The sequence below is a fragment of the Syngnathoides biaculeatus genome, chromosome 2 (assembly GCF_019802595.1).
Source record: "Syngnathoides biaculeatus isolate LvHL_M chromosome 2, ASM1980259v1, whole genome shotgun sequence".
In the NCBI taxonomy this organism is placed as follows: domain Eukaryota; kingdom Metazoa; phylum Chordata; class Actinopteri; order Syngnathiformes; family Syngnathidae; genus Syngnathoides; species Syngnathoides biaculeatus.
This window is the reverse complement of record NC_084641.1, coordinates 18,917,827-19,024,629: the sequence shown is the minus strand read 5'-3', so window position 1 is coordinate 19,024,629 and position 106,803 is coordinate 18,917,827. Positions and strand designations below refer to the sequence as shown.

The window sequence follows — 106,803 nt, the reverse complement described above, 5'->3', positions numbered from 1 at the left end:
TGTCTCTATGTGCCCTGCGATTGGCTGGCAACCAGTTCGGGGTTTGCCCCGCCTCCTGCCCTTTGACAGCTGGGATAGGCTCCAGCACTCCCTGTGACCCTCATGAGAATAAGCAGCAAAGAAAATAGATGGATGGATGGATGGAAATGCAAACATTTTTTGGGCAAGAATGTTATATGTGTACCCCCACATATCAAAACATGGTATTTTCTAATTAAATGGGTTAATTCATCACCTATACACGGATCAGTGGATTGATGGTTTGAACCGATACTAGGATATTGTAAACCATAATGTACCTGTAATCTGTGTAAAGTTATCGCAGCGCGTGTGGGGGCCAGGGGGTGCTATCCTGAGAGAGTTGAGGCTACCAGCTAGTGGTCTTGTGTTCAAATGGGGGGGGGGACCTGCAACGTGATATTTCTTTCATCATTGTCAGTTTGTGCACTGGAATTTGATAAGGAAATTAATGGCAAAGATGCTTTTTTTCCCTGTTATTACAATGTGATTTTAAAATTGAGCAATTAACTTCTCTTCAAAGGCCAAATATTCATTGAAGGCACTGCAATCGTTATGAGGCCACATCATGCTGGCTTGGCAGAGGGAACCAAGTTTTTAAAAGTAAATGACTTGTTATTCCGCAAACGTTGTTGTCATGCTGCTTTTTTTGTGTGTAAAACAAGTATTGACAGAAACCCAGACATTAAACTACAATACAAACCCCACTTCTGATACATTTATTTATCAAATTATGATGGCAAATATGTATTTGGTCACATACAAACAAGCACGATTTCCAACTCTCACAGTCATTACCTGTCCAGAGCTCCCCTCCGAACTCCAAACGAAAGCAAGACCAAAGAGCTGTCAAAGGACATCAGAAAAGAATTGTAGACCTGCAGCAGCAACTTTCTCGGGGCTGTCATTCCACCCGGCAGCCCCTGCAGTTTTTGTGACACATTCCTTCAGTTGGACGTTTTGTGAAACAACAACAAGATCCGTGCAGAAGTTGGAGAGTCAAGTCATGAAGTGGAAAGCACTGGGTCAGCAGACTTTTTACTTTTATGGCCATGGATGGAAACTCCAAGAAGGAAGGGAGCCCCATCTTGGAAATCGACACCCTCAAGCGCGCTCAAGGACAAGCCAGATGCTGTCTGGACAAAAGGCCGACAATCCGACGAGCTGTTGGGCCGTGAAGAAGTATGACCGGAGCGTCTGCCGACACATTTTAAAAGGTTGAAGGGTGGATGTGCTGCGTTCATCGCCAACTTCGTGGCTGTGAGAAAACATTCCACAGGTAAGTTAGAAAGATTTACTTTGACACTGTTAAAGTTTGTTCGTAAAGGTTCTTTTTATTATTGTTAGCTTAATTCACTTGAACAAAGTTTTTGTTTACGGTAGTTGTTGTTCACTGTTCACTCTGCTTCACCTTTATAGGCTGACGGTTTTTCGCAAAAAAGCGATGTAAATATTTTTCTAAACTTCATCAGAAAACACTTTCTGTGAATTTTTTTTAAATATTTCATAATACAGAACTCTGCAAATTGAATTAGATTTTCTGACTGAAATAAGACTTCGCACAGACAACAAATGAACAAAGCGTTTAGCATGTATTTTCCCATCGCGAGTCCTTGTTTCTAAAAATATATCTTTACTGATTGACTTAAAATTTAATATTTTATGACAAAAATTTTCATTTTTTATTTTTATTTTTTTTGCTGTGTTATGATAGCGATTCACAGCGTATTTTGGGAAAAGTTAACGTCATGGAAATCGGGCCCGAGGTAATATGCAAGGTTTCTTGGTAGTCACGGTGTTCTATGTCTTTCCTTTGCATTTAGCCTTTTTTGGCTTACCAAAAATCCTCCATGTTAGCAGAACTGGAAAAAAATGTCAAGCTCAACCCTACCAGTTTTAATTCTAAATGCCAAACTTTGAGGGGAAAAACCCCACCATAATCCAACCTATAAACCGTGTCCTCCACACGGTTTGGGGGTACCAAGATGGCGGCCAGTGGCTTCACCCAATCGACATACTACTCGATGTGTATGCGCTATCGAGTCTTTTTTTTTTTTAGATCAGCGGTTACTTCAGATCAGTGCCACCCAGCCAATCCAGTTACGCTTTCTTAGTATGTGACTAAAAGCGTAACCGCAACTGGCTGGGTGTTCGGTTCTGATGTGACCTGAAGTAACCCTGGCTGGTTGCACAGACAGTGAATTTCAGACAGCGAATTGTAGCAACTACTGAATATGCAATCACTTATACATATCTAATCCTGTTTTCTATGGCATTTCAAATTCAAATCCTGGTGCCACTAATTTACTTCCAGACTCATCTCTACAACCTGGTCATGAGTTGAATTTGTAACTGAGTTGTGCGTCATGACACTAAAATCCACTTTTGCTGTTCCTCAGCCACGCAAGGCCTCCCAATGTGCTGTGCTTTGCATGACCAGCCGCCAACCTCAGCTTGAGAAAAGAGGCCAACGGGCTTGAATAATTTCAATAAATAAAAATGAATGCCTTCTCTACAGCTGTCATTTGAAAGCGAAGTCAATTGTTTACATCAGTGATTCCCAAACAGTGTGCCGCGAGCACTCCAGGTGTGCCGTGGGAAGTTATCCAATTTTATGTCATTGCTAAAAAAAAACCATATTTATTTACAAGAAATAATATATCTTTATTCATCCATTTATGCCAGTGAGGCACAATGACAGAATGGGGGGAAAAAAAATCCTCGTCTATTGGATGGGAGGAACTACATACAGTAATTAATCAATCCATTTTTGGTGGTGTTTACTTTTGTTGGTGTGCTGTGGGATTTTTCAATTGTAAAATATGTCCCTTGGCGCTACAAAGATTTGAAATCACTGGTTTACATCACGGGTGTCAAACTCAAGGCCCGGGGGCCAGATTCGGCCCGCCACATGATTTTATGTGGCCCACGAAGGCAAATCATGTCAACGTCCACAATCAAATCTGTACCAAAATTTCAAATTTTTTTTCATTTCTGATTCCAAAACTAGTCTAGAAATTTCATGATGAGGCAGTTAGATTTTTATGGTTTCACAGTCCTGATCGCCCCCTCAGGGGAAACCGTGACAAAAATGAGTTTGACACCCTTGGTTTACATATAAGAAAGATCTACAGTTGCGCCACCATGATTCCTATTTCACTTTAACTGTATCTTATATTTGTAATGTTACATTACGGTGGAGCATTGGCCTCACAGTTCAGAGGATCGGGGTTCAAAACCTTGTGGCGTTTTTGTCGTCATCTGTTCAGTTTACATCAGCAGTAGTCAATTGCGTTTCCACCACGGCGAAGGATCCTGGTCTATATTGTTTACAAAAATTTGTTGAAAGGTCTTGGGGGGGGGGGAAGAGAATGGCTGGATGACTCCAAAAGCTGCACACATTGAAAATAAGGATTTTTATTTATGTACAATATCAGCTCCAAAGTTACAGTTGAGCTCATGTACAACAAAGGGGCATCGCGATAACCTAAATGCTCAAAATGTTCCTGCCTTGTGTTTTTCCTGCAGATTTAACACACAAAAAAATGGACTCTTAAATATAGAAGTAAATTTTCTTCTGCTCCAACACTGCAACATTAGTTCATCAATTTCACAATTTTTCTCACATGGGTAAAGAAGTGAGGTCTTCTAAAAAAAAAAAAAAAAATGTATAGACCTTTGGTAACAAAGTAAAGATCTTAATGTTGTCTATATTTTACAGTGTGTGAAGAACACACATGAGTCACATCTATGCAGAAATTAAAAAAAAAAAAAAAAAAAAAAAAAAACAGCTTAACAGATTTTGTCGCCCAACAGCGTCAACACTGCGGTCTTGTTTTCATGCGTACATTTGCTGGGTAAGGTGGGAAAACGTTCATTTGGGCTTGTAGCCTACAAAATTGGGATTTTTGCACATTGTCGCTGTCAAACCGAGAGAAAGTGATTTTCAAATAAAAATAAAACTTTTGTTTTCCTGCCTCAGGGAATACTGAAAAATTGCCTTTTTTTGCTGAAAATCGTTTACCAAATTGAGAAAAAAAATATCCTGTGTTGACTATATTTTTGTATGCGGGGGGGGGGGGGGTGATGCAACCATTTAATTGATTCTTTAGTGAATAAAATTAGCTTTAAAGTTTTTTTTTTTTTTTTTTAAATCTCATTTTCAGTATCTGGAAAAACAATCTTAATTTTGTTTTCAGGGGTAAAAAAAGCAATAACTCCCAGAATTGAGAAGCCTGCGTTTCAACATTTACTCTCGTCAATAACAAATGCAGGTATGCATAAATCCCTTCCACCTTCATTTGCACGCAAATGAAAGTATTTAGTTGTAACTGAACACTTTTTTTTTAACATATCCAGATAAAAACAATGGAACTAAATTCATAGATTAGAGCGTGACTTGCTGAGATCAACCAAAGTTGAAGGTCCTCGATTTCAAGTTGGACACTGCTGGGCTACAAAATGAGTGCACATGCATGCAAAAGTCACAGCACCACAACAGGCAAGTTAAAGTGCAGACAAAAAAACAAACCTGTGAACACTCTTCTTGTCCCAAACATGGCACATTATAATATCTCCTATCCCCCACCCATGGCCCCAAGGGGGGGGAAAAAAAAAATACACTAACCATAAATAAAGTGCTTGGCACCAAGCTCACTATCATCCTGCAAAGCAAATACACTACTCACAAAAAGTTTGGGGTGACATAAAGGGTTTGATTTCAGGATGAATGCGCTTTAAACTTTGTAGAATCCAAACTGATCTTACAGCATCGTCAGCAGGTTGAGACGCTGGAAAAGTCTCAGAAAGGCAAAGAAGTGCACGTCCCGGGAAATAATCATTCAAATACTAGGGATACATTAACTATCGACTGCGCCAATATCCGGCACGTTTACACATCAGAATTTTTTTTTATATTTTAAAATTCAATACCCAATAACAGCAATTTAAAACTGCATAAACTTCAGGGAAGTATGCAATTTGCTGTAGATAAGATCTAAGATGTGTTTTAATTCAACCGCTGGGCCTGGGACTTCCCTCCACTTTTTCAATTTTAAGAACAAAGCTGCGTATTGTTGAGAAAAGGAAAAAAAAAAAAAAAAGTAAAATGACATTTTTGGCCCCTGAAAAAAAGTCTACCTGTGTGTTTAAAAAAATAAATACATTTTGCTGCTCTTATTGGAGTACAATTGTGCAAAAACTGAATTGGACCTGTAGTCAGGTTTTGAGAAGGTCAAATTAAGTTCAGAGGGAGCACATCTGCCTCACATTTCTGAGGACCTGGGTTGGAACCCAGCCTCACCTGAGTGGTGTTTGCTGGTGTGGATTTTCCACCACTTTTTCCTCCCACATCCCAAAAATATGCATGGTCGGTGAATTGAAGACTAAACTGAGCGTCAGCTCAGCGATTGGCAGGGGACCAGCTCAGGGTGGACCCGGTCTGTCGCCCAAAGGCAGCCGGGATTGGCACCAAGAAAACTACGGCCCGAGTGAGGATAAGCAGTTCATACGTTCACCTTTAAAAATTTATAGTGCATACTAGAATCATCCTAATGTCCTTAACTTTTTGTGAGTACTGTACTGGTATAAAAGGAAATCAAAGTGAATGGTGTGCAGGACTGTCATGATACTTTTTTTTTTTTTTTTTTAAAGGCAATATATTTTCCAAAAAATAATCATGATATATGATTTAAGTATATTTATTTTGTTTCAGAAATCAGGAAAAATAATGCCCGCCTTAACCTTTGCATCTGTTAATTGGGGACTTACAACTCAAAGCAAAGCCCTGAACATCGCTTAACTGTTAGCTCACGGGCTAGTTAATTAGCTCTAAGGAAAGCTCATGTACTTGCTCGTTGGCTCACAAGCGAGCAAACGATTTACATTTTTCATTGAATCCGTAACATTTTGTGTTAATAGAGCTCGTGCACCTGTGTCATAAAAATCACGTGACTTTTGTTTACCTCGCCATATTGCCGATCAAGCAAAGCGTTGCTCGATGCTAAGTGTTTTGGAGACGACACGGAAATATGTCTTGTACCACGACGCCCGAAGTCTTGTTCGATACCGTTAAATATTTAGGTCATAATAAACGAAGGTGTGTGTGGAAAAATTCGATAAACTCAGGATAGAGAACCCGTATTTAATGAAGTCAATGTTTTCGGCGATAAAAAAATTGGACTGCCAATTCGCTTCTGCTTGTCTTGGAAAACTGGATCTACACATGGATCTGGTAAGTAAGTCGTCGATTTGTATGGAAAAGTTTGAAATCGTAGAAAAGTCTGGACTCATACGAATACTTCGTTGCTGGATCTGTTCTCAAACAGGACTAAATCCCACATAGTGAGGCGGCCCACTCAGATTTGTTTCAATACAAATACCAATATTTTAATAAATAACCCCTGGTTTTACACAAACTCGCATTCGTTATGATTGAGAAAAAAAAAAGGGCAGAGTCCTCTCCACAGAACGTACTACGAAGCGATTGCGGCCAGACTTTACCTCCGTAAACCTCTGCGACAGACACTTTTTAAAAATATGCATTGTTCTTTAGTGAGCCAACTTGTCATTATAAATACTTTTTGGTAATTTGAGATTTGAGAAGAATAATTCCTACCTGAAATGAAGCGACCGCGACCCAGGCGTGTGTATTTTGGTTGGGCACCATCCATCATATTTAATTGCCGAAATCCGTCGATTATTTTCTGGTCTTTTCCGCTGGTATTCCATAGGATGATCGCTTTTGAAGAACTGTCTTGTTTGTTGTGACAACCAACAGCACAACAAGTCTCTGCATTGTGAATATTCTGATCCGGGTCAATGCACTGTCGAGCAGCGCTTTTTGACCGGCAATATGGCGCCGTGAAAATGGTGACGTCACGTGCAAGAGCTCTATGGGTGACCAGCACACACAACAAGTCTGAGTGAAGTGCTGACATTTTAAACGAGCTGTGTAGTTCCTTAACATGTTAGTACGCCAAGTAGCTTGTTACGTTGCGAACATAATACAGATGACTTTCCTGTAAATTTCTGTTCAAGTGTGAAGGAAGCAAGGCTTTTCAATATTGGACGCGGAGTGCGCCGGTTTGCCAGCGTTCTACGAGCCCACTAGCGCCAAATGAGACAGCCGTCCAACTCTTAACAGATCACAATGTATCAAGCATGGAACAATTAAGTTAATATAGTAATTAGCATGACAGCCCCAAAGGTCGTGGAATAGGTTTTACTTCAGGGTCACAACGGAACATGACTCCCCTTCAGGATGAACCTCTGGCTTGGTTGCCTTTTAAAAATTAAATAAAAGCACGTGTTGTTCGGCAGTTTATTTTTTTTTCGTTGTTCTAGCTTTTGTACATGAACTCGCTGGACACCGTCCTGTGTTCGACGGGGGCGACTAAGCAGCAACTTCATGCAGGTTGGGCATTAAGGCCGGACATCACGTCTGGTGGACCTCGTGGAACATGAGCTCTCGTGGGATACGGGTCTCCGGGCCGTACAGCTTGCAGGCGCGCCGCTCGAAAGCGGCCACGTTCTGCTTGACCACCTCGTCGAAAAACATGGCTGCCAGCTGCGAGTGCAGAAGGGAGCGGAATTCGAAGGATATCTGGTGAGGAGAGAAAAAAAAAAAAAAAAGGGCGGGAGGTTCAGGAACTGCAAAACGGTCCTGGCAACATCATAGAGACCAAGGGCTGGGACTTACAGAAAAGTCTACAGTGCAGGTGCGGGGGTAGCCAGGAATGCCGGGACTGAAGCGCCAGATGGTTTCCAGGTGATTGAACAGCTTTCCGTCCGTGCACACGGCCTGAAGTCAGCCGCAGAAAAATAGCAGAACCAAAGTCAAGACCCTCAACTGGTGAGCAACTGCAGTTGTAAATCAAGCAAGAAAGGGGAAGAATTCCAAGTACAAAGCTTCAACAATGAAGGTCGCATCGCCGCAAGCGGCAACGATGCGCTTGTTCATGATTGGCACGTTTTAGTCACATGCTGTGACGATGTACTCACCGTTCCTCCCAGTGACATTAATGCAGATCAAAACAAACTAAAAATGAATCCAATCTCTTGCCGTCCACTCACCTTGACCAGATGCGGCCGCACGGAGCTGATCATGGAGGTGTAGCGCTCCACCACGGGCGGGAAGCCCACCTCCAGTTGGGCTTTGCAGTGGCCCGCCCGCTTGGCCACGGTCTGAGACTTCTTGCACCACGGGACGAAGAGCTTGTAGTCGTCCACGTTGGCCACCACGTCGTACATCTCCAGCATGGAGTACCTAGTGTGTGGGGAGCAACACAGTCAGCGAGGGGCGAAGGAATCATGCGTGGCTCATTTCACACACACGTAACTGTGAGTCTCGGGATGCGCATGTCATGGAATTTTTTTTTTTTTTCCCCCCCTCAATGGCACTTATATATAATATTAACGCATAATAAAGACTTGTCTCCATCTTGTAAATTCTGCCCTGGTAATCAAACATACTAGCACAACTGTGGAGCACAGCTTTTCACAATAAGAGCAAGTAAATAAGACCGTTATACTGTGTGGTCAAATACAGTGCTGAAATCACACAGTGGCACAGTAAAGTCTCAAACAATTTTACATTGCTTAATTTATGTATGTATGTAAGCTTAGGTTTATGTTTAATCCTTGTTTTGGTTCATGATGGCATTTAACATATATATGCACTCAATAGGAACTCTCATTGGGGACTTCATTTTGTGCATCTTCACTAGCTAAGGATTTATGACCTTACGTGAGGATTTTGAAAAATGTTTCGACAACAAAGTTTTGGAATTGTTCAATGTATTCAAGTTAAAAAAGAATCCCAGAGAAAAATATTCAAAATAAAATTCCCCACTGAAACCCGCCTCTGTTTGAAGACACGATGAACCATAATCTTTTTATTAAAGTAGTAGAATAATTAGTAATATAAATTAGTAACAAAAAATTCAGATTGTTGAAAAAAATTAGCATAGTAATTTTACAATTTGTAAAGGCTAACAAATATAGCAGTAGGATAAAACTTATGTACAGTCATAATTGCTCATTTCATGTGATTACATTTTTTTTTTAAATAGTAAAATATCTTAAAGTCACAAAATATCAAATGCATTTTATACTATTACGCATACATTTTCTGTACCACTTATTCTCACTAGGGTTGCAGCTGTGCCGGAGCTGATCCCAGCTATCTTCGGAAGAGAGGTGCCCTGCACCCTGAATTGGTCGCCAGCCAATCGCAGGGCACATATGAACAACCAATAACCAGTCGCACAGTTGGAGGCAAGTTAGAGTCTTCAATCAAGCTACCACAGTTGATTTTGTTGTGGAAGGAAATCAGACTTCACAATGGCGGGGCCAATATTGAACCTCTGTCCACAGAACTGTGAGGCAGATGTGCTAACCAGTCTCTTAGCATGCTGCCAAATATTATACAATTTGTTAGTTACTCAAATTAGAGATATAATCAATCGGTGCAAAAAAGTACCCAAAAAACTGTGGGTACTGTCTTAAAACTAAGGGTTATCGTTACCCCATCCCGGTTTGAGTTACATATTGTACATTGAGCTATAATCACCTGAGTCCAAAATGCGTACATGTTGCAAGAGGAGCAAAAAGAAAACCCGCTCAGCAGCGGCCATTACCCAAGTATCCTGCGCTCAGAGTACTCCTTCCTTTTGTTGGTGAGGCTGATGAAGTTCCTGCTCTGGGGAACACTCGCCATGGCGTCCCAGTCGTGAAGGCCGAGCACTCTGGGAGATCTGGTCATCAAAATGCCGCATGAGGACAAATGTCTGAGAGGGGACAGGGGACGCCAATGAGTGTGAAGAAATTACCAACGGGTTGGGTGACCGCAGGTACGCTCCCAACAGGCACAATAGCACCCACAAAAGACAATGACACGCGTACACGAGGACACACAGTTGGCTCCTGCTGGTGTTTTCCCAGCTGACATGTGACGAGTGCTCCTGCGTCACTTAACGTTGGAATGCGGCTTCTGGTACCTGACCTCCACAAGCCAAGACTGGTCTAGAAATATCTCAGTCAGCAGGTGGTTGGAAAAAGCCTTTTTGCCCTTTCAGGTACAAGCAAACATTTTCACCCAACGCCTAACTCCCACTTGTTTTGTGTCAAGTTTATGACGTGCTATTCATTAGGGATAAACTGACACCACAGTAAAGAATAATAGTACTGACATTTGTGTACTTGAATTGGTCATGAAAATGCGTTTTATATGAATCACATGTTCGGATGTACAAAATCATTTCTTGAACATTGGTAGACTTTTCACTTATAAATAACCCTTTTTGGAGTAACACCTTATCATGAATGACTTTTTTTTTTTTCCACAGGTTTGACCCCAATTTTACTTATACGAAGGCAAGAAACAAAGTGGTATATATCATCACTTGCTCTTTTTTTTTACTCTTCACTTCACTCTGTGCTCCACTAACAATACAGTACCAAGCTCAAAACATGATACGCTTAAGCACAGGTGTCAAACTCAAGGCCCGGGGACCCAATCTGGCCCGCCACATGATTTTATGTGGCCCGCAAATCATAATCTAGAGTGTTAAATTCCATGATTCTTGTAAAAATCTGGACTAAAATTTCTAATTGTCATATCCTAAAGGATAAAATTGAGATATTACAAGCATTTTTGTTACGAAACGTGAATAGTTGAAAAACACCTTGATTTCTGATTCCAAAACTAATTCATAAATTGATGTGATGATGACAAAATATTTTTGTTTCACAGTCATGATGGCCCTCTGAGGGAAATGGGAAAACAATGTGGCCCTGCTCTAAAGTAAAGCCTGACATGTTTGTGAGATTCCCGCCTAGCTGGAGACAGGTAAAAGGTTCACTGGTCTGCAATAAGCTGATCGGTGTCAAGAACGTGGATGGTCGACACGCCAGAGAGCAAGCAAGGGAGGCAGAAGACTGGGCAAAATGAAGACTGGGCCAGATGACTCTCCAGCCACAGAGCATGGAGGGGAGACACTGAAGTCCTACACAGGTGAGCAAAACCACCGAAGCTAACTTTTGGCTAACGAATGGTGGGTGACTCAGTAGCAGCAGACAGTTGATAGCTATTTAAATACAGTTTTGGGATGCCAATGTTAGTTCGAGCAAGCAAAATCTAACAAATCATTTTAAGTTCAACATTCATACATCTTTAAAAAATGGATAAAACGAGCTACAAAATAAAAACAGCAGAGGGGGGGCATACATATACCTTTCAGATATGAACTGCTACAGAAGCAATTCCCAGTACTTAGGAGTCAATATCAGGACTTGTGGTCAGTACTTCTCAAAATATTTTTTTTTTCAGTTTCTCCACTTACATGTTAACAAAAAAAAACATCTGACAAATATAACCCAAGCGCACTTAAAAGGCTGTTTTTAAATGATTTCCTGAAAAAGAAAAACTGGTGTAGTGAGCAACAGACATTGAAAAGGTCAGCCAAGGGTATCAACAGTTATTGTTGACAGAAACATGAGAAGAAACACCTCCACAGGGCAGGGGTGAACTTGAGATATTACAATCCATTGAGAAAAGAAATATGCAAACCATATCACAACATCCAAATCTCTTCGACAAAAAATAAATAAATAAAATCATGCAACAAGACAATAACCCAAAGCACAACACAACAAAGGATATCATCAGGGGCAGAAAAGTGGATGGTCGTCGACTGCCCAAGTCAATCACCAGACCTTAACACAAAAGAGCATGCATTGCCCGTCCTGAAGGGAGAAACCCCTCAAAACAAACAAGAACCAAAACAGGCTACAGAAATGGCTCAGAAAAGCATTCCATGTGATAATGCAAGTCAGGTTAAGTCACTTGTTCAAGGTTGATGATGTTATCACAAGGGTTATGCCACCAAAGAAATGCTGTTTGTATATTTAGAAATGTGTGCGCCAATACTTTTGGTCACTTGAAAGGTGGGTGATTTTAAACAAAAAGGTCTGTCCTGAGTTTTCTCACACATCTAGATGTAAATGCCATTATATAAACGCTTGAATTCAGAACTTCCATCTCAGATTTCATCTTTTGATCTGAAACAAACCTCTTCAGTATACAACAACAAAAAAAGGGATTGACCTTGCCGTACGAATACTTTAGCAGGGGGGTGCAGGTACGGTTGAATACTGGCACTGATTCCCAGGTAAGAATTGCTACTGTGCCAGTTCACATGTGAAAGCTCCCCATCCAAATAAGTAAGTAGGTCGGTAGCTCGCTTGCTAGCTCGCAAGGAAGGAAGCGGTCACTGGGCTCTGGGCACTAGTCCAGAAAAATGCCCGACCGTCAAGTTACAGTTTTTATTTGTATGATAAACACTAATACTGCAGCAACCAAACGTTGCTTCCTGTGCCGCAATTCATAACCTTATTCGTAACCAAGGAACCCCTGTACTCGTAATTTGGCGTCGCAGTAATCACTTTACGTTATGGTACAGTACTAGTTGCCGAAACTATGTTTGCTGGTCTTTCTTACCTGATGTTTTGTCGCGTGCACATTCGGGGCACCGCTGGGCGGCAGGAACGCGGAGAGCCCACAATGGCCATCTGAAGGTAGTCGCTAAAAGTCCGCACACCCATGGGCAGCCTCCGGGCGGCGGTCGCGGCTGCCATCAAAACAGCCGCTCGGTGTCAATATGAGGAGAACCTGCGTCGAGGGCGCTGAACCAAACGGAACACCGAAAGAAAGAGGGGGAAAAGAGCCCGTTCCAGAGGTACTCTTTGCCCGAAATGTAGCATTCGCTGACGAGTTGGCGACGCAGGTGATGCTAGCTAAGCGCTAGCTAACATTAGCCGGCAAGAGAGGTATCGTAATAGTCCGAATCGGCGCGACATAAAGCCAAAACATCACTCGCGACCTCACATCGCCCCTGGTCATAAACCAAGGAAAACCTGTCGAGTATTTTTTTTTCTTTTCTTCGGTGCCTAAGAGCGCCTAACTGCGGACGACCTTCTGCTTCTAAATAAAACGCCGGTGGGACGAACAACTCGTTCTCCTCGTCACCTCAAAGCGCCACTTGAACAAAATGCTGCCACCTAATGTGCCGGAGGAGAGAATATCACAACGTTTGACCTAAAAATACAGAAATGCGATACACTGAGCCACGACGACGGTCGTAACGTAAATCTGTCTTATCTCAGACCAACTTTCCCCGTTGAACCGAATGTAAATACCATCACAGCCCTCATAAAACACGCCCCCCACCCCTCCAAAAATTTGTTACATTTTTTATTAAAGTTCTTTTTCAATAGAATACTAGCGGGAGAGAAGAAGCCAGAAGAATGGGAGGACACGTGTGCTAGTCCCCATTTTTAAGAACAAATGCAATGTTCAGAACTGTGGGAACTACAGAGGAATAAAGATGATGAGGCACACAATGAAGTCATGGGAAAGAGTAGTGGAGGATAGACTCAGGACAGAAGTAAGTATCCGTGAGCAACAGTATGGTTTCATGCCGAGAAAGAGTACCACAGGCTCACTAATTGCCTTGAGGATGCTCGTGGAAAAATACAGAGACGGGGCTACATTGTATCTTTGTAGATCTAGAGAAAGCCTATGACAGAGTGTGGTACTGCATGCGCAAGTCTGGTGTGGCGGAGAAATATGTTAAAATAGTATTGGACATGTATGTGGGCAGCAGAATAGCGGTGAGATGTGCCCTTGGTGTGTCAGAAGAAATTAAGGTGGATGCGGAACTATAAGTCATGAATAATAATTTCTTCAACGACTGTTCAAGTTACTTTAAAAAAGGGTTTGGTAACAAAAAAAAGTGCTTGCAATATCTGAGAGTTATTATTAATTTCACTTGAGACTTTGAAATTTTGATACAGATTCGAGCAAGAATCATCTGAGTTGAGCACATGCTTTGTTTTTTCCGGGCCACATCAAATGATGTGCTGAGCCGGATCTGGCACCCAGGCCTCGAGTTGGACGGCTATGAATTGTAGATGGAAGTGAAGTCTGTCGGCGCACAGTGACGGGAAGTGTGATCGTAATCAGTGTATGATTGATAAATGTGTGCTGATGTTGACAGTTTGACACTGGAACAGATTGACAGGTGTCCCCAGCATTAGGTGCTTTAACATGGCGACCGATGAATTTGATTTCCTTTGAATGGACACATTGTCTTTTTTTACATGTCAGTGTTATGCACATGATAAGGAAACCAAAAAAAATCTTCTAACAAAGTGACTTTATAGCTGCTGGTCCAGAAAGACAAAGCCGGATGAATTTAGGGAGTCACATGTGCCTTCATAATCCTCCTTATTGTCGCATTCCTCTCATTTCTTTGTCCACCAAATCGCTTCCTTGTAGTTGCATGTGTGACCCATTGTTGTAGTAACACAAAAAAAAGATGCATAAATTGTATTTTTTGGGGGGGACTACGCTTTTATCTTAATATCTTTTATTTCCAGTTGTTTTCATTTTTCTGAAGGTTTTGCATGAAGTGTTGGTTTGACATCAGGCGGTCATTATTATTGCTATCATAACTCTACAATCTTCACACTAGATCTGATAAATTGTGGCCTAATGGGTCAGGTGACTTGAGATTTAGGAGAGCACTTGTGTGGCATTTTGAAAGCACATGAGTTTTTGAATGTGTATTAACACTAAACCATCATTTGATGAACTGGTTGCAGGCTACCTCTAAAGCCTCTCTTTGTGGGCTTGCATCAAGAAATAAATATGATAATATCACCATGCAAGATTGATGTGAACATTAAAAATAACAAGATGAAATCTGTGCTGTGTGATTACTTTTTGTAATAAATGATAAACAGGGGGCGGCAGTTGGAAAGCGTTGGCCTCATAGTTTTGAGATCCCGTGCCTACGTGGGTTTTCTCCGGGCACTCCGGTTTCCTCCCACTTCCCCAAAACATGCAACATTAATCGGACACTCTAAATTGTGCCAAGGTGCGTCTGTTTGTCTCTATGTGCCCTGCGATTGGGTGGCAACCAGTTCAGGGTGTACCCCTCCTCCTGCCGGTTGACAGCTGGGATAGGCTCCAGCACTCCCCCCAACCCTTGTGAGGATAAGTGGCTAAGAAAATGGATGGATGGATGGATGGATGGATGGATGGATGGATGATAATCAGGTGCAAACAAATAGTACATACTTATAAGCACTGTACATTGAATACCATATCACATGGTACTTCAACTTAATTCATCTTTTTAGATTGTAGTCGCACTATTATGATATCATCAGCCAGAATACCGGTCTCTCTCGCGGTATCTTCCATAACAGATTTGACACTGTGCTAGGAAATAATTGCTTGAACCGTCTTTAAGATTATAATGCCCGGGTTTCAAATTTCATCAAGCAATATTTATGGTATTGTGCAGGTAGTTTGCTGGGGTATACTGCATCATATTTTTTCCAATTACTTTGATCTCTTGTGTCGCTAAGGTAATCAATATGTGAGAAACAGCAGGCCCTCTTTACAAAAAAAATGTATCCTCATTAGTTTGTTCCTATATTGCATTACTGTTAGTTCTCATCTGGTTTATTACAATTTTTTGGAGATTTCACTCATAAGATGAATGATAAGGGTGACTTGCCGCTTGCCAAATTTTGAACCCACATTTACTGCAACCTTTTTGGCCCTCTATTAATAAAAAAGAGAAGTTGCATTTGCACTTTTGTCATGTCACATCAGGATCAGAGATTTAAGAGATGGCTTATTGCATACACGGACACAACTTTCATCCTTGCACACACGATGTGCGTATTTCTCAATTGTTCTCCATCCATCTATCCATTCTCCACAATCCTCCATATTCATCCCAAATGTGCGGTTACTAGTTTCAATGCAGGTGCCACTCCTACTGTGTGTGTTTGTGCGTAGGACCTCCTTTGTCTGCTGACACATGCCGGGGTCAAACATGAGTGAGTTTATAAAGCTTCTTCCCCGCTGCAGCCGCTCATTTAAAGGGATACTTGACAAAGGTGAACATGATGAATACATCGGCTGTGCTGCTACTCCTGGCGGTGGCCGCCTCACACTCTGTGGCCAGTAAGTATTCAAATATTTTTAACTCTCCAAGTTGCTCAATTAATCCACTTTATATACTGCAATTTTAATACAGTTAAAGTAATGGTAATTTTAATTTTTTTATTAAAATTATATTTCTAATCTCTTATATGTATTCAAATAAATTTATTAAAACGTTCATGAAAGGATCGAAAATGTTCAATACTGTCTGATGATTAGCAATATATTTTATTATATTTTTTTACTGCTCAATTTGTAAGAAATATCTTTTAATAGTTTCCATTTGGTTAATATGTAAAGTTATTGTGTTGTCAATGTTTGTGGAAGATGGCATATTTGTGGTATCACAACTCAGGTAGGTTTTGTTTCTCAAATGATGTCTTTTTTTTTCTGAGCTATCAACTCCTTCATGCATGAATGAAAATTCTGCCAAATATGCCAAACTGATTTGTGAATTTAGCACCTTTTGTTGTTACTATAAACAATGTACCTACATGAAATTGATAAGATTTGTAAATGTTTTAATAACCTATGTTGTCTGAGAAAGAACTCTTGTGTAAACACGATCAGGTTTTAAAAAAATATATGTTGAATACTGTAAAGTTTCTTGCAGATGACACTTCTTTTTTTCCTGCTTGGAAAAAAAAGAATACTTTATTTTTGCTTGTTTGAATCCAAATTTAATCCTATGACTTTTTAATCTGCTTTAAAGTCTCACACAGCTGAGGGTCACATGAGAAGGATTGAAGGAAGTGAGCACATTCAGACACCATCGGACATTTTGTGTCTGTGAATAAAAAAATAGAGTAGCGATGCTGAAAGATGTTAGCCTGATTACAGCATCGCTCACCAAAGTGAAACAGTCATCCCTGAACTAAATCTTTTCCTTCTTTTTTGAAATGATATTAATTTTAGAGCCCAAAAATGGCTTCACTCGCTATCCATCCTGGAACACCAAGCTCTACCCAATCTGGAAAGCTGGAGACCTCCGTTACAGAGACTCCTGGAAAGGTTTGCATCTCAAACCACTGCTTGCTACATAATCAAATATCATATTTGGCTACGTGAAATGTGTATTTTAAATGTTTTTTTGTAGGGACCAGTCCAAGGTGTCTCAGTTAGAACAGGCTAAAACTCGCCCGCAATACTAAATGAGGATAAGCATTACGTAGAAAATGGTGTTGTTTAGACACATTGGGGTTTGTTTGTTTTTCTGTGCGCTCTTTGCACAGGTGGGAAAGTAACATTCAACGTCGCCAACGACTCGCCAACTCTCACTGGAGCCAAAGTGACCTTCACCATTGACTTGGAATTCCCCCACAACCAAAAAGTGCAGGCTGATGGAGATGTGGTCTGGGCACATGACTGCGTTGTTAATGGTAACGATTATGCCTGCTTACACACAATACTTAATATGCATAGGAATGCAAAAATGGTTCGGTTCATCATTTTGGTCCATATTAAGAACAAATATGGCTCGAGCCACCACTGAACCTTTTCCACGACCAATTATACCAAGAAAGCACACACACAAGTAGTTGACTTGATATTGTAATTTCTTCATTATGTGAATTCTGAGAGATGATCTTCAAATGTTTGTATGTAGGAACCAGATACGAGGCATCACAGGCAGTTTTCCCAACTCAGAACTCAGACTGGGAAGCTGTTTTTCCCGATGGGACACCAATCAAGAAAGACAAAAAGCCCAACTATGTGTTTGTGTGGAAGACCTGGGGTAACTAAAACCCCCTTGTTTCCGAGTGTTTAATACATAGCTGTCATCTTGGCTATTATTGATGTATTTGAAAAGGAACTTAATCTAGCATTGCTCATTTTGACAGAAAGATAAGCAATCGTGTCGTTGGCAGGTCACTACTGGCAGGTGGCAGATGGTCCCGCTTCCACTCTGACCATCGACACAGCTGACATCCCATTGGGCTCCTACACCATGGACATTGTCATCTACCACTACCGGAGCAAAGAGAAATTCATTCCTCTGGGTTACGCCTCAACTCAGTTCTCTATCACCGGTAAGAAATTCTGAAGGATTTCCCTGACATCACTGATTGTCCGGAAAAAGTCCTTGTCGTATATGCAATACTCGTTCGTACAACTTCTACTGAAGTTACCAAGAATTGTTCCTTGTTTGCTTGAACAATAAATCAGACTGGAACTTTTTCCTCTCTGCAGATCAAATCCCATTTGCTGTCTCCTTGGACCAAGTGGATGACATTCTGGCCGGAGACATGAGCTTCGTCCTGAACAGGGCCATCGCCTTCAGCGTCAGCCTGCACGACCCGAGCCAGTTCCTGAGCGACGCCGACATCACCTTTAACTGGGATTTTGGGGACGACAGTGGGGCCCTCATATCCAGAGAGCTGACTGTTACTCACACCTATGTCAGCTCTGGCTCATACAAGCCCCACGTGGTGGTCCAGGCGGTGATCCCAGACAAGTCTTGCAACCCTCCAGTGGAGACCACAACCAAGGCCCTCGCACCACCCAGTGATCAGGGGACCTTGGGTATGCCGTGTGTTCATCATTACAGACATGATGAGCCTCTCAGTGTCAATAAACATGTCCTGTGGTAGCTCCTGCGGTCCCCCATCTGGCTTCCAGCAAAGCAACTGGTTTGAGGACCAATGCACTTTCTTTGGACACAGAGGAGGACAACGGGGAAGATGAGACCTCCACCACTCAGACCGCCCAGGAAGGAGCTCCATCAGACAAGACGCCCTCCCCCACCAACTACGAGTTGCCCGCCGGCCCTGCCTCCAACACCTTGAGCGAGGATACGAGCAGTGATACGACAATGGAAGGTAAAGATGGTGCCAGGTAGGGGTTGAAAAATGATGACGATTAGAAGTGCCCATGAAAATTATTTTGGGCATTTAAGTAGTGTGCTACAAAATGGTGATTTGTTTTCACTGGACTAAATCCGTAGAGAAGCCCCCAGTGGTGGGATTTTGAACCTACAGTATACTGTATACACAAATGACAAAGTCATTGTATGTACTGGGCTTTCGGTTGAAATTTCAGGATGGATCTAAAATGCTAAAATTTGCCCTTCTCTACATTTTTCGGGTGGGTGGTGGTTGTTCACATTTCCCTAATATTGAGTCCTGGGGCCTGCGCCCTCCTCGGTTGTCAGGGAAAAGGGGGTCCTCACTTGGGTCCCTGCATTCCTCTCCCCTCTCTTGATTCCCTCCCCTGTTATTCCTTGAGGTGGGTGCTTAACATGGGCTTGCTTTTGCCAGATTGTGACCCATTTTTTTTAACAGATGGCAGCTGGCTCTTGTGTTGGGCTTTGCTGATTGTTGGGGACCCTTTCCTTTCTGGGGGTGGGAGGGGTGGTACTGGGGGTGTAACGTGCCATCCGTGGTCACGGTTTTGACACAAATGAGTTTTTGTGTTAACTCTATTTCTGATGGATTCCTGTATGTGATTCCCGTTCGCCCTTGTTCATCAGCAGGGTTAAAGCGACCGATGTTAGCCAGAGGCCAAGCAGCTGTGGTCCTCATTGCCAAAAGGGAAACAAAGGGCAAACCCACCGACGATGACTGCGTGACGTATCGATATGGCTCCTTTTCCGCTGACATTCAAGTGGTTGGTGAGTTACTTGTCGTTACTCATACACAATCTTGTGATTAAAAACTTACAGTACGTATACTGCAAGTGATTATTGGTGTAAGCAGTTTTAGCGTTCCCTTTTTTTTTTTTTTTTTCCAGAGGCTATCAACAAAGTTGAAATCATACAAATGGACAACGTCATGGCAAAACCAGGAATGAACAACAACGCTATTGATCTTACTGTAACCTGCCAGGGAAGGTGAATGCACCCTCCAGCACATCTATGAACTCTTTATGATAGAACCTGTGCTTCAGAATTCTCGTTGCCCTTTGATTTTTTTTTTCCTCTCTATATAATGATTGAGGGAGACAAGGTAGACGACTGGGTAGCACACCAGCCTCACAGTTCTGAAGACCTGGGTTGAAATATGGCCTCAGCTGTGTGGAGTTTGCATGTTCTTTGTCTGCATGGCTTTTCTATGGGTACTCTTGTTTCCTCCCACATTCCAAAAACATGCATGGTAGGTTGATTGAAGACTCTCATGGGCCCTCAGGTCTCAATGTGAGTTGTTTATTTACAGTGTATGTGCCCTTTGAATAGCTGGCGCCCATAGTCAGCTGGGATATGCTCCAGCATGTCTGCGATAAGCGGTATGGAAAATGGATGGAGGGATGGACAAAATAATAGATACAGAAATAATTCCTTCCTTTGTGTAAAACTGTTGAAATAGTTCTTCACTGTCATAAAACAGAAAAAATAGGGAAGCACTGTTGATGTGAATCGTCAAACATGTCACTTTCAAAACATAAAAACAGTAAATCCGAATAACTGAAAGTGTCTGTGGATGTCCTGTTTTGTTTACTTTGCATAATTTCCTGTATGAATTTTATTTTTGAATCTGTATTTCACATTTTTACTGATGCATCTCTCCTGCTCGCTCAGCTTCCCCAAACAGGTGTGTAGCGTGATTCTGGATGCCGAGTGCTTCAAACCAATTCACACGAGATGCAACATGGTGGAGCCCTCCAAAGAATGCCAGATGGTGTTGCATCACTTCTTCAACGACTCCGGCATCTACTGCATCAACGTGTCCATGGCCAACGACGTCAGCTTGGCCGCCACTAGCGCCAAAGTCAACATTCATATGGGTCAGTATTGATGCGGTTGCTCAGTCTCACCCTTTCTTTCCACTTTAACCTGCTTAGTGACACAGCTACCCTCTGTGTTTGTTTCAGGCTTGGGGGTGTCCTCTTCCAGCATCATCGCTGCCGTGCTGGGTGTCATGCTCCTCATTTTGTGTCTCGCAATAGTGGCCTTCTCTTTCAAGTAAATTGTTTTTTGTATCTATCTATCTATATCTATCTATCTATCTATCTATCTATCTATCTATCTATCTATCTATCTATCTATCTATCTATCTATCTATCTATCTATCTATCTATCTATCTATCTATCTATCTATCTATCTATATATTTACGTGCATAAACACACACAAACATCTATTTATATATATATATTTTAACGTTTTGAAGCTACTAAGTGGTTGTGCCTTTATTTTTGTATTACGTACAAAAAATCGATAGTTTTTCTAGCAAAATTACAAATTAAGTGTTCAGACGCAAGAGCAGATATATCCATTTTTGTTGTTTCTGTAAATTCTTTATTTATACAGAAACAACAAAAATGAACATATTTGCTTTTGCGTCTGAACTCTTCAAATTTACAGGAGACTCAAGTGTCAGTAAAGTGCCTCAAAACGCCATTACTTTAGTTGTCCACCAGGGTGTGCCTCTAGACTACAGTTGTATAAAATAAAATAAACCATAAATGCCTCCTTGCTGCGACTGACTGGTGACCAGTTCAGGTGTAGTCTGCCTTTGGCCTGAAGTTAACCGGGATAGGTTCCAGCACTCTCACCGCCCTTGTGAGGATAAGCGGCTTGGAAAATGGATGGGTGGATGTCACCCTTGATGCATTGCTAGAGCTGTTTTGAAGGTGCACATCTCAAGACACAAGAGTCTTTGCTGCATCACGAAATAAACAAAATGCGAATATTGTGAAGGACAGGTGAGTTTTTTTTTTCTATTTTTTACAGACTGTTATCCCTTTCGAAAATTTACTTTTCTGATTTAAAGCCATCTGTATGCACACCACATGAAGCCAGCACAATATGTGGATATGAATTGGATACGTGGGACATTTTTCTTTTAGTGTATACACCTTCTGTAGCATGTAGACCTCCACTTTTATGGGACTTAATATGTGCGCGTCACTCAACAGGCGCCTGAAGTCCTACCACCAGCTGAAGGAGGACATCCGAGGGGCCGAGGACCCCCAGGCTGGCTTGTGTCACAGAGGCCCCGCGACATCAGTGCTGTGGAAGTTGCTCAACAGACGAGGAGTGGTCACCCAATGCCCCCTGCTCCAACACAGACTCGTGTGAACAAGACCCGATCTAGATCGCAGCTTCTTCTCACTGCTCCCTTTTTCTACTTCATTTTAAAACAAAAATATGCTTTTTTTTTTTTTTTTTTTTTAAACATTGAACATGTGTATCAGTTTCATGTACATCCAAATATGTGGGAGGTTTTACACCTGAATTTTGTACTTGATAAAAGAAATTTTGCTAATCAAAGCATTTTATCACCACTAAGTTTGTGCTTTTCCATTAAAGTTTGCTTGGAGCATTTACGTTATCCTTCATTTGGAGAACTCTAACAATTAGCAACACTAATGCTGTAGTTATGGGCCCATTATTGTTGAAACGGAAGAACAATCAATTTATTCTAAAGTCCAACATTTTATCATATGATTATAAAAAGATCCATAAGACATTTTCACTTGTCACAGGATTTTATTTAGAGCCTAGATGAACATTTGGAAGAATCTTTAACAGCCAAATCTGGCAACTGACCAACAGACACTTGTCTGGAAAGTACACATTACAATTCAATTTCCTGTTTTCTTGTGGCTTTTAATATTCTTCTCCTTCCTCCTCTCCTTCACCTTCAATGGAGTCGACGCCAACCTCCTCGTAATCCTTCTCCAGAGCCGCCATGTCTTCTCTGGCCTCGGAGAACTCTCCCTCCTCCATGCCCTCGCCCACGTACCAGTGCACGAAGGCGCGCTTGGCGTACATCAGGTCAAACTTGTGGTCGAGACGGGCCCAGGCTTCTGCGATGGCGGTGGTGTTGCTCAGCATGCACACAGCCCTCTGGACCTTGGCCAGGTCCCCGCCTGGAACCACGGTGGGAGGCTGGTAGTTGATGCCCACCTTGAAACCGGTGGGGCACCAGTCTACAAACTGGATGGTACGCTTGGTTTTGATGGTGGCGATGGCAGCGTTGACATCTTTGGGCACTACGTCGCCACGGAAAAGCAAGCAACAGGCCATGTACTTGCCGTGGCGAGGATCACATTTGACCATCTGGTTGGCGGGCTCAAAGCAGGCATTGGTGATTTCTGCCACCGAGAGCTGCTCGTGGTACGCCTTCTCGGCGGAGATGACGGGGGCGTAGGTGGCCAGGGGGAAGTGGATACGGGGGTAGGGCACCAAGTTGGTCTGGAACTCTGTCAGATCCACATTGAGGGCACCATCGAAGCGAAGGGAAGCAGTAATGGAGGATACGATCTGACTAATCAGCCTGTTCAGGTTGGTGTAAGTCGGACGCTCGATGTCGAGGTTCCTGCGGCAGATGTCGTAGATGGCCTCGTTGTCGACCATGAAGGCGCAGTCGGAGTGCTCGAGGGTGGTGTGAGTGGTCAGGATGGAGTTGTAGGGCTCCACCACAGCGGTGGACACCTGGGGAGCCGGGTAGATGGAGAACTCCAGCTTGGACTTCTTGCCGTAATCTACGGACAGGCGCTCCATCAGCAGGGAGGTAAAACCTGAGCCGGTACCACCTCCGAAGCTGTGGAACACCAAGAAGCCCTGGAGGCCAGTGCACTGGTCGGCCTAGGGAAACAAAAGACGAGCGACGTGTTATTGTGGCACTCTGGATTCCTTACGCCATCCAAAAGCACGTATGCTAGCTTCTTCGAATTAGTCAATCATGTGAGTCTTCAGTCTGCGATTGACAGGTGTTTGGTATACAAACAACGTCAGCTGGGACAGATTCTAGCTCACCCAAGACCGTGTTTAGGAAAATTGGTAAAGAAAGGACAATCACGTTAACCCTTTGTGAGGTTACACACCAGTTTGCGGATCCTGTCCAGCACCAGGTCAATGATCTCCTTGCCGATTGTGTAGTGTCCGCGGGCGTAGTTGTTGGCGGCGTCCTCCTTGCCGGTGATCAGCTGCTCGGGGTGGAAGAGCTGCCGGTAGGTCCCAGTGCGCACCTCATCTGAGGAGATTCAGTATAAATGAGTTTTACATATTGTGGATCCATCCATCCAGAAACTGATTTCTACAAGGGTGACGGTTTTACCGATGACAGTGGGCTCCAGATCCACAAAAACAGCCCTTGGGACGTGTTTGCCAGCTCCAGTCTCGCTAAAGAAGGTGTTGAAGGAATCATCACCGCCTCCCAGAGTCTTGTCGCTGGGCATCTGTCCATCTGGCTGAATGCCGTGCTCCAGGCAGTACAGCTCCCAGCATGCATTGCCGATCTGGACGCCAGCCTGACCAACGTGGATGGAGATACACTCACGCTGTGCGGGAGGGGGCGGGGTAGGGGTAGATATTTAAATTAATTGAGATGTCATTTTACTTACAGTGTCACAGCTCCACCTTCATAAAATGAAATAAAAATCAAACAGCATTATTGTTGAATTGTGCTATTGCGCCCCTATCGTTTGCTGCACAAATTGCAGCACGAGACACCACCCTGCAGCATGACAACCCGCAGGGGACACAAACGCTGAAGACCCCCGACTCACACGCCTCCCCACCCACGCAGGAATAAAACGCTCTTTTGTTACGTGCTGTCTTCTTTTTTTCCACCCCTTCTCTTCGCTTGTCTTTCATGCAACACTCTCCTCTTTTGGCAAGGAAATGCAAACGAGATGCGCATGCGCGTGCACGCTCTCCTTCTGGAATATTCCACTTGCTCTCCTCCACTGAGGATGCACAATCACCGCCTTGTAGCGGGTAAAAAGGGAGCAAAATCTAATGCCCCCAAACCTCAGAAAATAGTGGAAGCCTCATCAATTCATTAAACCAAAACGTTACATTCGCCTTTTTATCTGAATCAAATTTGAATTATTCCACCCAAAATAAAGTCAATAATGAATTAATAATCTACTTATAAATTGATAATGAGCCGCATTCATCCATCCCCACCCAGCCGAGCCCCTCCCTAAAATCCAACGTCGGTTGCAAGATGCCACAGTTATTTATTTATTTATTTCTAAAATTATTATTCCCAAATTTTGGGACAAAACTAACAAAATACAAAACTAAATACATTTTTTAAAAAAATTGAATTTGGACACTTGTTTTGTGCTTCTCCCACCTCAGTACCACTAGTCATTGTTCCCATCTCCACGCACACATACACGCACGCGCCCACACACACTTAACAACCTGCTATCGCTGTGCAATAAATGAAACCGAGAAACCCTCATGAAAAATATAACAATTGTTAATAGCGCAATCAGTGTAAATATGAGAATTTGACCAAATTACAGAACCACGGCGACAACCTTAGCGTCCTCCTGTCAGGATCCGACTCACTTTTCTTTTTAATCTCTGTAAAGAACCTTAAAAAACACGCGCGCGCGCGCACACAAATGACGTTGTACTCACCATGTTTTCGTCTCGGGCTCAAAGCAGGAGAGAGGAGGAAGAAAAAGATTTGCGTTGCGTGTTGTACCCAACGGGGTCGATGCAACAACTGCTGAATGGGAGGGAGGCGCTTGCACATTTATACGCGCACGGCAGTATTGGGGCACAGCGAGAACAGCGCTCTACTGCCCCCTGTTGGCGACGTTTGTCTTGAGGGGAAAAAAATCCTCGGGATGTACTGCAATACTGCTCAAAATTCGCAATTATTGCCATTATGTAGCGATTGTTTTCAGCTTTTTTGCGACTTGCATGCAATCGTGCTTCATTGTCCACGACCAGACTTTTGGTTCCCGGTTGTTATTGTGCAGAGAAATGAAGAAGCCTCCCGTGCATGCAGTTCTTTAGGCGTGGCATTGAGCAATCAATAGAAAGCCGCATGGTGCAGATGGATTTTATCGACCCTTTGTTAGGGTTCGGGTTGCCTTACTATCCTTTCATCAACCGATTTAGTTTTTTTCTTATTGACTGTCTTTAAAAGTTAATATCTATCTATCTATCTATCTATCTATCTATCTATCTATCTATCTATCTATCTATCTATCTATCTATCTATCTATCTATCTATCTATCTATCTATCTATCTATCTATCTATCTATCTATCTATCTATCTATCTATCTATCACGCACGCACACTGGATATAAGGGACAAAAAATGATTTACTTTGTCAGGAGCTATTTTATGTAAATCTTTCAAAAGAAAAACGACTTAAATCAGTTGTTGAATAAGTGTAATATAGCATAATGTGCAAAAAAAAGTAAAGGTCTGAATACTTGTGGCACTATAATAGAAATGTAAAATAAAATAAAAATTTCATTGATCCTTTCTGTACTGTATTGTACATATTTACATGTACAGTATATACACATACACATCTATCAAGGGTTGAGAATTACTTGGGTACGTTTAGTTTGTTTTATATTTTATTATATTCTATGACAATGTGAATTCTTGTCAATATTTCTAGTAATAAATAATTTTTCAAATTTGAGTGGTAAAAAGAATAATTCATTGCTTGCGCGTTGTGTGCATGGAAAACGGTGACAATAGGTAGCATTACTGTCACCTTTGCACATGCAGTACTGAATGTATGGGATGCACTGTACGCGATGACCTTATTTGCAGCTCCCAAGGCTGCACAGGTTCGCCACGATGGCCGCCTGTCCTCCTCTCCTCCCTCATTTTGTGTCCTCTTTCTCTGCAGTGATGTCATCCTGTGGGCCGATCACATGACCTCCGCGTCACTCAATCGCTCTGTGGTTTTGGGGCGTTTCCTCCCTTTCTAACCTCTACGCGAACCAAAAAAAAAAACAAAAATGGATACTGCGGGTTGTTGTGATGTGCAAAGCAATGAAATGCGGCGCCCGGTTTTGTTTCACGCCACTGGTCTTGTTTTGCAGGTCGGAGGCCGAGGTAGCAGCTCGGTTGGCAGAACGCTCTTGAGAGTTTTTGCAAGGAAGAGTAGCTAGGCAGATGGATGGACAGATGGATCTGTGGATAGATGGATGGGTGGACTGATGCATGGATGGATGGATGGGTGAATGCTTTGTTTGACAAACAGACGACAGACAGACAGACAGACAGGAAGTGAAGCCTCTGGAGAACATTCTCTCCTTTTTCTTCCTCCTCCTCTTCCAAGTCAGCAGCTGTGGCGAAGGGAGGGTCGAAGCAGCTGCACTCCGAGAGTAGAATGCTGAAAAGATGGGAGTGGTCCTCTCCTGGCAGCAAAGTGACTGCGGTGCGTCTGGCAGCGAGAACACGACACCCTTCCCCAATGACAGAGCGTGTTTTCCATTGAGCGCAGCACAACGATATTCGCACAGCAGTTCGCCACAGCAGAAAAATTACGAGTATTTTGGGCTTGCAGTGTTGCGTACGAGTATTAGAAAAACAGTATTGTGACATGTTTTCAGTTGTACCTATGAGCTGTAGTCTGGGCAAGTGTACTTTCAATTGCCATTTGTATACAAAGACCATTCTCTGTAATACAGTAGATTTTTGTAACATAACAAACGAGACTAAGATAAATCATTTCAAACTCTTTCCACCTTGAATGTGACAGATAACGTCTACAATTAAATTGACGAGCGACAACGGAAATGGAAGTGAGCTGAACTGAAAATTGAGGAAATGTGGTGGTACGAGTGGGTACACTTACACTTACACTCACAAATAACACGATAATCACATTCAAACTCACGTGAAATTTGAGTCGTTCAATCCCTGCCGCTATTTAAGGTGCCAAAGACTTTATAAATGTTCTAGTCGGGTTGTTTGTAACGTTTTTGTTTTTCATCAAAAGCCCGAAAGTTTCGTGCTATCAGGAACTCATGTTTGAAACAGCTCCTGTCCCCCAAGGCCCCAGTTCTATCTGACGAAAAGCAACCCCCAAAGCATGATGCTGCCAAATTTGGAAGAAAAAAAGTGCAAATACAAGAACTTTTTTTTTTGAGTCGCTTATGAGTGCATTAATGGAGGCATCCACGTCACAGAATCCCAACAGCACCTTCTGTGGGTTTGTTGTCAAGCATGAACCAGGAAGTCTGCTTTATTTTCACTTTTGTTAACAGTTCAGCCTTTGCAGAGGTCACCCTTAGACTGGATTAGGTCATTAGGTTTGCTAAATCAACACCACATTTTTAAGACTTCAGATAAAACAAGAGCAAATAATTTAGCAAAGCGAGTCATCTGATGTAGGGAAAACCGAGAGGAGGGCGCCAAGTGAGCTAATTTAGCCATTTAATGTCTATTTTAAGCTGCATCACATTCAAGGGCAGGACCTTTGGGCAACTTTCTTTTCTTTTGTTGTTAGCAACCGAGGTGTTCAACCCCATGATTTGCCGATGCGTGACTATGCCCTGTTATACGTACAACAACAAGTGAACAAGTGCAACCATTTTGGCGAGGGAGCAGGAAGCAGCCTCGGACTGCAGGGCAGCTGCCGCTGGGTTGCTGCTATTTAAGATGGGTCATGTGACGACCAGATAAAGGCGGTCTTATGCAGATACTGGGGTTGTATCCAGGCAACAGTGCTATTCATCCCCTTAGCAACGGTTCAATCTTGGGAGGAGGATGGGGGAGTTGGGCCATCTGTGCCTGTACATGACTGGACAGGATGACCTCATTTGTCAGCTAAACCCTTTGGAAACAAAGATTGGCCACAAAATCAGTCTGGCACCGCAAACATATGTTGTTTACTTGACAAACCGAAAAAGGGAATAACATTTAAACTGATGGGCTTTTTTTTTTTTTTTTTTTTTTTGCTGAGTGAGGCCAGTTCAAATGGTTGGTAGTGGAAAAAAAAATCTTTATCTAGCCCAGGATCAGATGACGGATAGCCTAATGACAATATTAAGTCAAGCATATGTATTTTATACGGGACTAGATATGTATCAGCAATGTTGTCTACGTGTGAATTTCATTCCGTGCATATAAAATTAGTTACAAAATTCAAATAAAAAGAACAAAAAGTGCCCGGCTTTGTCATATTACTTACTGTCTATCAAGGATAACGTTCCCTCAAGCCATTTGACCATTTATTAGAAATACTTGATAAGGTCTACTACTAGTACCTAGTAATGTCACTAGTGCACACTGTCATTTACTAGCAAGGGTTAGTTGTGTACTAGTAGGCCAAAAGTGGCACAAGGAGTCCAAAATTGCTACAAGTTAGGCAATTCTTCTACTTGTGCACTGGACTGCGTTATTAATTCAAAACGGAGTGTACTATAATGTAGACCATAAGCTCAATATTTTTGATAAGGAGATTACTAGTACGTGCCACACGCCTACGACCTGGGTTTAGTAATGGTACTGGTTCAGCACAGTAGTCACATAGTACAGCTTGTGTACTAGTTGGCCAAAAGTGCCACTAGTAGTGTAACAACTCTTACTAGTAAGATACAGTTGCTCTACTGGGGCACCCTTGTTGTTCTGCTAGTGTGCTGGATTCTCTTACTAGTTAGGACAAAGTGCTAACTACTACACGGACCTTGAGCTAGATATCCATCCATCCATCCATCCATCCATCCATCCATCCATTATCTACCGCTTTTCCGGGTCGGGTCGCGGGGGAAGTAGCTTCAGCAGGGATACCCAGACTTCCCTTTCCCCAGCCACTTCTTCTAGCTCTTCTGAAGGGATCCCGAGGCATTCCCTAGCCAGCCGAGAGACATAGTCTCTCCAGCATGTCTTGGGTCGTCCTCAGGGTCTCTTTCCGGTGGGACATACCCGGAACACCTCACCGGGAAGGCGTCCATCCGTATCAGATGCCACAGCCACCTCATCTGGCTCCTATCAATGGGGAGGTGTAGCGGTTCGAGACTGAGGCCCTCCCGGATGATCAACCCTCTCACCCTATCTCGAAAGGAGAGTCCAAACACCCTGCGGATGAAACTCATTTTGGCCGCTTGTATCCGGGATCTTATTCTTTCGGTCACGATCCACAGCTCATGACCATAGGTGAGGGCAGGAACGTAGATCGACTGGTAAATTGAGAGCTTCGCCTTAAGACTGAGCTCCCTCTTTAACACTACGGAGCGATACAAAGTCCGCATCACTGCAGGCCCTGCACCGATCCGTCTGTCGATCTCATGCTTCATTCTTCCCTCACTCGTGAACAAGACCCCTAGATACTTGAACTCCTCCACTTGTGGAAAGATCTCATCCCCAACCTGGAGAGGGCACGGTTAGAGCTAGATATGAAGAAATGAATAAATGATATTCCTGAAAGCCATTTGTGCATTTACACGATAAATTCGATAGGGAGGCAGTTAGTGTGTGACACATGGCTACAAGTTGGGGTTAGTCGAACTAGTCTGGTCGTCACTGTCCATAGAATCGTTTAAACATTGGTGGACCACCAGGAACCAATCTTTGCCGGTCCCAAGCCCGGATGCAAAATGCGCGGGTTGCATCAGGAAAGGCATTTGCCCAAACAACTGCGCCGAATATATCGTCCGAGTGACTCGTTGTGGTGACAAGTTGAAAATCACAAGTAGGACGCAATCGTTCTATTGGTGCGCCCTGGTTGTTCAACTAGTTTACTACTGTAGTGATATGGATGGAATCAATGGCCAAACGTTTTTCATGACGTTTGCCTCATCTGAGATTCTTCACCGCCGTGCTTCCAACTAACTGTCAGGGCCTGGCTGACTGGAAACATCACGCTGAAATTACGCAGCATTTTCCTCTCAGTTAAACTACGCTTGCTGCACAATGCCGGGTGGGGCCAGGGTGGCGCTTGCGTGACCGCGTTTTAGGCCAGCGAATAGAAAGCTGCGTGTGTTTGAAGGGCAGGCGACTGGCCAATAAGATGAAAGTACTCAAATTCACCGCACCTGCGATCAGCCAATGGGAGCCCAGCAGGCTGCGGCGCAAGGGAGCGCTCATATAAATACCGCGAGAGTCCCCGCGAACGCCATAACGTCTTACATCGACCGCGTTATAGTCGAATTGCAAGACATCACTCAACGGACTTTCTTGTAACCTCCTCCTTTGGCCGCCCAAGTGCAGCAAAATGGTAAGAAATCCTAAGGAAAAAAAAAAAAAAAGACTTCCTCCTGTTTTGCTGACTAGTTGACGCGTTGGCGACCCATCGGTCTCGGATGGGAGCAGCCCCCCGCTAATAGATGGGGGGGGTCCCAATTCCTTTCTAATATTTAAAACGTTTGTTTACTGAGACAATTGCTAATGGCCGGTTCCCACGATATAAGATGTTTGGGCTCCAAAATGACAACTGGGTGCACACGTAGCAAGCGCACTGACTCATATGATTGCTCACGCGGCACTTTAGACTTCTGAGAGACGGACCGGCCATTTTCTACAAGGTCCGATGAATCCGAACAGAATACACTTCTACGTCCCCCTCCGTTTAAAGAGTTTGGATGGGAAAAGATGAGCACACTGCATGACACCCGCCCAGAGACACCCAATCCCGGGAGGAGGGGGAGGAGGAGACGGAGGACGGTGGGGGCTGGTGGTTTGTGATGGGGCGGGTGCTGAGGCAAGGCGTTGTCGCCATGCGGCGGGGCCTTTAAAAAATGCCTGGCAGTAACTTGACACCCATCACCCAACACCATAGGAGCTCTCGTGGAGTTTTTGTAATGTCAGCCATTAATTCTTAAAAGTGGCAAGGGCACAAATTTACTCCATGCTAGACTGGCCCTAAAAAGTTGTCTTAGTTTATTCTAAGAATTACAATGATCCAGTTGTTGATTATCTTAAGGATTAGTAAGTCTCAATTTTAAACCCCCCCCCCCCCAACACACACACACAGCGTGAGTGTATCTCCATCCACGTTGGTCAAGCTGGAGTCCAGATCGGCAATGCATGCTGGGAGCTGTACTGCCTGGAGCACGGCATCCAGCCGGACGGACAGATGCCCAGCGACAAGACAATCGGGGGTGGAGATGATTCCTTCAACACCTTCTTTAGCGAGACTGGAGCTGGCAAACACGTCCCCAGGGCTGTCTTTGTGGATCTGGAGCCCACTGTCATCGGTAAACCCGTCACCCTTGTAGAAATCAGTTTCTGGATGGATCCACAATATGTAACTCATTTATACTGAATCTCCTCAGATGAGGTGCGCACTGGGACCTACCGGCAGCTCTTCCACCCCGAGCAGCTGATCACCGGCAAGGAGGACGCCGCCAACAACTACGCCCGGGGACACTACACAATCGGCAAGGAGATCATTGACCTGGTGCTGGACAGGATCCGCAAACTGGTGCGTAACCTCACAAAGGGTTAACGTGATTGTCCTTTCTTTACCAATTTTTCTAAACACGGTCTTGGGTGAGCTAGAATCTGTCCCAGCTGACGTTGTTTGTATACCAAACACCTGTCAATCGCAGACTGAAGACTCACATGATTGACTAATTCGAAGAAGCTAGCATACGTGCTTTTGGATGGCGTAAGGAATCCAGAGTGCCACAATAACACGTCGCTCGTCTTTTGTTTCCCTAGGCCGACCAGTGCACTGGCCTCCAGGGCTTCTTGGTGTTCCACAGCTTCGGAGGTGGTACCGGCTCAGGTTTTACCTCCCTGCTGATGGAGCGCCTGTCCGTAGATTACGGCAAGAAGTCCAAGCTGGAGTTCTCCATCTACCCGGCTCCCCAGGTGTCCACCGCTGTGGTGGAGCCCTACAACTCCATCCTGACCACTCACACCACCCTCGAGCACTCCGACTGCGCCTTCATGGTCGACAACGAGGCCATCTACGACATCTGCCGCAGGAACCTCGACATCGAGCGTCCGACTTACACCAACTTGAACAGGCTGATTGGTCAGATCGTATCGTCCATTACTGCTTCCCTTCGCTTCGATGGTGCCCTCAATGTTGATCTGACAGAGTTCCAGACCAACTTGGTGCCCTACCCCCGTATCCACTTCCCCTTGGCCACCTACGCCCCGGTCATCTCCGCCGAGAAGGCGTACCACGAGCAGCTCTCGGTGGCAGAAATCACCAATGCCTGCTTTGAGCCCGCCAACCAGATGGTCAAATGTGATCCTCGCCACGGCAAGTACATGGCGTGCTGTCTCCTGTACCGTGGCGACGTAGTGCCCAAAGATGTCAACGCTGCCATCGCCGCCATCAAAACCAAGCGTACCATCCAGTTTGTAGACTGGTGCCCCACTGGTTTCAAGGTGGGCATCAACTACCAGCCTCCCACCGTGGTTCCAGGCGGGGACCTGGCCAAGGTCCAGAGGGCCGTGTGCATGCTGAGCAACACCACCGCCATCGCAGAAGCCTGGGCCCGTCTCGACCACAAGTTTGACCTGATGTACGCCAAGCGCGCCTTCGTGCACTGGTACGTGGGGGAGGGCATGGAGGAGGGAGAGTTCTCCGAGGCCAGAGAAGACATGGCGGCTCTGGAGAAGGATTACGAGGAGGTTGGCGTCGACTCCATTGAAGGTGAAGGAGAGGAGGAAGGAGAAGAATATTAAGGCACTTGATTAGAGGAAATGTTCTCTAAAGCATTCCAATTTTGTGAGTCAGTTGAAAGTGACTTGTATGTCAAGTTTGAATAAAATATGGCATCTTAAGTATTTTTGAGTTTTTAATTTATACCCGCAAATGCACTCCTACTGCTTTATGAAATGCCACATCGGCTCCATATGACGAAATTACGCTCGTCTGTTCACTTTTTAAAGTCTATTTCGCCACCTCGTGGTGGTTATGAGAACAGAGTTTTGACTTATTCCAAGTCAATGGGGCCTTTTTCAATTTCTCCTTTTAGAAACATTTATCTGAGGATAGGGTATGGAAGTAAATAGGTGCCACTAGGATTTGAATTAAAAATGCCACTGAAAATGTTATGATTCAAATATTAGTGGCACACAATTACTTCCATAAAAGGACCCTTGTTCTAGGAGCAGGGGCCATTCAAACTCTTAATCTTGATTGTATTGGGAATTGATGTGATCTTTATTCACTCATCTTTAAAGATGAGATGTATTCAAGACATGCATGAAAATTTAAAAAGTAATCAAATGAAACGGTAATGAACACGCATCAGCAAAAGTTAAGATCTATGGCAAGGTGAGCAAAGATTGGCCACAACAATAGTAACAATGTCTGTACAGAACAAAAGGTGTAAATGTAAAATACAAATGTACAGGGGACACCCTCTTATGCTGCCATGGGATGTGACTGATGCTTGATCAAACTCTACTTAAATGGGAATCAGCATTTGCCTTTCAAGTTTCTCAGAGTAACCCAAAATAAATCTCAGATGTTCACGTTTATTTCCTGGCACTTTTTCTTTCCTTTCTAGCAGAAGCTTGAGGATGTTGCGCTTCTGCTGACTGGTATTTGAAACTGTTCATAACTCCCTCCAGCATTCCATAGTCCCAGGTTCCAGAGGAAGTCGTGCAATGCATGACGTTGCCACCATCACCATGCTTTTCTGTCTGTATGCTGTTATTTTGGTGATATGCAGTGCAGTTTGTGAACAGAAATTTACCTTTTGTAATCATGACTGCAAATTTCAACAAAGGGAGACCTGAGCCACGAGTCAGGCCCCGAACCTTGCAACTTTGAGGCAGGCTTGCTTACCATTAGGCTCCCATGTCACTGTAAAGGCTGTGAATAAATAATATGATGCACTCAACTAGTGGAAAGCAGTGAAAAGTCAATCTAGGTCTCCTCTGTGAGGATATTTACAGTGAAGAAAATAAGTATTTGAACACCCTGCTATATTGCAATTTCTTCCACTTAGAAATCATGGAGGGGTCTTAAATATTGATCGTCGATGCATGTCCACTGTGAGAGAGATCATCTAAAATGAAAAATCCAGAAATCACAATGTATGATTTTTTTTTTAACGATTTGTGTGATACAGTTAAAAAAAAAGTATGTGAACACCTATCAGCTAGAAGTCTGACCCTCAAAGACCTGTTAGTCCCCCTTTCAAAGTCCACCTCCACTCCATGTATAATCCGGAATCGGATGCACCTGTGTGAGGTTGTTAGCTGCATAAAGACACCTGTCCACCCCATACAATCAATAAGACCCGAACTTGTAACATGGCCAAGACCAAAGAGCTGTCCAAAGACACCAGAGACAAAATTGTACAACTCCACAGGGCTGGAAAGGGCTACGGAGAAATTGCCAAGCAGCTTGGTGAAAAAAGGTCCACTGTTGGAGCAATCAGTAGAAAAAAAAGCTAAACGTGACGGTCAATCTCAATCAGGGTGGAGCCCCACACAATATATCACCTCGTGGGGTCTCAATTATCCTCAGAAAGGTGAGGAATCAGCCCAGGACTACACGACAGGACTTGGTCAATGACCTGAAAAGAGCTGGGACCACCGTTTCCAAAGTGACTCTTGGTAATACACTAAGAGGTCATGGTTTGAAATCATGCATGGCACGGAGGGTTCCCCTGCTTAAACCAGCACATGTCAAGGCCCGTCTTAAGTTTGCCAATGACCATTTGGATGATACAGAGGAGTCATGGGAGAAAGTTTCGTGGTCAGATGAGACCAAAATGGAATTTTTTTGTCATCATTCCGCAAACCGTGTTTGGAGGAAGACGAATGATGAGTTCCATTCCAAGAATAACATCCCTACTGTGAAGCATGGGGGTGTTTTTTCTGCAGATGGGAGAGGATGACCGCGGCCAAGTATTATGAAATTTTGGGGAACCTCTTTCCTTCAGTCAGAGCATTGAAGATGGGTCGTGGCTGGGTCTTTCAACATGACAATGACCTGAAGCACACACACAGCCATGAAAACCAAGGAGTGGCTCCATAAGAAGCATATCAAGCCAGTCTCCAAACCCAATGGAAAATCTTTGGAGGGAGCTGAAACTCCTTATTTCGACAGTCAGTCGAGGCAGACAGTCCAGAAACCTGTCTGATCTAGAGAAGTTTTGCGTGGAGGAGTGGGCCAAAATCCCTCCTGCAGTGTGTGCAAACCTGGTGAACAACTACAGGAAAAGTTTGGCCTCTGTAATTGCAAACAAAGGCTACCGTAACAAATATTAACATTGGTTTTCTCAGGTGTTCAAATACGTATTTGCAGCTGTATCACACAAATAAATTGTTAAAAAAAATCATGGATTGTGATTTCTGGATTTTCTTTGTAGATTATCTCTCTCACAGTGGACATGCACCGACGATGAATATTTAACAAAAAAAAAAAAAAAAAACAATCATTGGGAGGTTTGAAATGATATTGTGATGGTTTATGGCAACTGTCATTTTTGTCAACTATTGAGGTAAGTTAAAGAAAAAGATCGTTTGCATCATAATTTGGAATCCAGTGTAAAGCATTTGACTGGGGGGGAAATGCCATAATTGCATGAACTTGTAATATCGCAGGGTGTTCAAATACTTATTTTCTTCACTGTAAATATCATCACAGAGGTGCGAGCAATTGCTTGGTTGCGATCAGAAAAACAAGAACTGTTTTTGTAGGTTTTAAGGTGTGTTAGCTCCACCAGCAGCAAGCACAAGTAACTTAGCTAGCAAACAGCACTAGAGGCCAGTAGAGCGACACGACTGTGCAAGCGCGTTGACTTGAAACTGCATTTGTGTTTCATCCATCCATTCTCTGTTCTGCTTCTCCTCACGTGGGTCGCGGGTGTGCAGGAGCCCATCCCAGCTATCTTCAGGCAGAGGTGGGTTACACCCTAAACTGGATGCCAGCCAATCACAGGGCACATAGAAGCAAACAACAATTTGCAATCACATGGATGCACAGTTTAGAGTCGTCGAATGTCCATGTTTTTGGGATGTGGGATGAAACCGGAGTGCCCGGAGGAAAGCCACGCAGGCACTGGGAGAACAGTTTTGTTCCCAGAAGTCCCTGCTATTGTTTCTATTGCATCCTGAGTTTCTTTTTGCCTTTTGTTTCTATTTGTTTATTGTTTCCCAGCATTGTTATGATTTTTTTGGTTTTGTTTACGTATTTTCTGCGTTGTTTGTATTTCATAGCTCCCTGTTAAGTGTTCAATAAATCAAATCAACTAAATCTGTTCATCTGGGTTAATCTTAGATGTTTATTTGTGAGCTGCTCATTTGAACACCATTCAGCGTTCAAGATTGCAAAGTGACGCGGAACCACCGTAAACGTAGCCTCCGTCTTGACGTCGGACACCTCGAAGAGGGCGCATGCCGAACAATAGGCTTTTGTTTCTCTCTGGTGCTTCTTTTTGTCGCACGTCACATGCAGGACAATGACTTTTCTGTGTGAGTGACAAGAATGTCCCCCTTTATTGAGAGACCCCCACTCGCACATTCCTCTGTCGTGCGATGCCCACACCGGGCGGCACTGAGGCCGCAAGCCCTACAAGGCCGCTCCACCACTTGCGCGCCTCGCAGAACACTAAAAACGCGGTGCAACCACATTTTTTCTAGTTCTTCCTTCAGTTCTTTTTTTTTTTAGATGATCCATCAGTCAGGATCGCTCCGTCTATCGCCACAATATCAGGCAGGTTGGCCATCACCAGTTTGGCAGTCTGAATCCGGAAGTCAAACAGGATCTTGGCCTGGTCGCTCTCAAACACCTTTCGGTGTTGTCTGCCATCTTGATTCTGGAATCTTCAGTCCATATTTGGGTATCCCGCTCCTTGATATCTGGTTATCAAAACTTGGGATCAAATCAAATTCCCAAAAAGTGCATCGTAGGTTAATTGAAAATTGTAAATTGCTTGTAGGGGGTGAAAGTGAGTGCGATTGGTTGATTGTTTATACATGCCCTAAGATTGACTGGCCAGAGTTAGGTGGGATAGGGACAACCACGACCCAAGTGAGGATCAGTGGCATATACCTGTACGCATGTTCTGAATTGGACACATGTCATAACGTGCTTTGAATGCACGTATGAAATTTGCAGGGTTCAGTAACCCGATGACCAAGGTGAAGAAAAACTCTGCCTCAGTAAAAAAAAGAGAATGTCAAGGACAACCTGCAGAGGGCACCGGTGACCCTCCTGAACGTGATGTCACAGATTTGACACAGTAGTCTACAGCAAATGATTTCGAACCAAATTTATTCATTCTCTTTTCCGCGTGTTCTCACGAGTGTCGCAGGTGCGCTAGAGCTATTCCCGACTGACTTTTGGGCCACAGATGGGGTGCACCCGGAACTGGTCGCCGCCCAATCACAGCGTGCGTGTGAACTCACAACCATTCACACCCATCCACAGGGAAATTTTAAGTCTTTATTTCACCCAACCATCCATGTGTTTAGTATGTAGCAGGGGACTGGAGTACCTGGAGAAAACCCAAGCGGGCACTGAGAGAAGATGCAAACCTCATCGAGAGCACGCATTTGAATTCATGACCTTTAAACTGTGAGGCGGAGGTGCTAACCAGTTTGGAACTAAGGTGGTTTACATACTGGACTGATTCTCAGCCCATCTCAGGGCACAAAGGCAATCTAACATTCACACTCACATTCGTCACTGAGAGGGAACTGAGTCAGTGACTTGGAAATCTCGATGGCTGGTTTTCACTGACGTCACATTTTACCCATACACCACTGCGTGCTGCCATTTAACCTCCCTACTTAACGCGTACCAGTGTTGTAGACTCCGTAATGGTCTCCGTTACTGTTTGTGCTTTTGGGTTTCACGGGCATCTCGGGACTCAAGTACACAAGAGAGGACTTGCTAACCATCAGAGAACCTTCTTCTGACTTTTCTTCGACAATTCTTGCCAATTCGCTGAAGCTTTTTCCAGAGTTACTAGTTGGCACGCTCTTCTAAACCTCGCGATCCGGTACACAAGTCCTGCTGTGTAAGCGGGGACACCGTCTAACGCTTCTGACGAAAGACTTTAGATGTTCTGCGGCTCCGTGCTTCACGGAGACTTGGCTTTGTGGACGATTGCCCGACACTGCTATCCCCCGCTGCCCGGCTTCGAACTCCATCGTGCTGATATGTCGCCGAGCTAAGCTAACAAGCTTAATCGATACTCTTTTCAGAAGGCCAACATGACAGTTAAGATCCTTTTTTGTTAGTCACTTGAAAGATTTGAGAATTTTGTGAAATACTGGATTTGTTTATTCTTTAGTCTTTGTGCCATTATCATCAAATTTTAAACAAATAAACATTTTGCCTTCCTTGTGGTGAACTAATATAGAGGTATAAATGGAGTTTGCCACAATATTAAAAAAATAACATTCCACCACCTTTCGTTTTCTGTCTTAGCATACAGGTAAGTGCCCATATATTTATTGTTAGCACTATGCTAACACGGAAAATGAAAGGCGGTGGAATATGCTTTTATATCAACGAGGTATGGTGCACACGGACGTTACAGAGCTCACCACACACTGCAGTTATTTGGGTTAGCTACAACAACCTAACTATAAAAAATAAGACTGAATTAACCATTTACGAACTGTCTTGAGCAGACAAATGTCCGATCCCACTGCTCCTCCTTCGTGATTTTTGTCACATAGCGTAAAAGATCGAGGGCACAATACTGTGCCTATGTGACGCAGCCCCGAGTCCTGTGATGTGCGTATGCCAGGTAGCCTAATAGTCAGTCTGAGCTTCATGTGCTGTCGGTCACATCTTCAATAATTGCAGTTAGAAACATAATGTCGTCCACCTTGCGCATGTATGAGCAACGGAGCTCAGGGATAAAAAATGGCCGCCGTTCGAGGCAGCACAACGGGTGACGTCACGTGAAAACAACCCACATAACCAATAAATTCTGTTTTGGAAAAAAAATAGATTTAACCAAAGGGACACAGTAGAGGCATATGTATTTGAGTGAACATAATTAAGTAGAGTACTTTGTTTCTCCTCACCACTGACAGCAAACAATCACATCCACACGCTTGCGTTTATTCCCGCCCGAAATTTCTTACGAGCCAAGACAAAGCGGGCAGAGAATGTTCTCCGAAATCCACAGGAAAAAGCACCAGGAAGCATCGGGAACACTTGAAGGCAGAGCGGAACACGTCCGGGAAACTCCAGCGTGTCCTCGCAGGCATCCAACGGACTGTTTTTGTTTTTGTGTCTCCTCCAGGCCCGGCCGGGAGAGGCGCCATCGCTGACTCAGATATGTTGGCTCTCCTCTGTACACCCCTTTCTTCTTTTTTTTTTTTCATCTTCACATTTCTCCTCATTGCTTCCTTGTTTTCCACATACGCTCGATATTGTCTCAAAGTTTCCTGGACTGCTATGAGCTGGGGGGGGGGGGGGGGGCTTGTCTATCTCCAAGAGGGTGAAGCAACGTGAAGCTTTGGAAGATACTTGTGGCATTCTGGAAAAGAAAATGCCCAATATTACAACCGCAGCTGCCACTCAGCTGCAAAAGGGATGATGACGGCCACACTCGAGCGTGCTGAAGGAATTCAATCTTCTGTCTCGTCATCGGTGAAGCTGCTGCTTTGCGGACTTCTTTCAAATTCAAAATTTATCTCGCAGTCAGGGGCGCCACGTGGGAGTGGCCAGAGGTGACGCCCCCCCACAGCCGCCCGTCATCAAATCCCTTCAGCCACCCCGCTCAAAAACTTCTGACGGCGCTCTTGATCTTAGTCCAAAGTGGAGTACACGAAACCATGCACCTTTCCTGAGGATCTGACGACTGCGCCGAAGTCCTCGGCCACCTTTGGATTTGAAAATTTGAAGAGAAAAACCTCTGAGGTCAACTTCAGATTTTTTCCCCGATGTCCAAACAATGTTTGAAAAGGAAAAAAAAAAATAAATATTAGAAATGATATTTTCCGGGGCCAAACTTGCATCATCGTCATACTCGTTATGTAATGCTTGTTATGTAATGTTACCGTTCTTAACTGTTATACCAGTGTAAAAACAAGCGGTGTCAATTTTAAAAGGCAATAACAAGTTTTGTTTAGATTTTTTTTAGTCTTAATGGGGAAGTACAGTATTATGGAAAACAGACTTTTGTGTGATCGGACTGACAAGTTTTTCAAGACATGAACCAATGTTTTTTTTTTTTGGGGGGGGGGGGGCTTGACTTGTGAGCAATGACTTGAGTTACAAGTGAGCTTCTGGGCCTCCAGTTAAGTGAAAAAAGTCTTCCTGCGATCGCCTTTCAGTCTTGAGCGCTTTGATCTGGACTATTTCCTTTCCTTTCCCTTTTTGTTCCCTGAGTAATTTGCATCCTATCCTGTCCTGCGTTCCAGTTTTACTCCGTACTTCGCCCTGTAGGATTTACTTGTTTTTTTTTGGTCCTACTGAGTTTTGGCATCTTCCTGGTGAGCCTACTTGCTCCCTCGTTCCATTGTGGTTCTTTGCTAGTTTTTGGTTATTTTTTTCCTACCTGTTTGGTAGTTCTATTTGTTCCCCAGTTTTTGCTTTTTTAGTATGTTAGAGGGTTTTTATGTTACTTTATTTTTTTGGCAACTACATTACTGCTGGCGGCACGGTGGCTCAGCTGGAAAGCGCTGGCCTCATGGTTCTGAGGTCCCAGGTTCAATCCTGGATCCGCCTGTGTGGAGTTTGCATGTTCTCTCCGTGCCTGCGCGGGTTTTCTCCGGGCGCATCCCAAAAACACGCAACATTATTTGGACACTCTAAATTGCCCCCCGGTGTGATTGTGAGTGCCGCTGTTTGTCTCCATGTGTCCTGCGATTGGCTGGCAACCAATTCAGGGTGTACCCTGCCTCCTGCCCGTTGACAGCTGGGATAGGCTCTGGCCCTTGTGAGGATAAGCGGCTATGAAGATGGATGGATACATTACTACTGCATTCTATTACTGCTTTGTCGCAAACTGTCTTATAATTATCCATCCATTCATCCATTTTCTTCGCCGCTTATCCTCACGAGGGTCGCGGGGAGTGCTGGAGCCTATCCCAGCTGTCAACGGGCAGGGGGTGGGGTACACCCTGAACTGGTTTTCAGTCACTCGCAGGCCACATATCGACACCGTCACTGAGTGGGAACTGAAACCAGGTTGCCGGGACCAAAGTCAGGCGAGTGCACCACTACAACGTCAGTGACTTTCTTATACTGTAATTCCATTTTTACAAAATTGTGTTATTTTTCCTTGTCAAAAAATTTAACGAAAGATTTTGATTTGCGATATGAGAGAGAGATAAGAGTTGAGTGGTATGAATGAATGAAAATGAAACCCTTTATCAGAGTGTCAATTCCTGCCCAACTTCAACAGAAAGAACTCATTGGATCAAGTGTTCTAATTCCTTGTCATGGTAACTTTTGGGTCTTATTAGCTACGAGCTATCCATCCATCCATCCATCCATCCATCCATCCATCCATCATCCATCCATCCATCCATCCATCCATCCATCCATCCATCCATCCATCCATCCATCCATCCATCTATCCATCCATCCCTTTTCTGGACAGTTTCTCTTCATTTGCATCTGGGGTGAGCTGGAGCCCATCCCAGCAAACTTTGGGCGAGTTAACTGCAGAGCACGCACATATTAAAAACAACCACATTCAGAATTATGGACAAGTTTGAGTTGTTCATTAACCTTAGGCACATGTTTTTGGGATGTGGGAAGAAGACAAAAAACACACCCAAGCATAAGGAGAACACGCAAACCCCAGACAAGGAAGTCTGCAAATGATATTTGAAGCCAGAACCTCAAACATGTGAGGCAGATGTGCTTGTTCGCCATATAACCAGCCAAAAGCTATTTTCGTAACAATTTGACAAACTCCAATGAGAAAATATTTCTTATTGAATTATTGAATACGAATATCCACTCTTGAATTGAAAAACTGATGAGAAGGAAATCTTCCATGTTGCGCCAATAAGACACGTTTATGTGATCTTGGCCCAAAAAAGCGGGTTCTGCGTGTATCCTTGCTCCTCTTTCTACAAAGCGAGGCATTTTTGTGGAGGCATCCCGAATAGCAACACAACACTGCTTGTAGCGGACTCATCTTTTTGCCCACTCCCGTATTTTATGAAACCCAACATCGTCGAAAACTTTCCCCTCCACTCTTTTGAGTGTTTCTTGGAAAAAGAATACACTACATCCCAGCTGGCTCCATCGTCTCGGCATTTCCGAGAGCCCGTGACTCAATATCCTCTCCGTTCCTGGACAAACGGTGCAGCTCGCGGCATTCGTGAAGGCCCGGCCCCTCCGCCGCAGCTGCCATGTTGGAGTCATTTTGCTCCGACATGAATTGTGGGGAGGGGGCCGTACCATAGGACAATGTGCTCCGCTTTCACACCATGTGGACGTTTCATTTGTTCTGTCATGTGTCTGCCTTTAAAGGCAGGAAGAGGAACGGAGGCTGTCACAAACCTGATCAGAAACATCTGTCATGTATATTTTTTATTTTAACCAAGTGACATCTCAGCAAACTCTGTCCTTGTGCGCGAAAACATTTCAAAGTGAGCCTTTTGTATTTTGAGATCGACCCCATGACACTTCCTGCTATTGTCTTTGAAGCCTTTTTTTTTTTCATAAACGCACACATACGAGCACGCCCACGTCACGCACATAAAACAGCCTCGATGCGTAGCACAAGGATATCTGGTGCCTTCCAGATGGGCCTTGAAATCCTCGTGTTGACTTTGCTGATATCGCCCAAACCCACGAGACATAAAGATAGGAACACTTGCGCAGTATAATGAGTTTCAAAACGGGTGTTGTGCCCACATTGAAACCCGCATTCAAACATGAGATATTTACAAAGACGCTACACAGACCGTAGTGCTAAAGCTAGCACTGCGCTAGCGCTAACAGGACTGGTTAAAATAAAACTTACCGGTAAATATCACTGAGACACACCAGTATCACAGCAGCAACACGCTAGGACAGCGCAAACGCTGGCGCAGCGCTAACAGGGCCGGTAAAAGTCACTTCCTCGGCACATATATTCCACCAGTCTCATTTCCTTACCTTTTCCACTCGAGTGCCCCTCGCGGCCGTTAGAAAAAATTGCACTAATTAGTCCCATCACCGCATAAACTGCAGGGTTGAAAGCATGTGAAAAGAGTCACGCCTTGTAGGGCGGAAATTACGGTATGTTGTAAAACTAAACTTTACCAACGTGAAATTTGTCTCTTGGATATTTAAGAGGTAATAGCCACTATTTTAAGGTTTCCAACAAGTCATTCGCAAGCGTGCGTGCGTGCAAACATTGTAAAACCATTTGGAAAAAGGCAGATGCTTGATAACATGCAATCTGCATCCGTACACATTTTGGAGAAGGACTCACGTCACAAGTACACACAAAACAAACGGCACGCAAACATCATCATCATTGCTTTTTTTTTTTTTTTTTTTTTTTTTGTGTATCAACCCGGCTTCCACTACACAAGTTGGCACGACAAATGTGTAAAGTAGCTGTAGTAAATCTAACACAGCTTTTGGTTTGACGTCACATGAGGACAGCGGACAACATTGATCGTTGAGAGCGCTTGAGGGTTTGCCGGAAAAGCTGAGGCAGCACTTTGGTTTCCTCTTGTCAGTCCAAAAGTCTTCTTGGGACCTCGCAACTTCAACAACTTTTGTTTGAAGTGCTCGTTTGCTGTCAGAACCTCAAAATTTTAACCACAGAATCTCATTGATATGTCTAATTTCTTGTCAGAGGAAGAACGCTCTTGATTTTCACCCAGCAGTAGTTACAAAAAGGGTTCAAATCTGGCCTCAGGGCTTCTAGAATGGAATTTAAATGTTCTCACTGCGCTTGGGTGGCTTTTCCCCAGGTAGTCCAGCTTCGTCCCGCATTCTCTTAACTGAAGACTCTAAATTGTCCATAGGTGTGATATGTGGGTGCGACTGTTGTCTGTCTTCATGTGCCCTGCGATTGGCTGGCAACCAGTTCAGAGTGTACCCCGCCTCCTGCCCGTTGACGACTGGGAAATGCTCCAGCACTCCCACGACCCTTACGAGGATAAGCAGCTAAGAAAATGGATCGGCTCATACCACCAATGTTACAAAGGTGGCATGTGAAAGAATCACTGAATTAAATGTTCAAATCATTCCATTTTCTGAGCCGCTTATCCTCACAAGGGTCGGGGGAGCGCTGGAGCGTATCCCAGCTGTCACTACCTTTAGTTTTTCTTTTTTTAATCCACTACATTACATTTGATAAGGACAGTTCGATTATATTTAACTTTAGAGTACAACGTATTTGCATTTTATCTTGCACCAATTTCTTTTGAAACATTTAACACCCGGTATGTTCTCCGTGACTGGCTGGCGACCACTCAACAGTGTACGCCGCCTTCCACTCAAAATGAGATGAAATCAGCTCCAAATGAGAACGAGCTGTATAGAAAATGGTCAATTTTGTGGAACAACAATTCCATTTCCTCCCACCGAGACACGGGGGGGCTTATCTACTGAAGTGCAAGTGCGGACATAGTACTTAATAAACGCAAGGCCTTTTTTAGAGAGGAGGCCATTTTCTGTACAAATGTATTACAAAAATATTCAGCGCTTATATTTATAAAGGTTGCAGGCCAATCCCAGCCAATCACAGGCCACCTGGAGTATACAAAACAGCCATTTCGATTCACAATCACACCTATGGACAGTTTAGAGCAGGGGTGTGAAACTCGTTTTTCTCGCGGGCCACGTTGTTGTTCCGGTTTCCCCCAGAGGGCCATTATGACTGTGAAACAAAAATATTTAGTCATCTCATCATATTAACGTCATCAATTTGTGAACTAGTTTTGGAATCAGATAATAATCATCAAGGGTTATCTGTTTTTCAACTATTCACGTTAGGTAACACAAGAGTGGTTGTGATAACTCAACTTTATCATTGATGATATATGACAATTGGAAATTTTGGTCCAGATTTTTACAACAATCACGGAAATTGACACTCTAGATTTGGCTTTGTGGGCCACATAAAAACATGCGGTGGGCCAGATCTGGCCCCTGGGCCTTGAGTTTGACATCTGTGCTTTAGTGTCGTCAATAAAAGCAGAGTACTTGGAAAAAACATTTCAAATGTATCTGTACACAGAATCTCCTCACAGGAAGGCCCGAGCCAAGATTTTAACCCAGAACAAGCAACTGTGGGGCAAATCACTGGTGTACCTTGCTAACACCATGTTTTAATAATGTACTTTTTCCCCCTTAAATCTACTGAATATATTTACCGTACCGATATTTTATCATGACATCAGGTCATGTTTAGTCAACTGTGATGGGCGCGAGCCCGTGACCCGAATGAGGATAAGCACGAAAGCAAATGGACAGACAGGAAGCAATTATGTTTGTTTGTTTGGTTGTTTTTTTTTACATTTAATTTAGTCCACAAATACTGTGTTGATTTCAAGCTGTATCCGACATCGAACGGCACTGTCAGCTGAAAATTGTATCGTCACGTTTGTGGGAATGTTTGATTTCCAAGCCCTTTAGTTTTTCAATGCTACTCAACACAAGATGGCGAACTTGTTTTAGAATTTCACCAATTCACCTCTCGACTGGTCACTAATTATTACAGGGGTTATTGTGCGCTATTGACTTGACTGTCCACCTAAGCATCTTTCAAGGAGGATTCGTACCTTCATGACAGAGCAAAAATCGCATTGATGTTGTCCCATTTTGAGAAAATCTGGCCAAGGTCACTCAGGCAGCTAACAGTTGTTCCTTCCTTCGAATGTCGCACGTGTGTGCAACCCGCTTTTTATTGCTCTAACAGTCAACTGTTTCAAAGCTTGTTCCTTGTTTGTTCGTTTTATTGCACCCCGTCGCCATGAAACCATGTATGCACATATATATATATATATATATATATATATATATATATATATATATAATATATATATATATATATATATATATATATATATATTTTTTTTTTTTTTCCCCCTTTTTATCTCATCTTTATGGCAGATATCCGGACACACTGGTCGCACACATCCTGCACGTCACGTCGTGCCAAATCCCAGAAACTAAGACACAATACTGCAGCGCAACTTCGCTCCTTATTTCAGAAATGAAAGAGATATGTAAATAATTGCAAAAAAGATGTGAATCAGTGACCAGAACCGATGGTTATTTGCTCTAAATGGAAGTTTATGAAGAGAAATGTAGACTCAGCTAATTTGTTAGCAGCCTATTGTTAGCATTTCTTCACTTTCTGTTGAAGAAATAATACTTTTACATGTGAAGAGACAAAAGCTATAATAAGAACAGCATTTTATTCATTTTTTTAAACATCCATCCATGCATTTCGTATACTATACTGCTTTACCTGTCTGAAGCGTGAGGAATTTGTGTACATGAATAAAACGGAGCACAAACGCTCAACAATGTCCTTGTTTCAGAGACGTTCTCAGGCTTTTGCGCTTCACTGCAACGTAACGACCTAAAACCCATTTTTAGGCAGGCGTTTTAGCCCCGCTGTCCTCACAGCTGCTCGTGCAGGTCACCAAATTCCTCAAGTGGGCGATCGAGCCAATGTGGGAACCTTATTTTTGTGAGTGGATCAAGCGAAGCCGCGCTCGTTTATCTGCCCTTCATTTGTCTTAGGTCAACAGCTGAGCTTTCACTGCAGGGTGCCATTCAAACATTCACAAAAGTGTTCTGGACTAGTGCCCCCCACCCCACCCCAACCCGCACCCCAACACTAGCACCTCCTAAAAGTCCCATTCAGATGTAATGAAAACAATTACTTGGCCAATCAGTCCTTCGTTAGTGTGCAGCACTAACACCTCGCTGCATTGTCTGTGTTAATATGCAAAGAAAAGTGTTGATGATGCCATTAAGTGGGGATGGAAAGAGAGGTGTGTGTGGAGGGGGGGGGGGGCAAACACATGGCCGCATACCGTCCCTTTGCCATGGATTGGTCGGCCCTGCTGACGAAAGGGCTCGACGGTGCTCAACCAAGCGAGCGAGCAAGCGGCGTGACCTCGCGGGTCATCCGACATTGAAAAGCCTGCCTCCAAAACAGACACACACACACAGAGGCAGGCCATGGGAATACGGTTGAAGAGGAATTGCGAGCTGGAAGAAAGAAAGTGGTTGTGGTCGGAATTCGGGGTCATGCCTTTCTCTCCACATTCCTCCTCATCCTCAGGACAATAAAGCGTGTCAGTGCTGATACAACAGCCTCCATTCTGCTCACCTCACATGCATTAACCTCCCCACCCCCCTTGATCCATCGCTCACTCAACTCTGATGATGGCGACCACGTGCAGGAATATATTCAAGCGCCTCACATGTGACGCTCCACCCACCAGTTTGCAAATTGTACACAAACGTAGAAATGCAAACGCACGGTTGTAGACCATCGCAATGGATCCAACTGGTCGTCTTCCTATTGTTTACGAGCTCCTCTAATAGAGCCCGTGCACCTACGTCACCAAAGTCACATGACGCCATATTGACGGTCAAGCTAAATATTGTTCAATGCTAAGTCGGTTGGAGAGGGCACGAGAATACGTCTAAACATTGAGAACGGGATAATAAACGAAGGTACGCGAAAAAATGAGAGACGCTTGACATAGAAGACCCATATTTAATGCCGCAGTCGATGTTTTCGCTGATAAGAAATTGTTAACCCGCTTCCGCTTGTCTTGGACAAGTGGATCTACAGATGGATCTGGTGAGTAAGACGTTCAGATTTACACAAAAGAATTTGAAACCGTAGAAAAGGCTGAACACATACAGATACTTCGTCGCTTGATGTGTTCTCGATCAGGAATAAATCCCACATAGTGATGGAGCCACTCAGATTTCTTTCTGTACAAATACCAATATTTAAATAAATGACACTTGGTTTTACACAAACTTGCATTCATTAACTATGATTGGAAAAATAAAAAAGACAGCGAGACGTACAAGAAGTGTGTTGCGGCCACATGTTAAACTTCAGTAAACCTCTCCGTGACAAATGTTTTTTTTTTAAATATGCATTGTTCTCAAATGAGTCCAATGCATATTTAAAAAAAGAAAATAAACCGCTGGGATAGGGTTCAGCCCCAGTACACGGAAGCATGTTGCAGCCACACGTTAACCTACGTAAACCTATGTGTGACCGACGGTTTATTCTCTTTTTTTAAATATGCATTGGACTCATTTGAGAACAATGCATATTAGGAAAAAAAAATATCTGTTGGGGAAAGGTTTCCCGACGATTAACGTGTGGCCGCAACACGCTTCATGTACGTTGGAGATGACTCCTTTTTTTTTTTTTTTTAACGCACTGTTCTCAAATGAGCCAATTTAGCATTATAAATACTTCTTGGAATTTGAGATTGAGAAGAATAATTCCTACCTGAAATGAAGCGATCGCTACACAGTCGTGTGTATTTGGTTGGGCACCATTCATCACGTTTAATTGCCGTAATCCATCGATCTTTTCTTGTCTTTTCAGCTGGTAGTCCATAGAATGATCTCTTTGAAAATCTGTCTCGTCTGTTGTAACAACCAACAGCACAACAAGTCTTCGGCTTACGTCATTCATTCCCTCTCTTGAGTTTTGTCTTATTTTATTCTTTAGAACAATGGCTCCAATAGCCTTTTACTGGTGCAATAAAACAAATTTCAAATATTGAATCTGAAATGTTTTATTTTTTGAAACAATATTTTTGGCAGAAAAATTTTTATCTGATTGCTTTATGGCAAATATCAGATTTACAAAAAGTGGCAAAATGATTCACAATATCACGAGAAACGTTGCTACAAGCAGTAATAACAGAAATTACAAAAAAAAAATCTTCATTCATTTTTGTAGAATTGAAGCCAGCTGCATTCAAAATAAATAAATAACTTAAAGTTTGAAAAGGAAACAAAGTTCAATACAGCTGTGGAACACTGGCAGCTGGCTATCAGTCTTTGGTCGTTGATGCCTTTTGAGGATTTTTACTGGAGAAAGTCTTGAAAGGAAGTGATGTCACAGTTTGCTTTCCTCCTCCTCCAGTGGCCTGTTCAAGCCCGGGATGAACTTGAGGAAGTGCCTCCGGAAGCTTTTGTGTTTCCTCTGCAGCGCGCCGAAGCCCGAGGGCTTGTCAACGGCTGCGGGCGGCGGCGACGGCCCGCGCGTGTAACTGCGAGTGCTGGCGCTGCGCGTCAAATGCGTTTTGGCCGACGCAAAGAGCTCGCTGGCGGGTCGCAGGCGCTGCTTCCTCGCCGGCTGTTTGTGCCTTTTGCCCTCGCCGCCGTCACCCTTGGCGTCCACGTGATACAGGCACGTCTGGTAGAGGGGGTCGTCTTCGGTGGCCGCGCTGAGGATGCTGGCGCTGCTGCTGCTGCTGCCGGTGCAGTGGAGGGAGCGGCGAGCGGCGGGACTGGGGGCTCCCAGGCTGCCGTACACGCCCGCCGACTCCAGGGACTCGTACACGGAGGCGTCGCTCATCACTATACCTGCGATACATGAGCGACGCTGTTAACCGCACCATCTTGGATTGCAATCAACTTGTTTCAACGAGGTGACACAAAACTTGCCAGTGTAAAAGAAGATATTTTATGAAAACACACTAGGTTGCTTGGAGAAGTTCATTTAAGATTAAATTATCTTGGCTATTTGGGAAAAAAAAGAGGTTTGTAGACTAAGCTGTCATTGAATTGTCTTGAATTGGTGTTGAGGTTTCGAATAGTGTGCACATTTAGTTTATTGAAACTCTTTTAGGTTTTGAAAATAGGCGTGTCAGGCTAATGTGAACAAAAACCGGTAAGCATGGTTCCCAGGCAAGCGAGGCATGAAGAAGGGATGCCACCTACCGTGAAGGAGCCTCTGCTCCTGCACCATCAGCGAGCGATACTCGTCCCACTTCTCGTTGAGAGTTTGCTGCGGAGGAACAACAACGACAATCACAATCGCTCTGAATGAAAACCAGAACAAATGGAGACATTTCATAAATGCACCAATGTGAAGTGGAAACTCCAGAGAGGACCCTTCCAAACTGTTACTTACCGTTGCTATGACAAAATTTCCCTCAAAGGGTTAACTAAGTACCGTAATTTCCGCCCTAGAAGCCACATCTTTTTTCACACGCTTTCAACCCTGCGGTTTATGCGGTGATGGGGCTAATTTGTGCATTTTTTTCTAACGGCCGCAAGGAGACTGCTCGAGCAGAAAAGGTAAGAGTAAGACCAGAATATATGTGCCGAGGAAGTGACTTTTACCGGCCATGTTAGTGCTCCGCTAGCGTTAGCACTGTGCTAGCGTGTTGCTGCTCTGTTACTAGCGTGTCTCAGTGATTTTCACCGGTAATTTTTTTTTTTTTTTTTTTAACCAGCCCTGTCAGCATTGCGCTAGCGTTAAACACTTTCTGTGTACTGTCTTTCTTTGTAAATACCTTGCGTTTTAATGTCGGTTTCAATGTGGGAACTTGGGGCTTTTACACAGCTGCGGCGTATGTATGTACCAAATGATATTTCCTTTACAAATATACTGGGTGAGGCTTATAACCAGGTGCGCTCTCTAGGCCGGGAATTACGGTACTCCATTTTCTTGTCCTTCAGTTAAGATTTCTGTGTCTGCGATGTTGCCCGCTTATAGGTTCATGTTTCACTTTCTTGCTGTCTGCAGTCCCTTTCCTGTATCACAAACTTAAAAAGTTTGACCCTAATGGAAGCCCAATATCACGTGTCAGGTTTTTATGAGGTTTCTTCGAGGCAGTTTTTTCCTGTCCCCCCCCGAATGCTTCCGACGCTGTCTTCATATGTGAGGAGCGTCATCCCACACCTGCTCCTTATGCAAAGCGCCTTGCAATAACCTCCATGCAGATAAATAACCACAAATTGAAATACTGAAGTACAGTGGCTTCTTTTGTAACATCTCCAGTGGGAAATGACCTTTGTTAAAAGTGGATTTTATGCAGGAGGTTGGCGGTTAATCTGTAAAAAGTTGGATTCGTGACGTGAGAAGTCTGGGATTAGCGGCACAGCTGCTGGGATCTTCGATGTAGGGGGGGGAGCGGCGCTGCTCGGCCACTCGACATGAAGCTGCTGCAACAACTCAGATGCAAGAATGTGCGAGAGCGTGGTGGGGAAAACGCTGACGCAACAGGTGTGAGTGACAGGTGTAGATGCGGGTGTCTAAAGATGCCGTGTTTGCGTGCGCATGCTGACCGATGACTTAAAGACGTAACGACTCACCTTCAAATACTGCAGTCGCGCCTCCAGCTCGGCTTTCCGGATGGAGTCGCTATAAATCGTCTCCAGCCTTCAAAGGAAAGAGGCGACAGTATTTAACAGGTGAAACATGAAATGGTTATTTACCGGTAAAAAAAAAAAAAAAAAAAAGTGTCTACAAGTGTGGGGAGGAGATATCCAACAATATCAAAGGCGTTTTTGCATAAAATAAAACAGAGCAGGCACCCACGGCCTTTGCGATGTATGCCTGCATCCCATTTTACATTATAAGGACTGTTGCATAACTCGCTGAAGTCAGTCTATAAAGTGTTGACCCGCACTGGCGCTCTGATGCGCTCGACCTTGCCTCAGACTGCGGAAATTGAGAAGTAATCGTCCATCTAATTTTTTAAAAGCCACAGCGATGGGCTGTAAACAGCACACAAAATGCTGTGAGAGATGGTGGAATATTTGAGGCTTTGAAATGTGATGTTTATGTAAACATGAAAGATTAGAGGTAGACCATCAAATATGACATAGATATAATACATCATTAATCTGATGGAAATACATTACGTGAGAGGTACACATACCATTAAATATGATGCAAGTATGATACATTAGAAGTACAAAGACAAGATAAATATGGTATACCTGAGACACATAAATCATTTATTTGTATGCAAATATGATACCATACAATGTGATGTAAATGTGTTTACTCATTAAATATGATGCAGTTATGCTACATTAGAAATACTGTATATTCCATAATTTCACCCTACAACCGCGACTTTTTTCACACGCTTTCAACCCTGCAGTTTATGCAGTGATACGGCTAATTTGAGCATTTTTTTTTCTAGCAGCCGCGAGGGGGCGCTCAGGGGGAAAAAGGTAAGAGTGAGACCGGAATGTATGTGCAGAGGAAGTGTTTTTTTTTTTACCAGCCATGTTAGTGCTGCGCTACCGTTAACACCGTGCTACCGTGTTGCTGCTGTGTTACTGGCGTGTCTCAGTGATTTTTACGAGTATTTTTTTTCCAACTTTTTCTGTGTACTGTCTGTCTATCTCCTGTTTCAATGTGGGTTTCAATGTGGGCACTTGTGGCTCTTACACAGATGCGGCGTATGTCTGTACCAAATGGTATTTCCTTTACAAATGTACTCAGTGAGGCTTGTTACCAGGTGTGCCGGAAATTACAGTACTTAAGACACAGAAATCATTTATTGGTATGCAAATATGATACAATACAAATGTGATGTAAATGTGTTCACTCGTTAAATATGATACAGTTATGGTACATTAGAAATATATATATATATATATAATATATATATATACATACAAAAAAAGTTAGTATTAAGTCGTCAAAACAATGTGGACAGTATGTCTCCGCTTAACATACGCTGATAGATCATTTCAATGTGAATGAATTTTTTAAAAAAAACATGGCATATATTGCACTTGGGCATTGCAGTGTATATGTGGATTGAAAGAGTCGTGCACCTCCAGCTCATCGACTCAACAATAGGGAAAAAAAAATGCGGGAACACGTACAATCGGTTTTGCCAGTTTTGTGCCTCTATAATTGCCTCTGAAACACTGTCATTAAACAAAGGGGGGAGAATAAAGTATGACCTGACAATCTTCATGGACACCACACAACTCACAATCATGCACATTCCAAAAGGGGATTACTTTGCAGATAACGGCTACATTTACAAATGATGCATTGCCCTGAGGATGAAATGACCTGGATGAATGAGAATATTCACAGGCATGTTTACGAATGAAAGGCAGCTAATTGCCAATTATTGATCTGTTAAATTTTAAACCAGGCAGCCATTTGGCTTAGGATCAGAATGGAGACGCAGGTCTGCATGGGAGCCAAATGAATTATTGTGTGTGTGGCGTGCAACACGTCATTAAGAGGAGATTGTGAGGGAGTCTAATTAGAAGGCCATTTAAAAATACACCATCGTGTGCTTATTTGTACCTGAGTGTGTTTCCACAGGCCTTGATGAGCTGGACGATCTCTTTGTGCCGAAATCCCTCCACGGGGGCCTCGTTCACACTTGCGATGGTCTCCCCTGCGCAGTGTGCACATTCACCAGTTGGAAACAATACAGACTGTTCTCATTCCACATATGCGCAAGAGATTGCGTATCGTTGAGTAAGTGCACGTTTTTTGTTTTGGGTTTTTTTCGGCCTCAAACATATTTTCCTTCGTTTAGCGCCTTGGGATGACGGGGGCACGATCGGGCGAGCGCTGGGGGAATTTAGGAAGTGAAACTGAAGTGATGGAAAGAGGGAAGTAGGCAGCCGAGTGACGAGCTTGGGAACATTCTCGTTTCTTTCTTTTAGCTCATCCAGTATCCGTGAAAAAAACAGCGACAGCTATCACTGATGGATAATGAGGTACACTAATGATACTACAATAGCATGAAAAGTATTGACCCCCCCTTCTCAAATTCCTAAATCTTTGCGCAGTCACCTTGCTTTCATGTTGTAGATCATCAAAACAAATGTGAATATCAGAAAAATAGAACCCAAATGACCTTCAAATGTTGTTTTTAAGAGGTGATTTTGTGAATGAGGGGGGGAAAACAAACTATTCAAAGTTAGCTGGCGCTGTGTGGAAAAAGTAATGGCCCCGAAACGTAATAACTGGTTGGGCCCTCCCCAGCAACAACAACTGAAACCAATCATTTTCTAGAACAGGCAAAGAGTCTTTCACATCTGTGGAGATATTTTGGCTCACTCTGTCTTGCACAATTCTTTGAATTCAGCAAAAATTGAGGGGTTTCGGGGATGAACGGCCTTTTTGTATTTCTGTCTGGAAGTCCAGTAACGAGGCTTGGATGTGATCAGTAAAAATCATCCAAAAAGTATCGTTAGCCACAATTCATTCATCTTTTAACAAGTGGGTAAGTAATTACTTTTTCACCAATAGCCAGGAAACTTTGAATTATTTTGTAATAAATGAAATCACAATTGAAATACAACATTTTAAGTCGCTGTCTGCTATTTAAGTTTGTTAGATGATCTTAAAAATCCAGGTGGGGAAACCATGAGAGAATATAAGAATTCGAGAAGGGGGGGGGGGGTAATACATTTTCGCAACATTATTTCATGTGAATGCTGACAGATGCTGTCGCTCGGCCAAAATAATCTCCCGAATAATTGCGGACATTAAATTGCCCTTAGTGTGAATGCGAGTGGGGCTGATTCTTTTGTCTATGTGCCCTGTGACTGGCTGGCGACCACAACAAACCGTGTCCCATCCAAAGCCGGATGGGATCGGCTGCCGCTCCCCAAAAACCCCGAAGGGGATCAGTAATACAAAATGGAAGATCTGGAATTTCAATTTACCAACATGAAGTCCTGCAAGCTGGGCGGGGCTGTCGTCATGCACCTTACACACGAACGTGCACATCTCCACCGTGTTTTGGTCCTGATGATGCAGGCCGTAAGTCTGAAAGACGCACAGAAGGCTTTTTTTTCAGCGCGCTGAAAACTAGAAGAGAGAAAAAAAAAAAATCTTCCTCTTTCCTGGCGTGGCGCTAACACCACATGATTGATCCCACTGCACTAGAAACGTTGGCGCCGCGTGACGCTGCGCTGATAAAGCGACCACAGGACGACGAGTTGAGGAAGCCACTGTCGGTCGGAGACCGTGCGGTTCCACATACAGACATGCAACGATATTCGCCGCTTTCATCTGATTGGTCCAAAAACCAGAACGGAAATATTCAACAATCAGTGATCGAAACTTTCATCACGAAAGTTACATAGTGGAGCAGAGACCTTGGCAGAGGCTAAACGATCATAATTATAATCTAACCTGTTTAATTGACATGTGGTTGATACTGATACCCTCCAGCTTTACAAAGTATGATTTGGAGGAATGCTGTCACACTTGGCACCCTTGCAAGCAAGAAGTAAACATCCTTGGATCTGCAGCAAAATGTCTCCAAAAAATTGCAAGGATGTTCACTTTTTTGTGTGATCCCGCTAAACAACAATGTAAATGCTTGCGCGACAACGACCTCGGCGAGTACAATTTTTCTTGGGATTTTTGAAAAGTTCTTTCTAGGACAGGGAGAAAAAAAAAATTAATGAATCCCTGATCAGTTGAGAGTGGGGACCCGTAAAGAATCTTGTACAGATGTGACTGTGGTCCATGCGGTTGCGACGCTTGGCGGGGACGACGTCGCAGCCATCCAATTGGTTTACTTTTAACAAGAAAAAAAAATGTCTTTTGGAGTATAAGCATCTGTGAGTTAGTCAATCTACTTCATTTCACGAGACAGGGCATTCCTGTCAAACATGTTAATTCCAGCAAGATGACAAATAGGTTGTGTTACTTTCACTATGTGTCTCCATCTTTGGGGTAGTTTGACCTGGGGATGGTTTCAAAATTGTTAAAAAAAAATAAAAAAACGCATCTCCTTTTATGTTAAACCAAGGACTAAAGTACACATCCCAAAGACATGAGGAAACCAAAGTGTATAGTGTATTTCAATACCACTGCTATTTCCCTGAAAGGGTTAACTGAATACTGTAATTTCCCGCCTACAAGCCGCAACTTTTTTCACACGGTTTCATCCCTGCGGTTTATGCGGTGATGCGGCTAATTTGTGCATTTTTTGTAATGGCCGCAATGGGGCACTCAACCGTAAAAGTTAAGAATGAGACCGGTGGAATATATGCGCCGAGGAAGGGACTTTTACCGGCCGTGTTAGTGCTGTGCTAGCATTAGCGCTGTGCTCGGGTGTTGCTGGTGTGTTACTGGTGTGTCTCAGTGATATTTACCGTGACGTTTTATTTTAATTGGTCCTGTTAGCGTTAACGTGGTGCTAACAGTGTCGGTAAAAGTCACTTCCTTAGCACATATATTCCACCAGTCTCATTCTTATCTTTTCCGCTCGAGTGGCCCCTTGCACCGCTAGCTAGTTAGCTAACGCTATCAGGACCAGTCACAATGAAACACAATGGTAAATATCACTGAGACAGGCAGTAATACAACAGCAACACGCTAGCACAGCACTAACAGGGCTGGTAAAAATCACTTCCTCGGCACAAAAATTCCACCGATCTCATTCTTACCTTTTCCGCTTGTTAAACTCTTTCTGTGTACCATCTTTCTTTGTAAATATCTCGTGTTTCATTGTGGGTTTCACTGTGGGCACTTGCGGGTCTTGCACAGCTGCGGCGTTTGCATGTACCAAACGGTATTTCCTTTACAAATGTACTCGGTGAGGCTTGTACCCAGGTGCGCTCTATAGGCTGGGAATTACGGTATATCAATCTATCCATTTCATCTAGTCAAACTATAATTTGATAGTGCTTATGTAAAATCTGAATGGCTAGCACAATGTTTTGTTGCCATGACAACAGGTGCTGACACTTCCTCGTGCGGTCAAATGCGTCAGTCAGCGGAGTCGAGGCAGACTTCCTCTACCACGCGCAACCGGGTCGGGCCGCCTGATAAACACGCGCACGATAACACACCTCGATGGAAATTAGGAGAGGAACATCGAGTCGGGCACCCAATATGGCGGCTCATCATTTCACTTCCTCCTGACTACGAAAGGAAGCGGAAATGTAGGAAGGGCGGAGAACATCCAAACCATAAATAGAACAATATGACGCATGTTTGTGTCAATAGAGAGCGCCACTGTATTCCACAACTGTCTGAGAGAGAAGATGTCATTTTAAACAGGAGACACGGAAAAAAAAACAAAAAAAACAACCATTTTCTTACCTGAATCTCAAACCCAAACGTTTGCTCGTCGACCTTCTCCAACACGACCAGTTTCCTGGAGACCAGAGAGGAAAGGCCCATTGATCAGTAGTTTTAAACTGCTCAAGAAGCAGCAGCAGCAGACCCATAAAGAATTTTAATTTCAATTTAACCTAACCGACCTTGCCTTTAATCTTTGCTATTAACAGTAGTTAACATTTTATACTCCTATGACAGCTAAGAATGTTAAAATGTTACTTGGACATTTACTGTACAGTCTTTCAAGCTTTATATCATGCTGAGCGGTTTACTATGGAATTCGTTATTTCCATTCTGTGCAATTTTCGTCAAACCAATGAAAAAATTCCGTACAATTTTAGAGGTTCCGCTGGATGTGACGTACCTATCCTTGGCTCCCTACTTTATTTTTCCTCCTTGTACTGTAAATGGTGTATAGTCTGTATAGAGTATGTTTTTACCTTTGTGGTTCTGGTGGTGATTGGGTTTGGGGCTTCCATTTCTGCGAGCCGCCAGCCTGCAAAACAGAAACCAGCACGTCAGACGCCTTACTCGCAAGGATTTCCTCGGGCCTTTCCTGGGCACACCCCCCGTTCACACGTACACCGCATGAACCTGTCTAACAGGCCACGTGCGGCCCACGCGGGTGCATTTTTTGGCCGCGGAGTCATCGAAAGTTCAAACGCAAACAACAAAATGCGTGTCGAGCTGCTGCTTGTTGTTTACTTCCGGCGGTCACGACAAGGAGACGCGGGCGCGAGGCTAGCACCTTTGCAGACTGGGAAGAAAGGTAGAGTCATTCAGTGCGTACATTGAGGCCAAGTCGAGGTGGGGTCAGGACCACGGCCCACCAAAATAAATAAGGACTGTATCCGTCCACAAGGCCTCACTTCTTAGCTGTGTTCCCACTCGATCCCTTCCTGATGAAAGGCCGCTTTGTGGCAGCTCGTAAACTGTTGCTTTCTTTAAGTCTCCACACTTACAGAATTGTCACGCAGACTCCTCAATCAGAGCATTTATTATTCCCCAAAAACCCACACAAGGCAACACGGGAGGAGGCAGCAGGACGGACGGCCCTCGCATATGCTCACAATGCGCCCTTGTTGCCCTCCAGTCTGGATGCTCGAGTCTACTTTCTTAGCTACCTTCATCCAACTGGCACCCAAATGACTTTGGCGTTCCAGTGAGGGAGAAATGCCAGGAAAATGTGTTAAGAGTAAGCCAGCGTTATGCAACTCTTAATAAAGGTTATGTCACTCTGGCCATTGGTAGTCTTAAAAAAACATAGCTGAAAGAAAAACCCCCGACAGACTGATGATGATGCTGTCGAGATCATAACAGGCCAGGCCCATCACAGAATATCATCGCATCTGCTAGCAGGGACAGTTTTATCTCCCCAACGGCGATATAGTTTGGAATTGGACCAAGCTTTAATTCCAAAATAAGTAGCAGCATCGACAAAAGATGGCAGGAGAACAACGGAGTATCATAAACCGGAAGTTATGTGACGTAAGAAGATTATGGACTAACATTACAGAATCAGATTTAACGGCCGCAGTCGGGAGTAGTAAATTTGTTTTTTTTTTTAAAAAAAGATGCATGTATATATAAATTGTATGTTGAATACTGTTTAAAACATAACCTGTGTGGCCAAACTAAGGTTATGATCAAAACAGTTTGACACTACCGTGTTAGTAAGTCAAACTTTAGTAGAGGGATGACATTGAACAAATTTGACAGGATACTTTAGTAAGCGGTTTAAATCCTGATTCACCCGCTCCATGTTTGTAAACGCACAAAAACATCATTGTAACATTATCATAAAGACAACAAACTAACTTTGAAACTGTACTCTACATTTGTTTATTTCCTTGCTTTCTTTTCTTTTCTTTTAACCAGAAGTTGAATTTGTACTTCTACTTTGATATTTTTTTTGTCACAAGTATCTGCAATTCTAGTCGAGTACACCGTGTGGATATTTGTCATTTGCATATGATATGTAAAAGTCACCACACATAAAGCCCATCCTGACTGGTTTGTTTACTCCGTGACGTATTACAAACAAATACTGTGTGACGGACGGAGAATGTTTATAACACTGTAAGAGGGGGAAAAAAAATAAAAAAAAATAAATCCCATCTGGATAATGGCATCATTCTCTTAATAAACTACATGTACAGTACTTCTGTGGGCTGACCCCAGGACCCACTTGTGCACGTCTTTTGAGTACAAGTCTGTGTGTTTTTTAATGTAGTTATTAATTTGGTTGACGCCGACACATCCTTTGCAGTTTCGAATGAAGCGTTTCTCCCCAGTCGACAAACGGAAGCCATTGAAAGCTTTCAACAGGTGATGGATGACGTTACCTTTCTCAAGTTCCTGGGCAGAGTGCCGCCGGAGTAAGCCAGCGTCCTGTAGTTGTAAACCTCCGAGGAGTCTTGCCTGAGCGGGGCCGTCGCCGTCCACCGTCCGCAGCTGTCCGACTGGGACGACGGGAAGTAGACGTCGTTGTCCCCGGGCGACGCCGACGCCGACGCCGCGCCGTCTGGCCCGCTCGAGTCGACCATCTTCAGCCTCCGGAACGTCATGGCGGTGGCCAAAAGTTTGCTGCGAGTCTGCCGCCACGAAGGTCGAGGTCCCGTCGCGTCGTGCCGTGCCGCGTGGAGTCGCGTCGCGTTTGGAGCGGTTCCCAACGTGCAGTCAGTCTCCTCTCCGCCGGGAAGGAGACGGCGCCGAGGGGCGGGCCTTAATTAGAAAGGACGAACGCGCCATGTTGGACTTGTTAGAGTTCGCACTCCATGGGGGAGTGGTGGGAACTAAGTCACCAACTTCAAATACTGTACTCTCTTGAACACACTTTGTTACTTCGCCCTCGTCCCTTTCACATACACTGTTTAATTAGTAGTTATTAGTTCCATGACCACTCGAATCTCAAATCATCTTTCCCCATTGAATTTAATGGGAATGACGTGAATCCGTTCCAACCTCTTGTTGGGGAAAAAAAACGAACAAATATTTGTTTTTAAATGACAAATATAGAACGAAATAATAGTATATCTTGTAAAGACATTAAGTCATAAAATGACTCAATAGAATGACAAAGAATGAAACATTTTGCCTTTTAAACCTATATGCATCCATTATTTTACAAGTGATAAAGATTATATCCCGTTGAGTATTTTTGCACATGAAACCTGCTGCACAATTTGTCGTCAGATATGTTGTGCAATGAATAACAACACCACAACATAGATGCTAAAGGAGAGGAATGAAGATTAGCCGAAGTAAAACAGAGTATATGTGCCTGAATGAGAGGGGCGGTGGGGGGGGGGGGGGAGTGAAGCTCCAGGGAGAAGAGATGGCGAGGGTGGACGACTTCAAATACTTACGGTCAACAATGCAGAGCAATGGAGAGTGTGGGAAGGAAGTGAATAAACGGGAAAGCGGGATGAAACAATTGGTGGAAGGTGGCTGGTGTTCTATGTGACAAAAAAAGTCTCTGCTAGGATGAAGGGCAAAGTCTATAAAACAGTGGTGAGGCCGGCCATGATTTACGGATTAGAGACGGTGGCACTGAAGAAACAACAGTAGAGGGACAGCCAAAGTTTGATGTTTTGGACACAAGGTTAGAGAGAGCAGACTTTGATGGTTTGGACATGTCCAGAGAGGAAACAGTGAGTATATTGGTAGAAGGGTGCTGAGGATGGAGCTGCCAGGCAAAAGAGCGAGAGGAACACCAAACAAAAGGTTGATGGAAGTTGTGAGGGAGGACATGAAGGCAGTAGTGGGTGTTAGAGAGGAAGATGCACGAGATAGGCTTAGATGGAAAAAGATGACATGGCAACCCCTAACGGGACAAGCCGAAAGGAAAAGAAGAACATAGATGCTAATTGTTAACCCGTGCGGCTATGGGTGTTTCTTACACTACTTAGCTGTTTGTCAGAGAAACTCAGAAGGATTTTCTCCAAATCTCCAACCATAACATACCACTCCATTTTAAATTCACGAATAACCTGATCCACCCCAAACTCAGCGCTGTCTACTCAGTGAAATCTTTATTGGAGCAAGTCAACAGCTGCTGCACAGACGCATGGCACAACATCAGCAAGTGATTACTTCAGGTCCAGAATCAGCGGGTCATGTACATTTCAACAATAAAGGACATTCCTTCAAGGACAGCAACGTCCAAATTCTGGATAGGGAGGACCGCTTTGAAAGAGGTGGAAAAATGTCTCTAAACAGAGGAGGAGCTATCATCTGCCTATAACAATGTTCTGACATCTGCCCCCCCCAAAAAAAACCGTTTGCCTATTGACTCCTCACATCTAAAAAAAATTGCTATAAGTCATTTTGTGATGATTTCTTACTTCATTTGTCTTTCAGATTTAAAACCCTCAGTTTTTGATGCTCCAAAATTGTCGATCTAATCTTAAAAACACTTTTCAAGGAAGTAATTTTTCGTTTTTGGTTTGTGAGAATATACATTCTGAACAAAATCCTCAGGTATAAAAATGCACAATGCATTGCCTATAGTTGACAGGAAAAAACAACAACGGTGACAGTAACAACAGCAGTATTTATTTATTTATATTATATGACTTAATCCTTATTCTCTCAAAGCAAATCAGGGAAAGGACAACATTAATAATTTAAAAAGAGTTAGACGGTCGTAATATAATTTTAACACAAAAGTATATGGCGCCCTCTTTTGAGAGAAAAGTGAACACCAGACTTTTTTTTTTAAATGAAATGTCATTGCACATTCTACTGTATTGTTTCAGGCCTACTGCTGTCTCAACATCCTCTTGGTATGCTGAAATGACATGACTTCGTCGATATTTCACATTGTGACGTAAACATTTTCATACAGGAGTACATTAGTGACACACAAACACTCGTTTAAACCTGAACAATTTCATTTCTAGCTGATATTTGAGGGCTACGTCCCTCTAGCAAGAGACATCGCACACAAACACATACACACTATCTCTTAAATGTATGAAATTCTTTCGGCCACATTCAATCTTTAGCTCATGGTCCTCTCGGAATTTGTTATGATCATATTATTATTGTAAGATAGCTTTAGAGCCACAAACACAACAATCACGTTTGCAAAGTTCCCAGTGTGTCTAATCAATTTAGGCAGAAGCAGTCGAAAAGGCACTCGCCGTCCTTCCTGAAGCACATTTTACGTCAAGTACTTCCACAGCAGCGTTTACCTGAAGCATTCGAGGCGTTGACTGTATTGAATAAGAGTTTCATTTATCTTTAAATCTCACAATGCAATTAATCTACACAGCGTGACGTTATAGACTAAGACATGTCAGTTGATTCTATACAATAATCAAGTACTGTACGTGGAGTGCAGCAATCCAGGCGCCAAAGTGTAATCATTATTGAAAAGAGTCGTTGACGGTGGGAAAATTGAAATTCCACTTTTACAGTATTTGTTGACTTTTTTGGAAATTTGGAATAAAAAAAGCAACATATAAACAGCAAACAAAAAAATAATTTATCATTAGAATATTCCAATTTTGAAAAGGCAATAAATTTGCTGGGATCATCAGCCATTTTCTTCCCCCCTGATAAGGCATTATCAGTCTTATTTAATTGTTTTTGTTATTTCAACAAAAAAAAGAAAATGTGGCTATGGAATTTCCATTTTCCATTTCTGTAGGTTTTATATAAATATTTTTTCACTTCAGTATCGTGCCTGGAGACACGGCGTCTGCTTTTATTTGTAGTTGAAGAACCCCGATGCTTTGGCCTGAGGAGCCATCAGCATACTAGCTTGGTTCTTGTGTGTGATGTGAATCTGGAAATACAACACAATCATATTCATTTCAATAAAGTAAATAAAGAACAGCGGTTATAATCCGCATCAAGCTCGGATCAAAACCCAAGCGTGGTTTGTACGTACCGTGCAGGGCGGCTGCATCCACGGCTCTCCGTCGATCTGCATCGGCAACGCTTTCTTGGTCCTGAGCGGAAACAAACAAATATCAGTCGAGAAAATGGTTTTGTCTTTGCCGTTTTCTTTGTGACTTAGCAGAATTACACAAAACCCATTTCCGTGCAACCTTGTGGCATTCAACATGTACAATGAGAATTCAACACCCGACGCACTCCGCACTTTCCTTGTTTGAACAGTAGGAGACGGCGAATGTGGCATCCTGAGGATGGCCTCAATGCATTTCCTGTTTTCCCTCACCTGATGGTGAGCTGCGCTGTCTTCGCCAGCCTCACGGCGCTCTTCAGGCCCGTGTAAATTTGGCCCATCTCCATGGCGCCCTCCAAACCGACCACCTCCAGTCTACGGTCGCTCAGATCTGGGCACAGCCACAGGAAAAAAAAAAAAAAAAAAAACTTATGACCTTATGGATGAGGGAGGGATGAAAATAACAGAGGTCAATGATAAATTTATCATCTATGATTCAGAAAAGTTTTGATGTGCAGAGTCCAAAAATTCATTGGATTTGCATATTTAGGTCATTTTTAAAACAAAACTTTGGATGTATGTTTTTGTTTACATGTGCAGGTATTTTCCCTTTAGGGTTATCAAACTCATTGGACCACGTTGTAGTTACGTTTTCCCTCAGAAGGCTGTTACGAATAAGAAATCATAAAAAAAATGGAATTGCCTCATCATATTTACACACAAAATTTACGAGCTAGTTCTGGAATAAGAAATTAAGGGTTTTCAAGCATTCTTCATGTTTGATAACGCAAAACTGTTTATAATACTCTGTGTTATCATTTATGCTATATGACAATTTGAAATTTTGGTACAGATGTTCAGAGGAATCATGGAAGTGGACGCAGATGATTTGGCTATAGAGCTCATGGACGTGACGTCACCATTTTCACGGCGCCATATTGCCGGTCAAAAAGAGCTGCTCGACAGTGTAGGGGACATTGAACCAGAGCAGAATATTCACAATGCTCGAGACTTGTTGTGCTGTTGGTTGTTACAACAGACGAGACAGATATTCAAAGAGGTCATTCTATGGAACACCAGCTGAAAAGATGAGAAAAGATCGATGGATTTTGGAAATTAAATGTGATGGATGGTGCCCAACCAAATGCAATCACTTCACTTCAGGTTGGAAGTATTCTTCTCAATCACAAATTTCCAAGAAGTATTTATAATGTTAAGTTGGCTCATTTGAGAACAATGCGTTTAAAAAAAAAAAAAACGACAGGGAGTTGTCTACAACGTACACGGAAGCGTGTTGCGGCCACAGGTTAATCTTCGGTAAACCTCTCCCCCCGACTCTGTCATGGAGAAGTTTACCAAAGTTTAACGTGTGGCTGCAACAGACTTCGTGTACAGGGGAGCCGACTCGCTGTTTTTTTTTCCAATCATAGTTAATGAATGCGAGTTTGCGTAAAACCATGTGTCATTTATTTAAATATTGGTAATCTGAGTGGCCCCATCACTATGTGCGATTTATTCTTGATTGAGAACAGATCCAGCAATGAAGTATTTGTAGGCGTCACGACTTTTATACGCTTTCAAACTCTTCCGTGTAAATCTCGACGACTTACTCACCAGATCCATGCATAGATCCAGTTTTCCAAGGCAAGCGGAAGCGGGTTAACAGTCCACTTTCTTATCGGCGAAAACATTGACTTCGGCATTAAATATGGGTCCTCTATGCCAAGTGTCTCTCATTTTTCCACGTACCTTTGTTTATTATCACCTTCTAAATATTTAACGGTATTGGACAAAACTCTGCGTGTCGTGCAACAAGACGGATTTTCGCATCGTCTCCAACCGACTTAGCATTGAAATTTGTTTGACGGGCACTTCCTGTCAGTGACGTGATCTGATGACGCAGGTGCACGAGAACTATAATGACTCATTCCTTAATTTTTGTCAGAAGTTGCTCACTAGTTGACCCAGCTTAGTCTTCAAGCCATTTGATGGTTCTTTGCTGTCACCTAGTGACTATTTCAGGTAATGGCTGCAAAAATGTCGAAGTCATCTGAGGCAGGCTCCAGATTGTGCAACTGTACCTAAAGTTGGGTCCTGCCGGTGTAGCTCACTATTCTGTTCTTCTGCTTTGACCTGCAAGAGTTCAAATACCTTGGCCGGTCGCTTTGAGGATTTCTGGGTCCAAGATCACGTCAGGCTCGTCCTGAGCAGTCAGCCCCTTTTTGGTCTCCCCCCAGAGATTGGAGCCGCCGTGCATGCTGGGAATGTTTAGGACAGCAATACCCTCCAGGGACAAGCTGCTGAGATCCAGAGGAGTGCCACAACACTGGGGATGCAACACAAAATGAAGAAAAGTCTCGTTGTTGTTGTTGTTGTTGTGTTATTGCCATCTCACCTCAATCGATAAACTTTCGTTCAGTTTCTTGCAGGAGGCCGAGATGGTCTCTGAGGTGGCAAATTCAAAATACCACAGCTTGTTCTTCATCCTGCAGGCAAGAAAACAGCACCGGAAGTATTTGAGGATTGAGGTACTCTCCAATATGTGGCCCAATCCATACCTGCTGTTAAATTTCTGAGGATGTTTCTCCCTCATGGTGTGAAAGCGGTGTGCGATGGAGGCGTCCTGTCGGCACAACAGACCCGCGTCAGCGAGCCACAAACGGACACGAACGTCCAACGTGAAGACTCACCACTCCGATGGAGAAGTAATTATTGATGATTTCATATGGCACAGGGTCGCCCTTCTCTTCACCCTCCTCCGTGATGACCTGCACGCTCCAGCGGTCCATCAGAACCTGAGAGCTCCCCTCGATGTCCTTCAGGATCCTATTCAGGTCCTCACCGTCGTATCCTACGGGTTGTAAAAAACTGAAGTGTGAGCAGATGAGAGAAAACATATGCTCCAGTTCCTCTCAATCATGTTTTGACTTGGGACTCTTTGCTTTTGAATTTGGAATGTGAGCACCGCCCCACCTGACTTTACGCAAGACCCTCTACTGAGTACTACTCGAGTATTTCTTAAAGTGTGCTGTTTTTGATGGGAGTCTGGCTGTTAGTGTAACTTATCACTTTCCATTCTCTAGTTGATTCTCACCTCCTCCCCACCGCAGGCATCGCGCGAGGTCATTTCCTGTCCCCAGCGGAAGTACGGCGACCGGCGGCCGCACCAGCAGACCGGCTTTGTCTGATTGGGTCGGAGACATAAGAGAAGAGGTTTTGCGGAAATAAAGAGCATGTGTGACCCTTGACAATGTGGTGCAAATCTAAATTAGAATTGTTTGGCGTTGGCAGAAGTCTGTGCTCTACTGGGTCTCCATTTGCAAGTGATTTTGGGCATCCATTTTACCGATGGCGTCCAGAATCCAGCCGACAGTGCCGTCTCCGCCACATACCAGGATCCGGTATTCCTGAAGGTTTCTGAAGAAACTCAGGCTGATCAAAAGACAACACACGACAGGACGCACAGAAGGTTACGCCTACTATTAAACTGTAGTGCATTTTAGCTTCATCTTGACATTTTGTCCAAAAACTCAATACCGTAATTCCCGGCCTCCAGAATGCACCAGATAATAAGCTTCACCCAGTACATTTGTATAGGAAATACCATTTCGTACACCCATACATAAGCCGCGAGTGCCCACATTGAAACCCACATTGAAACACTTGTAAAGGAAATACCATTTGGTACATACAGAAGCCGCACCTGTGTAAAAGCTGCTAGTGCCCACATTGAAACACGAGCTATTTACAACAATAAAAACAAAAAATACCGGTAAAAGTCACTTCCTCGGCACATATATTCCACTGGTTGCACTCTTATGTTTTCCGCTCAAGTTCCCCCCTTGCGGCCGTTAGAAAAAATGCACAAATTACCTGCATCACCACATAAGACGCAGGGTTGAAAGCGCGTGAAAAAAGTAGCGGCTTATAGGCCAGAAATTACGGTATGGCCAACATTTTGTGAGTAGCGTAAGTCACAAACACAGTGGTGCGGTCCCATCATTCATTTATGATTCGATGGCTCACCCTGCGCTTGGTCCACCATTGGAAAGGTTGTACACCTGCCGAGGGTTGAGCAAGTACTGAAACTTACGCAAGACCCTGAAATGCACAAAAGCAAACTTAGGGTTAGTTGTAGTAGTTTTTTTTTTTTTTGTATTTGCGCATAGTTAAGGAAAATTATTTGTGTCATCCCCTTTTATACTAATTTGTAGTCAAGCTTTTTAGATACTTTAGACTTACTCGCTTCCAAGAGTATAGGAAGAGAAAGGCCAGTTCCTTCATTTGTCCAGTAGACTAGACTGAAAATATTTGGCTTTCAGGTCAAAAAAAGAATATGAGAGAAGTGTCCAAAAATTCAAATGAATTTGTTGCTGAACCCTCTTTTCAATGCACCAATTTTTATGTAAGCTAAACTATTACAACACGAGACTGCAATCATAACAAGAGTTTGTTTTCACGTCTGTAGGAAAAAAAGGCTTAAAATGCATCAAAATGTCTCGATGACTGTTCGGTATCGAGGCTGACCTTTCCCCCTGCTTGCCGCCACTTTTGGGATTGACAAAAACGAGAAGAGGGTGGGTATTGGGCACAGGGCTGATCTGTCACAAAAATGGACGAGAAAGTGGACATTTGTGTCACTGTCATCATTTCAATCGGTTTCAAGTACTTACAGTACCTCAAGGATTTGTCCGTCGGGAGTTGTGTTGAGCTCAGCGTCGTCAGCAGAGCAGCTGTTCGATCGCTCCTTCATTCAGAACAGAACAAAATAAATCAATACATCCACCATCGATCCACCAATCGATTGTGGATCCGATGGATACATAAATTTAGCACATGTATGTATCCGTCCAATCCATCCGTCTACCCACCTTGATGACGGGATAGACGGCCCACGGGGGCAGGATGTGGTCTCGGAGTGGGCCGCACGTGCACTCGCTCGGTTCTTCGTTTGCGCACGCGTCGTGGCGCTGGATGTCAAAAGGGAAAACAAAACATTCCTGGACTCGGATCATTAAAACCCAACAAAGTTACGTGGGAAGCTAATCTGAAAGGGCATACATATGGGAAAATGTACTTTTTAATGTCTTGAAAATACTTTTTAGAAATTCTGGGCTCACTGTGCACCAAACTCTGCCCCCTAGTTGTCATGGTTACTCACTATTGACCCAGTGTATAAACTCTGGCTCACTAGCATGACACAGGGTTTCCCCTCAAGACATTCAAAACAATAGGCTTTTAGAAGTATGCTATAATTTTTTTTTTAAGTGTATAAAGTTTAACAAGAGTTCTGTCTACCACTATTGTTATGAGGAGAGCAAAATATGTTGAATAGTTGATACTCTAGAAAATTACTTTTAGCGCATTGTACTTAGAGTTATAGTCATAATACAATATATACAGTGAAGAAAATAAGTATTTGAACACCATGCTATATTGCAAGTTCTCCCACTTAGAAATCGTGGAGCGGTCTGAAATTTTCAACGTAGGTGCATGCCCGCTGTGAGAGAGAGATGATCAAAATCGAAAAATCCAGAAATCAAAATGTATGATTTTTTTTTAAAATTATTTATTTGTGTGATACAGCTGCAAGTAAGTATTTGAACACCTGGGAAAACCAACGTTAATATTTGGTATAGTAGCCTTTGTTTGCAATTACAGAGGTCAAACTTTTCCTGTAGTTGTTCACCAGGTTTGCACACACTGCAGGAGGGATTTTGGCCCACTCCTCGACACAAATCTTCTCTAGATCAGAAGATCTTTCTGGGCTCTCGCTGAGAAACACGGAGTTCGAGTCCCTCCAAACATTTTCTATTGGGTTTTGGTCTGAAGACTGGCTCGGTCATGCCAGAACCTTGATATGCTTCTTATGGAGCCACTCCTTGGTTTTTCTGGCTGTGTGCTTCAGGTCATTGTCATGGTGAAAGGCCCAGCGCGACCCAGCTTCAATGCTCTGGCTGAGGGAAAGAGGTTGTTCCCCAAAATCTCACAATACATCGCCGCGGGCATCCTCTCCTTAATACAGTGCAATCGTCCTGTCCCATGTGCAGAAAAACAGCCCCAAGGCATGATGCTACCACCCCCATGCTTCACAGTCGGGATGGTGTTCTTGGGATGGGACTCATCATTCGTCTTCCTCCAAACACGGTTTGTGGAAATATGACCATAAAGTTACATTTTGGTCTCATCTGACCACAAAACTTTCTCCCATGACTCCTCTGTATCATACATACATGGTCATTGGCAAACTTAAGCAGGCCTTGACGTTTGCTGGTTTAAGCAAGGGAACCTTCCGTACCATGCATGATTTCAAACCACGAAGTCTTAGTGTATTACCAACAGTCACCTTGGAAACGGTCGTCCCAGCTCTTTTCAGGTCATTAACCAAGTCCTGTCGTGTAGTCCTGTAGTCGTGTAGTACGAGGTAGGCGGGCTTTTAAAGATAGACTAAGAGGTCTTTGAGGGTCAGAATTCTAGCTGATAGACAGGTGTCAAATACTTATTTGCAGCTGTATCACACAAATAAATCGTTACTAAATCATACATTGTGTTTTCCGGATTTTTCTTTTTAGATTATCTCTCTCACAGTGGACATGCACATATGATCAAAATTTTAGACCCCTCCATGATTTCTAAGTGGGAGAACTTGTAATATAGCAGGGTGTTCAAATACTTATTTTCTTCACTGTACCACGGACAAAAGTATTAGGATATGAGCCACCTCCAGGAAGGTAAAAGTGATGTTAAGGAGTTGTTTGTTCTGTTTCTGGGTGTATTTCTGTAAGGTCAATCTCCGTTCTAGATCACCCCAGAGGTGCACGATGGCCTTATTTGTCTAAAACAAACTCATCCGAGCCATGCCCCTCTATGGTACTTGCTTAGGGCAGTGGAAACAGAAAAGGGCCTCTGGCAGTCCATAAACTATTCATCCCAGACCGAAGGAGTCATGCCCAGCCCTTCCTCACCATGGAGTGGCACCACACGCAGTGTTTGCCCGTAAGACCATGCAAACTCTTGATCTTCTTCTGGCACTTGTCACACTTCCTCGATTCACAGTTCCCACTCACCCAGTCGTGCGCTGAGACCTGAAAAATGAGAATCTCATTTGTAATCGCCAGAGCCATGAAAATAAACAAACATCCCACATAGCCCCTTAAAGTTGCCACAGAAAAAAGCAGCGCACCCCTGTTTCTTTCTTGGACTTCACATAGGTTCTGGCGCAGGGGGCTGGGTTCCTGTTGGCGCAGCGTCCGTGGACCGTGTACTTGCAGCCTGTAGATCAGAGGGGGCAAAAGTACTCACTTTGTACTTGGGTGGCATGCAGACACTCACCTTCTGTACCTTAGTAAAAGTAAAAACATACAGGCTCTGAAATGTAATAAAAAGTCGAAAGTTCTTTTACATTTAGAAAAGTATGCAAGATAATCTGGGTTGGAAATACGCAGGATGCCCTTTTTCGTGCAATCCTTGTTGACATTTTATGCCTGGCAGCTGAAATGGACGGATTTCTCATTAATATTCAACATGTAAAAAAAAGCTTTGCCTGGATTTGATGGCTGTTATCATTAAATTAAATATGGAAAACAGCTTTGCTCTGATTGGTTCTTGGCGACATCACAGCGTTCTGTCGCTTGTGGGAGCCAAGCGTTCACAGTGAGGTCACGTTTGGATTCTTCTATGTGGAGTCTTACAATCGCTGTGAAGTAGAACTGAGCAATTGTTGGATTGTTGGTCCACAAACGGAAGAAAATCTGAAAGAGGATGTGGAGGAAAAATGAAAAGAGAGGGACATATTTTGAGGTTTTGCTCGTCTTCCACTCCCCTTGACTTGAACATAACCAAGGCAAGATATTCATTGCGGTGATATTGACCACAAGCTTTGCTATTTCATCCACAGTTATGTTATAAATTCGTAGTATAGGTAAGTATTATACTTGTACTTTATAAGCTGTGTTTGTATAGCTGGGCAGTGGCTGACACTCACTTGCTTAAAACTCAGGAATGCCGTGTCGCACTTCATCTGAGTTGAATCCGAGGGTACTGTTCACGGAGTGAGGAGGTACTTGAATATTAATAAACAAAACTACGTCTCAGTGAAAACAATTTCACATCCACTCGATTTGGAGGCCTTGCAGTGTGCAGTATTATTGACTTTTGGATTCAATCGACAAACTGCACTGACGTCAAACTTTAACAAGGTCACAGACTCACTTTGTGTTATGTGTAAAACAGTGGAAAACAATGGATTTTGGTGGTATTTTTAACTACCCATCAATCCATTTTTGGACCCGCTTATCCTCACGAGGGTCACAGGAGTGCTGTAGCCAATCCCAGCTGTCAAGTGGCAGGAGTCGGGGTACACCCTGAACTGGTTGCCAATCAATTGCAGGGCACATGGAGACAAACATCCGCACTCGCAATCACACCTAGGGGCAATTTAGAATGTCCAATTCATGTTGGATGTTTTTGGGATGTGGGAGGAAACCGGAGTGCCCGGAGAAAACCCACGCGGGCACGAGGAGAACATGCAAACTCCACGCAGGCGGGGTCGGGATTTGAACCCCGGTCCCCAGAACTGTGAGTCCAACACTCTCCAGCTGCCCCTCCGTGTCACCATTTTTAACTACAAAAGTAAAAAAAAAATTGTCAGTTATCTATAACAATACCTACTGTGTTTTGACAACTTGGCAGGGTGAAAAAAAATATGTACACAAACTAGCTTCCCTCTTTTGTTTACTTACATTACACTCGGAATGAGAAGAAGAAAAAAAATCCCACATTTTTTTGATATTGTTGGGTCTGCTTCCTGGTATATCCCAACAAAACAAGGTGTTTCCACAGCTTTGCTAATTTTATGAACTAGCTACTTTTTGAATTAGCTAATAATGGAAATACACCTTACTTTTAGGTCAAGGTTTTTTTTTTTTTTTTTTTTTTTCAGATTAGACATTACAAATTTGAAAACCTAAAGATGGTGACACAATGCATCTGGCACAAATCCTTGTTATAGTTATATAAACATCCTACAATTCTCTAAAATGATTCAATATCTTGCTCCTCTGAATGTGTTGCCATCATTGTTTGTGCTTCTTGGTTCACGTTCCTCCACGTCGCCGCTGTCTCCCTTTGTTCCGGCTCCATTAGACCTGAACATCTCAATCAATCTGCGGTTGATTTTCCCTCTCTCTATTTTCGTCTTTCTAACGCTGTGTCATTATCCAATAAAGTAAAAAAAAAAAAAAAGAGTCTGTTTTGACAAAATAAAAAGTAGAAAATACAGATATCTGTTTTTAAATGGAGGGAGTAAAAGTAAGCACAAATAACTACTTAGGTGCAGTTTCCTGAAGAATGGAGGAAAGTTTGCTGGTGCCCATTTTTAAGAACAAGGGTGATGTGAGGATTTGTGAGGAACGATAGAGGAATAAAGTTGATGAGCCACACAATGACGTTATTTGAAAGAGTAGTGGAGGCTAGACTCAGGACAGAAGTAAGCATCTGCGAGCAACAGTATGGTTTCATGCCTAGAAAGAGCACACAGATGCATTATTTGCCTTGAGGATGCTCGTGGAAAAGCACAGAAAAGGTCAGAGGGAGCGACATTGTGTTTTTGCAGATCTAGAACACGGGTGTCAAACTCAAGGCCCGGGGGCCAGATCTGGCCTGCCGCATGATTTTATGCGGCCCGCGAAGGCATATCATGTGTATCAACTTCCATGATTACTGTTAAAATCTGTACCAACATTTCAAATGGTCATATCCTAAATGATCACGTTGACATATTACAAGAATTTGTGTGTTACCAAACATCATCAATAGTTGAAAAACCCATTACCCTTGATTTCTGATTCCAAAACTTGTTCATAAGTTTCATGTGTAAATATGATGAGGCGAAAGATTTTCACGGTTTCACAGTCATAACGGTCCTCTGAGGGAATATCTAACTACAATGTGACCCGCGGGGAAAATGAGTTTGACACCCCTGATCTAGAGAAACCGATGACAGAATACCAAGAGAAGAACTGTGGTACTGCATGCGTAAATCTGGTGTGACAGGGAAATGTGTGACACGTATGAGAGCAGCAGAACAGTAGTGAGTTGTGTTGTAGGCTTGGATTAGAAATGAGCTCATCAGAAAGAAGGACAGCCAAGGTTTTGAAGAGAGCGTTACAAATAGGAGACGTCAATGGTTTGGAGACGTCCAGATGCGAGAGGGTGAATATATTGGTGGAAGGGTGATGAAGATGGAGCTGTCAGGTAAAAGAGCGAGAGGGAGACCAAAGAGAAGGTTGATGGAAGACATGAGGGTTGTTGGGGTAAGAGAGGAGGAGAGAGTAGACATGCTTACATGGAAAAGGATGACATGCTTGGGCGAGGACAAGTGGGACAAATGAAAGGAAAAGAAGAGTCAAGTGTAGTTCCCAGAACTGCTGCAGAACAGTCCCCATCATATTTCCGCGTTCACCCAGGCTCCAGGTGTGTGACTTTTGCAGGTCTGGCGGTTACTCACAGGTGCAGCACAAGCCTTGCTTCCTGAGGCCCAGCAGCATGCAGTGGCACACGTTGCAGTAAACTGGCTTGCTGAAATGTTTCATTCTCCACAGGTGCTGCCCGTCTGTCTGGGTCATCTGGGAAATGCCAAGCACACAAAAAGGCATCCCAAGTTTTGACTTTGAGAGTTGGACTGCTACTTGACAGTGGTTGAGTGACATTTTTAGTCTTGCGCTACAAGAATTTTAAAACATTTGATGTTTGATGCGTGAAAATATCTAAGATTTGTTTTTGCAACAAGCAGTCACTGATGGTGTCGTGGTATGTTCGCCTTGCTTGGGTGCCGCTCAGTAATGTCGTGAACGTGAAAATCAGCTGCTATAGGCTCCATGAGGTCAAGCGGAAAATGGATGCTTATTACTGCAAGAAATATAATTATTTGACCTCAACAGGTTAAGCAGCAGGGGAACAATGAAGAGGAGGATTAACTCCACAGACTCTTTTGTTTTTTCTTTCACTTTCGTATGCATATAGAATATAAATGACTTCAATGCAAATCTCAAGGTATGTTTTTATTATGCATGACACAAATTGAGCAATTCTAGCGTTATCTATGAAATGCCACATGGTGACAATGATGTCTTTTCACCATTATGTTCGTCGTGTCTTCTACTTACTATTGCTAGCCCAATAGTACATTTTCCCAAATTGTTTTTGAACTTATTGTCATTGTAGCAATGAAAAAAATATTTCTGCAAAGATGGCGGCACTGTGGAGCAACTGGTTAGACCGTTAGCCAGGCAGTTCTGAGGACCAGGGTTCAAATTCCGGCCTCACCTGTGTGGGGTTTGCATGATTTCCCCATGCCTGCGTGGGTTTTCTCCGGGCCCTCCGGTTTCCTCCCACATCCCATAAACACGTAACAAGAATTGGACACTCTAAATTGTCCCTAGATGTGATTGTGAGTGTGGCCGTTGTCTGTCTCAATGTGCCCTGCAATTGGCTCGCAACCCGTTCAGGGCGTACCCCGCCTGATGCCCTTCTCTGTACTTTTCCATCAACATCCTCCGGGCAAATAATGCATTTCTGGTGCTCTTTCTGGGCATGAAACCATGCTGTTACAGGCAAATACTTGACAGTACTCACTTCTGTCCTGAATATCGCCTCCACCACTCTTTCCCATAACTTCATTGTGTGGCTCATCAACTTTATTCCTCAATAGTTCCCACAGCTGTGAACATCGCCTTTGTTCTTAAAAATGGGAACTAGCATACTTTTCCTCCATTCTTCTGGCATCTTCTCGTCCGCTAGTATTCTGTTGAATGAGTTGGTCAAAAACTCCACAGCCATCTCTCCAAATTGCTTCCATAACTCCTCCGGTATGTCATTGGGACCAACTGCCTTTCCATTTTTCATTCCTCTTTAGTGCCTTTCTCATGTCCTCCTTACTAATCATTGCCACTTCCTGGTCCTTCACACTCGCTTCTACTACTCTTCCTTCTCTCTCATTTTCTTCGTTCATCAACGTCACCTATTTAGCACACTACTGCCACCAGTCAAAACATTTCCATCTCTAACCTTAATCATCCTGACCTGCTGCACATCCTTCCCATCTCTATCTCTCCATCTGATCCTTTTCTCCTTCTTTCGTGTCCAACCTGGTGTGCAGGTCGTCATATGCCTCTTGTTTAGCCTTCGCCACACTCTCACCTACCACACCATTTTACACTCCGTAACCTCCTTCAGATTACATCATCTGCACAAGATCTAATGCACCTCTTCTGGAAGAAAATGTTCACCATTTACATGCTTTTTGCAAAGTCTACCACCATCTAGCCCTCCAAGTTCCTTTCCTTGATGCCAAACGTAGCCATCACTTCATTATTTCTGTTTCCTTTACCAACTTGTCCACAGCAATCTGCAATAATCATGACTCTCTGTCTCTCTCTGGGATGCTCAGGGTCTGAGCTCCTTCCAGAATTTTTCTTTCACCTCTTGTGAGCACAGCAACTAATCTCCCCTTACATTATACAAGTTTCAGCCTCATCAATCGACCACATAGTTTTTGCACCTCTTCATTCTTAGTTAACTCTTCTTTTAAAACAACCCTTATTCAATTCCTCTTCCCATCTGCACTATGGTAAAATGCTGCAATTTAAACCCTGCCCCTAAACTTCTAGCCTTACTCCCAATATATCAACTTTTCTCTTAATAATCATGCCAACCAACTCCTGAGCTTTTCCTGTCAGAGTCCCAACGTTCCAAGTCCCAACACTCAGTTGTGGACTCTATGCTTTCCTCTGCTTTCCTGAATGTCCTTCCTGGTGCATTCATCTCGGTTTGTGAGCAGCCTACAGTTGGCACTGGCTTGTCCCTGATCCCCCCCCCCATATGGCTCCATTTTGAGGCAATTGGACTCATCTTATTTGTTGAACTACTTTTTTTTTTTTTAGTTTTACAGTTGTTTGCAACACCACACATAGATTCTCCTCTGATCTGCGCATGTTTTCTTTCACACTGTACTGCCATCCTGTATTTTATTAGACGTTTGCTAATTTAATTGGCCCAAGCATTAAAATAGCATGCTCTGTACAGCCACTGAGATAGTACAGCGCCACTTTGACATTCATCTCAGAAAACTTATTCTACAAAGTTCAGTTCAGTTCAGTTCAGTTGTGCGTAAGTTCCAAATGCGGTGCAGTTTGGTAACAACACAACTCCTTTCATAACTGAAGTGGCCCACATTTCACACCCACTCACGGCGAGCGTCGCACTAATGACATTGCTGATTATCGCAGAATGTGTCGCGGCGTCCTGCACGGCACATTCACAGCAGACTAATCTTCTTGAATTGTCCGCACAAGATGATGAGGTTGCTTTCAATCTGTTAAGAGGGAGACAGGTGCTTTTATCCAAATCACATGCGGAAAGCAACCCCCCCCCCACCCCCCTTGTTTTTGTTTCCTGCAGCAGGTGCATCCATCTCCCTTCCTGGCTTTAAATATCTATCAATAGCCTTATATTTATCTTGATATTGTGTTGATAAAGTTAAGAATTGCATCAGTGGATTGTTTGTGATAAAGTATCAATATGCTTCAGACAATGTTATTTTTCATTAGGAAAGCGTTGGCTTCACAGTTCTGAGGTCCAGGGTTCAATCCCTGCCTCGTCTGTGTAAAGTTTGCAGGTTCTCCCCGTGCCTTTGTGGGTTTTCTCCGGGCACTTCGGTTTCCTCCCACACCCCCCCCCTCCCAAAAAAAAAAAAAAAACATGCAACATTAATTGGACACTCTAAATTGTGTGATTGTGAGTGCGTCTGTCTGCAAGTGCCCTCCGATAGGCTGGCAAACAATTCAGGGTGTACCCCGCCTCCTGCCCATTGACAGCTGGGACAGCCTCCAGCACTACCCGCGACCCTCGTGAGGATAAGCGGCAAAGAAAATGAATGGATGGCTAAATTGCCCCTAGGTGTGATTGTGAGTGCGACTGTTTGTCTCTATGTGCCCAGCCGTTGGATGGCAAGTAGTTCAGGGTGTACCCTGCCTCCTGCTCGATGACACCTGAGATTGGCTGCAGCACTCCTGTGACCTTTGTGAGGATAAGCGGCTAAGAAAACGGATGGATGGATATTTTATAGTATTTGTTTTACACGTGGGACAATGAACGCTTAAGAAATTAAAGGAGGCTTTTCATTATTTCCTCCTCATTTACATTACGAGTGTTGAAAGGAAGTGTTTTGTTGTTTTTACCAAAAAATAACCCACCACCTGGTTCACTTATTTTTACACTTGTGTCACAGTAGTAAGAATATTAAAATCTGACTTCACAATTGACACACAGTACTTGTGCTTTACAGTTAATAAATGTTTAATGATGATCTCTTTTCACGTCTTTGCTGTAGGAAAAATAGTGTGATTCCTACCTGTTGTCGGGAATGAGAAGGCTCATTTATTTTCTTCTGTTTTAGTCCTCTTACTCAGTGTTTTCATTACAGAATGTTTGCTAACATTGTGTTTGAAAAAAAAAAAAAAAGAGACGAAAGCACTCATGTGTCGCAGAGCACACCCAAGACATTAGTGGGTTTAGTAGTGCTGAGTGCGTGAAAAGGCCTGGGAAAGGAGGACTAGGAGGCAAAGGCCAAAGAGGTGTTGGCAGCAGCAGCAGCAATAAAAGCTTTCACGTAATTTACCTTCAGGCCGAGCAGGACGAGCAGGGGGACGTTGTTCATGCCTCCTTCCACCCACTCCTCCAGAGAAACCGTACCGCTGCTGTCAGCATCTATCGCTGTCATCATGTCCTTGAGAACCTGCGGGTATAGGGTTATCTTTTGACCTCCAAACAGGTTTCTCAGCTTTGCTTTTTGTGGTTGTCGTGTGAGAAGCGAATAAGTCGACATACGATTTGGCCATCTTGATCAAGATGTGGGGCTGTCAAGCGCACCGGGTGGGGGCATTGTGCGACTTACCGGCCTGAGCTCTGACACGTCCCATCCCAAGTACTCAGCAGCGTGCATCATCTGAGCGATAATTCTATCCACTTCCTGCAATTCAGTTAAAAAAATAAAATAAAGACTACAGAAGTAAAGTAGAGGCACCAGAGTTTGAATTTGAAATGCCACACAAAACAAGATTTGAATTTGCTACAATTCGCTGTCTGAAATTCACCGTCTGTGCCACAAGGCAGGGTTACTTCAGGTCGGAACCAAACAGCCAGCCAATCAAGTTGCGCTTTCTTAATATGTTACATCGCGGACTCAGAAAGCCTAACTGCGATTGGGTGGGTGTTCGGTTCTGACCTGAAGTAGCCCTGTCTGGTGGCACCGACGGTGAATTTTAGACACCAAATTGTAGCAACTATTGAAAATGTCATCACTTTACATCCATTCATCCATCCATCCATTTTCTTAGCCGCTTATCCTCACAAGGGAGTGTGCTGAACCCTATCTCAGCCGTCAAAGGGCAGGAGGCGGGGTACACCCTGAAGTGGTTGCCAGCCAATTGCAGGGCACATTGAGACAAACAGCTGCACCCACAATCACACCGTGGGAAATTTAGAGTGTCCAATTCATGTTGCATGTTTTTGGGATGTGGGAGGAAACGGAGTGCCCAGAGAAAACCCATGTAGGCACGGGTAGAACATGCAAACTCCACCCGGGACCTCAGAACTGTGAGGCCAACGCTTTCCAGCTGACCCGCCCATCACTTTACATTTCACATTCAAATCCTGGTGGCACTAATTTACTTCCATAAAAGACTAGCCTAGATTTACAAAGAAATTTGTTCCAAAGAATTGTATGAACCCGGCCCCGCCTGTGTGGAGTTTGCATGTTCTCCCCGTGCCTGTGTGGGTTTCCTCCGGGTACTCCGGTTTCCTCCCACATTCCAAAAACATCCAACATGAATTGGACATTCTAAATTGCCCCTAGGTGTGATTGTGAGTGTGGCTGTTTGTCTCTATGTGCCCTGCGATTGGTTGACAACCAGTTCAGGGTGTACCAGGCCTCCTGCCCATTGACAGCTGGGATAGGCTCCAGCACTCCCCGTGACCCTCGTGAGGATAAGCGGTGAAGAAAATGAATGGATGGATAAATTAAATCTATGATGTATCATGTTTATTTAGCCAATCAGATTTTAAATCTGTCCTCTCAAGGCCGGTGAGCTGGCCACCCCGATGATGTCACCAACATTCTGTCTTCTGATCGGTTGGCGAGCGCAACCCAAGTACGACTAGCGAAACGCGTCTGCCCAGATTAAACTATTTAATAAGTCTGCAAAGTCCCCACTGAAGGCCCCGGTTCCAAAATCTTATCAGGACCACGTTTTGAGGCACGGCTGACTGCCATCTTACCGAGCTGTCCAGGACGCCGTTGCCGTCTCTGTCGTAGAGCTTGAAAGCAACTGAGGTTAAAGGAACAGAATTCCACCACAGTTTAAAAGCGGCGGCCATTTTATGAGATACGAAAAGACAAAAATAGGACTTACACTCCAGCTTGTCCCGAGGCAGACCATCCTCCAAGAGTGAGAAGTAACACGAAACATCCTTTAGAAAGACCTCCTCTGGAAAGTACAGCAATAAAACAATATTTATTGTCCATCCATTGACTGTATCTCTTGTCCTTTTATGGTTTGCCAGTAAAATGGAGCCTAACCCATCTGATTTAGGGCAAAAGAAAAATACACCCTGGATTGGTCTCTGGGAAATTTCAGCCATTGTGTTTGTATGGTTTATTGGTTGCACATATATAATACGTGCTGTGTAGCCTGCATGGAAGTCTGGCAAATGAACGTCTACACCAGGAGTGTCAAAGTAATTTTTGTTGCGGGCCATATTGTAGATACGGTTTCCTTCAGAGGGCCGTTAAACTGGAACCATAAAAATCTTTCATTGCCTCACCATATTTACACATTAAATTTATGAAGTAGTTTTGGAATCAGAAATGAAGGGTAATGGGGTTTTCTAGTTTTGTTTATGTTTGCTAACACAAAAAATTCTTGCAATATCTTAACATTATCATATTTGATATGACAATTTGAAATGATTTTAACAATAATCATGGAATTTGACACACGTGATTTTCCTTCGGGGGCCATAAAAATCACGTGGCGGACCAGATCTGGCCCCTGGGCCTTGAGTTTGACACCTGTTATCTACGCCATCACTGAATATAAGCATTGGGGGAAAAAAACATGTTAATTATTATTACCTGTACATATACTTTCATTGGCATGCAGAAAATCGGATTGTGACGTTGTTCTGTGCGTTCATCTGCACTTCTATTTTTACAGTGTTCTGGAATAACACAACCCTGTCTTGAAAAATCTCCATGCTCCTTTTACCATGATGCGAGACAGTACATGGCGGCCATTTGCCTCAGTAGTACCCACCCGTGTTTGTGTGCGTGCGTGTTTGTGTATTCTTACTGCCGTTGTCTTCCTGAGCAGGTTCGGAGTTTTGGAAAGAGCGGAAGAGTCGCTGGCACAGATCGGCTGGGAAGTCGTCCACTTCCAGGTACGTTTTCAGGAAGAGACGGAAGCCTTCTTCGTCGATGCACTGGAACACGAACAAGTTGGGATGAGGCGCTTTGTGAGATTCCGTAACATGAAAAACGACTTTGCTTGCTGCACGTTGGCTTTTACAAATTCAATGAGCTGCGGATCATTACACTTTTTAAAGGGGACATATCGCAGGCACTCCACAGACCCAACTATTTGCAAGTATAGTGTCCCTTTGTGGAGGGATGTGTGTGTTTGGTCATGTGTTCACGTGCAACTCGCTCACGGTATAGAGCACAGGTGTCAAACTCGAGGCCCGGGGCCAGTTCCGGTCCGCCGCACAATTATGTGGCCCACGGAGGCAAATCACGTGTATCAACTTCCAAGGTTTTTTCTTCAAATCTTTACCAAAATCTCCACTTGTCATGTCCTAAATGACGACGAGAGATTGCATGCATTTTTGTGTTACCAAACGTCAACAATAGTTGAAAAACCCATTACCCTTGATTTCTGATTCCGAAACGAGTGCCCAAATTTCATGTGTAACACGCTTTTGATGGTTTCAGAGTCGTAATGGCCCGCTGGCAGAAACCGTAACCACAATGTGTCTCGTGCTAAAAATTAGTTTCACACCCCTGGTATAGAGTGCGAAGTGCTGCCTCAGTGAGGGAAAATGCTTTACAGGCATTTGCTTTGTTCCTCTCCAACACTGGCTTTTGCTCCAGCCAGGAGAAGACTCTGATTTGTCTGACCGATCCTCCACGCCTGGACGGCACAGGGACAAAAATGTAAACTCGCCGTTGGCCGAGCAGTACACGGTATCCGATGAGCATGAGTTGGCGCCGCCTTCTTAAATGCGCTAATTTCAGCAAAGAAAGGAAAGAGACGGTGCTATAAATCTAATCTTTAGGGTGAATTGACAAATGCATGTCCCAGACGTGTATTTTAAGTCAGATCACCTGGGAACTATTTGATAATAATCAGTCGAACGCAGTGTCAACAACAGGTAACAGCGAAAAAGTAGGTAATAAAGCTATTTTTGCCACCCCAATTTACATTTTAGACACTTAAGCCCTCCCCACCCGCAAGAAAGCAGAAGTGAGTGGAGCAGGCTATCTCTCGCTCTCTTTCTATCTCTCCACCCTCCTCTGAGCGACTTTGATGATGGGATACTGGAGGGCTTGAACCGAAGTCCCTCGATAAATCTGAACCACAAACCCATTTCTTGTTGACGCCTATGCCCTGCAGAGCTGCCCCACTAATAAATAATTCACTCATGGCAACCTCACAGAGACATTTAAGTGGAACCCTCGCCTCATCGTAGTATAACGTACCGTTATGGATGGTACAAAGCTACCTTTTGTCTGTACATCCATTTTCGGTAATGCTTGTCCTCATCAGGGTCACTGGTGACTGTAACCTATGGTGGCTGAGATACGGTGAAGGATGTTACACACCCTGAACTGCTCGACAGGCAATTGCAGGGCAATTTAGTGTCGCTGTGTAAAACATACAGCCTGCGGCCCCAAACCGGCCCGCTAAGGAGTACGATCCGGTCCGCAGGATGAATTTGAAATTGGAAAAAATATTGTGGTGGTGATGAGTAATGGGGATAATTATGCTCCTGTAACATATGGAGTGGTCATAATTCCTAGGTCTTCATAAGTGGATTCAATTTTAAAATGCAACCCTATATTTTTCAGTTCTAAATATCTGTGATTTAAACTTTTAAAGTACCTTATAATACAATCAATCTGATCAGTTATTTGAGCACGCTTTGTAGATGGAGTCACTGATGGTGTAGTGGTACACACACCTGCCTTTGGTGTGGGCAGGGTGGGATCGATTCCCGCTCAGTGAAGGTGTTGTTATCTACCCTGCGACTAACGGGCAAACAGTTCAGCGTTCAGTCTGCCTTTCGCCCGAAGCTAGCTGGGATACGCTCCAGCTTTCCCGCAACTCTTGTGAGGATAATGACGTGAGATGACTTTTTAGATGACAAATTGAACCAAAATATTGTCAAGGAAACTGAGGCTGTTTTGTAAAATGACTGAAGATTTTCTGAAAGTACTTGATTCGTTCTGCATTCAAACAACTGGAAAAATTTCCATCAGGTATGGTAATATTTTGGATGTCCTGCAGCTTCGACATCAAATCTGGGTTTATGAGGCCCGTGAACTACAATGATTTCGACACCTTCAATGAACCTGAATGCATTTTCGAGGCAGTCGTGTCGACTACCACTGAAATGTGCTGTTCAACATGAATCCCTTTTATTTCTTTTGAATGGGGATAATGAATTTGAAAATCCCCTCAGCTATCAGAAATGACTAGATTAGCTTTCTGCATAAATGAGTAAAGAGAAGCCAGCGAGGTTTGGTTGCGTGGGCCTGGACAAGGACGTCATTTACATCTGCAGTCTCGGTATAATAATGACCGCCTGTCGCAAGTGCGCTCAGTCGACGCCGTCGTCGGCTTTGCATCCAATTAGCCGATGTCACGCTGCAAATATGTGCCCACGTAAGAGTGAAGCAGACGCTCCTCTCTGCGCTCTCAGAGCCGCCACGTGTCAGAACTTGCACGGCTTCGAAACGAAGAGGACGCTCCGTCCCGACTCCTCACCTCTCCGTGTCTGTGCCGGGACAGGCGGCCATCAGCGTCAAATTCCCGCAGCACGTCTTTCACTTTCAGGCTGCAATCTGAAAAAGGTCGCACAAGGACGGAAAAAGTCAAGGCGGATCTTTTAGGACTATCACGTAAAAACAACAACTGACATCTGTTCTGTGAGCCATAGAGGATGGCGACCATTTTCCATTGACCATTTTCTTCATGGATCAACTAAAAATAAACACAGTAAATCAATTGAATGAATTAATTTAATGCTTTTGCACAGGAGCATGTAAAGATATACTCAGTAGAGTACTTTTATTTCAATTAAATTACAACAAGCAAACCGAGGAAAATAAATGGGAGCCTTTGAAATGGTTGTAAATAAAACATTCAATTACTATGTGCCTTTACACCCTAATGCGAAACTATAACGGCGCGACCTTTTCCGCATGCACCGTTGTTGATTGTTTGGTCATGATGGTAATACATGTAATATATTTATACTATGAGGAAAGCACACGGACCAGTCGTGTACTTGCAAGCCCTTCAATGGGGCACAACTACGTCAAATTATTGGTTCAGAACAGCACCGCCAGTGTCTTTTTAATTATTATACTGTGGATTACCTCTGCTAATAAAGATTTTATAGATTGTAATTTCAGATTCCATTGATAGCAAAAATTGGGACGTTCAACAGCATAGGATGGATAGAATGGACACATTCACTTAGGATGTCGCGCCGCTTTGGCTGAATCGCTCTGCGCCCGATTGCAAACAAATCACCGATAACATTTTGGTGCCCATCCCCGATGTAGAGTTCTGTCTTCGGACTGAAAGCTCGTCCAGTTCTGTTCTGAGACCCCAAGTGTGTGAGTGGGAGGATACTCAAGGTGAGGTGTGTGTACAGTGTACTGTCTGCGTGTGTGTGGGTGTGCGTGAGGAGCGTGGCGCGCTGTTGACAAACTCACATTCAATGTACTGCTGCAGCTGAATGAAGTCGACGGGGTTGAGCTCCTTCACTTCTTTGCTGGCGGGGGCGGACATGCTGCGTGAGCTCGGGCGCGAGACGCGGCGAGGCGAAACTGTGGAGACCAAAGACAAGGTAGGCGTCCTGCTTATGAGAGCCAAGTAAAAACCACTTTCTACACCTTCCGCTGTGGACATCTGTGACATGTAACATCTGATTAATTTTCCATCCAACCTCTTTCTAGAGCTCTTGTCCTCAGTGCAGGTCTCATATTTTGGCTAGTTAGACCTCCATAGAGTGATTCTAACACGGATGTAGCATAAAAGTGTCAATTTCATTTCATAAAACATCTTTGTCATCTCGCAGCATGGTGAATCAGCTGGTAAAGCATTGGCCTCACAGTTCTGAGGCCCCGGGTTCAATTCAGCCGGGTGGCTATGTGGAGTTTTCATGTTCTCCCCGTGCCTGTGCGGGTACTCTGGTTTCCTCCCACATCCCAAAAACATGCAATATTAATTGGACACTCGAAATTGCCCTTAGGTGTGATTCTGAGTGCGGAATCGATGTGCCCCGTGATTGGCTGGCAACCACCTCAGGGTGTACCCCGCCTCCTGCCCCTTGACAGCTGGGATAGGCTCCAGCACTCCCTGCAACCCTCGTGAGGATAAGCGGCAAAGAAAAGGGATGGATGGATCCTTGTCATCTCATTGTCCTGAAAAGGCCCCAATGAGAGGTACTTCTGTTTGAACTGATTACAGCCTCTATGGTAACGAGGCACCATAAAGACAATATTGCCTCCCTAATATTAGAAAAAGATGGTTAGGCAAAAAATGTCCAGGGTAAGATGGAACCGATCCCGAGTCCCTTTAACGAGAGACAAGATACAGGCTGAACTAGTTGCCAAAGGTTGCAGGGCGCATAAACTCAATTCGGAGTCTTCAATGAGTCTAACGTGCACATTTTTGCAATGCAGGAGCTTGCCGGAGTACCCACAGAAAACCCACACAAGCACGAAGAGAACACGCAAACTCCACACAGGCGAGGCCGAGATTTGAACCCCGGTCCTCAGAACTGTGAGGCTGACGTGCTAACCGGATGCTCACCGTGCCGCCCTGTGGGAACATTTGTGTCCAAATTAAAATTTAAAAAAAAAAAAATGAAGGTTGAGCAGCATCCTTGAACTAATTATATTTCGGTGCAGCCTGTATTTACATTGTCATCATTATTAATAAATGGTGATCCGCTCCAAGCTGTCTTCTCCAAAGTATGTCAAGCCAAAAGTGAAAGTTGGCCCTTTTGGGAGTTGGTGAGCCTAAAATAATTGTTCATTTCCTCATTGGCCTAAAAAAGGAAAGAAAAAAAAGAAACATTACGTGGGATGTATTTTAAGCGAGCGGGGCCCCCCGCCCCCTTGAACCGGAACCACCCGACACATTGGAAGAGCCTTTTGTGCACAAAATGCACTGCACAAAGACACTGATAAAAGGAAGGACTGAAATCTCAAACGAGATCCAACGTGGGCAAGAAATTTACATGTGACTCACGAAAGAGTGTTGACGGCTGCGGTGAGAACACAATGGAAAGAGATTCCTTAACGGCGGGAAAACACACGAGGCAAAAGTCATTAATCATTGAGACGCTGGAAAAAGTGAGGATGAGGAAGTCTCCATCCTGCACTGATGATAACTAAAGTTTAGAAAGTTGCTGTTTTCTGTCCGATAGAAAGTAGAGCACGAATGTGGGCTCACTGGAAAGGTTCGCAGCGTCCCGAGATTACCGCAATTTGTCGGAAATAATGTGCAATTTTCTCCAAAAATATTTCCAAAAAGTCAAGAGAGCGCATTATGTTTAGGTATGGAGGAAAAATAAAAAAATACAATCACATTGTATTGTCCTATACAGGTACATAGAGTGGTTAAAAAAAAGGGTATACGTATGCATTTCGATATGATATTTGATGTCTTATGTTACAAATTTATATAAATCACCTTAATGTGCACCACCAACCTGACGTTAGCGTAACATACAGTATTTGTTACTACTGCACCAGATATCAGAAACAACAGGCCGTGAGTTTGTTTTAACTTAAATGGAGATAAAATATGTCGACTGCAAGGGTTAGTTGTGCAGCCACATTTAAAGAAATGTGACCTCGCTCCGGCCAATGACGCGGCCAAAACGGAGGCAAAACAACGTGAGCTAACTGCTAACAACTATCTAACAAAACTACGTAGTATGATCGTAATTTAAAAACAAAATGGCATAGCGCACACAATTGAAATGTTCAGGGATTCTGTTCTGACAATTGGAGGGACCAGGACTAGTGTATCCTGTGGGCTGTCCTGAGATATATATTACCGCTGGATCAGTACATCCACAAAGATTATTATTAATGATGACTCTTTGTAAAACAATACAAGTACAACAAATGCAAACCTCGCCAAATAGGAATAGATAATTCCCAATATTTTGAGCATACGGATAGCAGCAAATTAGTGGTGCGCCTTGTACATCGGTAGAAGAGTCTTCCTGATTTTTTAGCTCAACTTTGGGGGTGCGCATTATACTTCAGGATGCATTATACTCGAGAAATTACGCTAATTCCCTCCAAAGGTCAGCAGCGTTGCCGAGCAGGTTGGTGGCAGACCCTGAAAGCGTGAATAGCCACGCGCTACTTGGAGGAATCATGACAAGATCCTTTCCTTGGAAGTAATTCTTCTAAAAACAAGAACAATGCAAATAGGTGGCCGAAACACACTCAAAACAGGCTGCTGACGTCTGGAGTTTACTTTCCGCAGGAGCATAAGCCTTTTTTTCCTTTAGACTATTTTGTGTCATCAGCCTCTGCAATCACTTCCTGATAAAGATTTGCAAAAACAGAGAGCGGGAAAAAGAATCTCATAATAAAAAAAAAAAAAAAGATTAAATAACAACAGCCCCGTCTAATCAGGGTTACTGAAGCAGGTATAAATATTTCATTCGGAGGATTTCAGGAATGCTGTTGAGCCTTAATGACCTGTTGCTTACACAAGGGGCTTTCAACACAACAACAGGGAACAGTTCTCGGACTTTTCATCAATTAAGGTTGCAGAATAAAGAAGAAAAGCATTGATGACAACATTGGCTGAAGAAAACAAACAAACATCGCTCAAACGTGAAAGTGCAGCTCGATAATTCAAATGTATACTGTTCCAGTGACGCAGCGGAAAGCTACAGGAACAAAGTCAAAGCTGGCGATTGGGGTACTGAAAACACGGGGGGACATCACGGACGCGGCACCCAGGAGGACTCGAATCCAGAACCTCTCAACTATCAGGCAGCCCAAGACACGCTAACCACTAATGTGTTGTGGAAACAAGCAAATCAAAAAACAAATCTAGTTTCAGCTGCATGTGGATTTGGAATGTTGGGACTTTGGCCTTGGCCCATCAGGGCTCACTGCAGTGAGTCACTCGCATTACTTTTTTTGCCACAGTTTTCATGCCAGATGCCCTTCCTGACCCAGTCTACCCAACTTGTTTTTATCATCTGAGCCAAGGTGAAAATTCAAGAAAGAGACACAGGTGCATGTAGAGAGACGCGGCACACTTCATTTGAGCTACATGGTCATCCACTCGGAGCAGCTGCAATCCAGAAAAAATGTCCAGACGTGACAGAAATACATCCAACCAGCATGCGATCAGTCAGGAGCTGATAATCGGTTCCGTTGCACCCAGCAAATCAAGCTCGGCACGACTTAAAATGGGTCAAGCTTCCATTTGCGCAGTGTATACCCATATTAAACTGTCTGAATGCATGCGGGGGGAAAAAAAGTGTATTGTTTTGTCCCCGTGGCACAGTGGAAAACCGGTCAACACGTTTGCCTCACAGTTCTGAGGACCCAAATTCAAACCCGACCTCACCTGTGTGGAGTTTGCATGTTGTCACGTCCCTGCGTGGGTTTTCTCTGCGTAATTTGATTTTCCTCCCAGATCCCAAAAAACATGAAAAGAAGGTTGAAGACTCTAAACTGATTGCACGCGCGGACGTGAGTGTGAATGTTTATTTCTATGTCCAATGTGATTGGCAGGTGGCCAGTTCAGGGTGTACCCCCCCTCGCTAGAAGACAGCGTGGGTGGGCTTCACCACGGCCACGACCCGCATGAGGATAACAGAATGGCACGGAAAATGGATGGATGGATGGATGCATATGATGCCAGTGTGCTTGTTTGCCGCTATCCAACGTGTAGCGTTGTCTCAGTGGTTTTTCAAGTCACCACAGCCAGAGGAAAAGCAACATTTACTCCCCCACCAACGTCCTCCACATTCCCCAAGCACCAACCGCTACATTACTATAAAAAGCCTGGAGCGGATTAAGCCTACTCTGGTCTATTAGATGCAAATTTCCAATTGAAACAACGTGAAACTCTCATACTAGAGAAATTATAGAAGGAACTGTAGAATGTAATATGAGCAATGGGGAGGGGGTTAGGGGGTGGACCCTCCTGAAAAAAGTATCATAATTTTCAGTAATCATGGAAAATGACAATACATGTTGGCAGAAGTTCTGCAATGAAAGGGCTTCTGTCTGGGACCATGCATCCAGTTTTGCAAAATCAGTTACTTAACCCTAACTCTAACCACACTTCTTCTTTTTCTTTCGGCTTGTCCCGTTAGGGGTCGCCACTGCGTGTCATCTTTTTCCATCTAAGCCTATCTCGTGCATCCTCCTCTCTACCACCCACTGTCCTCATGTCTTCCCTCAGAACATCCATCAATCTTTTCTTTGGTCTTCCTCTCGCTCTTTTGCCTGGCAGCTCCATCCTCAGCGCCCTTCTATCAATATATCTGGACATGTCCAAACCATCGAAGTCTGCTCTCTCTAACCTTGTGTCCAAAACATCCAACTTTGGCTGTCCTTCTCATGAGCTCATTTCTAATCCTATCCAACCTGTTCACTCATCTTCATTTCTGCTACCTCAAGTTCTGCTTCCTGTTGTTTCTTCGGTGCCACCGTCTCTCATCCGTACATCACGGCCGGCCTCGCCACTGTTTTATAAACTTTGCCCTTCATCCTAGCGGAGACTCTTCTGTCACGTAGAACACCAGACACCAGACACACTAATGCTAAATCAATATTAAAGCAACACGAGAGGCTCTTTGTTGGAGGTAATCCATTATTTTGTAAGAGCTTAATGATCATTAAGTCATTACAAACATGACATTGTGTGGAATTGATTATTGACCGTAAAATGGAGTCCATGACCCGTCTGTAACCAGCAGAGGCGCTGCTGAGTCACTCTCAAGTAGTTTGCTGTCTCAAGAAATACTGCGTGACATCAGCATCAGAAATTCAGCCACGACCATGGAAAGCTCCGGTGTGGCATGCCTCAGGCAACACTTACCTGATCGGAAAATATCAATTATATAGAAATTAATATATCAACAACAGGATTATATACCTGCTATCCACCATTGAGAATAAACTGATTAACACTTACCCTATTTTCCGCACTATGAGGCGCACCGTATTATAAGGCGCACCTTCAATGAATGGCCCATTTTAAATCTTTTTTCATATATGAGGCGCACCGCATAATTAAGTCGGATAGAATAGACGGTACAGTCGAGGCTGGGGTTAAGTTATGCATCCATTAGATGGAGCTGCACCAAAAGCTCAATATTGATCCATATATAAAATGCACCAGATTATAAGGCGCACCGACGACTTTCGAGAAAATTAAAGGCTTTTTAGGTGCGCCTTAGAGTGCGGAAAATACGGTAAAAAATTTTTTGCAGTTATTGAGTTCCCATTCCCAATGCTCCTCTTGGGTCAGTTGAAGCTCAAAGACCACCAAAACATTCCCGGGCTTCTCTCACAAACGTGACTGGATGGCACACAATGAACGTGAGCCTCCTTCGAGGCAGCCCGGCCTGTTTAAATGTGGAGACATTTGGCCTCAAATCGAAAATCCCACGATGGTGTCGTTTGATGCTTCCGGATGAGACAATACAGTATACTCTGGACGTTGAGGACCACATTAGCACCATCATCTCGACACCAAAAGGGAACTACAGGCAACGACTAAAATAGAAACTGTTGCCCTACTTGCTGGGAGCCCAGTGGATTTGAATATTGGAACTGTTTGTATAAGCGCTAACGTGTAGACCGTCCAAGCAACATGAAGACCTGAATGAGGAAAAATTTGAATAGACGCACATGACTTCCTTCAGTCTTTGGAAAAGTCATTGCATGAACATATATCCAAATTGATGCAAGGATGACAAATTTTTTCACGTTTACTTTGTATGCATACCAAATGTGAACATGCTGTCAATAAACTGCGGATTAATAAGAAAATGACAACAGGAACAAGACTGTCATGGTGGACGTAATAGTAATAACTGTTTGAGGCATCCAGGAGATGGGGAGGAGTATCTTTCTTTCCAATGCATATGAGAAATGGTGAATTACTTTTCAAACGGATGCACATAGACGTATTTATAATCAAACTCAAAAACCTCATCGTCCTTATGACAGCGGAGAAAGACATGTGGCTGTTAGCTCATTGACTGCCACCTGTTTTAAAAACGGATTTCCCAATTGTGGCAGCCATCCCGGCCAATTTTAACCGATCGTTCAAGACAAACACAAGATTGACTTTCCGTCCTCACGAAAATTTCTTTTTGCCCTGGCTTGCGAAACTAACATTACTGAAGCTTACTGAAGACCTGCGACCATCTACATGTAGATCCAGATGTGTTAATGATACTCCCCCACGTGGCCAAGGCAGCCACAGCAGACGGAGTGGCAACAAAAACGGTTTGATTCTTTTCATTCTACTTTGAATTTAAGCGTCCCGTATTTTAGCTATTTAGAGCTCCAATTGAGTACCGTATTTTCCGCACTCAGGGCGCACCGAAAAGCCTTTAATTTTCTCAAAAGCCGACGGTGCGCCTTATATATGGATCAAAATTGAGCCTTTGGTGCAGCTCCATCTAATGGATGCATAGCGTAATAGAATAGGCCATTCGATGAAGGTGGGCCTTATAATGCGGTGTGCCTTATATATGGAAAAAGTTTTAAAATATGCCATTCATTGAAGGTGCGCCTTATGATGCGTAAAATATGGTACTTTAACTGTCAAACATGGACTTGTCAATGTCCTTTCAAAACCACCTCAGTCTTGTCATACAAGTGTTCAAAAAAGGCCCCTCTGACAGCTACTTCTGTTTGACCAAGTTCATTTCTGATGGCATTTTCCACCCATCCCTACTCCATAGCGCTTGTCCTCACAAGGGTCCTGGGTAAGTTGGTTGGCTTATTCCAGCTGACCTTGGGCATGTGGGGAGCTCCAACTTGGAATGGCCGCCACTCAATCACATTGAAGGTCTTCGATGAAGCCAAGATGAATTTTTTAAAAATGTGAGCGGAAGCTCGAGTGTCCAGATAGAACCCACACAAGGATGGGCAGCGTATGTAAACTCCACAATCCACATAGAAAGGCCGTAGCCAAGACTGGAACCCTGAACCTCAGAACTATGAGGCAAAAGTCCTCACCAACTGGGTCACCGTGCTGCTCCCATTGGCATTTCTTTTCTCCGAACAAATCGTAGGTTGACCAATCACAATGGATTACGTTTGACCTTAGAGCACAGGTGTCAAACTCGAGGTCCAGGGCCAGATTCGGCCCACTAGAACATTTTACGTGACCCACGAAGGCAAATCATGTGTATCACGTCATGTTTTTTTTTGCCAAAATAACAAGATAGCATTTTTTTTTTTGGTTACAAACAGTCAGCTATCAATCACTTCCTTTAAAATCCATCCATTTTCCTAGCCTCTTATCCTCACAAGGGTCGCAGGGAGGGCTGGAGCCTATCCCAGCTGTCAACGGGCAGAAGGCAAGGTACATCGTGGATTAGTTGCCAGGCAATCGCAGGGCACATCAAGACAAACAGCCGCACCCACAGTCACACCTTGGGGCAATTTAGAATATCCAGTTAATGCTGCATGTTTTTGGGATGTGGGAGGAAACCGGAGTGCTCGGAGAAAACCCACGCAGGCATGGGGAGAACATACAAACGTCACACAGATGGGTCCGGGATTGAACTTGGGACGTCAGAACTGTGAGGCCAACGCTTTCCAGCAGAGCCACCGTGCCGACTCTTTCAAAATATATTTGAAAAATATTTGAACAAATAACTATTTTCTAGCTTCTGATTTCAAAATGAGTTTTCTGTCACTTTATCGCGTTTACTCACTCGAGGCGATGTATGTGACAATATGAGGCAATCAAACAATTATATGTGTTCATAATGTCATAATGGCCCGCTGAGGGAAACCCTAAGTACGATGTCGTCCTCCATTAAAAATGAGTTTGACACACCTGCCATGAGGTTTCAATCAAAAGAATGCATTGCAGAAAATGCCACCGCAACAAAAGGTCAAACTCAGGGCACCTGCTGGGTATTACGCACAATTTCTTATCCAACCACAAAATGGAGAGGAGATTAGGAGGTTGGCGAGCAGTCAGGAATGATTTGTAGTTGACGTACGAGTATGACTGTCCTGCAGTTTTCCTGAAGAAGTCGATGCCCCACCATTTGTTTTCCTTGCCATAATGTCAGCAGCAGCAGCCATAAAAGAAGCTTTCCACAAGAAGGTGCACGCGGGGATGAACTTTTTATTCCTACACCGCTAATGTTTGCGCGGGCCGACGTAAAAGCCCCCACCTCGTGACGAGGAAGTCTGCTGCTGTGCAACCCAGAAATGCTACTTGTTCTTTCAGAGTACGAAGACTTTTTTTTGTTGTTGTTTTTGAATTAAAAAAAGGCTTGATACTTTCCACCATCCACCTCACTGGAGCATGTGCAAATAGCAGCGGAGGCGGGAGAGACGGAGGACACATTCGGTTGCTAAGGAGCGTGTTTCCCTCCATTAGCAGCTGAGAGCGTGTCTGACTAACATGTAGGAGGCGAAGGAGGTGGAGGGGGGGGGGGAGGCATCACGGAAAGCAACCAGCTCAGAGAAGAAGGGGGGAGCCCGGCTGCAAGAAGTCTTTCCCATGTAGCTCCACCTACTCCTGCGCCCACGCCAACCTTATGTGGCCTTTCGTGGCTCCACTCTGTATTCAACATGCAGATGTGATTGTGTGAGTCATCGCAGAGGCAGAGGGAACACTCCCTTGTTACTTTTTTTTTTTTTTTTAACACAAAAGCCAAAGTCCTATTCTTGCAACGCAATACACAAAAGTAGAGAAACATTTCAGGTCAGTTCATGAATTGGTTAACAAGTATATTTGAAACCAAGTCCTGCGCCCTTTGTTTGCGAGTGAACCTTTGAGGGATCAGCACATCAGTCTGAAGTGCCAGTTTTGTGACATCTCAGCTGGCAAGAATAGAAAAATAGAAACTCGTGGACCCAGCAAGCAGCATTTTTGTTTGGGAAATTTGCACATCACATTTTGCACACAGTCCAATCATATTACGATAACTTTTCATCCGATCATAACAACACTTTTGCTTGATTATTTTTCAGATTCAGGTTCCGAATGTCGGCTCAGGCCTCCCATGTGGAGTTTGCGTGCTCTCCGGGATCCTCCCACATTCCAATAACGTATGTTGGGTTCATTGATGATTCTAAATTATCCATTGGGGCAACTATGACTGTGAATGGTCGTTTGCCTATATCAGGGGTGCTTGGACTTTTTTACCCCAAGATCGACTTTTCAAGCAGCCAGCCTCTCGCGATCCATGGGGTGGGGTAGGTGACTTTTTTTTTTTTTTTTTTTAAGAATGACCAAGTCACAAAGATCTACCCATTACAAAAATGCAAAACATATTTATTTTAAAGTATATTGAGGATTGTTTATGTGTAAATGTATGTTTGTGTGACTTGCATAACCGCACGAGCCAATATTGCACACCATAATTAACTTTAAACATGTTTTGTAACTATCTGGGTTCACGTTGATGATCACGAAACATCGTACCAATGAAAAGGCACACCTGGGCTTTGTCACTCACGTCAGCGGATTCGTCCAACTGCAGTGAGAAACACTCACAATCTTCGATGTCCTTCCACGCATCAGTCATGGCTTCACAGCACCTTTATAGCTGCAGAGATTTTATTGAACATAATATTTCCGCCTTATTTTTAAAAGAATGGAACAATGAGTCAGCGAACCTCTTTTACCATCTCTCCATCTTGGAAGGACTTCTTCGTATTAACGATGATGTGACGAACCCGGAACGATGCTTCTTTGGCGGCTTTCGCTGTTGAACTATATTGTGTGAAAAGTGACTGCTGTCCGGCCAGTTGGGATTTTAATTCGTTCACTTTTCTCATTCTCAGCTCGCTTTTCGGCGAAATTTCGGTATCGTATTTTTCATAAACAGCTCAAAAATGCCGTTCCACATTTCGCTCCACTGGCAGATGAGGCAAACGCACTTCAAAAATGACATCGTGAGAAAGTTGTCCGCCTCCCATTCTGAATGAAAGTGATACGTTTTTGTCTTCTTTACTCAAGCATCTATACTCATGTTTAAGATTTGTTAAGCGAGGGCTTAAAATAGGGGGAACTCGCTGATAGTGTGTTTTCCTGTACTGTTGTTGTTTGCACATGCGCGGTGAGCTTCAGTTAAAAAAAAAAAAAAATACAGCTGATGTCTTTTTTTTTTTCTTGGCACGCCGTCGCGATCGATCGACGCATTGAGCACCCCTGGTCTGTATGGACCACCAGTCCAAGGTGAACCCCATCGCTCAGCCCCAAGACAGCTGGAATAGGCTCCGGCTCACCCTCAACCCAAATGAGTAAAATTATTGTCGAAAATGGATGGATGGACAACTGTACGTCAGAGCCAGGTTAGAGTTGGTCATTTTGTGGCCCAGGGCAGATTGCAGGGTGAACAGGCTAACCAGCAGTGGGTGTTTTTAGGGATGTGTTGTCCCCAGGCATAAGTTTAGATGGACTTTCTGGCCCCAAATTATTACCCGACCAGGTGCACCTCCAAGAACACAGCTTGGCACAGAGAGGTCTCCCAAATTGGCAATCACGTGCAGAGAGCCTTGCGCTTACCCCAAAAATCACGATCATCCTGCGTTTGCGCCCCACCAAAGATGCGCTGTCTATGAAAATTGGGTTTAAGGGATCAAATCTGCACAGCGTGTATCTTTTTTTTTATTTTTGTCTTCAATCGGGACGAGAATACCACAGTGCAAATGTGAAGAAAGCCAAGATGACATTTCCCGCTCAGTGCAGACCGCTAACCACAACTTCCTCTGCTTGTTTGACATTTTATCTTCTATCTTGAACACCAGCGCACAAGAAGCAGTCAGTCATTTAAAACACGCCTACACTTTGGGCGCGTTCATACCACAACAACCATTCCATCTTTCGTTCCGCTTATCCTCACAAGGGCCGCCTTTGCGATGGAGCCAATCCCAACTGTCATCGGGCTGGAGGCGGGATTTCAGCCTGACTGACAACAGCCGCGCCCACAATCACACCTAGGGGCAATTTAGAGTGACCAATCAAAGTTGCGTGTTTTGGGGATCTGGGAGGAAACTGGAGTGCCTGGAGAAAACCCACGTAGGCACGGGGAGAACATGGCCGGATCACAACAACCAAGTAAAACCATCGAGGTTTTTTTTTTTTGCAAAGTATCATGTACAGCTAACAATAATGTGACATTTGCAGGGAAGGTTCTCATAAGGCAGACGATGAAGGCTCAGCACAACTGAGGTGAAAAAGGAACTCATTGCTAAATGAAGTGATTCCATTCAGTACGTTCACTCAAAAGATTTATCTGAGCGAGTTGTTTGCGAACGTCAGCACAACGTTCTCCGAAAAAAGAAAAAAAAAATACAGAAATTGCAAAATGCTCGGTACACAATTATACAGTGACACACTTCGAATCTGATGCGCTTTTAATGTTTTTAATGCACACGTGCGGCTCTACACCACTTGTGCCACCCTGGTTATAAACAAAAGAAATGCTATTAGTTTGCACTTGAAGGTATCGCCATTCTTCTTAATGGCGGATTATAATCGGGATGGCCATTTGACTCAACAATAGGAAAAAATGAACACTCGCCTAATGGACTCGGTGTACAGCACATCCATCTACAGTATGTTCTTTTGCACTTACTGTATCCTGGCTAGCGGCAACCGACAAGAGCCAGGGAGGCAACACCCTGGATTGGTCACCAGCCAATCATTAGGGACCATTAAGGACAATTTAGTGTCTTCAATTCCCAATTAATGGCTAAAGATGCAGACTCCACACAGGAATGTTGAAGCCCAGATGTGCTAACCACTCAGTTGTTGTGCCACCAATGATTCATCCATCCCTCCATTTTCTTTGCCACTTATCCTCACAAGGTTGTGGGGATTGCTGGAGCCTATCCCAGCTGTCATGGGCAGGAGGAAGGGTACACCCTGAACTGGTTGCCAGCCAATCGCAGGGCACAGAGAGACAAACAGCCGCACTCACAATCACACCTCGGGGCAATTTAGAGTGTCCAATTAATGTTGCATATTTTGGGGATGTGGGAGGAAACCGGAGTGCCCGGAGAAAACTCACGCAGTCACGGGGAGAACATGCAAACTCCACACAGGCGGGGCCGGGATTGAACCCGGGTCCTCAGAACTGTGAGGCCAACGCTTTACCAGCTGATCCACCGTGCTGCCCCAATGAACTAATCATTTTCAAAAGAAGAATAATAACCTTTCAAAAGCACTAAGGAAGCTGTGTTTGCTTCCTGTTGTAGTAATTCTAACAAAGACATCATGTTGTTCCAGATCATCAACTCGTTGGTCTGTTGGCTGCAGCCAAATTATAATGCGCTCCATTTTGCTGCAAGGCAGGATTAATCAACGGAATTCGAAACGTTTCAACAACTCGTTGAAATTAAGGCCCCCAAACTACATTTTGTGATTGTATTGCACTGGTGTACAAACTCAACTATGAAACAATTGATCTGGTGCAATACAATTCCCACTTTTAATATTTTCTTCAAAGCAACATACATAAATATTATTATTACGTGAGACAAGCTCATTATGCACTTTTAATGTAATGCGTGTGTGCGTGTGGTAGGTGTAAAATGAAGTGGGTCGGACCATTATGTAAACACTGCAGGGTACAAAGATCCTTTAACTCCAGCGCAGCTCATTATGTGGATGCGGACCTTTCAAGGCCCAGTTAGCAGATGAGAAAAAAAAAAAAAAAAAAAAAGCATGTTTGTTCAGAGCTAGCATACTGTGCACGGCCACATTTGACGAGAGCAAGAGAAAAGAAAAAAGTAAACACCATTTAAATAACACAAGGCCAGCGAAAGAGTCACAATGCTGTGAATCACAGATTTCTTGGAAAATGAAGAGGAGGAAAGATTGGCCGCCTATCACTCAGACTGCAGTGTGACTTATGTAAGAGCTTCTGGTGAGGGCAGTCTTCTGCGAGGTTCCGCGTTAGAAATAAGAGGGTGGGGTGGGGGTGGGGGGGGGGAATGACAACAACAATCCGTTCAGACATGTCATAAAAGCTACTTTGCTTTTCCGGTGGGAGTGCGCGCGCGTATCAGGGAGTCTCGCTTTGCCCGCCCACGGATCGAAGTGCTGCCCGCAGGAAGTGAAATGTAACCTGAGCTCGTCAGCGGAAGTTAAACACTCAACACAAAGTTGACAAAAGTATCGGGACAGGCCACCTTCAGGGAGTGGGCAGCGGAAAGCCATGCGGTGCTTGCTCCCTTTTCGGCTTCAGCACTCTCGTGGGACGTTGAAGGTGCTGCAGCGTGTCTGTGGGAATTTGGGTCCATGTTGCCTATTGGCCAAAGGGCTTTGAGTAGCTCGTTCCGCTGCACCAAACTCATCCAAGCAACTTTATCTGGACTTTCCACGCGGAACTGAAAAGGGGCTTTCCCAAACTCGGTCATTCAACCATCCATTTTCCAGACCGCTTGTCCTCAGTAGTGTTACGGGCGTGCTGGAGCTGAGCTCACGGCTCTCTCCGGGTGACTGGCGGGGTACACCCTGAACTCACCGCCATCGGTCAGGATTTGAACCCAGGTTCGCAGAACTGTGAGGCCAATGTGCTGACCAGTTGTCCACCATCCCCACCTCCTTTTCTAAAAGTATTCCCACAAAATTGGAGCCATGTAGCCAAAATGTACTCTAAACATAAAAAAAGGGCTAAAAAAAAAAAAACCCAACGTTTCCAATGCCACAGGAAGGGAACAGAAACATTATTCTAGTGGTTAGAATTCTGGGTTTGCCTGAATATGTTTTAAAAGGTACAAATGAATCAGAACAATACCACTGTACTTGTTTTCCCGTTTTTATGTTGAGTAATGACCAATGTCTACCACTGAATGCAAAAACAAAAATGATGACAATTAAACAGCTCTTTGTATTACAAGGAGAAGATGTGCACCACCGCAGCCTAACAAATAAATTTTTTTAAAAACGAATACGCATCTTCCAGTCAATCACACACACGTACACTTGTGGATACAACTTGTCGCATTGTATCGTGTAGGCTTAAATGCGTGATAAATATTTTAGCACGAATATTCGTTAAAACCTGAAAACGTTGCGCAATATGTGTGATTTTACAACTGTTCAACCCGGTTGAAGGAAGTGAAAGCTGAATAGGAGATGGAGTTTCGAGAAGTTCGACATACACAATTATGAATTACCAATGATATGACATCAGACATCCCCATCAATGATTAACAATGTTTAACTGTTTTTTTTTTTTTTGCTATGGGGGGGCTACAATTCAAACCACATTTGTCATTTGAGTTAATAGGGTTAGGACTACTGACCGGGTTGAATATCTTTTTATAATTATATGACAGTCAAGAACGTAACTTAAAATGCGGCATGTGCGATTAATGAAGATTTTATAATAGTGAAAGTTTGACATCGGAATGTATTATTTCCTGGGGGGGGGGGGGGGCATTGCATATTGTATTGGTGGTTGGGAATCATCATCTCGAGAAAGCCTATGACAGAGTACCAAGAGAGGAACTGTGGTACTGCATGCGCAAGTCTGGTGTGGGGGAGAAATATGTTAGAATTGTGCTGGACATGTATGAGGGCAGCAGAACAGCGGTGAGGTGTGCCATAGGTGTGTCAGAAGAATTGAAGGTGGAGGTGGGACTGCACCAGGGATTCGCTCTGAGCCCCTTCCTGTTTGCTGTGGTAATGGATAGGCTGACAGATGAGGTTAGACTGGAATCCCCTTGGACCATGATGTTCGCAGATGATATTGTGATCTGCAGTGAAAGCAGGGAGCAGGCAGAGGAACAATTAGAAAGATGGAGACATGCACTGGAAAGGAGAGGAATGCAGATTAGCCGAAGTAAAACAGAATATATGTGCGTGAATGAGAGGGGCGCAGGAGGAAGAGTGAAGCTCCAGGGAGAAGCGATAGAGAGCGTGGATGACTTCAAATACTGCGACGATTGCTTGAACATTTTGACTCATTTTGAGTGCTGATTAGAACCCTGCATTAATCTGTAATCCAGAATCAACTCCTGCAATTTTGTGATGGAAATTATTAAAATTCAGAGGGTTTCTTGCCTTGACAAGGACCAAAATATATCGCACTTTTGATGTTATTTACGAAAAAGGTCTTAAAAAAACGCTTCAAACATTAAGATATTTTGTGTTTTTGTTGTAGTTGCAGAATTATATAGCGTGAATTCTTTAGCTTGGTGTAATGAACAGTATTTCATATCGAATAAACTAATATCTGAAGTAAAACAGAGTATATGTGCATGAATGATAGGGGCAGTGGGGGAAGAGTGAAGCTCCAGGGAAAAGAGATAGCGAGCATGGACAACTTCAAATATTGGGGTCAACAATACTGAGCAATGGAGAGTGTGGGAAGGAAGTGAAGAAACGGGTCCAAGCAGGTTGGAACAGCTGGCGAAAGGTGTCTGGTGTTCTATGTGACAGAAGTGTCTCCGCTAGGATGAAGGGCAAAGTTTACAAAACAGTGGTGAGGCCGGCCATGAAGTACGGATTAGAGACGGTAGCACTGAAGAAACAACAGGAAGCTGAAGTGGAGGTGGCAGAAATGAATATGTTGAGGTTCTCGCTCGGAGTGACCAGGTTGGATAGGATTAGAAATGAGCTCATTAGAGGGACAGCCAAAGTTGGATGTTTTGGAGACAAAGTTAGAGAGAGCAGACTTTGATGGTTTGGACATGTTCAGAGGCGAGAGAGTGAGTATATTGGTGTTGTGAGGGAAGATATGAGGACCGTGGATGTTAAAGAGGGAGGTGCACGAGATTATCTTTGATGGAAAAAGATGACAGGCTGTGGCGACCCCTAACAGGACAACCCAAAATGAAAAGAAGAAGAAGAAGAAGAAGAAGAAGAAGGTGGTTGGGAATCATTGTGTCGACGAAACACCTCCAACCAGCTACTAGGTACTATGCACAAGTGGGTAGTAATGTTGTTGTACTTTTACTCCATTACATAAACTTTTGTACCATCCATCCATCCTTTCTCTGAACTGCTTATCCTCACTAGGGTCATAGGTGTGCTGGCACCCATCCCAACTGATGTTGGGCAAGAGGCAGGGTACATTGTGACTTTCTTACCAGCCAGTCCAAGGGCAAATATTGTATAGACAACAACCGTCACACCCACAGACAATTCAGAGTCTAAATTAAGCTAACGTGGATGTTTTGGGAGGAGATACAGTGGTTGATTGTCCAGGACATCTGCCTCACAGTGCTGAGGATCCGGGTTCAAATTCAGCCTTGCCTGTGTGAAGTTGTGGAATGTGGGAGAAAAACAGAGTACCTGGAGAAAACCTACAGAGGCGCAAGAAGGACATCCCAATTCCACACAGGAAGGCCATTTTTAAACCCAAGACCTCAACTAATTTTTTTGGAAAAACTCAGTCAGACCGGTTGTAATGCAACACTGATTTGAGCTTAACTTTTGGGTAGGTCGCAGTTCCGTTTTGTTTGTTTCAAAGTGATAAACGCTATTGTTCTGTGCAAATATTCTATGTTATTTTGAATTTGTTGTCCACAACACATTCCCCCAAAAATATGAGACCGGGGCAACAAAAGACTGGGGAAAGTGCTTCAAGTTTTTCAGTGCTCAAAAAAATATTTGTTTGGAATATTACACTGGTGAACTGTTTAATTGAAAACAGGTGATTGTCATAAGGCTCAGCTCTTCAAAAGCAATTATAGGGCGAGGATCACCATTTTGTCAAAAACTGCATGGGCAAAAAGTCCAACAGTTGAAGAACATTTCTCAACCTACAGTTGTAGGGAATTTTGACATTTTATCTTGTACTGTTCCAATATTCTCAAAAGATTCAGAGAATCTGGAGAAATCTCTGCACTTAAATAGCAAAGGTAAACACCAACATTGAATGCCCATGACCTTCGATCCCTCAGGCAGGACTGCATTAAAGACTGGCATCATTGTGCAAAGAATGTTGTCATGTCGGCTCAGGACCACTTCAGAAAGTCATTTTTAGTTAACACAGTCGAGTGCTTCTGCATCTATAAATACAAGTTAAAACTCTACAATGCAAAGTAATAGCCATATAGCAACAAGACCTAGAAACGTCACCAGCTTTTCTAACATGAATGGAAAAGTGTTGCGGTCTAACGTGTCCATGTTTGCGATTGTTTTGATAAATCCTAGACGTTGTGACGTCCAGGACAAAAAGGAAAAGGACTAGCCAGACTGTCAACAGTACAACGTTTAAAAAAAAAAATGCATCTGTTATGGTATGGGGGTGTGTTAGCCCCCTTAGCATGGGTAAGTTGCACATCTGTGAAGGCACTAGTAATGCTGAGCCTACAAAACCTACATACAGGTTTTGGAGAAACATGTGCTGCCATCCAAGCAACATCTTTTTCAGGGACATCCCTTCCTTTTTGGGAATGTGTTTCAGGTATCAAATACAAAATCAGTGAATATCATAAAAAATATCAAACAATAAATACAGTATAATAAGTACTGCAATAGGTAGAGTATTTGTAGTGTTTTCAATGGAATATAGTTTGAAAATTATTTACAAATCATTGTATTCTGTTTTTATTTACATTTTAAATATCGTCCCGACTTCATTGGAATTGGGGTTTGTACATCAAACTATAAATGTATGGATATTATACTGTCCCTCCACCCATCTTTTTTCTACTGTTCATTTTGGGGAACACATTGGACTGGTCACCACAGTCACAAGCGAAAGTCCAGCGCATATTTTGGGAAACTCGTGAACCCGGCGAAAACCAACACAATCACGGGGAAAAACATGGAAACTCCACAATGGCTGGCCACAGATGAGATTTGAACCCCAAACTTAACTGTGAGCCAGATGTGCTTAACACCCATGCACCATGCTCCCGTATTGTACTGTACAATCATTATTTTTGTCATTATTAAAAAAAATAAATAAATAGACATGTGCAGGGCGCCCGGTACACACTGCAGTAACCACTTGATATATTTCAATAAAACACAACCAGACAGTCTAATAATAACAAGCCCGGAAGTCTCCAGAGATAGTGTCTAAAACTGCAGAGGCAGGACTCGGAATCCTCCCTAAATAGTCCGGAGCGGCACATGTAACTTTACAAGAGTGGTGAGAACATGACTGGCAAAGACAGCTTAAACACGCACGCTTTGAATTCAAACACCGCCAAGTGTGTTAATTACCGTATTATAACACTACAAAGCAAGAAGGAAACACGCTGTGATAACGAGCTGCTGAAATTGCATTTACGCAGAGAATTCGCCACCCATTGACGTGCCGCAAGGAGCCGCGCGCGCGGTGCTGCAACTTGCACCGAGCGGACCGGGCCGGGCCGGCCCCGTTGCACGGGAGTTCCGTACCTGTCTAATGGGCTGCCGAGCCGCCAAGTGTCCGCTGACTTTCCCGGGAGGAGGAGGAGGAGGAGGAGGAGGAAGAGGGAAACCGCCGCCACAGAACCGGTGCCGAGCTGAGAGTGACTGAGGGTGGCCCAGTAAGCAGGCGCCGCCTCGGATTCTCCTGACTGCACCCTCCCTCCCTTTCCAGCTGCATCACAGACAGACAGACAGACAGACAGCCGGTGGGTGCATGCATGCTACGTCAGGTCAGGTTGCAACTTTATTTCAGGACATTTCACACACATGCATGCTCGACACTGGCCCAATGGAGCCGAACATGACGACATGGTCCGGTTGGAACTTATTTACCGTGCATATGTCCTAAAAATGCTGACAAAAACATCAACTATCGTGCACACTTTTCATCATTAAGTAAGCCCCAAGATGGAAAATTTTAAAGCGGGGATGAGGGGGGGAGGGGGGGTGAGCTTCGGAACCACAGGGGTGAAAATTGTAAATCAGTGTGTTGAACCTTTCTTGGGCCAAAGGGACAAACGGTACCTTGGGAAATTCTCAAGTCACAACGCCCCTCCCCTCTCCCAAAAATGTTGCAGACGTAAGTTTTCTGGGGGAAAAAAATAATTGATAAATAACTGTTGTAAAAATGGCAACAGGTGGACATACATCAGCTTTGCACAGGTTAAGTTTACCTTCTGCCATCTAGTGGAAGAGCAATGAATTGATCTGCCGGTAACCAGTCACGTGACGCAAGAGGCCAAAAGTCTTGGGATGGACTTCAGCCACCTCCAACCCTAATGGCGACGAGTACTAAATGGACGGTTTCAACCTGCTGAGTCCAACAAGATGAAATCAGAATGCTCAACAATGTCAACAAACGCTCCCCGACCTCCCCCCCCCCACCAGCCCACAAAATTGCATGATTAAAAAAAAAAAAAGCTTAATGTCTTAGTTTTGAAAAAGATATTTTCTCAATAAAAAAAGGTGCATCTCCATTCATGAGAAGGATACAAAATCAGACACATCTGATAGGAACCGAGCACAAAGTGATCTAAAATGTTACCAAAATTGTAAAAACTAAGTTTAGATTAAACGAAAATAAATGTTACGGTTTAGTGGTTCTTTTTTTTTTTTTTTTTTAAGAGTTATCTGATTCAGAATCATCTTTATTGGCTATTTTAGAACACACAAAGAACACTGCCTGTGTCCGATAGTTAGAGGCACTCTAGTATGACAACAAACAGCCTCTATGACAAATTATACATTTAGAACATTAAAAAAATAGACAAATGGCGAGTCATTGAACACTGGAAGAGAACCAGCATTGTGGTAATCCTGATACGATGAAAACTGTACAAATGATACAAAGTCCTCATGGATGGAAGTGGGAAGAAGTTATCGACAAGACTAATGCAAATAACGCCGTGATGAGCTGCTACAATGAATACAGTAATAATGTAAAAATGTATGATGCCTAGATGTAAAAAATTGGCAACGCGTCATAATGAGGTCATGAATCAACTATTTAAGAAGCTGATGAGAGCAAGAGAAAGAATTGAATAGTTCTGCACGTCGACATCGCAATTTTTTTTTTTAACTGCATATTTTGAGCTTGTAGCCACAGCGACGACATCCCGTAATGAGGTGCGTTGACAAGAATAGAGCTGCAGTGTTTGGGAAGCAGAATGTCACATTCCAGTGGCCACAATGGAGATGGATTATAGGCGGCACAATGAGGATGAAGCTAGCTAGAGAGGGATAATAGCCATGGAAAACATGTGGGTGTCGCACAAAAGCACACAGTCAGTCGGGTCGGGAGACAAGACTGGGAGCTCGTGACGGTTTAGTGCTTCAAACTTTCCTTTGACTTGACCCGGATGAACTGTGTTTCGTGATCGTCACTGCTCTGATTTGAGCTCTCTACATAAAGTATGAAAGTGCCCTGGGCCCAGAGCGCTCCCTCATGGCTTCTGACGACGACAGCGCAGCTAAAACAGAAAAATTGCACACGTTATGCCGTAACACAGGGGGTATAATCACCCGACCAAAATTTTGTCAATGTCAATCGCGGGGGGTGCGCTGATCAGATCATTCCCTTCCAGACATTAGTGATCAATTTGGAGAGAGCACTTGTACCCATTTTCCCGCACTGTTCGACACCCCCGGCTGTACACTGAACCGTGCAACCTAAATTAGGCCTACTACATATCGGTTCTGGGATGCTGCTTGACCTAAAAAGCTTTTCATATTCTCAAATCAAACCTAGCCAGTGTTCATAGTAAAAGGTAACAACAATGAAAGAGTTTGCTTAGTGTTGATGGCCATCTACTGTAGCCATGAACAATGGCAGAGGTAGGAATGTAGTTATTTGTGATGTCAACATCAATTCGCAGTGGCCAATAATATGTCTGAAATAAACGGGATTTTTATTCCTGTCATATTGAGAGCCGTTGACTTCATTTTGCAGAAGTGCGACACTTTTTGTGAGGAGGAACGGTCCAAAAATTCATCCTGATGATTGTCCGGGTCTGAGCTGCAGGGACAGGACACATTTGGTTTAGTTTGTTGCTCCCAAAGGAGAAGGAAAATTAACTGGTTACAGTGAAGAAAATAAGTATTTGAACACGGGTTCCTATGTAATAATATAACTTCACCTAAGATAATTTTGGTTTCTCTAAATATCACCTCCTAAGACTACAAATTAAGACTATTTTCAGTTTTTTTTTATTCTAACCTATTACAGTGAAGAAAAAGTATTTGAACACCCTGCTATATTGCAAGTTCTCCGACTTAGAAATCATGGAGGGGGCTGAAATTTTCATGGTAGGTGCATGTCCACTGTGAGAGAGATAATCTAAAAAGAAAAACCCAGAAATCACAATGTAGGATTTTTTAACAATTTATTTGTGGGATAGAGCTGCAAATAAGTATTTGAACACATATCAGCGAGAATTCTGAGCCTCAAAGACCTGTTAGTCCACCTTTAAAAGTCCACCTCCACTCCATGTATTATCCTGAATCAGATGCGCCTGTGTGAGGTTGTTAGCTGCATAAAGACATCTGTCCATCCCATAATATCAGTAAGACTCAAACATGTGACACGGCCAAGACCAAAGAGCTGTCCAAAGATACCAGAGAGAAAATTGTACAACTCCACACGGCTGGAAAGGGCTATGGAGAAATTTCCAAGCAGCTTGGTTAAAAAAAAGGTCCACTGTTGGAGCAATCATTAGAAAATGGAAGAAGCTAAACATGACGATCAACCTCAATCGGAGTGGAGCCCCATGGAAGATGTCACCTCGTGGGGTCTGAATGATCCTTAGAAAGGTGAAGAATCAGC

At 43.6% G+C, this 106,803-nt stretch overlaps 6 protein-coding genes and 1 long non-coding RNA gene across 22 annotated transcripts; 3 read left to right on the top strand and 4 right to left on the bottom strand.

The window, feature by feature from the left end:
* Nucleotides 1-1,043: 1,043 nt before the first annotated feature.
* coq10a (coenzyme Q10A) lies at nt 1,044-13,046 on the bottom strand. Of its 2 annotated transcripts, XR_009797742.1 has the most exons (6): nt 12,518-13,046; nt 9,657-9,806; nt 8,092-8,284; nt 7,718-7,819; nt 6,635-7,621; nt 1,044-1,276 (listed from the first exon to the last, which is right to left on the bottom strand). XR_009797742.1 is itself a non-coding variant. In XM_061839399.1 (5 exons), the coding sequence occupies exons 1-5, from the start codon at nt 12,652-12,654 to the stop codon at nt 7,454-7,456; spliced, it is 750 nt and encodes a 249-aa protein (XP_061695383.1). In that variant the 5' UTR covers nt 12,655-13,046; the 3' UTR covers nt 3,794-7,453. The 2 variants fall into 2 exon arrangements, 1 of the variants encoding a protein (XP_061695383.1); XM_061839399.1 differs by lacking the exon at nt 1,044-1,276 and having other exon boundaries at nt 3,794-7,621.
* A 266-nt stretch (nt 13,047-13,312) lies between these two features.
* On the top strand, nt 13,313-22,109 carry pmelb (premelanosome protein b). 5 transcript variants are annotated; one of them, XM_061839360.1, is made up of 13 exons: nt 13,313-13,463; nt 15,965-16,060; nt 16,955-17,050; nt 17,272-17,418; nt 17,646-17,774; nt 17,908-18,069; nt 18,230-18,562; nt 18,631-18,858; nt 19,509-19,649; nt 19,769-19,868; nt 20,553-20,758; nt 20,846-20,936; nt 21,892-22,109. In XM_061839360.1, the coding sequence occupies exons 2-13, from the start codon at nt 16,000-16,002 to the stop codon at nt 22,052-22,054; spliced, it is 1,857 nt and encodes a 618-aa protein (XP_061695344.1). In that variant the 5' UTR covers nt 13,313-13,463; nt 15,965-15,999; the 3' UTR covers nt 22,055-22,109. The 5 variants fall into 5 exon arrangements, with proteins under 5 accessions (XP_061695344.1, XP_061695370.1, XP_061695351.1 ...); XM_061839386.1 differs by having other exon boundaries at nt 15,893-16,060; nt 18,703-18,858; XM_061839367.1 differs by having other exon boundaries at nt 15,893-16,060; nt 19,512-19,649.
* Nucleotides 22,110-22,448: 339 nt separating this feature from the next.
* LOC133510885 (tubulin alpha-1B chain) lies at nt 22,449-25,477 on the bottom strand. Its single transcript, XM_061839338.1, has 4 exons — nt 25,358-25,477; nt 24,039-24,261; nt 23,806-23,954; nt 22,449-23,566 (listed from the first exon to the last, which is right to left on the bottom strand). Exons 1-4 carry the CDS (start codon nt 25,358-25,360, stop codon nt 22,586-22,588), a joined length of 1,356 nt encoding a protein of 451 aa, XP_061695322.1. The 5' UTR covers nt 25,361-25,477; the 3' UTR covers nt 22,449-22,585.
* Nucleotides 25,478-30,762: 5,285 nt separating this feature from the next.
* LOC133510878 (tubulin alpha-1A chain) lies at nt 30,763-33,444 on the top strand. Its single transcript, XM_061839328.1, has 4 exons — nt 30,763-30,916; nt 31,673-31,895; nt 31,974-32,122; nt 32,362-33,444. Exons 1-4 carry the CDS (start codon nt 30,914-30,916, stop codon nt 33,340-33,342), a joined length of 1,356 nt encoding a protein of 451 aa, XP_061695312.1. The 5' UTR covers nt 30,763-30,913; the 3' UTR covers nt 33,343-33,444.
* A 15,878-nt stretch (nt 33,445-49,322) lies between these two features.
* On the bottom strand, nt 49,323-60,429 carry tamalin (trafficking regulator and scaffold protein tamalin). The gene is made up of 8 exons (XM_061839309.1): nt 59,978-60,429; nt 58,073-58,128; nt 57,615-57,669; nt 55,220-55,322; nt 53,844-53,937; nt 51,872-51,938; nt 50,492-50,558; nt 49,323-50,134 (listed from the first exon to the last, which is right to left on the bottom strand). The coding sequence occupies exons 1-8, from the start codon at nt 60,197-60,199 to the stop codon at nt 49,665-49,667; spliced, it is 1,134 nt and encodes a 377-aa protein (XP_061695293.1). The 5' UTR covers nt 60,200-60,429; the 3' UTR covers nt 49,323-49,664.
* Nucleotides 60,430-61,867: 1,438 nt separating this feature from the next.
* Nucleotides 61,868-104,388, bottom strand: dgkaa (diacylglycerol kinase, alpha a). Of its 11 annotated transcripts, none has more exons than XM_061839289.1 (25): nt 94,775-95,185; nt 94,615-94,704; nt 84,608-84,721; nt 83,652-83,728; nt 80,958-81,087; nt 80,019-80,093; nt 79,885-79,934; nt 78,503-78,577; nt 78,227-78,343; nt 74,057-74,174; nt 70,733-70,821; nt 70,515-70,634; nt 68,421-68,519; nt 68,228-68,296; nt 68,077-68,150; nt 67,576-67,650; nt 66,896-66,981; nt 66,644-66,733; nt 66,240-66,400; nt 66,108-66,172; nt 65,945-66,035; nt 65,701-65,875; nt 63,823-63,940; nt 63,532-63,592; nt 61,868-63,426 (listed from the first exon to the last, which is right to left on the bottom strand). In XM_061839289.1, the coding sequence occupies exons 3-25, from the start codon at nt 84,681-84,683 to the stop codon at nt 63,346-63,348; spliced, it is 2,172 nt and encodes a 723-aa protein (XP_061695273.1). In that variant the 5' UTR covers nt 84,684-84,721; nt 94,615-94,704; nt 94,775-95,185; the 3' UTR covers nt 61,868-63,345. The 11 variants fall into 11 exon arrangements, with proteins under 11 accessions (XP_061695273.1, XP_061695225.1, XP_061695280.1 ...); XM_061839241.1 differs by having other exon boundaries at nt 94,653-94,704; XM_061839296.1 differs by having other exon boundaries at nt 94,784-95,185.
* LOC133510876 (uncharacterized) lies at nt 65,938-66,971 on the top strand. Its single transcript, XR_009797730.1, has 4 exons — nt 65,938-66,061; nt 66,153-66,383; nt 66,660-66,762; nt 66,841-66,971. It is a non-coding gene; the product is annotated as an uncharacterized LOC133510876 (long non-coding RNA).
* Nucleotides 104,389-106,803: the final 2,415 nt, after the last annotated feature.

Excerpts from the sequence above, each read along its gene's own strand:
- pmelb (XM_061839360.1), top strand. The coding sequence starts at position 16,000 with ATGATGAATACATCGGCTGTGCTGCTACTCCTGGCGGTGGCCGCCTCA. Across the intron at positions 18,859-19,508 it reads CAGTGATACGACAATGGAAG|CAGGGTTAAAGCGACCGATG; the intron begins GTAAAGATGGTG and ends CTTGTTCATCAG. Across the intron at positions 19,869-20,552 it reads ACTGTAACCTGCCAGGGAAG|CTTCCCCAAACAGGTGTGTA; the intron begins GTGAATGCACCC and ends CTGCTCGCTCAG.
- dgkaa (XM_061839223.1), bottom strand. The coding sequence starts at position 94,683 with ATGACTGATGCGTGGAAGGACATCGAAGATTGTGAGTGTTTCTCACTG. Across the intron at positions 84,722-94,580 it reads CCAGGTGTGCCTTTTCATTG|TTTCGCCTCGCCGCGTCTCG; the intron begins GTACGATGTTTC and ends TGGTCTCCACAG. Across the intron at positions 66,173-66,239 it reads ATTACTTCTCCATCGGAGTG|GACGCCTCCATCGCACACCG; the intron begins GTGAGTCTTCAC and ends TTGTGCCGACAG.
- LOC133510878 (XM_061839328.1), top strand. Across the intron at positions 31,896-31,973 it reads TCTGGAGCCCACTGTCATCG|ATGAGGTGCGCACTGGGACC; the intron begins GTAAACCCGTCA and ends GAATCTCCTCAG. Across the intron at positions 32,123-32,361 it reads TGGACAGGATCCGCAAACTG|GCCGACCAGTGCACTGGCCT; the intron begins GTGCGTAACCTC and ends TTGTTTCCCTAG.
- tamalin (XM_061839309.1), bottom strand. The coding sequence starts at position 60,199 with ATGACGTTCCGGAGGCTGAAGATGGTCGACTCGAGCGGGCCAGACGGC. Across the intron at positions 58,129-59,977 it reads TGCCCAGGAACTTGAGAAAG|GCTGGCGGCTCGCAGAAATG; the intron begins GTAACGTCATCC and ends TCTGTTTTGCAG. Across the intron at positions 55,323-57,614 it reads CGTTTGGGTTTGAGATTCAG|ACTTACGGCCTGCATCATCA; the intron begins GTAAGAAAATGG and ends TGCGTCTTTCAG.
- coq10a (XM_061839399.1), bottom strand. The coding sequence starts at position 12,654 with ATGGCAGCCGCGACCGCCGCCCGGAGGCTGCCCATGGGTGTGCGGACT. Across the intron at positions 9,807-12,517 it reads TGCACGCGACAAAACATCAG|ACATTTGTCCTCATGCGGCA; the intron begins GTAAGAAAGACC and ends GTCCCCTCTCAG. Across the intron at positions 8,285-9,656 it reads TCTGAGCGCAGGATACTTGG|GTACTCCATGCTGGAGATGT; the intron begins GTAATGGCCGCT and ends CCCACACACTAG.
- LOC133510885 (XM_061839338.1), bottom strand. Across the intron at positions 23,955-24,038 it reads TCTGGAGCCCACTGTCATCG|ATGAGGTGCGCACTGGGACC; the intron begins GTAAAACCGTCA and ends GAATCTCCTCAG. Across the intron at positions 23,567-23,805 it reads TGGACAGGATCCGCAAACTG|GCCGACCAGTGCACTGGCCT; the intron begins GTGTGTAACCTC and ends TTGTTTCCCTAG.